The 130,883-nt window shown below is 49.8% G+C and overlaps 4 protein-coding genes across 6 annotated transcripts; 3 read left to right on the top strand and 1 right to left on the bottom strand.

Moving 5' to 3' along the window:
* Positions 1-1,448: 1,448 nt before the first annotated feature.
* ZBED8 (zinc finger BED-type containing 8) lies at positions 1,449-6,484 on the top strand. The gene is made up of 2 exons (XM_037068136.1): positions 1,449-1,900; positions 4,049-6,484. The coding sequence occupies exon 2, from the start codon at positions 4,098-4,100 to the stop codon at positions 5,880-5,882; it is 1,785 nt and encodes a 594-aa protein (XP_036924031.1). The 5' UTR covers positions 1,449-1,900; positions 4,049-4,097; the 3' UTR covers positions 5,883-6,484.
* A 12,411-nt stretch (positions 6,485-18,895) lies between these two features.
* On the top strand, positions 18,896-33,489 carry C1QTNF2 (C1q and TNF related 2). Of its 2 annotated transcripts, none has more exons than XM_037066277.1 (3): positions 18,896-18,961; positions 29,250-29,501; positions 32,702-33,489. In XM_037066277.1, exons 2-3 carry the CDS (start codon positions 29,258-29,260, stop codon positions 33,313-33,315), a joined length of 858 nt encoding a protein of 285 aa, XP_036922172.1. In that variant the 5' UTR covers positions 18,896-18,961; positions 29,250-29,257; the 3' UTR covers positions 33,316-33,489. The 2 variants fall into 2 exon arrangements, with proteins under 2 accessions (XP_036922172.1, XP_036922889.1); XM_037066994.1 differs by lacking the exon at positions 18,896-18,961 and adding an exon at positions 25,736-25,787.
* A 21,013-nt stretch (positions 33,490-54,502) lies between these two features.
* CCNJL (cyclin J like) lies at positions 54,503-103,980 on the top strand. 2 transcript variants are annotated; one of them, XM_037064546.1, is made up of 6 exons: positions 54,503-54,839; positions 55,218-55,332; positions 80,669-80,924; positions 98,437-98,739; positions 100,402-100,561; positions 101,944-103,980. In XM_037064546.1, exons 2-6 carry the CDS (start codon positions 55,270-55,272, stop codon positions 102,365-102,367), a joined length of 1,206 nt encoding a protein of 401 aa, XP_036920441.1. In that variant the 5' UTR covers positions 54,503-54,839; positions 55,218-55,269; the 3' UTR covers positions 102,368-103,980. The 2 variants fall into 2 exon arrangements, with proteins under 2 accessions (XP_036920441.1, XP_036921181.1); XM_037065286.1 differs by having other exon boundaries at positions 54,510-54,839; positions 80,669-80,882.
* A 6,781-nt stretch (positions 103,981-110,761) lies between these two features.
* On the bottom strand, positions 110,762-114,314 carry FABP6 (fatty acid binding protein 6). Its single transcript, XM_037042140.1, is given in 5 exon segments — positions 110,762-110,815; positions 112,081-112,170; positions 112,686-112,861; positions 114,249-114,290; positions 114,293-114,314. Coding segments are annotated over 5 exon segments (384 nt in total).
* Positions 114,315-130,883: the final 16,569 nt, after the last annotated feature.

The following is a 130,883-nucleotide window of genomic DNA, read 5'->3' as shown; positions in this document are numbered from 1 at the left end:
GCAAATCCTAATTTACTCTGGTTTTAGGAAGAATTCTTTTTTTAAAAAATATTTATTTATTTTTAGAGGGGAAGGGAAGGAGAGGAAGAGAAACATCAATGTATGGTTGCTTCTCATGCATCCCCTGCTGGGAACTGGCCCCTGCGGGGAACTGGCCTGCAACCCAGGAATGTGCCCTGACTGGGAATCGAACCACGATCGTCTGGTTTGCAGGCCCGAGCTCAATCCACTGAGCTACACAGGAAGAATTCTGTAATTCCTGAAATCATGTCTTACTTGTATTTCAGTTAGGAAGAAAGGTAATATCCAGAACGTTTCTCAAGATATGTGCTTTGATTTTATCTCAACAATAGATGCTTTTTGAGTGCTGGGACTGTGCACTATAGTTTCCATAACTAACTTACCTCCTCAAAAGAAGTGCGTGGGGTAATGGATGGTGTCCGTACTTAACAAGCACTTGGGCTTAATGACTGTTAGTAGTTTGCTGAAGGTCTAGGAGTTCAAAGTGCTGGGGCCAGGACCTGAAGCCAGGGTCTCTCTGACTCTAGAGCCTACCCCTTTCTCTAGTATTCAAAGCCCGGGTTCCCCAGCCAGGAAGGCTGGTCTTTGCAATTTCTTCCGCTAACAGAAACTTGGATCATGCCCTCTGTCTTTACCAAGTTCACCGTCAACACCTGAAGATGATACTTGTGGCCCACATTCTTAAGCACTCTCTGGTCCTCCAGCCTTGTGGGATGCTTCTAACAAGATTGACTACAAAAAAATGAATTAAATGCCATTTCCCTAAGTATATAGAAATTCTGAACTAAAATATACCCCAAATAGGACAGAGTGCTATGATTGGATTTGTTTCTTTAATGTTTTCTAGCTCCTTTGGAGTTTATCTCTAATCTAGGTTTATAACTTTATGGCCCTGTTAAAAAGAATTCTAAATAAAGATTTTTTTTCTAAAATAGATGATTCTCAGGAAATTCATCCACTTGTTTTGATTTATGGGAGGGGTGGGGAGTGACCTGCTTGGGCAACAAGACCCGAGCCCTGGAAGCCCACCCTCCACTGTGAGCATCTCAATGGAATGGATAGCTTGTCTCATTGGCCTGAATGTGTGATTCAGGAGTACCAATGGACTTCCTTTTCTTTTTCGTCACTGATTCCACATATAAAGTGGTAAATTATTGGACTTTCACAAGCTCACCTGACACTAAAATTTCATTTCCAAAGCTCTGAAGAGATATATAGACTTTGCAGTGTCTTCCATTCCTCAGATTCCATTTTTCTGGCATTCTTTCTGGCAAACAAAATGAAAATATTTCCAGCTCCAAGTACACGATCTTGCAAAAAAAAGAAAACGGGTCTAGGACTGGGGTTGTGGGTGACTGACAGCGCGCATGCTCCTTATTCAACCACCACCCCCCCCACCCCCGCCCGGGGCCTGGGGGCCCGGCTGCTAATGCGCCTGCGTGCCGGGAGATGCCCGGCCGCATCTGCGGGCGGGAAGCCAGCCGCAGAACCCGGATGGAATCCCGGCACGGCTAGGGCGGAGGTGGCTGCGGGGGCTTCTGTGTCACTCCTCTCCGCAGGTTCCTGCTCCGAGGTCGCACCTAAGGAACCACCGCCTTGAAGGCGCCCAGGGGCTAGGCCCCAGCCTGAGCGGAAAGTGGCCTAGATCCCGAAACGGGATTCTAAAAGGATCCCGAGCATCCTTGGGGCCTGCGCTGGGGCTCCAAGAGGGGCGGGTGGAGACCGAGCCGAGTCTTCCTTCGTCGCCGCCGGTGCCCAGTGCTCCCTGGGGCAACCTCCTAAGCGTCCTTAATAACACCAGCAGGTCCTTGCAGCCAGTTACGAGCAGCGTGTGCCTTCCACGCATGCTCATAAGTAAACATCCCAACGACCCTATCAGGTAGGTGCTATTGTCATCCGCAGTTGAGGAATTGGGACTTGGAAAGGTCCCAGTCTGTAAGTGACAAAGCCAGAATCACAGGCTTTTGCGTCTGGAGCGCTTGCTCGTCCCTCTTCTTCTGGCTATTTGCTCTTAATGATAAACTGCAGTGATTAAATACGCCGCCTGCCTGGGCACCCGCACCTGGCAGGGGATAGACAGTAGAATTTGTTTGGAGTTTTAGGTTTGCAACTGCACTTGGGTGTTGTCATTGCCGAAATGTATATGTGTTAGCATTCCCCAAGTATCTGTTGTGGGGATGTTCACCTCTAACTTTTTTTTGTCAGTCGCGATACTTTTTCGTAGCTACCCTTGTACATTATCAACTTGCAAAAACATTCTACTTTGTTATATCAGATTTTGCATCCTAAGATGCCTTCAAAAGAATCATTCTAAAAAAGAATGACAACTTTCTTAACAAGATATTGCTTTTTGTTTGCTTATTTTGCTGTGTATTGTGGAAAATTTCCAGCCTACATAAAAATAGAAAATAGAGTATGTATACCCATCATCCAGTCTTAACAGTTAACATCTCAAGGCTGATCTTATTTCTTCTATCTCCTCCCCACTTTTTGTGAGTGTGGGCACATGTGTGCTGGAGTTCACTATATTAAAGGAAACCCCAGCATCTTATCATTTCACTTGTAAATAGTGAGTCTTGTAAATACACTTGAGTCTGTATTTCTGATAAGTGAGGGCTTTTTTTTCAAAGGCAACCATGCCATTATCACACCTGTTAAAACAGACAATGTTTCCTGACTGTGATGATGCTTTTTTAATATTTGTATCTTTTAGAATATTGTGACTACTAAGTACCACAAAGGAGAAAGTGGAAATTACGAGGTTCTAAAACACCAGAAATCTTTTTGGGGAGTAAGTTCATCTTTGAGGACCTTGAACATTGGTGACAATAGTTGTGTTTCTCCTAAGCAACTTGTTTTGCTTTTCTCTTCAGACAGTATGAATCATGGGCTGATAGTGTGTTACACTTTTGCACCAGAAACTCTGAGCCATATTTGTGTTCTGCTTCTGTGTCAAGGGTGGCTTAATCAGACCTGTTTGAAATTCTCTGCTTAGGTTGCAGTCAAAGCCCCAACCTAAGGATCAAGTAGTTTTACAGCCCTGTTTAATCCTTAATTATTGGGTTGGCTAAAAAGTCCATTTAGTTTTTTTCTGTAAAATAAAAGACACGTTTTTTATTTTCACCAAAAACTTTATTGATTTGACTATTTTGACTATGTTGCCTATCTCCTGCTGTTTGGCCTCTAGTGGACAGAGGCCAGGGTGCTGCTGAACACCTTCCAATGCATAAGACAGGCCCACGGCAAAGAAGTATTTGGCCGCAGTGTCGAGAGTACCAAGAAACTGCACAAACCACTTTTGACATGTTCGATTGGTGTCACAGCACCTTCTCTTTATGCTGCCCAAATCTTTTTTTGCATTTCAGTTGCATTTTCACCTTTCTTGAAATAATAAAGCATAATATGCTGAAAAATGTGTATCTTCTCCCATCCTGAACATTGAAATCACTGAACAAAAATTCACCAATTTTGATGTTCTTTTTTTAGTGCACACTGATAAAACTAAACGAACTTTTTGGCCAACCCCACAGTGAAAAGAACTAACCACTCTGCCAAAGTACCTGCCCTTCCTTATTGTAATTAGTGAATTATTTCCTTCTCTCTTCAGGGCTTCATACCAGGGGCTGTGCATACATCATTGGCCTGAGATGGAAGGAGGGGATGGATGGTAGTGAGATGTCCCTTCTGGGCATCCACATGTACCATATTTGTTCAGAACATGTATCTTTGAAAGCAAATGAAGCCATAACTGCAATTCACCAGTAGAGGATTTAAGAGTATTCACAACTTGCGTAAACCTAAATCGCCCACGTAGATCTTGCTGGACTTTAGCTGTGAGCTTCTAGCTTAGGTTGGAATGTCATGCTGTCATGGCTTACTTTGAACTGGTATCTTAACAGGCTATTTCTTCACATGAACACAAATGATAGGAAGGCATATGATGTGGTTAGCCACTGATTTTTTATTTTGTCTTTTTGTTTTTTGAGCCACTGACTTTTAATGTGTGGGTTGTATTTTACTCCCAAAGCAAAATTCTGCAGCATCTCTGGAATACCACCTGAAAATTGCAGGGTGCCATGTCGAAGAAACGCAAATGGGATGATGACTATGTTCGTTACTGGTTCACCTGTACGACGGAGGTTGACGGAACCCAACGCCCACAGTGCGTCCTGTGTAACTCGGTATTTTCAAACGCTGACCTCAGACCATCAAAACTGTCTGACCATTTTAACAGACAGCATGGCGGTGTCGGTGGGCATGACCTCAGTAGCCTGAAGCATATGCCGGCACCATCTGATCAGAGCAAAACCTTGAAAGCCTTTGGAGTTGCATCTCAAGAGGATGCCTTGTTGCAAGCCTCCTATCAGTTTGCATATTTATGTGCCAAGGAGAAGAATCCTCATACAATAGCCGAAAAATTAGTGAAACCCTGTGCATTGGAAATAGCACATATAGTTTTGGGTCCAGATGCACAGAAGAAGCTTCAGCAGGTACCCTTATCAGACGATGTGATCCATTCAAGAATTGATGAGATGAGCAAGGATATCTTACAGCAAGTTCTAGAAGACATCAAAGCCAGTCCTCTTCAGGTGGGTATTCAGCTTGCTGAGACAACAGACATGGACAACTGCAGTCAGCTGATGGCGTTTGTGCGCTACATAAAAGAAAGAGAGATCATAGAAGAGTTTCTATTCTGTGAACCACTGCAGTTAACCATGAGAGGAAAAGAGGTGTTCAGTCTCTTCAGAGACTTCTTTCTGAAGCATAAGATAGGGTTTGATGTATGTGGCTCTGTTTGTACTGATGGTGCCTCATCTATGCTTGGAGAAAATTCGGAATTCGTTGCTTGCGTGCAAAAAGAGGCACCTCACATTGTGATTACACATTGTTTGTTGAACCCTCACGAACTTGTCACGAAGACGTTGCCTACAAAGCTAAGGGATGCTCTGTTTACTGTCGTGAGGGTAATAAATTTCATCAAAGGGCGAGCTCCGAATCATCGCCTGTTTCAGGCCTTTTTTGAAGAGATTGGAAGAGAGTACAGTGTCCTCCTTTTCCACACTGAAATGCGGTGGCTTTCCCGCGGCCAGATACTCACTCATATTTTTGAAATGTATGAAGAAATCAATCAGTTTCTTCACCACCAAAGCAGTAGTTTAGTTAATGGCTTTGAAAACAAAGAGTTTAAAATTCACCTAGCCTACCTTGCAGATTTATTCAAACACCTAAATGAACTTAGTGCTTCTATGCAAAGGACCGGGATGAACACGGTATCAGCCAGAGAGAAGTTATCTGCCTTTGTTAGGAAGTTTCCATTTTGGCTAAAGCGAATTGAGAAAAGAAATTTCACCAACTTTCCTTTCCTTGAAGAAGTCGTTGTGTCGGACGATGAAGCGGGAAGCATTGCCGCGGAAATCACACTGCATCTGCAACAGCTGAACAACTCCTTCCACGGGTATTTTTCCGTGGGAGATCTCGAAGAGGCAAGTAAATGGATACTGGATCCGTTTCTTTTTAACCTGGATTTTGTCGATGATGGTTATTTAATGAAAAATGATCTTGCTGAATTACGAGCAAGTGGCCAGATTTTAATGGAATTTGAGACGATGAAGCTTGAGGATTTCTGGTGTGTTCAATTTACGGCGTTTCCAGACCTGGCAAAGACAGCTCTGGAAATCCTTATACCATTTGCATCCACGTACCTTTGTGAATTGGGATTTTCGTCACTTTTACATTTTAAAACAAAGTCCAGAAGCTGCATTAATATGAGTGAAGACATCCGTGTGGCTATTTCAAAAAAAGTTCCTCGTTTCTCAGACATCATTGAACAAAAGCTACAGCTACAGCAGAAGTCACCGTAAGCTGATACACTTTTTTAAATGAATAATTTTCAGTATATTCTTAATTCCATTGTAAAATTAAGCTAGAATTCTGTCTCTTTTATGTTTATGGTATACCAAATTCTACGTTTAAAAAATTTAGCATCTTTACCTTTTCATTTTCACATGAGTCATGTGAAAGTACGTATGTTTTGTGAAAGGCAAGCAGCAGAAAAGATTACCGCTGCCTAGTTAATACATAGGATTCTTGTAAGTGTCTGTTTAACCTGTTGATGTGACGCATTAAAAGGACGCCCCGGCGCTAGAATATCCAGCAAAATGGTGCAGTAGGCTAAGGACTGGAGCCAAGATGGAAAACAGGACCTCCCCGAGCACGCATCTCTGTGTTAGGAGTAAAAGTCAAAGGACGAAACGACAGGCTGTTTTCCCATCTGTGAGGGCTGTTGCGGGGAGATGGATGGAGTCGGAAGAGGATTATGAAATGTCCTAGAGGGAGAAGGGATGATTCTGGCTTATGTAGGATTTATTTTTAAATGTGTTCTTTGGAGTTAGTCTCCCAGTGTCCATTCCTCTAGCTACCATGCCCTAAATACGACATTAATAAATATCCTAATATCCTATTAGTTACTCTTTGTCTTCGTTTAATTGCATCGGGACTCCAGGTCATGGAGGCTGCGAAAAGGAGATCGCAGATCCTTACCCTAGAGATGCTGATGTAGTAGGTCTGGGTGTGATCAAGGATCCTCATTCTTAAGCAGCGTTCCAGTGCTTCTGATGGAGTCTGGTCGTCTGGCCTCATCTTATTTCTCCTACACTTATTTTCCCTTTACTCCAGCTTCCTGTCTTATTTTACATCTTATATGTATTTTTTTAAAGATTTCATTTATTTTTAGAGAGAGGGAAAGAAACATCCATGTGTGAGAGACATATTGACTAGTTGCCTCTCGTGCCCCCCTAGCTAGGGATCTGGCCTGCATCCCAAGCCATGTGCCCTGACTAGGAATCAAGCCAATGACCTTTTGGTTGACAGGCTAGCACTCAGTCCACTGAGTCACACCAGCCATGGCCTTATGTGTATTTTTCTAACATGGTTTAAAACTTTTGAATGTACCAGAATATAAATAATAAATTGTCGTGAAGGCACTGTAGTAATTAAGAGCCATCAGAAAGTTTCCCATCGGGCCTTGGCTGGTGTAGCTTAGTGGACTGAGCACAGGCTGTGAACCAAAGGGTCACTGGTTCGATTCCCAGTCAGGGCACATGCTTGGGTTGCAGGCCAGGTCCCCAATTGGGGCATGTGAGAGACAAATACAGATTGAGGTTTCTCCTTCCCTTCCCCTCTCTCTAAAAAATAAATAAATAAAATATTTTTTTAAAAAAGAAAGTTTCCCATGGGAATTTAAATTATTGTACTCTTTCTGAATGATAATTTGGCAAAAAAATATTTTTAATTTAAATAAATTTACATTTTATTTCAAAACTTTAATGTTTAATCAAAGTGCTGTGTGCTCAAGGCTGGAAAAAAATAGTTCTATAATGAAAAGCCGCAGTCTTCTTCCTGCCCAATTTCCTTGCCCGTTTCTGCTTTAACATTTCATGCTTCCACCCCTATAGCCAGGTAATATGCCAAAGACATATACCAGTTTTGATTTATCTTTAGAAGTTATATATTGACGACTCCAGATGACAGGTAAGATTTGAATGTATACAATATCCATCTCCTTTCCTATTACTCGTAATTTTTTTAATCATTATGGTACTAATTTTAGTTCCTCTGTTGGTTATTCATATCCCTTTGATTGAGGATTTTTCCTTCTAGGAATTTTCCACATGGAAGAATCAAGGATTTCCACAAAGTGTTATTTAGAAGGTGGGCAATCACAGCATTTTATAGTGGTGAGAAATTGGTGGCAGGGACCTGGAGGGGAATGGAATGTGACTACCCAAGTGAGATGCCACTGAATACTGCACGTTGAAATTTGTCTTGTCTACACAAAACTGAATGTTATCACCACCCATCAAGATACTTTTCTCAATAAGTATAAATACGTGCCTTTTCTCATTTAAAAATATAGTTACAAAATATGTCTTAGTTTTTTCCAGTGTAATCTAACGTCAAGAACGGTTGGAAAAATTTCCTAAGTTAGTAAAGGAGTAAATCTGGATGAATGTGTGTAATGCTTAATACATTTGCATATCTAAAGGTAGGAAGGAGTAGGGATGAGCGTGAAGCTCGGACCCTAGCGGCACAGGAGCAGGATGCGGGTGAATGCCAGAAGCAAACGACCTTTACAAACACTCTTTCATGAAGTCCACTAGAATTCTCCCTTAGACGAAATTCATTCATTTCTGCTCGCAAACAAAAAACCTGGAGGACACTTTAAAGGAGAGAGCTGATTTTTTAAAAATTCATTTTCAAATCCTACGAGTTTATTTTCCTTGATCAAATGAAAGAGACCCCATCAAATGAAGAAACTTAATTTCTTTTAGTTTTAAAATTTCCCACAATGTTGCATATATTAGCACATGTAAGTCATTTGTGTTGGCTTCTTTTTCTCCAAGGAAGAGATAACTTTCCTGTATTTTTAATATATAATTAAGGTCATTGATAAATTGCAGAGGGGAGCCACCAGATAGGATACAGTCGTAATTATTATGACCAGCAGATGTCACTCTGTGCATGATTGGTTGAAAGCAAACTTTCTGTATTACAATTTTGCCAAATACCTGATTTTAAACATCTCTAGAAAACCAATTAGTAGCTCAAATTTAAAGTGCCCCACCTCAGCCTCTCTGTAGGCTCAAAACTGGTAGACAGAACTCTGCTGGAGCTGGTAGCCACCAGGACACAGGAAGTCACTGGGAAACCAGGCTGGGGAAGAGAAGATATAAACGGCTTTTTCTCTAAAACTGATGCGATCATGTGGATCTTTTGACATCTTGGCTGCTTTTCTAAGTCACCAAAAGCTCTTGAAATGGGTGGGTCAGTCAGCATTTTCAGACATCATTCATTGGGAATTAAAGCCAAATAAAGGATAAATTTTACAATATATTATATTTCAGTTTTTTAACAAATTTAAAAATTAGGCTCTTGATAATTACAGTATAGAATCCTTTCAGCACTAAATTCAAAATATTTTAAACCTGGCTTTTATGTCTACCAAGCACTTGGAGAAATCAAATTTGAAGCTTTTAATTTACCTTCATTTAAAGGTCAGTATAAGGTGATTGTCTACTTCATTGTGTTTTGTACTTTATCTTTTGAAAATAAAAACACCTACGGTTATTTTCCTAGTGTTTTACGTTTTTGCTCTAAATCTCACAGAAATGGACTCAACTAGTGGCCCAGCTACTTACTAGCTGTGTAACCTCCATAGCTGTCAGCAAATAGGGACCACGTGGTCCGGCAGACCAGTCACCTCGAACTCTGCCCTGTTCGGCATTCGGTCACCCACTTTTCACAGTAGCACCCTTATTTTTACCTGAGGAGCTTTCCTTACCCCACTGTCAGTAGGTCTGGCTCAGTCCTGGCTAATCAGAGTCAGCTCCAGTACTTCGGCCGGAGTCCGTGGGGCAGATTCTATACTTGCTGAACTCGCAGGGTGTTGAGTCTGCAACTTCCAGGGGTCCGCTCTGCTGCCAGGGGGTGAAGCAGCGAGACAAGGCCCAGAAGAGAAGAGGGACAAATCCCTTATGACATTGCTGCAGCCCTAACTACAGTCATAGTTGTTTTTCTTCCTTTCAGTCACCTGGGCTAACAAACTCCCTCATTGCTTAAGGCCATTTGTTTCCTGCCTCAGGCAACCAAATAGACTCACTTTGTGTACTTGGTTTTCTGTCTCCCTGTGAATGGCCAATGGGAAAGTTTAGACTCCATTTATTTTGTTGTGTGATTCTGTACAGCACTCACCTACCCTGGGCCTCAGTGTTATTCCCTGTAAGATGAAACAGTTGGGTAAGCTTTCCCAAGAGGACCTTTCCATTTTTTCCCACAGAGGCCATATTTTACTTGCTCAATTTTAGAATTTTGGTGACACTGACATCAGTATGAAGAACCTGCCCTAGATATAAATGGAAAACTCAGTTTTTTTTTTGTTTTTGTTTTGTTTTGAGATTTCTGTTTGTTTTTAGTTTTGGATTTTTTTTTTTTTTTTTACAATGGGATCAGTTTGGTTTCTGGAGCAAACAGTTTCAATGTATCATTTCCTTCTACTAACAAAAGCTCCATGCTGCTATTTTGGATACTCTCACCTTTTATCAGGTTTACCTTTTNCCTGCCTCAGGCAACCAAATAGACTCACTTTGTGTACTTGGTTTTCTGTCTCCCTGTGAATGGCCAATGGGAAAGTTTAGACTCCATTTATTTTGTTGTGTGATTCTGTACAGCACTCACCTACCCTGGGCCTCAGTGTTATTCCCTGTAAGATGAAACAGTTGGGTAAGCTTTCCCAAGAGGACCTTTCCATTTTTTCCCACAGAGGCCATATTTTACTTGCTCAATTTTGGAATTTTGGTGACACTGACATCAGTATGAAGAACCTGCCCTAGATATAAATGGAAAACTCAGGGTTTTTTTGATGTTTTTGTTTTGTTTTGAGATTTCTGTTTGTTTTTAGTTTTGGATTTTTTTTTTTTTTTTTTACAATGGGATCAGTTTGGTTTCTGGAGCAAACGGTTTCAATGTATCATTTCCTTCTACTAACAAAAGCTCCATGGCGCGATTTTGGATACTCTCACCTTTTATCAGGTTTGCCTTTTTATTCTGGTGCTGATGCGTATCCAGATTTTCAGAGGACCTTCCTTTATCCCCAGTGTTTTATTATGATGGGTCTCACACATACCAAAACGTTGGAAGAGTGATACAATGAACACTGATACGCCTATTTCCCAGATGCAGTGAGCATTTTGCTGCAACTATCCGTGTATAAATGTATGGGTATTCATGTGTCAAACAGGGTCCAGTAGGAAACAGGAAACATACCAGTGTTTCAACAAATAGAAGCTACAATAAAGAATCATTAACTAGGAATTGGAGAACTGCAAAGGCAAAGGGGATACAGAGATAGTAAATTCTGGAAGCAGCGAGCGTCACCAGGGCTGGGTGAACACAGAGAGAGGTTGAGATTAGAAAAGAGGTCCCTCGGACGTATGACTCAGTGTCTGAGGAAGGGGCTTTGGCTAGACTGGCACGTGTGTTAGTAGCACAAAAGTGGGAAGAACGTGTACCAGCTGCTGGTGCTGCCCTCTCTGAGAGCACGTGAGGAGACTAGCTCTGCAAGTGGGGGAAACTGCACATTTGAACCCATTAGTTCCTACTGCTACTGGACCCAATTCTCACCACAGCCCGGACTTGCTGCAGGGCCTCCCTGCACTCAGCGCTGCAGTGCCCCGGAGAGTGGGTCCGAGTGACACACTCAAATGTGGTATGTGTTGCTTAACAGACCGACCACCAAAGCTCTCCATTAGAAAGGCATGTTTTCCCTTTGAACTTTTTTTTAAAAAGAGTGTGTTTCATTTTCAAAAGATATTTTATTTATTTATTTTTAGAGAGAGGGGAAGGGACAGAGAAAGAGTGGGAGAGACACATCAATGTATGGTTGCCTCTCATGTGTCCCCTATTGGGGACCTGGCCTGCAACCCAGGCATGTGCCCTGACTGGGAATCGAACTGGCGACCCTTTGGTTCGCTGGCTCATGCTCAGTCCACTGAGCTACACCAGCCAGGGTGTGTGTTTCATTTTTAGTATGCACTGCAGGCATAGGGTGAGTCAGAACATACAGTAAAGGCTGAATCTCCCACCTCGTGTCAGCTCCATGGTTCTTCCCAGAGGCAGCCACTCTTACCAGGTTATTTTTAAAGAGATGGTTATACATAAAGGTGCATATTTTCATAAGTGGTAGCACACTAGACACTCTTGTATGCTTTGAGGTTTTTAACTTTTTTATTATTCACATTATAAGTTAAGTGGAGCATTATTTAAAAGAAATCTTTTGAAATACAAGAGTTAGAGAAACTTGTCTCCTGCTTCACAACAGCTAAGTTTCTAGCTACTAGCTAAATTTCATTTATGCAGTTTAGTCAATCCTCATCTTCTCAGTCGGGGATTTCTGCTTTTCTTCCAAACCAAAGGCCAGGGGTAGATAGAGCCTTTATTTCTCATATTTCCTCCCAAAGTGATGCTGGCAAAGTCTTGGTTTCTATACTCATTCGTATGCTGCTTTCTCAAAGCTTGATTCTCTAAAGCAGAAGCCTCTCTGGGGGTGTCCAGCCTGCAGCCCGGGGGCCCCGTGCAGCTCAGGATGGTTATGAATGTGGCCCCACACAAGATCGCACATTCGCTTAAAGCACGAGACTTTTTGGTTTTCATTAGTGTTTGTGTATTTAACATGTAGCCCAAGACAACTCTCCTTCCACGGTGGCCCAGCGACACCAAAAGTTTGGGTGCCCCTGCCAGGGCATTTTCCTCAAATCAAATGTCTGTTCATTTCTGATCCTCACACTGAGTTGTGAAGCCTAATCAAGAGCTTGTTGCATCAGATTCCAGAATGAATTCTCCCCAACTGAGGCCCTTCAACTTACATCTGGAAACTGGCTGGATCTTTCCTGGGTCGTTTCCCGTTGAATTAAGTCGTGTCTATTTCGGTCTGACTTCATCTGTGCTGGGACTTTAACTCTCCTGAAATGTGATCAGAAGAGCCCCTCAGAACTCTCTGGTTCTTCTTTTCCTCCCCAGGAAACCTCCTCTGCCCGCTAACTATGGTCCAGCAGACAGAACGTGTGACTGGATCAGATCTGCACTCCCACCCCAGCTCTGCCCCTCCCTCCCCGTGAAACATTGGGAAGATGGCCTTTTTCTGCACCTCAGTTTCTTCAGCTGTAAAATAGGAGAAACACTTGTCCCAAACTTGGACAATTGCAACAGACTGCTCTTTGAAATATTTTAATGCAAGTATATAATTATTGGGGATTTATGATTATTAAGTCTCTAAACTCTGCCACATCCCCAGATCCAGCATACCCGTAAGAGCAAAGGAAGAACTTCCAAGAACTGTAACACAGCATATACTTTAAAAAAAATTATTGAGGGAGGGGTGTAAATAAGCAATAGATTTTTGTGGTTTTAAAAATTAAATTGTCCAATGCCCTGGCTGGTGTAGCTCAGTGGATTGAGCGCGGGCCTGTGAAGCAAAGGATCGCCGGTTCGATTCCCAGTCAGGGCACGTGCCTGGGTTGCAGGCCAGTTCCCCAGTAGGGGATACATGAAAGGCAACCACACATTAATGTTTCTCTCCCACTTTCTCCTTCCCTTCCCCTCTCTCTAAAATAAATAAATAAAAAAAATATTTTTAAAAAATTAAATTGTCCCAAAAGACATGCAGTAAAAAGTAAGTCTCCCTCTTACCACTGTTTCCCAATTGCCCTCCCCAGAGACAACTTCTTGTGCTGTAATTTTTTTGTGTATCCTTCCGGAGACAGATTATGCTCCTACGTCCTTGTGTTTGTGTGTGTTTTCCTCACCTCTTCTTATTCAACTTGAATGGGAGACAACTGAACACACTGTTCTGCTCGTTTTCTCACTAAACAATTTATTTTGGAGATAATTCCATAAGAGTACATAGACGTCTGTATCTACGTATGCAAAATGATTTATTTCATTATTCCCCTATTACTAAGAATTTAGATTGTTTCCAGCCTTCTATCAGTTCAAACAAGGTTGCAAAGGACATCCTTGTACTCACTTTCAGGATATGTTACAGGAAATAGAACAGCTATGTCAAAAATTAAATTGTACATTTTTCATTTTTATAAATCTGCCAGGCCTTCCTCGCAGTTCAGCTGTCATCTTGTTTCACTCTAAGTGGCATAATACACACAGCTGCCAGCATTTACTCCAATGTCACGGTCATCCTGTGGCAGCAAGTCCCCCTCCACAGCTGTCTCCATCTCTGCTGCGTTAGTGATTCTCCATCTGGGATGATCTCACACTGGAGAATTTTGCAGGCCCACAGCCCCTGGTCGAAAGTAAATATTGACAGCTTGGGTCTTGGCCATTAGCTGTTTGGAATGATTCAGCAATCATTTCTAAATACTCTTTTGTACAAAAATTGGAGAAAAGGTTGAAAAAGGCAAACAGGAAGGCCTACATTTTAATAATGGACACAAGACCAAACGGTCTTGGGTTTCCTTTGTCTTGACTGCACAGCTCACTGCCAGGTCACTGGAAGTCTCTGGCCCTCTTTGTCCTCCTGTGAAATGAAGAGCACAGCCCAGGTGATTCCCCAGGACCCTTCCTGCTTTGAGATCTCAAGGTTCAGATGGAGTGTAAGCCAGGGGCATGCGTCCTCCCAACCTCACTGTGTTCGGGAAGCAAGAGGTGTCACACATCCGTCCATGACTGATGTCCAGATGGTGCAATTGACCAGGGATTTAGACAGTGACGTGCAGGCTGGGGGCTTAGTTGGGGCAAAGACGGCCTTGATTTGTAGCATTTGCCGATTTCTGTAGCCTCATTATTCCCACTATGACAATTTCAAACTGCTAATGAGCAGACACTGAACTCAGAGTTGGGAGGAGAGGCCCAAAATTGGCTGCCGGCTTCCGCAAACAATCCGCTAGGAATTCAAAGAAAGCATTTTCTTCAGACTGTTCTGTGTTGTGAGGACTTCATGAAAGAGGAGAGATTTGAGGTAGGCATTGAAGAATACCGTATTCAGGTATTTTTCCATGATAACCAACAAACAAAGTAGCTTAAACAAAGAAGGAGAATATGAGAATGTGAATGTTTTAGCACAAGGGTCTGAACAAAGGGTGTAATAATGCAGTCACAGCACTTGCTTCCACCTGTCAGTTCTTCACCCATCCACTGTTATTTGTGCACTGATGTCATCAACCCCTGTGATAAGCAGGCTCCCTCCCCGAGGCAGGAGGAAATAGGCTCTGAGCAACCCAGGGTTCTGTGGTCAGTTAACCAATCAGAAGAAAAGCAGTGCCCTCCCATGGAGATCACATGGAAAGACTGATTGGTTCTGCTTTGGCCTCCTGCCCACCACATAGACTCTTGACAGGAAAGGAAAGGGTACCTGGTCCACATGCCCCTGAAGCCAGAGGGCAGGCAGAGCACTAGGAGGGTCCGCCCTTTCCCTGCCACTCCATGCACGTGAGAGTCATCCATACAGACTTCCCCAGTGGGCAGAGGAACACTGGCAGATAAGAGCCATGAATTTCTAATAGACATATGGGCGAGGCTTTGTGATGCACAACAGTGGGCACTACTTTGAGGAAACTGCTTAAGTGGAGGTGCATCTAGGAGCCAGCAAGAAGTCCCCACCCCCAACCAGAGCAGGGCTACCCAAGCAGTGGTTCTCAATGAGGGGTGATTTTGCCCCTGTTGGGACATTTGGCAATGCAGGAAATGTTTCTGGTAGTTACAATGGGGGAGCGGGTAAGGGAGGACTACTATTGTCTCCTAGAGGATAGAGGCTAGAGATCCTGCTAAGCGTCCTACGATGCCCAGGAAAGGCCCCCACAAATGAAGACTGTCCAGCCTCAAATGTCAATAGTGCCGAGGCGGAGAAACCCTGGCACACAGGAAAAATAGGAGAACCAGCTGGAAGGTGTCAAAACAGAGGGCTCTCAGTTAGGCTGCAGAAAGGCTGCGGTGCCTGGTTTCCATCCTGCAGCTGTTCCCCGGGAGGATTAGAAAGATGTGGAGAAAGGCTAGTTCGGCTTTTACACACGCGGGTGCTGCTGCCCGGCCTCTCTCGGCGCCCCTCCGCCGCCCCCTTCCGTAGCTAGCCTTCTTTTGTCCTTTGCCACTCAGCTTAAGTGTCACCTACGTAAGAGATCTTCCAGGCCGCCCGGTCGGAATAAGTTCTCTCACAGGCCCCGTGCCACCACCGTCTCCCACAGTTCCCCCTTCTTTCCCTTCATAAGTCTTACCCCAGTTTTGAATTGCACGATCATTTGGGTGCTAATTGAACCCAGTTCTGTATCCTCATAAGCACCATGGTGGCCGAGACTTCGCTGACTTGCTCACCGCTGTGAGCCCAATGTCAAGCAGAGTGCCTTGTGCATTGCTGTTGTTTCAGATCTAATCATCTGGTTAATTGATGTGAAGGCTGATTATGTGAAGAGAGGTTGAAGATAGGAGGTGGAAGTGGGAGAGGGAAGAACGGCAGTCCTCCGGATTCCGTCCATGCTGCTTCTGACCCGCATTCCTCTCCCTTCTCTGGCTTCCACATCAGCTAGGGTCCAAGTGAGGATGCCAAACCCTTCTTGCTGTGTGAAGCAGATTTACTATAGAGAATTGTGAGGATTTAGAACTGTTACGCAGCGAGCTCTGGCCTGGGCCTCCAGGAATGATTCCCAGAACGCCACCACTGTGCTGACCTCACAAGGGAGCGCCACTTTCTGTCACAGTAGGGAAGCCAGGAGTGCAGGGAGCAGCTACTGGTCCAGCCTAGCTATGGGAACCCACCATCCAGGGTGTAGTCTGAGGCAGCCACTGGCAGAACCCCAGGGCCACACTGCATCTCTGGTTCAGCACCAGCAAAATCGACTCCTCCCAGAGTGCTGTCTTCTCTCCACCTAACTCAATTCTTTTTTACAATTCAGTCTGGCACAAGCACACAGGACTGGCTAAACCTAAATTACAGTGAGCGCTCCAGCAGCAAGGAGTCCAGGAAACGGGCTTTTCCTTTTTCGGCCTCTGTAGTAGATAGATATGGGAAGGCACACCTGAGACAGGTTTGGACAGATGTGGACAAGCCCAATGCCACATCTGTGGCCATCAATATCACGATGTCATTCTTCTTTCCTTGTTTGGTGCTGGGCATGTGCTTTAGGTAGGAAAAGATGTAAAAGGACTTGAACTGAATCAAACAAAAGGGAATAGCCTCCTCCTTTCTTATAATGCTTTGTACCTTCCTTACTGCGCTACTGCGTTTGACCTCTTCGAGGAATGCGTGTTCTCCTTCATTTTCCTTGTAGACCAGAAGTTCATCTCCTTGTCCTTACACTCATAATGGGTAATGGGTGTTTGTGGGCTGAACTAAACACAGAAACAGGCTAGAGGGAGGGAGTTCTGAGCCCCAGGGTAGCTTGAGGCAGCTCCTGGAATAGCCATTTCCCAGTACCCTTGAGTACCCGCTGCATGAAGCCACCCCCCCTGCAAGCACCCACGGGACAAGGCCCCAGGGATTCTGCTTGGCTCCAGGAGACCTAGGTTCCCGGGCACTTTCCAAACCTGGAAAACCATCCACCCCTCATTCTTCCATTTACGCAACCAGGAGACATTAAGTGCTTGCTGGTTGCCAGGGGTTAACCATTTCCTTAGCAGCAAGAACAGGCCAGCAGTCTCAGCCTCTGCTGCAGTGGTGCCCCGAAAGTAACACACAGAGATCCCTACTCTACCCTGCGTGGGGGGCTCTCCTGAGCCCTTTAGGTTCTGAAGGGGCTCCACGCATTCTAAGCAGGGTTTCCTCACCTTTTCAGATCCAGCATATCTGGGAACGGACCGACTTACCCAGACGGGTAGCGGGCGGAAGTCCCCTTCCCAGCCATCTGCGAATCAGCACGCTACGCTCTACTTCACACGGCATCTTTCGTAAACGCAGTGAACTCACACCTCCCTGCACCCAGACGGGTCTCCGTCATCCCTCAGGGCTCAACCGAAACCTCTTCCCGAAGCTTCCCCCCAACCCCCCAGTTTTCTCCTCAGTGTTTCTCTCTTCTGTAGCACTCGTTGCAGTCAAAACCTGAGTTGTCCTTGCTAGACTCAACTGCCGTGAGAGCAGGCACCAAGCCTAGTTGGTTTACCTTTGTCTTCCCAGCATCTAGCTTGGGGGCTGACACATAATAGAGACTCATTAAATGTTTGCTGAATAGATGGTCGTTGAGCCCACCAACTTTCATCCTCAAATAATATTTATGTAATATTAGTAATAGTCCTCTACATAGTTCAGTGGCTTACCAACACCTTTATGGGCGACTGTCCCAACTTTAGGGGCAAAGACAGTGCAGTGACATTGTCCTCCCAACTTTTCGGTAAATGAAACACCATTTATGAAGCAGCTGACTTGTCTAAAATGGCGGAACCAGCATTAGAATTCGAATGCATACCTGCATTAAAATTCTGACAGTAAACCCTGGGCCATACACCATCTGTTAGCCAGATGCTCTGGCGGCCCAGTGAAATGCTGGTAGGGAGTGGAAGAGAGCAGGGGAAGGAAGAGGGAGAAGCAAAAGCCAGGCCTCTGAGGGCCGTTTTCCCCCTAGTGTCTGCTTGCTACCTGGATGAGGACCGCGACCAGGGGCACCTGTCCGCACCATTATGCATGCACACGCATCCAGACACAGTCCACACCAAGGCGTGCATGCATATAAACACACCCGAGGTTTGAGCCACTGCACAAGCAGGTGCCCGCAGACATCAGGCATGTACATACTGATATGTGGTTGTGTGCTCGCATTCACGTTTAAACATGCACCCAGCGCGCAGACATCCAGCCACTGCCGGGTCTACCCAGCAGCTGAAGCACTCTCTGGTTGCACACCAAGCTGCTTGTGCATGTACATGTGCATACATGAGCTCTGATGTGTGTTTGCACACAAGCAGTTATGCATGCACACACACACACGTGTGCATGACTCTCACTCTAAAGTACATGCATATTCAGTACTCAGGGAAATGCGTCTGTTGTAAGCAGTCATGCCCACACGCACCCTCAGGTCCACAGTGACATGAAAGCTCCTGTGCGAGCAACAGACATATGCGCACGTACCCACATCCTTGCATATGCCGGGGTAACAATCACTTTCATGCACGGAAACCTCCAAATACACTGACAGGTTCTGAAACACACGGAGAGATGCCTTGACACACCCAAGTTGCCGCCAGCGCTGAAAAGTTTTTTCCAAACCTACTCCTAAGGGGGAATCGCCACGCTGCGCTGTGAGCGGCCACGTGACTGGGAGGAAGGCGCTCCCGCCGGTGACGGGATGGGAAAAGTATGCCTAGGGCGGCGCGGGAGGCGGGCCGCGGAGCGGGCCGACAGCTTTGTAGCTCCGGACGCTCCGGGACGTGGCGGGCAGCTGCGAGGGTGAGTGTCCGCGGGCTGTCTGCGGAAGGTGCGGGCTGGGAGGGGTGGGGATATGCGGCGACGGGGCGGGGCAGGGGATAGGAGTCTGTGGGAGGGGAGGACTGCGAGCCCCCCTTCTTTGCAGGCTGGGCAGTCCACGGATTCCTCCCTCTTGACCTCTGCCTTCTGAACTATGTATAACGTGAATTAACATTTATTGAGCGCTTACTGTGTGCCAGGCTCTGTGCTCGGTGGTTTACCTGGTGCTGGCAATAGTTTTACCATTTATTGAGCGCCTGTTTTGTGCCAGACCCTGCCAACCCTCTGCTCCTGCTCTTCCATTTCCATGACAACAGCCTATCTGCATCTGCAAAAGAGGAGCCAGGCTCAGAACGACTTGCATGTTAACGACTTGCATGTTAACGACTTGCTCTGGGTTGCGCAGCTAGTAAGTGGTGATAAAGGGAGTTGAACCCTGATGAGTCTGAGTCCAATACCCAAGCTGACGCTCACAGTCAACACATATCAGCTCATTTACTCTTCACAACACTTGCTCAATTAAACACATTATACAGACGGGCAAACTGAGCTCAAAAGGTACTGCATGGAAAGCAGAGATTTGCACCCAATCCTTCACAACTCTCTTCATTCTCCCTCCTCCCTCAAATTTGGTTTTTAGTTCTCCATCCCCACTGCCAGTGCCCTGTTCCAGGCCTGGCAGTGGTCCCCAGTGGCCTCCCGGCACAGGCCCCTCCCCTAACACTGTAAGTGCTTTGCACAGCCTCAGGGTGGTCCTCCTCTGTCCTTTCACCACAGAACTCTCCTGCCTAGAGCCCTTCAAGAGCCCCCTCCTTCGATTGGCCGTCTCCCAGACGCCCTGTGTCCCTGCCGCGCTGAACCAGTGGCAACAGCAACCACAGTGTCCTGTGTCTGTCAACCCAAAGCTGAGCATTGTCTGAAGTCTGTCCTCTGCCACTCTCCACTTCTGTGCCTCTGTCTACACAGTCCTCCGACTCACTCTGTTACCTGGTGATCACGTGCATTATGGCTGCCTCACCCGCCACCCCCTCTGGGCCCCCAGGCTTTCGGAGCTCCCCTGCCGCCGCCCTTCATTCTCACGCAGAGGGAGCTGCAGGCCCTATTTCTTCCGAGATGTCCGACTGCCCCCAGCCCCTGCAGGGACACCAGCCTTGCCTGCCTTCTCATCCAGCAATGGCAGGGTTACCTTTGTCTTAAATGACATAAAACTAACAGAGTTCATTGTAAGAAATGCAGACACTTCAAAAAGGCAGCAAGTGAAAGGCAAAAGCCTATGTATCTCCCAATTCTGAAAGGCAGCCCCTTTAACAAGATGTTGCATCCTTTCAGAGATTTCACATACATATTTATGTGTCTTTTTTTAACTCAAAGACAGTCGTACCTTACGTTCCCTACTGCTGCTTGCCTTTTTCACTTTTGGTGTCTTGGCCACCTTTCCGTATATCTCCCTATATGGGCCTAACTTAGTTCTTACAACGGCATCTTAGCTCGTCACGGCACGAACAAATGGAGACTTCTTTCACCAGTCTGGGTTCACCTTTGAAGACACTCTACCTCTACCAAATATTCAATAAATTCCCCAAGAAGCTATTTCTTTCTCTGCAAATCCCTCCATCCTGCCCTGTGTTGCTGTTCCTTCTCTCATCCTCATGTGCCCCTGCGGCTGACACAGATGACCAGGACTTCTTCTCCACAGTCCGAGTCTCTGCTGCCGTCAGCTCCGGAATGCGCACTGTGGGGTCACAGAGTGGAGTGTACACACTCACAGCTTCCTGCCAGTCGGGCTTTGTCCCTGCGAGATGAACCCCTGCAGAAATTTTATTTTCTGTTACTTAACTTCTACTCTACGTTTAGTTTTTGAAGGAATTCTTTGCTGAATCTTTTTTCAAGGAAATAATCCTCCCTTGGGGTTGTGATTTCTGTAAATGGCTTGTTCACAGAGCTGCCCTGGAAGGTATGTGTACATGGGTCCCGTGCCCAAAGAGAAGGGCCGTCCATGGTACAGGGTCATGAACCCCGGGCCCAGAGCCAATAGGTCTGGATTCTATCCCAGTTTTGACCTGGGAAAAATGACTTCATTTTTCCGAGCTCTGTTTTCTCTTTTGCTACATGGGGTTGGTAGTATCAGCCTTAAAACTATGGGGAGATTAAAGGAGAAAATGAACATCAAAGCTTTGAAATAAGCCCTGGCTGGTGTGGCTCAGTGGATTGAGCGCCAGCCTGCAAACCAAAAGATCACTGGTTCGATTCCCAGTCAGGGCACATGCCTGGCTTTTGGGCCAGGTCCCCAATTGGGTGCGTGCAAGAGGTAACTAACTAGTCAATACATCCCTTACGCATTGATGTTTCTCTCCCTCTCTTTCTCCCTCCCTTCCCCTTTTTCTAAAAACAAATAAATAACATCTTTTTAAAAAGAAAGCTTTGAAACAAGACCACACAACTTGCATAGAGAACACATTCACAGAGAATCTCCCTTTTCCTCAAGGTCGGGGGTGACAAACTCATATGCCAACTGGGGCTGTCATTTTAACCTTCTCCCACCATCTCTCTCCTCCTTCTCATGTATTATTCGTACATCAGAACGACTCTGCTGTTACTGAGCGCCTCCTGTGGGCCGGGTACTGCGTGATCTCATTTAATGTTCATGTTCACTCCGTGAGGGAGGCCTTCCGAAAGACCTCATAGCATTCAAACTGGTGTCATCCAGAACTCACCGCCGAAAGAAGGATGGCAGGGTTTCTGTTTCCCGATTTGAATAGGGCTGCCGTGTGGCTCCAGCAGAAACACACTTTGCAGATCACCATTCGTGCTGCCTTGCAAGGTTCTTGGCAAACTTTCACCCAGCAAGTGAAACCAGGGATATGTTCATATCGTGCTATTTCAAATTCAAATGATTCAAATATCACCATACGGTATTAGGGGGTTTTTTTCCTCCTTTTACAGATGAGAAAACGGAGGCTCAGAGGTTAAATAAATAGCTGGGAAATGATTCTTAACCACCAGACCAGCTCTGTGCTTCTTGAAGGCTAGTCCTATGTCAGATCTCTGAAGAGTTATTCTGACTGTCTGTAGGGCCTGACCAGAGGGAGCTCCATGGAGACCTGTGGGCCCAGGGAAGTCAGGGAAAACCTAGCCTTTTCCCCCTAACCCTTCGGAGCTCGGAATTTGTTCCTCTCCCTCAGTTTCCAGATCTTCAAGGGTGGCCCCTCTATGCCATTCCAAGGAATCCCCTAGCCCCCAAATTTCTTCCCCCCGCCATCAGCGTGGTCCTGGCTGCCCTTTGAGAGAGAGCCCGCTACACAGAGACAGGAAGGGTGAGGTGTGCTTTCTGTCCCGGTCACACAGCTATGCCAGGCTGGATCCTCAATATAACCAGACCCTGTGCCTCTCAGGGCAGCAACCACACCTTTCATTCCAGTGTCTGGCTTCAAAGGCAGTAAAAATGGGTGACATCACGGACTGGGCACTCTCGCCAGGCCGTGGTGCCAAGCACCAGCTCACATGGTGTCCCACTGGCCTTGTGTCACTTGAAGAACTAAGCACTGTCCCATTGATTCCTCTGTCTGTATTAGTCACCCGTGTTATGGAGCGTGGTCAAGCAGGTGGCTTAGCCACGTGGAGCCAAGGCAGGGGCCGCATGCCTTCCCTCGGCGCAGAATGGCTAGGCAGAGACTAAGGCCCAGCCTCCCTAGGACAACTGTGGACAACCGGCAGAAACACACCGCAAACTAGCCTAAGTGAAAATGGAGAATTTATTCTAGGACTACAGGGGCTTCCACCTGAAATGCTGCAGGACTCCTGGAGGAAGGCCAGGGCTGTTTTTCACTAGTTTTCACTGTTTTTCACAGTTGGTGACAGTTACAATGATAAACTTGGTCCAAGTTTTTGTATCAGGTGTTACCTCCAACATCCATGAGCTGGCTTGATTTGCAGAAGGGCAAGAAATAATGAAATAATAATAGGTAATGCCTTTATCCCTCTTCCCTTATGCCAAACCGTATTCTAGGAGCATTATACCGTCACAACAACCTGGTAAGGTAGATGCTTTTACCGTCGTCCCCATTTTGCAGAGGACATGGCTGAGGGAAAGAGGATAAGTAATTTGTGAAAAGCCCCACAGCTAGTCCGTGGGATTTCAACCCGAGCAGTTATGCTTAGAGCTGAGGCAGTAGCCGGCGTGTGGCTGTTGGGCGCTTGGAACGTGGCTTTTCTGAATAAGGATGTGCTGCAAGCATGAAATACACACCAGGTTTCCACGACGTAGTGCCAATTAAAGAGTGGAAAGTACCTCATCAGTAGTTGTTACATTGGTTACGAGTGATGGTGTTTGAGATGTATCAGGGTGACTAACATATAGCATTAAAATTAATCCCATCTGCTTTTTTCAAACCTTTGGAGCATGGCAGTAAAGACATTCACAGTGGCCTGTGGCCTTGTGTTGTCTGCCTGCTGGACGGCACTGTGCAAACAGGGTCCCAGCCCTCGGGAGAAGCAGGACACAGGGCTCTGAACACCCTCAGGCCCCCGTCCCTCCCCGCACATCTGGCAAACCTGCTGCATTCTTCTCGCACACTGCTGTGCTGAGCAGGTCCAAAGCTCGAGGGCTTTGGCCTCAGCCACCCCGAGCCTGACTCTGGACTTCACTGCACAGGCAATTGACGTAGCCCAGGGCCCAGAGGGGTGGGCTCCACGTCCACCACATCACGTGCCACATTTGCCGATGTCTAAGGATTTGGGGTGTTAGTACAGTGCCCACCAGGCTGACTCCTGGCATGCTGTCAGGAGTGCCACTGGGAAAAACCCCGCGAGGCCCTGGCTTCCGAGACCTCGTTAGGTCATGGTTTGGCCTCAGACTTCTTCTTCTAGACTGAGCCAGAAAGAGGGGGTGGAAAGACAGGAGAGAGCTCAGATATTTTCTGGGGCCTTGTGACCAGTGGGTCCGATGACTTGCCATGATCTGCACTGTTGACTTGGCGTGCTAGAGTGTCCACATGGGCCATGATCTGGACAGCCCAGGAAAGGGGATGCTGGGTGAGCACCATGTGTGAGTCGCTGGCACCCATCCCCCTCACCTCCAGTTGGTGTCTCAGCTCTTCAGAGAACCTGGAGAGGGCTGTTTCCAAGTTGCTCCCTGGAATTCAGGGAGGGCATGGGGTGTCTCTCATTACAGAATTTGCAGTCCCATTAAAGCCAATTTTTAGCGCATTTCATCAGCAAGCAAGCCCGGCCCCCATTCCAACCACCAGCCCTTCCTTTTGAACTCCCGACACTGGGGGAATTGCCCAGTTAGGCCAGATTCAGGTATCCTTCCCCCACGCAGAACTAGGCCTCCCTGTGAAATATTCCGGGGGGGTGGGGGTGGGGCGGGGCCCAGTGCCAGGTCAGGTCTGCATGCTGTTAGTTCAGCTGCAGTCATCATCAATTATAATTTTAAATGAGACTCTAACTTTTGTATTATGTTTTGCTCTCGACACCCATTACCCCTTTGGATTCTCAGAACAACCCTGCAAGGCAGCTGGGTGAGAGTTACTGTCTCCACTTCGTACTTGAGGAGATGGAAGCCCAGATAAGAGGAAATGACTTTTCCATAGTCCGTTGACCAGCACGTTGCAAAGCTGGGACGCAGACCCACGTCTTCTGAATCCAAGTGCATATGTGTCGCTGGGTTTCCCTCAGTAGCCAAGTGCGGCATGTCATCCGTCCGCTTTTGGTCTTTTTGCTCTTTTATTACCAGTGACCTTTCCATTCAAGGCTGGAACAACTGTGAGCTGAGCACTCACTGCATGTGGGTGGTCACCGTGCTGGACTCTAGTGACAGAACACAGAGCAAGAGGGGCGGGGCGTCTGCTTTCCTGGCCCTTCCACACCAGAGGAAAGACACAGACAGGTAACGAGTCAGGAAAGAAAGAAAGATATAATCTCAGCTTGAGCCACGTGCTTTGGCAGACAGACCAGGGAGGTCTGAGCCAGGGAGGTCTGACTTGGGCTGTTTTCGATCCGGAGCTGGGGCAGGCCCCTCTGGGGAGAGGTTACTAGACCTGAGTGGGGGAGGAAGAGGCAGGTGGCCATCCGAAGGCTTTGGAGAAAGGAGAGTGCCCCCTCCACATCAGGGGGCATTTTAGGCAGATTTCTCACACCTGCTGAGCATTCACTGTCACACAGTGCGCTAGAAGCTTGGAACACATTTTCTCATTGTAGCTACATGAACTTTGATAGGTAGGTACTCTATGGTTCCCATTGAATAGTTGAGGACACTGAGTAGCCAGGTGTCTCACGTCTCTTAATCACTGAGCCAAACACCACCCCTACCTATCGGTGTGTCACAGCTGGACAATGAGCAGCTCAAATTCATTTGAGCATAATTTATATCCTCTGATGTCCAGGGTGAGATTATTCAGAACTCAGGCCTAGCAGCCTTGCTCAAGGCCCAGACAAGTGTCCCTGGCATCTCTACTGGTAGGACCATGTTCAGGTAGAGTCAGTGAGGGTCAGAGGTCCCACTTCTGGCCCTTCCCACACCACAGTCTGGGTGGAGGGCCCTTGGGAAGGAACTGGCCGGGGCGTGGGGACACGGTCCTGTGGTTGGGAGAAGACGGAGAAGGAAGAAGGCTTAGGCTGGGGCCCTGTAGCATCTAACATTTTCCTAGAACCTGTATATTTATGAATCATTAGCTGCTTAAAGGAGAGATGAGAAGGCCAGGTAGTGGGCAAATTAGAACCAGACTGAAGATCTTTGTCCAAGTTTAGCAACTCATGATTCAACTCACGCCAGAAAGGACAATTTAGGAGCTAAGATTGTTTTTAAAAGGTGAGGAGGGACCAATACATTTCCCCCCTCTGATCACTTGAACAGAAATGTATGGAGCACCAGCTATATGGAAAATATTCTGCACGGCCCGCCCCCCCCCCCGGAGTTGGGGTGGGGTCCCTGTGCTCTAGGAGGTCAAAAGGAAGGAGGGATTAGGTCTAGTTTGGGTCAGAAAAAAACAAGAAGGAGATGACTTATTGAAACCCAAGAGTATCGACGCCCTTTTGGATTTAGTCCACCGCCTTCTTTTCCCTTTTTTGTGGATGTTCTTGAGGGTAGACTCTGGGTATCAAATGCTCACTAATCAAGGAAGTATTTCTTAAACACCTACTGACTGCAAGAAAGTTGGAAACTCGGGGAGATAGCAAGTCAGCTGTGGTCCCCACTCCCGTGGGGCTTCCGTGTCAGTGGGGGACAGAGTGGGGAGGCAGCAGGCCCAGAAGCAGGTAGGCAGGCAAAGGCAGGGAATACAGGTGAGCTTGCAGGGCTGGAAAGAACACAAGCAAGGAGCTGGGGACCAATGAGAGAGCCATCAGGAAGGCCTTGGAGGGTGTGATGTTGACGCTGAAACACCGAGTAAAGAGTCAGCATGCCAGAGGGTGGGGCCCCTGGGTGTCAGAAAGAGGGGCAGAACAGAGTTCGGTCTGAAAGAGAAGGGGTGTCTGGAGGAGTGAGGAGAGGTGGGGAGGAGCTGGGGGTGGGGTGGGGTTGTGGGGGGAGCCGGGTGATTTAGGGTCTGGTGAGTCACATGGTCAGGGGTTCCTACATTTGCTATTTGTAACCAGTAGCCACTGCAGTAAGACCCTCCAGGAACTGATGCTCCTGAATTACGCTTTTAAAGGGTCCCTCTGGCTTCAGCATGGAGTGTCCATGGGGGGCCAGGGAGAGGACCAAGAGATCATGGAGGCTGCTGTTGCCAGGTCCGAGCAAGGAATGAGCTGATGGCCTCTGGGTGTGCTCTTGTGCACCCTGGTCTTTCGGATCAGCCCCAGGAAATACCCAGCAGTGAACACTCCAAAGAGGCTCATGGTGGGGAATCAGAGCCCAGGAGGCTGTCCCCTCTACCCTGACCCCCATCATTTTGGCTGAGTCAAGTGCAGACCTCTCAGAGAACAGAAGGTTTTCTTCACGCATCGATTTACTCAAGTGTCCCGAGGGAGAAAAAGCATCGCTCTTAACATTTTTAAAGTCACGTCTTTGTGTGTGTGTGTGTGTGTGTGCGCGCGCGTGTATAAAATGACAAAATACAAAATATCCAAGAAATCTTCTATTGCTCTGTGTAGCTTTGCCACATACTTCAAGGTCTCTCCTGTAATTTGGGATATTTAGGAGGAAAAATCAGACATGCTGACATAATGAAAAGCATTTGAGCATCAGGGTCAGCCAAACCCAAGTTCAAATAGAACTTCTGCCATGAGCTAGTCGTGTAAACATGAGCAAATTGGCCTCTCTGAGCTCCAGTTTCCTCTTCTGTAAAGCAGAAATACCAGGAGAAATGCCAGGAGAAGGCAGCAAGGTGCAGGGGTCTCAGTGGGGTCTTCCAAGCCCTGTAGACTCGAGTTCAAATGCTGCCCCGACTGCTCCAATCCCGTGACCTTGGGTAAATCATTTGACTTCTTAGAACCTCTGAAGAACATAACAGGAAGTTTTCCACCTTTGTAGGATTTGTTGTAAGCTGCAAATAAAAGCATTCAGGTAGGAAGCAGCACGCAATGCCTGGGGCATTGTAGACACCCGTACAGCCAGTTAGTTTCTTTTTCAGTTTTCCTGTCCCTAACTGAAGAGATTAGATGAGACCATTGTTTGGGGCTCTCCCCAAGTTTGTGATGCTGAATTTATTTAAAAGACCTGGGAGAGTTAACCTGTGTGGATTCCTTGGGGGTCATGGCACCCCACGCCCAGGTTTTCTCACCACTTTGGTGTGGAGAGTAGCCTGCTGGGGCCAGACCCCGGAGGGCCGGGAGGGCCGGGAGCAAGGCTATTTGGGGCTTGTTTTTCTGAGAGGTGCCCTGGGGCCACGGAGACTCTCCTCTCCCGCCCTCTAGGTTTGGAACTTGAATCCAGTCACCCCGCCTTTATTTCCAAAACAGTCCCTGGCTCCAGCCACGGGAACCTCCAGCTCCCAGAAATCCATTGCTCCCTGCGTGTTCCAGAGCCCAGCTCCTCCACCCTGACGCTGGGGCCTGCCCTGGGCCAGCTGTCACTGAGCCCTGTCCCTGCTGTCCCGAGAGGCTGGAAAGCAGGCCCTCCTCCCTCTTGCCCAGCATGTGAGGCTGAGAGTGGAGGTCAGAAGAGAGAAGGGATGGGCGACTGAAGGACATGCTGCCCTGCTCTCCTGCCTGTCTTGGTCTAGCGGTCCACACCGCTTCCTCTCTCTCCCTCTCTCGCCCTTGTCCAAAACGTTTGCAGATCGCAGCTTTCCAAACCAGTCCAAACCTGCTTGCATAATGCGGTTTCCCTTCTGGGAGCCCCAAAGTGTCGCTGTGTCACAGCTCACAAGTCACACTGACCAGTCTCCCAAGACTCTCGCTCATCAAGTCCGGAGGGAAGGAGACGGAGAGTCTGGGACCCACGGGCTGTCTAGGGCACCAGTTTCCAGGAGAAATAGCTGAAGGAGTTTGGGGCGGGGCTTGAGGTTAAGGATGGGTGCGAGAGCAGTTTTTTATTATAAGCCTTATGGTATTGTTTGATTTTAGAAACAATGTGAGTATATTATTCCAATTGGTATTTCTAACTTAAAAAAAGAAGGACACAGTGTAACCTGGGACGAAAGGGCAGGCACTGGCTCTGCCCGGCGTGGCCCAAATCTCAGCCCTGCCACCTGCTAACGGAGGGCCAGGCATGTTGTGAACTTCTCTGGGCCTCCATTTCCTCACTCGTACCTACCGGGGAAGGATGTGTGGGGGTGAAGAAACATCTGGAAGGCTCTCAGCCCGTGCCTGGCACCCAGAGAGCACCTGGCAGAGGAGATGCCACCGTGGCCTGCCAGTGTCACTCAGAGCTGAAGCCTCACTCCCCGTCCCCCACAGTGGGCTACCCTGAGACCCCTGGAAGAAGCAGCAAGCTGTAAATCAGCACCTGCAATTTGAAGTATTTCTGCCCTTGTAGCTTTCCATGTGGGTCACATATTTGAATGAAACCGTGGCTTGTTTCTCTCCGTCCACAGCTCGCCCCAGTCAGCTCTCACTGGGCCGTATGTCCTGCCACTCCAGGGGACAAGGGTGGTGTGAGGACGAGTGCCTCACCCCAAGACCCTCTAAAGTATATTCTGGGCTCAGCTCATCCAAATATATACTCGGGATATGATGACATGGTCCAGCTACTCGTATGTATGTGATGCAGTGTAGCAAGTAGGAGCCAGAAATAGCATCCAGTCTCCCAGCGGCCGCCTCCTCCCCTGCGTCCTCTCTGACAACCAGCAGTGGCCGCACTCCCTGCTCACAGCTCTCTTGCCTCCTGCAGGTGACACCATGATCCCCTGGGTGCTCTTGGCCTGCACACTCCCTTGTGCGGCCGACCCTCTGCTTGGCGCCTTCACCCACAAGGATTTCCAGAAGGGCTCCCCTCAGCTGGTCTGCAGCCTACCTGGCCCCCAGGGCCCACCCGGTCCCCCAGGAGCTCCAGGGCCCTCAGGAATGGTGGGAAGGATGGGCTTTCCTGGCAAAGACGGCCAGGATGGCCAGGACGGGGACCGGGGGGACAGCGGAGAGGAAGGTAAGAGGCCCAGCGCCTGCCCCTCCTGTGCCCACCTGGTCTTGACAGCACCTGGCACAGAGAGCTGAAAACTGGTGTCAGCCCGTGTCATTATCGGCCAAATTAACATCCCTTTAAAAAACAAGCCTGTGTTCTCCTGAAACAGGGGGTATTAAATCTTATGCTCCTTCCCCAGCTACACCATTGGTTTGCTGAATGACTTTGGGCAGGTTTCCTGAAATACTACTCAGACCCCTTCTGGTTGCAAGGGGCAGAAACCCAATTTATAGCCCCAAATGGAATTTATTGGCTCATGCAATGGAGAAGCCCAAGAGTTAAGCTTCAGAAATGGCTGGATCCAGGAGCTCAAATATTGTTGTCAAGGCTCTGCTTCTCTCTGTGTGTTGGTTTTCGCAAAGGCTGGAAGTCCTGAAATGGCTCCTGGTGGGCTCAAGCCTTCCTCATCATGGTTTGACCCATAGAGCAAATCTCAGGATGACTGATCCTCCCCGATCACACGTGCATCCTGGACCAATCCCTTTGATCATGGAGGTGAGGTATCACCACTTGCCTGGACTAGGCCTTGTGCCCACCCCTGGGTGTGTGTGATTGGGTGGGAGGGCAGTTGGTCACTGTGATTGACAGCCTCACTGGGACCACATAAAGCAGTGAAACACGGTTCCGCAAAGAAAAAGATGCCAGGCAGCCAGCAAACACATTGAATACTATCTATCTACACGCCCTCTCAGCCTTGACTTTCTTTCTACCTCCAGACCCTCACCCTAGCAACCAAATACTTTCCGGCATCAGCAGCACCCCAGAATGCACATATGAAGCAGCAGGGAAACCATAGCTTTTATCTGTATGGAATTTTAACATTGACAGAGCATTACCCCATTTCCCGACTGCAGTGGAAGATTCGGATCTGGACATGTGCTCCGTGCAGGGCCAGCCCAAGCTCTCCCTGACGTTCACCCCAGGAACCCTAGGGCAGGAAACAGGTCTCTGCCACTGGCTTTTCCCTCTCGGCCAAGAGCTGTGAGGGTGCAGGCGTGGGGCTGCCTTTGGCCACCTTTCCTGCCACGCACTGAATCTCTGCTGAGAATTAATCCAACACGCCGAGGAAGGCAGTGTCGAGAAGTGGGAAGCCCTGACGTGTGTAACCCAGATAAAGCTCGGGCTTACTCCTGGACCAGCCGGAGTGCAGGACCACCACCAGCCACCTGCCCCTGACAGACACGTGTAAACCCATCTCCAGAAAGGTCTTGAAGAGGAAGTCGGCTTTTCCTGAAATTTCTCGGGAAAGTCATCAAGAAGGAAGCACCTCGCTTTCCAGTAAGCTTCCTTATTTTTCATCCGCCCCAAAAAACTGAAATCCAAAATGACTCTCTTTACTCCTCTTCTCCTAGCTCTTTCTCCCACCTTGTGTTTCCTTTCACTTTTTTAAAGATTTAATTTAGTTTTAGAGAGGGAAAAGGAGGGAGAAAGAGGGGGAAAAATATCAACGTGTCTGCCATTGTGTCTCGAGCACCTCCCCCTAGGGACCTGGCCCACCACCCAGGCATGTGCCCTGACCGGGAGTTGAACCAGCCACCCTTTGGTTCGAAGGCAGGCACTCAATCCACTGAGCCGTGCAAGCCAGGGCTATTTTCATTTTTTCAAGGAACAACTTTGTGACCTTTCCTAGTTTTATTTTTCCCCGTTCCTTTTATTTATTTTTAATCGCATGAGTAATACACAAATACATTTTCTCTGTAACAAATTTAAGCAACACAAATAAAACAAGAGTCCCCCTTAATTTGCACCCCCTTCTTGTCCTCCTCTCATCCCCCAGAGGTAACCACTGATAACTGGTTAAATGTGTATCTTCCCTGGCCTTTTTCTATGTATTTACACAGTGTACAATAATGCCAGGCATTGCTGGGTGTAAGCAATCTGTTCCTGAAATTAGATGTTCAGCCAGAAAAGACTGTTAGGTAATCTACTTCCCACTTGTTTAAACCAAGAAAAATAAAAATACATGACATGTTAACCCCAAACTCTACACCACAGTAAAATGTCTACATGCATACATGTAAGAAGCAGAGTATCTTGTTAGGGTGTAAAATGCCTGTATTACTTTCTACACACCCAATTTATGCGGTGGTAAATAAAGAGTTGCCTTGTTACGATGAGGCTAGAATGTTCTTCAGTGCCAACAACCTTCAGGAGCAGGATCCTTGATTGGCATTCAGCAGGCTTTTCCAAACACCAACACCCGATTCTGCCTGTTTACCTGTTATACCAGCTGTCCATTTGTGTTTGGATGTGAAAACAGTTTTCAACTCTTTATCCATAATTTGTTTTATTGAAGGTGTTGTATTGAGTTTAGGGGACATGAAAATAAATGTTTTCAATGTAATCATGGGCCAAAAATGTCATACTGAAAGAAATGCACATTTTATGAAATAGAGGCATGAAGAACCAAGACCTGTTCCACAGGAAATGTAGCCTAGGGTAGGCCGAGTGTATCCAGCAAATGCTTACTGTGGGTCAGGCAATCTTCCATGCAATTAAATGGCTATAAAATAGCATGGTGGGTGGCTTTGAACAAAAAAAAAAATCCTCCACCTGCTCTTTCCTCTTAACGGGATATTTTGAAGAGGTTTTCACATAGTGCACATAAGTCTGCCTCATTTTAAAATCTCCTGCATAGGACTGCCCGTTATGGGTGGACCACAATTTTTCCGTCATTTCCCCTTGCGTGGGCAGTTAGTCATTCTTGGTGTTCACTACGGTAAGCAGCGCCGCACTAAACTCCCTCCTGCGCATGGGCAAAGCTGGTGCAATAGGCAGGGATTTCACTAAGGTCAAGGTTTTGAGGTCAGAAAGCTCTCAACTCTCTCCTCACCCATTGCCAGCACAACCCATTGTATATTGTTTGGGCAGACAAACCAGACTCTTCCTTAGAAGGCAGGAAAAGAAAAGGTTGTGACTTGTGTTATTTTTGCCCCGACCCCCAATGATTCTGGAATGTGTCACTGTTCCCGTTTTCCGGATAGGACTTCGAGACGCGCCCCAGGTTAACACCATCGGGATTTGCGCCCGTTCCCACTGACTCCAAAGTCCTCTTGTGCTTCCCATTACCCGGAGGCTTGGCTCCAAAGGTGGAAAGCCAAGGCCCGCAGCCTCTGCCTAGGTCTCCGAGGGCCCTTCATAACTCCAGCTGCTCTGTCTTCCAGGTCCACCTGGCCGGACAGGTAACCGGGGGAAGCCAGGACCAAAGGGCAAAGCTGGGGCCATTGGGCGGGCTGGCCCTCGCGGCCCCAAGGGCCTGAGCGGTGCCCCGGGGAAGCACGGCACACCAGGCAAGAAGGGGCCCAAGGGCAAGAAGGGGGAGCCGGGCCTCCCGGGCCCCTGCAGCTGCGGCAGTGGCCACGCCAAGTCGGCCTTCTCAGTGGCGGTGACCAAGAGCTACCCACGGGAGCGGCTGCCCATCAAGTTCGACAAGATCCTGATGAACGAGGGCGGTCACTACAACGCCTCCAGCGGCAAGTTCGTCTGCAGCGTGCCGGGGATCTACTTCTTCACCTACGACATCACGCTGGCCAACAAGCACCTGGCCATCGGCCTGGTGCACAATGGCCAGTACCGCATCCGGACCTTCGACGCCAACACGGGCAACCACGACGTGGCCTCGGGCTCCACCATCCTGCCTCTCAAGCAGGGGGATGAGGTCTGGCTGCAGATCTTCTACTCAGAGCAGAATGGGCTCTTCTACGACCCCTACTGGACCGACAGCCTCTTCACAGGCTTTCTCATCTACGCCGACCAGGACGACCCCAATGAAGTGTAGACAGGCTGGCGCTGGGTCTGCAGGGACGATGAACAGGCTCCTGGACTTCTGCTTACAGAGCACGACCCCTGGACAGTCTGCTGGGGCTGGGAGCCGGGAGCTTCCGGACTCAGGGCGACCTCCTCTGCCCCCTTTTTCTACACCATTAAATCCAAGCTTTTTTATCCATCCTTCCATTTATCCATTTACTGTTTTTTTTTTGTTTGTTTTATTTTGTTTTTAGTACCTACTGGGTGACAGGCACTGTGCTACACTCCGGGAGCTAGCTACCTCGGGGAACAAGACAGACATGGGCTCTGGCCTCAAGAGCCTTGAATTCTAGTGGGGTATATAATTTACAAGAAAACACACAGATAATGTTATTTTGTGCCAGGATGGAAATGCACAAGCCATGGTCAAGAGTAACCGGAATAACAGGAGACAGGAAAGAGGTGGACTTTTTTTTTTGATTCTGGCTTTTTAGGTTTACTTATATACAGTAAAGTCTACACATCTTAGACAGCTCAATGAATGTTTACACTCGTGCACTCTTTGTTAGCTCCATGCAGACTAGGAACAGAATATTTCCAGCCCCCCAACCACCCAAGGCCCTCTGAAGTCCCTTCCAATCAGTACCAGGGAGGGGTTCATTGTTAAGCTGAGCACTGAAGCAGGAGACAGCCACACGGAAGGCTGGGGGAAGAGGTCTCCTGGCAGAAGGAGCCGCCCGTGCAAAGGCCTTGACATTGAAGAGAGTTTAGCGTAGCTGAGGAACCGCCTAAAGGCCAGAGGAATGGAGGGAAGTGACAAAGAGACGAAGCCAGAAGATTACATAGAACCTCACAGGCTAGGGAGAGTCCATTCCACTCAAGAAAGCTTGTCAGGAATGCAAGAGTGAGCAGGACCTCCATATGGGGGTGACCTTGAATGAGGTCACCCCCATATGGAGTGCATGAGTCAAATCCGTCTCACACTTCAGCACTTTATTCTTGGTTGCACATCTCCTGCAGGCCCATGTCTCAGTTGGTGAGCTACACAGGGATACCCCAGCATGCCCGAGAACCACAGCTCTGAGACACAGAACCAGTGGGCCTGGGTAGCATGTAAATGAGTCGCCCCTGCCCCAGGGGTTTCCGGTGCACAGGAAGCTGAGGGACCAGAAGCCACAGTACAAAGTGGCTGGTGGGAGAGGGCTCCCCAGGTCAATTGCTGGAGTTCTTTGATGGAACCACAGCTCGATGCAGATGGCATTCACCAACTTCTAGCTGGAAAGGGGCCCCGGGAACAGGGAGCACTGCCTGGGAGGTCCCCTCCCTACGTAAAATGGAGCTTATTTAAAATAACTCCATGGTCACTGGGCCACAAAAAGTGTGGAACTAGGATGCATCTGAGAAGCCCAAAGTGTAGGCCAGGTGTCCTGCCTGGCACCCCAGTGAGATTGTGCAGGGATCTTTGTGAACAGTTCTTTTCACCTTTTTGTTTTACTAATTTTTTTTAGGAGCATCTTTAACCACTTCCTCTTCCTTCCCCCAGGGATGCAGGCATGTAAAGGCAGTGAACTTAACCCTTTGTACCCCGGGTAATAAATCCAGCCTGAGCAGGAAGAACAGGACCACTTCTGGGCCTGACCTAAACCCATGTCGTTTTGTCACCCTGCCAGGGAATCAACTGGGAGTCTGGTGAGGATGATGGGGGGGGGCGGTGATGGGGGCAGATCCTGGCAGGAACCCTGTCTGGGATCTCGTCCCCTTGGGATGTGGTCCAGGACTGTGGAGGTGGCGAGACAGGAGTGCTGGCTTTGTGGCAGGTGGGCAGAAGCAAGTGACACAGTGCAGGGGCGTCTCTGGTAACCAGCTGAGGGCAGGGAAGAGGACTGATTTAACCACTAGCACTTCTGAGTGGCTGCCTCCTTGGTGAACCACTGGGGTCCTCAGGCAGGTGGTGCGGGGTGGAGGCCCAGACGAGGAAGGTGTTCCAAGAAGGTTGCCTTCCCAGACACTCTGGGGGACCGATCCACCCCACACTGTGAGCCTCAGCAAAGGGGGCCTGCCTACCTCTAAGCCCTCACGTTTGCAGGCATCGACGAAAACCCAGAGCCCACTGCATCTTTGTGCAATAAAATTGCCCTTGAACCCGGGGTCTTTTCTCATAAGGGACACACTTTGAAAGGCAGCCATTGTCAAAGATAGACTAAGCTCCACACTAGTTAAAGTGGTGAGATCAAATTTTAATCAGGAATACACTATTGCAACAGTATAGAGAGAATATATAATATAAAACTTGCAATAATACAGGTGAGGCAAAAGTAGTTTTACATTGTATGGAAAATAATACAATAATTAATAAGTAATAGCAAGAATAAACTCTTTTGCATATTCATAACTGTAAACATACTTTTATCCCACCCTGTATGAATAATGTATTAGTGTAATATTTTAATACATCAAAATTAATGCAAAAATATCTGTGATGAACACAGTATCAACATTTTAAATAAAGACAAGATCTGACAGTGCTGGGATTAGGACGAGACCGGGAAGCTGAGTCTTCAGCAGCCCCTCCAGGCGAAACTCTTTTCACTTCCTGCCTGTCATCTTCATTTATTCCACCAGGCGGAGCACGTCTACTACACAAAACCTTCAGTCCTGTGCCTTGGAGGTTGGAAGACCTACCCAGGTTTCCAGGCTGTTTTCTATATTCAGGGCCAAAGATTAAAAAAAAAGAAAGGAAAAGAAAAGAAAAAAGATGAAGAAGAGAGAGAGACATACGTCATTCTGGCTCATTGTTTTATGTAACCATGACCTTCTGCTAGGGAAAGAAAAAGAATTAAACACGAGAGCTGCGCGTCTTCCTAGCGTCGTTAGCTAAAGGGATTTTGTGCTCCTTCTAAATTGCAGGCACAGCTGGCATGGACCAAGACTCTAGCGGTTGTCCAGGAAACAAGAAATCTGGGTTCCAGCCCTACTTCTGTCTTCAGATTTTTCGAGCAGATTTGGCCAAGACATTTCTAGTCTGGTGGCCTCAGTTTTTCCATCTGTAAAATGAAGTGTTGGATCAGATGACCTCAGAATCCATCTGGGCACTGAACGCTTATGTTTCTGCCTCCAACATGGAGCCAAGAAGAGAGCCTGACATTCCTGAAACATAAAGTAAAACAGCTGGCTGAAGCAGGCCAGCGTGTTCTGAAATGTTGAACTTTGACATTCGGCCCTCTGCTTTTGCTAAAGACTTCCGACAGATTGCTGTTCTTGGGTTTTCTGAGCTAGAATAGAAATCATGACTAACTGTTCCCGAACATTAGCCACATGCTGGGTTTTATGTATATTGTTTCTTTCCAGCCTCTCAACAGCCTCTCAGCAGTGCCCCCTCACCCCTCCCCCGCCCCCCCAGTGCCTTTACAGGTGGAGAGATTTCAGTCCTAGAAAGAATGCCAAAGGTCACCTCGCTGGTAAATGCTACACTGGCCTGGCCTTCCCTGCCTTTCTCTGTGTCCCCTGGGGGAAGGCAGCCAGAGAAATGAGAAGGGCGGGAATTCTGAAGCTCCCCTGAGTGGCAGGGGGTGAGGCCCCAAACGCTTTCTTCCCACAAAGCAGGATCCTGTCTAGTGGATTAAAGATTTCATGTCGGTTCAGGAGACAACTCCTAAGCACCTGCTGTGGCAAGGCTGGGGAAGGCACCTGTGGTCCCCAGGACAGGTGGGGAGTCAGAATCTCCCAGGGCAGGTGGGACTGTGAAGGGGGTGAGACAGCAGCACCTGGTCTGACCCTTGGGTCTCCTGGGTGCAGCCTGTGAGTCTGGCCCTAACAGCCCCTTAGCCCGCTCTCAAACACAGCCAGGGTTGCCAGTCCCCGGAGCCAGTGGAAAACAGAAACAGGAAAGACTCCAGTTCTGCTCTATTTAATGGGAGTGGGACATGAGTGTGTTCCTTTTTCTCAATTTTCCCCCATTCCTGGTGTCCCTTCCAGGAAAGCCCAGGTGGACACTGAAAATGGACCCTGAGGGTGATTTGGAAGGTAAGCTCACAGGCCCGACTCCTTAACCAGCATCTGAAGGCCACAGGGGCGGGGTTGCTTGCTCACCCCTAAGAACATCTAAAATTTTCAGCCACTCCCCTCTTCCTGCTAAAAGAGAAACTCTCAGAAAGGGCCCACAGATGGCTATGGGCAAATTGCTTTTTAATTTTTGAAAGACATTTTCCATCTACTTTCTAATTTTGCCTCAGGTTGGCCCTGATTGAAAACAAGAAGGAGGAGGTCCGTTTCTTCACCGGCATTTGTTTTCCTGGGTGCCCCTGTAAGCCTGCAACCGACATTCATCCTGCCCTCAACTGGTTTCCAAGCTGAGGCCAATAATTATCCAGAATAACCTCCTAGCGTGAAAAGTCTACATCCCAGTTGGGGCTCCTTTATTCCTTAAAACTCATTAATGTATGGGCTTAATTACATGGAGATCAAGGGCCTCAGAGGTGAAAGGCTAACTAGGGCGTTAAATCCTGACCCACTTCTCGGAACTGCGGGCGCAAATCGCTCTTGAAGGGCTCCACGTCCCGAGTCAGAGTCCCGGTCCAGGCATCGAACAACCAGAACCTGTTCGGAGGGGGTTGTGCAGGGTCCGGAAGAGCCACCTTCTACAAGCAATGGAAAGAAAGGAGAATGGAAGTCCTGAGGGTGCCTGTCGCCCGCTGCAGAGTGGTCCTGGGGTCAGAGACACCGATGGCCTTGGAATGATCTAGAGGAGAGAACTTGAATAATGGCTGGACTTCATCGAGTGGCCAATTTAGCCAGTTTATTTGCTCAGTGAATACGTATTACACCTGCGCTATGTGTCAAGCACTTAGTCGGGCCCTGGGGACCCTGGCATGAGCAAAACCTTGGTCTGGTTTCCGTCCCCCTGGAGCTTAGAGAGCAGCCAAACAACCACACGACTGTCTGTAAGATGTCAGCTGCGAAACGGTGCCACGAGCATGGCTCAGTGAGGGTTCGCCCTAGTACGAGTGTCACGGAGTGTCACGGAGAGCTCTACAGCTGGAGTGACAACAAAGCCGAGAAGTGCACAGTGCACACCCAGGAAGCAGTCCCAGGGGTGGGGCAAAGCGTGGCAGGTGGTGGGGCGGGGGGATCAAAGTAGTCCCGTCCCCCAGGTCATGGTGGGGAGGGTGCAGGAGAAGATCAGGGGGCCGAGCCCAGAAGATCTAGGAGGCTGCTAGGTCAAACTAAAGACTTCAGTCTTGACCCTGAGAATAATGGAAAACCACAGAGTGACTTTAAGCGAGCAGGTGACGTGAACAGCCGGGGATCGAGAAGACTCCTACAGCTGTAAGGACATTTCAATGTCACCAAAAGAATAGCTTCCTAACATGATGCTTGACTTTGAGAAAGCAAAGACAATAAACATTCACTGGCCTCTTACTAGGTGTGAAGCTCTTTGCCATTTACTTTTTGTGGCTTAATAGCCTTGGGCATGAGAACACCATCTTGGGGAGGTGTAGAACAATGATGCCCTTCTCAGAGGTGAGGGAACAGGGTGCAGAGGGCCCTGCGAGGCCAGCTGGCAGGGCTGCAGAGCAGGAGCCCAGACCCTGGTCTGTCTGGCTCCAGAGGCTCCATCAGGACCATAGTGCCAGAAGCTACGAGGGACGACAGCCCTGGTCCTCCACCCTCCCAGCACTGCAGGGGTCAAAAAGGTTGGAACCCTTCCTCCCACCTCCTTAGTTTTCCTAGCTGGGCTAGTAACCAAATTAACAGAGACAGAACGTCGGGAGAAAATCAGATGTTTACAAACATGTGCGTGGGCAATTCACGTGAGCATAAAAATTCCAAAGGTGATGAGGCAGCATTGGGGGCAGAGAACGTTAAGGACAGGAGAAAAGGAGAGAAAGGGGGGAGGTCTTGGGTTTCAGAAGTAGGAACAGGAGACTTACAGGTCATTGAGGAAGAATCGAGTGTACATCGTCAGTGGTGGTCACAGAGAAACAACAGGACACGGCAGGCATCTCGCTAACAATCTCGGAGTCTTCCTCACTAACGCTAAGGCAGAGATTCCTAGAGTAATTATGCAGGTTTTTCTGTCTGAATCTCTTGGGCAGGAAAGTGGGGAGGATCAACGTTTCTTTCTGAGTCTTGCTCCTTAATAAACAGCTTAAAATCAATATCCTGAAAAGGCAGCTTCAGGGTGGTAAAACTTTGGTTCCATTCAGCGCACTGGAATCACCTGGGTGGGGGGTTAAAATTATAATCCCCCACCGCCCTCCCCAAATTCTGTTGCAATGGTCCTGGAGAGCAGTCTGGGTGTTGGGAAGGTTGGCGACTCCCCAGGTGAGCCTGCCGTGCAGCGAGGTCAAAACCCGCTGGCCTGCAGCCCGGGAAACCACAAGGAAGATCTGCTCTAGCAGAGCGCCATCTTGCTGGCTGGACTCAGTGACCCCGAGTCCCCTTACTGCTTGCACAGTCTGGGATTGCATGATTCACCATTTCTGCTTCCAGAAGCCTTCCCCCACAAGGTCACTGGGTTTCTGGGACTGACAGGTGGAGGCTGAGGGGCCTGGGTAACATCGCACTGCTCCGATGGATGGGCAGGGAGAGCCAGGGCTGCATTTCCGAAGCCCTCCAGCCACCGTCTGGCTGGCTCAGACCCAGCTTGCAGACAAGTTCAGAGGAGGAAGAGAACAGTCAGCCAATCCTGGTGGGCACTGCCAGAGCCAGGTGCTGCTGGCACCACTACCAGGGACTAATCCACTCCTTTGAGAGCATCTGGAGCTTTGGAAGTTTGCTGAGGACCCCTCCGACTGACCCCACTTCTGACCCCCTCAAGTCACAACTGCTTATCTGACGTTCTCTGAGCCCAGTGGCTCACAACCACGGGAAACTGGAAAGAGATGGGTCATCGAGAGTGAAGAACAATACCTCGTGTCTGCGAACTGCTTCCTGCCTGTTCCAGAACCTCTGGAGCAGTTATCTCACAGACTCAGAATCTGATAGCTTCACGAGGACCTCTTGCGCCCTCCTCATAATATAAATAAGAGACTTGGGGGGCAGGGGTGGTTATCAGAGATTGTACGGCTGGTACCCAGTCATGCAGCTTGTGGGTGGCAAGGCCTAGACACCGACTCCAACCGGTTTTGAGGCCCCTTTGTTCTCAGGATAACTCTGCAAGACAAGGGGGAGCAGCACCATCAGTCCACTTTACAGATGAGGAAACAGAGGCGCAGAGATGAATGGATCTGCCCAAGGTCGACTGGGTCCCATGGGCAAGCAGAAACCAGAAACCCACACCATTGGCCTTTCCTACCATTACTTCTGAGAGGGGCGGAGAGAAGGCAGGTAGGGAGCAAACAATGCCAGTTAACATGAGTTTTAAGGGGGAAAAGCTCAATTCCTCAGAACTGGAGTTTGCCAGACAAGCCCAGTCCCAGCCCAACCCAACCCAACTTTTTCCCTTGACCTTATGTCTCAGTCTCCTCATTCATTAAACGAAGACCGTAATACTCCACTTACAGTCTAACAGAGAGAGAGATAAGCAACAACCTAGATAAGTTGGTAAAATAGTATGTTGGATGGTCCTAACCACTATGGAGAGAAAATAAATTAGGAGATAAAATAGGGCGCTAGTTAGGGCTGGGTCACGACTTCAGTGAAATGTTACTACAAAGGTGACATTTGAGTGAAGACCTTTTAGAAAGTGAGATGAGACTACAGACCTTTTCGAAGGCCAGATGAGACTATCTCAGGGTGTTGTGTGGGTGGGAGGGGAACATTTCGGGCAGGGGGAACAGCAAATGCAAAGGCCCAAGACAGCAGCTTGCATGGTGTGAGGCCAGGAAGCCACAGCAGCTAAAGTCAGAGGAGTGACCATGGGCATTGTAGACCGTGTATGGCAGCATGGACCATTGGCCTGACCTTGGCTTTTACCTGGAGATGGGGAGCCCCTGACCCCACATTTGAACAGAGGTTTTACATAAATGGGCATCAGTGTAAACGAGAAATAAGTGAAGACTCCAGGACCCCCTGCAGAGATGCTGGGGGGTGGGGTGGTCAAAGCTGCCCTAATTCTAAGAATGTGTCCTAGTGATTATCACAATAAAGGGAGTGGGGTAGAAAACAGCCCCAGAGAAATGCACCACCTTGAACCTGGTTATAACAACTATAGGTGAGAAATAACCCCCTCAGACCAGGGTGAGGATGTTTGCCCTCTTAATTTTTTTATTTTTGATTTTTTCTATCGTGCTCCACTGAGCTTTAGCTCTGATAAGCTGACATGAAAACCTTTGCAGCACACCGTACTAGGAGATACAGCCTCCCCCCGTCCCTACCCCACCTCAACCGGGGCCCAGACATACTCCTAAATGCTTTGTACATATCACCCCATTTCCACTCATTTAATCCTCACACAACCTTGTGAGCTGGGTCCTGTCTGCTTCATGACATTTTAAATCAACAAAGAAGGCCCTCCCATTTTAAACTTTGTCTACTTTTTTTTAAGATTTTAATTTATTTATCCTTAGAGGGGAAGTGAAGGAGAGAAGTTGAGAAGGAGAGAAATATCGATGTACGGTTGCCTCTCTGAGTCCCCTGCTGGGAATTGGCCTGCAACCCAGGCATGTGCCCTGACTGGGAATGGAACCGCGATCGTGTTGTGCGCAGGCCCGCGCTCAATCCACTGAGCTACACCAGCCAGGGCTTCCATTTTTAACTTTGTCTACTTAAAGACAAGCAGTACCTCTTCAAATGGGTTCCTTTGTAAGACACTGCCTCAATACCAGAAATGTTCCAAAGCTGGTGATAGAGTGAAAGAAATTCGGAGTTACCACTTCCACTGTACAGATGAGGAAATTGAGGCTGCTGCAGTTAGGATAAAATCCGGCTCTTGCACCCACAGCCATGTGTTGCAGTCACGGCTCACTGTAGTAACTGACAACCCCATCCAGGTAGGTGCTTATCTCAGAAATGCCAGATCGTTTCCTGACTGCCATATTGACTCGGAGGGTTCGTCTTAATCTGAAATTAGCAGGACATTGGCAGATGGAGCTTCCCCTCCACACCAACCATCTGTTGACTTTTTGCTCCATGGCCCAGCTTCTGAATTCTGCTGATCCCTTTTATTCTTTAAAATACATGTGACTTTGACATTCTACTCATTAACATTTCTACTTTATGAACGTGGAAATAAAATATTTTTCTTAGCCAAATCTTTGAATCATATTGACGCCTAAAGGAAAATGGCCATGGCCTTGGGTACCCAGAACACATTAATACAGTTGGACCATTTGGATATGTGTTTCCAATTAGTCAACCACAGCCTGCCACTTGGCAGATATGGGTAACAGATGAAAAGGCTCTTTTCGTGTCACTGTTAATGTGTCACAGAAAGCAAGCCAGTGACAATTTGTCACATGAGAGAAAACCACCATATCATTAGGCTGAAATATTTGGAGAGGTAAGAAAATCTTTGTGTATTTAAATCAGAGGCTTTTTTAAAATATGCTGCTCATTATAAATTCTTAGAGTTGAGAGGCAGTTAAGATTTCACTCTGGGGAGTGGTGAACTTGGAAATATACTTTTTCTTTATTTGTACAGATTCCTATGTGTTTGTTAGTACTATCTTTGTCTTGGGTTTTATTGCTATCTCTTCAAATCCGTCTTTCTCACCTATGATCATTGCCTAATAAAAACAGCCTTCATCATGTCCTTACTCTTCTCTTTCCATCACTCTTCGCCAGCAAAACCCTACTCTGGCCAAAGCCACGCCTTTCTTTTCTGCACTCACTCATTCCCTACTGGAGGTTAAGAGAACACACAGGTGTGCTGATCAGTCTCGTCCATGTCTACAGATGTCAAATGGCACAAAATGTAGTCTGGTAACCTCACCAGCTCCCTTCCCGAACTCCCAGCATTCTCAGTGAGACGTTTCTGAGGTGCTGGGTGGAGGGGCAGAGTAGCAGGAGACGACATCGGAGTGGCTGAGATGCTCCGATCCCATAGGCCCTTGAAGGCCCTTGAAGGCCCTTGTAGGGACTTGGCCTTTATGTTTGGTGAGATGGGGCCCCATTGGAAGGCTCTGAGCAGAACAAGGACAAAGTTTGACTTAGATTTTAACAGCATCACTCCAGCTATTATTTTTTAAATAGTTTTATTTTATTTCTTTCTTTTTATTTTATTTTATTTTTAATATTTTATTTAATTTATCTTTAGAGGGGAAGGGAAGGAGGGAAGGAGAGAAGTATGGTTGCCTCTCGTGAGTCCCCTGCTGGGAACTGGCCTGCAACCCAGGCATGTGCCCTGACTGGGAATCGAACCGCGATTGTGTGGTTCACAGGCCCGCGCTCAATCCACTGAGCTATACCAGCCAGGGCTATTTCTTTCTTTTTAGAGAGAGGGGAAGGGAGGAAGAAAGAGAGGGAGAGAAACACCATTATGTGGCTGCCTCTCATGTGCCTGCTCCTGGGGACCTGGCCTACAACCCAGGCCTATGCCCTGACTGGGAATCGAACCTCCGACCCTTTGGTTTGCAGGCCCACGCTCAATCTACAGAGCCACACCAGCCAGGGCTCTAGCTACTGTTTTGACGATAGACAGTAAGAGGCAAGGACAAAAACCATGAAGCCAGGAGATGATTACAATAATCCAAACAAGAGATGCTGAACCCAGGTGGTTGCAGGGGAAGGGGGTTCCGAGTGATCTGATTTTGACTAACTTTGAAGGTAGAGCCCACAAGGTTGGCCGAGGATTTGGATGTGGGGTGTGCTCGAAAGTGAAGTGTCAGTGCAGACACCAGGCTTTGGGCCTGAGCAACTGTGTGGCCTGAACCACACCCTCTACTGAGATGGGAAAGACTCTGGTCGGGGGGAGCGGGAGGGGAGTAAACGTGGAGCTTGTTGTTGGACACGTTGAGTGGGAGATGTCCACCAGGTGTCTCTGTGAGCTTCCCAGGGTTGCTGAAACAGATTACCACAAACTCGGTGGCTTAAAACAGCGGGAATGGATTCTCTCACAGTCCTGAAGCCAGAAGTTTGAACTCTACATGTCAGCAGGGCCATGCCCCCTCGGAAGGCTCAAGGGAAAAATCTGTTTTTCGCTTCTTTCGGCTCCTGGTGGGTGACAGCATCCTTGACTTGTGGCCACAGGGCTCCATTTTCTTCGTCCGTATTCGTATTACCTCTGTTCACAGAGAGGTAGGAGGGAATCAAGGGGTGGGCCCTAGAAGCCGAGTGTCTTAGTCCGTTTGGGCTTCTGGAACAAAGTACCATACACTGAGCGTCTTATAAACAGTGGAAATTTATAGCTCTTAGTTCTGGAGGCTGGGAACTCCAAGGTCAAGGTGCCAGCTGATTCAGCGCCTGGTGACAACCCACTTCCTTGTTCTCACACAGCCATCTTCTTGCTGTGTCCTCACACGGTGAAAGGGACACGTGGGCTCTCTGGGGGGCCTCTTGTACAAGGGCAGTGAAGCTGAATGCATGTGGGCTTCACCTTCATGACCTAATCACCTCCAAAGGCCTCACCTCCTAATACCATCGCCTTGGAGATTAAGTTTCAATGTATGAATTTGGGAGGGGGCTCAACATTCAGGCTATGGCGCACAGAGGAGTACGAGGATGTGGGGGGCTTTGTTCTTAATTGGCCTGGGGTCCAGAGGGAAAATGGCAAAGTTCAGGAGATGGGGTCAGACAGGGGAGAATGGTGGGCAGGAGGATTTGAGTCTCGGGCGCGAGGGGAGGCCTGGGAGACCTGAGCTGGAGGGTGCCGCCGGTACTTGACTGTGGTCTCAAGGCGGATCGTGATGGGGAGGCTGTGAGTGTTGGGGAAACGGAGGGATGAGGTCTTGCCCGCAGCATCTTCTTCCTGCATCTAATCCTCCAGCAAGTGGGTGGTTTCTAGGATGTGCGTTCATCGGGTGGTGAGAGTCTAGGCCGTGGAGTCCAATGATCTGGGTTCACATCTCTGCTCTAGGTGACCTTAGGCCATTTGCTCAGTGTTTCTCTGTCTCCATTTCCCCATCAGTGATATGAGGCCAAGACTAGTACCCACCTCTAAGGGATTCTGTGACCACTAAGTGAGTGAGTTTTTGGAGGATGCTAGAGGTGTGCCTGGCAGGTAGTAGGCCCTCTGCGTGTCCCCCCGTCTTTGTAAAAGCATCCCAAATCTTCTACTTCTCTCGACCTCCATTGTTCCGACACTAGTCTGAGTCGGCGTTGTCACCCACCATCACTGCCGGGTGTTCTGTTTCCACGCCCCACTCCAGCCCACGCTCACACCGCAGCCAGAGTGATTCTAAAACCGCACATCAATCCACGTTACTGCTTTGCTTAAAATCTTCCTGTGAGCTCTTCTCCGTGGCCTTTAGAATAAACTCCCAGGTCATTATTCCCGGATTACAGTGTCTCTCACCATCTGGCCTTCCTCTCCACCTCATTTCCTCACGCACTGAATTCCCAGTTCACTCACCTTTCTCTCCGTTAACATGCCGAGCACACCCTGCTTTGGGCCTTTGCAGCCGCTGGGCCCTCCATCTCAGATTATTCTTTCCCCTGCTTTGTGCGTGGTCAGATTCTTCTTGTCCCTGAGGTCTCAGCTGAGGCCTTCCACGGTCCGCTTGCCATGAGACCTCCGCTCACGCACGTTCATCACGCCGATTTTATTTCTCTGCCTGGTACTCACTACCCTTTTGCAGTTTCTTGATTTTGGTTGTTTATGTCTGTCCTACGTAGGATTTCGCCCAAAGGAGAGGCTAAGACAAGGATGTGGGTGCTGGTGGCCTATTTGGAAGATGTTGCCAGAGGCGGGGTGGGGGGGTGAGGATGCAGAGAGACAAGGACGGGTGCAAAGTCAATGAAAGGGTGTGATTGTAGAAGAGAAACAAACTTTCCTCTACGCTTGAGGTTCTTTTGGCTGGTCTAATAAGCAGAGAGACAGGAGACAGATTAGCGAGAGAAAATAACTAAATTTAATATATACACACGTTTGGGAACCCTGCATATGTGAGGGAGTCAGAGACCCCCCCCAAGCACAAGAGATTCAGAGACAGAAAGGGAACATGGGTACCTAAGACACTCTGAGCCGGGGAGGAGGTAAGGTGGGGCGGGGGGCTTTGCAGAACGCTAAGAGCAGAAGTAAGCAGAAAATTTCCCTGCCGTGTAGTCAGGTCAGAGAGAGATTATGGCAGATAATGTCTTATTATGGGCAAGGGCCCTTATTCAAGCTCTTCTAGGGAGCTGAAGGGAAGTTTCTCGTGAGCTCAGGCTAAAATCCCCTATAGCGCTAAACAATCGGCATGCCACAGAGGCACACTTTGAGGTGACTTGTTCTGACCCCCCCCCAAACACACACACACATAATCAACCTCCGGAGGGGAGGGTCTTTATCCCACCAGGACCGCTGGGAAGCACACTGAAAGCCTCTCAGAGTTTTCCTGCCGAAAGACGGGAGGCTGAAGCCTTTATCCCACCCCACCCCCCACCCTATTAGCAGAGGGCTGTTCCTGGAGCATTCGTTCCGTGAATTCCAGGTTGCGCTTGTCTGAGGGCCAAGCTGGTTCCAGCTGCAAGGCTGCTGCCCTGCAGGAGGCTCTGGCAGCCAGAGGCAGTCAGCACTGCCCCGCACAGCCCTGCCTGAACACAGAGGCAGGCGGGATGCCCCCAGGGCCACCCTGGTGGCGTCTGCTGACCCATTTCCCCTTCTAGAGTATAAGGTCCTGGTGTGTGGAGGCTGCCACTTCTGTTCACTCTGTCCCTAGAGCCCAGAACAGAGCCTGGCAGAAGGTAATATCAGTAAATATTCGTTGAGGGAACTTAACCCGTTCATCAGTCTGGGGTAGGTGCTGAAGTCATCTTCATTTTTCAGATGAGAAACGTAAGACTCAGTCTCCCTCACCTGACTCACCCAGCTGGCTGGTGAGACAGCTGGAATGTCAACCCAGGCGATCGGACTCGAGACCCAAGTTTTGAACTAAAAGAACTCACTTTACCAGCAGCTGTGGTTACTGAGGAATATTATTAGACTTGATCATTTAATTTAGCGTAATGTTTTTAGGTACTTTTTTGAGACTGCCCTATTTACCTGGCAAAATGGCTATTACGTTGCATTGGAGTGTCCTGTAGAGGATTCATTAAGGACGAAAAAGGCAAATGGATGGAAGAAGGTAAGAGAAATACTTGCATCTGGCCAGGCTTGATCTGAGATTCCTGGCGGAAAGTGGAGAGCGCGCGCCCCGCCAAAAGAGCGTTCCTATGAGACAGTGTGCTACAGAGGCTTAGCCTACATGCTTTTATTAACCCATGTCACCCCAGTGAATTCAATAAAGAAAAAGTAAAATAAAGAGGACCTCTGTGGTCCCCCGCCATTGGTGCCTTACCGCAGGGGTCAGCAAACCTTTTTGCGTAGAGGGCCCAATGGTACCCAGGTTTTGTGAGCCACCTAATCTCTGTGACAGCTGCTCACCTCTGCCGTTGGAGCATAAAAGTAGCCACAGAGAATATGGAGACACATGGGCATGGCTGTGTTCTAATAAAACTTTATTTACAAAAACAGGTGACAGGCCAGGTTTGGCCCACGAGCTATAGTCTGCCTTATAGGAAGGCACTATTCCAGATTTTCTGATTCTTCAAGAGAGAGTGGAAATCAGGATTTTCTATGAAAACTCCCAATTCTGAAGATATATGGGCTGCTGTTTTGCACTCACTAATTTAGCAACTTGCCTTATTGCCTCAGAGGTTCGTATACTGCTGCTCAGAAAACAAGACATCGGCAACCATAATGCATGCGGCGTGTGGAAAGTACTGTAGCTCAAGGGAGAAAATTTTCTCTGGACTGGGCAGTAGTTGCTGAAAACTTTATGGCGAAGGTGGGGTTAGCTGGGGTTTAAAGTTAGGTAATGTTTTTCCGTGTAAAATGTACAGCATGGGAGCATTCCCAGCAAAGGCAATGCTATGAGCATAAATATTGGGGGAACCACAAATATTCATTTTGAAGGGAGCAGAAGGTAATAGTCTAGAAAACAGGGAGGGACGCAAAGAACAGCTGAGGGGGGTGGGGTCCAGTGTGCAGACTTCAGGCAGTGCTCTCACCGCCCCTTAGGAAGGTTGGTGTGAGCGATGCCCACTACAGATTGGAGCCTGGAGGGACAAAAATGGGAGACCAGTTAACACACCAGGAGCCTCAGCGGTCTGTCCTCCCTGGCTCCCAACTGTCTGCATGCCCAGCCAAGGATATCACCACGCTAATAACACACAGGTGCCTGGTGGTACAGGGGGGTGGGTTTGTTCAGGCTCTTAACACTTTAATCATGCTTTAGTAGTGTTACAAGGAAAGTGATATTTTTGCAATAACAACATATTATGATAGTCGGTTGCCCAGCACTCTCCCCCACATCCCAGCCTCAGTCTCTCCAGGTGAATGGCTGCCACCTTCAGCCTCTGCTATTCAACCTTGGGTCTTTGCACACCTGGAAGCTTTGGAAGCCCTTCGGAAAAGGTGATCTGAGGTGCTCTGTGGTCTGAGAAAAGCAGTGTCCTGCTGCTGACAAGCCAGGACCTCCTCAGCGGGTGGGTAAGGGTCCCACAGGCGGTCCCTGGCAGGTTTATCTGGTGGCTCTTTAGTGTCCAGTTGCAGTTTCCTTCCTGTTCATTGTCAGAGGAGGGGAGCAGGCGCAGGGGCTTTGAAGTGAATGGCTGCTTTTATTTCCTCCTCCTGGGGTCTCGGGGGCTCTTAGGGTCCCCCTCCATTGTTCCTCACAGACTCCTGGTCAGGCTGGGAGGCTCCTTATCGCACACCTGCTCCAGAGTTCCTGAGGTAGGGCTGATGCTGGCGTGGCTGGAGACATTAAAACAAACACGAAAAGGGCAACATAGTGGTTTAAAAATCAGGAGACAGCTCGATTTCTTATTTGTTTAAAAATTCTAGCAATGCGGCAATGATGGGCCCAAATTCTGAACCATCAGAGGGGCGCAGAAGTGGCCCCTCACTTTAGATTCACTCCGAGCTCTCTGTCTGACCACAGTCCCCCCCCCCCGATCCCTGCTGTCCCTGGCTTCATGGCTGGGGTGCCCGTGGACCAGCAAACATGTGCTTGTGTGTGCTAATGCATTCAGTTCACACCACAACCATGGAAATGCCACATAAAACTTACATCACATCTGTGACAGCCCTGTTTCCAAACAAGGTCCCATTCTGACATACTAGGTGTTAGGCTTTCGGTGTCTTTTGTTGGAAGGACACAACCCGACACGTAATAGAATTCTAAGAAACATACAATGACAAGCATTTCTGAGCACAGGCCTCACACAGGGTGAACTCGCCCCGGTAGAGGGAGATTTACTTTTTACTTATTTCTTTTGTACCATTTTTATTTTATACCTTTCTTTTGTGCCTTTTTTTATTTTATACTTTTCTTTTTTTTAACACACACACACAAAAGCAATATGGGCTGACTCTATAAATGTCCTGGGTTTTGAGTTCTGTGGGTAAAGTGCTGCCTTTTTCTTCTTCCTGCCTGGTCCCCAGACCTAATCAGTGGAGTTCTGTCTATCTCAAGAATTCCTGGTCAAAGACCATAAAGGATCAGGCTAATGTCCTCCTGACTATCTAGAAATGGTTTAAAAGGATTGGCTTGATTTTTGGTTAAAGACCAGAGCGGTAAACAAGGCTTATTTCTCAGAGTTTACTGCCCAGATGTCTCCCCTCTGTCCCTATAAACAGAGCCAGCCTTCATGCTTTCGGTCCTAATGGAGCAATGCAAACCATTAAGACACCAAGAGAAGACTACTCAAAGCCCAGACCTCAGCTTCCTCTGAAAACTGAGTGCTCGAAGAATTTATGTCATTGACCTCCCTGTCCCCCAGGAGATTTACAACAGTGTGGCTCCGGCAGCAAAAGATTGGAAAGGACCTAAATGTCCAGCAAAAGAAGACTGGTCAAACCCACTGTCATGGAGCTATGCTATGCAATTGTGGCTAACTGTGCCTGCAGCTCTGTGGTCACTGCTGTGAAACAACCAAGGGAAAAACCAAGGTACAAAAGGATATGCACCGTATGCCATCATTTGCGTAAAAGGAGAAAAGGGCCCTGGCTGGTGTGGCTCAGTGGATTGCGAGCTGGCCTGCGAATCAGAGCGTCGCTGGTTCAATTCCCAGTCAGGGTGCATGCCTGGGTTGCAGACCAGGTCCCCAGTAGGGGACACGTGAAAGGCAACCATACACTGAGGTTCTTCTCCCTCTCTTTCTCCTTTCCCCTCTGTCTAAAAATAAATAAATAAGTAAATACGTTTTTTAAAAAGGAGAAAAGGCACGAATGTCTATGTTAGTAAATGCATGGGTCACTCCTGGAAAGAAACATAAGGTGCTGTTTATCCCTGGAGAGGAGAATGAGGCCTGGGACCCGGGGTGGGGACAGGTATGTATCTGTCACGTGAGAGCTTGCATCGTAGGAAAATAGAAAAGAATAGGGAAAGCTACAGTGAGCAGTTGGTAATAGTAGACAGATTTGTACCCTGAGGAAGACTGGAAAGGTCATCTTGTACCTGGGGAAGTTGAGGATGGGGAGGATGGTCTTGCTCTAAATATTTTTGGTTCCCAACGCGTGAGCTTCAAAGGACTGGGTGGTAACTGGCTCAGCGTAAGCACTTGATAAAGGTTTGTTTGGGGAGGAAAGAAGGAAGGAAGGAAGGGAGGGAGGGAGGGAGGGAGGGGGGAGGGAGGGAGGGAGGCAGCTTCTGGGCCTGGCTGGGATGGTGTGGGTGGGAGAAGTCAACTCCAGTCACACTGTCCCCTGCTGTTCACCTGAGGAAGCCTCTTCTGCTAAGGGCGCCGCCACCATTTCTACCTGTGGACAGTGACTCACCACCCAAAACATCAGTGCGATGGTTTGAGGTTTGCAGAGGCTATTTTTTAATAGCTTGCAAAAAAAATTACTGGGGCAACATTGGTCAATAATATCATATACACTTCAAGTGTAAAACTTCCTAATACAATATCCGTCTACTCTATCGTGTGCTTACTACTGGAAGTCTAGCTCCCGCCACCCTCTACCCTCTTTGTCCTCCCCCACCCGCTTTGTGCAATGTATTTGTATGCTTCAGAGTTACTGAGAAAATCAGAGCTCCCGAAAATGATACACAGAGGCCTGCAGAGTACGAACGATGTTTAGAATCCTTTTAAAATAGTCCCAAGTCTCCGCCTCCTTCTCGCCCTACCGGGACTCCTGATAACTGAGTACTGAAGTGTAGGAAGAGAGGGCTCCAAATTAGAGAATAATAAAGGCCTTTCTTTCAGGGTGCCCAGCATAGAAAATTATTGAAAAAGAAGTAACACAGCTATGAAAAAAAAACGAAACAAAATAACACTGCAAGTTACGTGATTCCATGGAAGGCCACACTAGCTAAGTGTTTCATGTGATTATTTTAAAATCACATTCATCCATTTTTTCTGATTATGAAAGTAACGCACGTTTCTTATAGAAAAATTAAAGAATACTGAGATATGCTAGAATAAAAAGTAAAATAAAATTCCCCACAACCCCACTACTCTGATCACACAGTTAATGATTGCCTGGGTATTCTTCAGTCTCTCTTGTGTGTGTCTGAGTGTGGTATGGGTGGGGTCAGACTTGGGCCTTTTCACCTGATATATTCTGAACATTTCCTGAGTCTTTATTCATTCTCTCTAAAATGTTTTAAGAGCTAAATTATTATTGAACTAATTCCTGTTCTAATAATTTATTATAATAAAAAAGCATTGTGACAAGCCCCTGTAAATACATCCTCGTACTCATCTTTTCATCTTCTTATTTTTTTAAACTTCCAGACATGGAACAGTTGGAGCAAATGGCACATTTTTTAACTTTTTGAGTTATACTGTTTTTCAGAAAGACACTATTAATTTGTATTCCCAGCAACACTGGCTACTTGTCAACCCTGCATACTATGATTTTAGAAATCCTTCATAGAGATGTACCCTGGTCTTTCTACGCAAAATTCATCGATTTCTGCATTTGGGGTGTTAGTGTATTAAGCATTGATTTATAAGATTTCTATAGTGAGCCCTGGCTGGTGTAGCTCAGTGGATTGAGTGCCAGCCTGCGAACCAAAGAATCGCGGTTCTATTCCCAGTCAGGGCACATGCCTGGGTTGCAGACCCCAGGGACCCCAACCTTGTCACAAATCGAAGCCTAAGTCAGCTTGAACTTCCCGGAAACACCTGTCCCAGAAACACCTGTCCAGGAAATCGAACAGACACCAATCACAGTCTTCCAACTCAGCTTTCACCAGCTTACCTTACCGAGAAAATAGCCGTGTAAGGAAATTCCGCCCTCCTAGACAGCCATGCCCTGGTTCTGTGTTGTCTCCGTAAAACTGGCTCTCGCCCCAGATCCCGCAGGCACAGTACTCTATTGGTTGTGACTCATGGTACCTCCCCGACCCACGGGTCGTTTTCCCTGGAACGGAGGACGTTAAAATCGGTACTCACTTCTTTTAGTTTCACCATTTGACAGCTTCTTATACTGATTTTGGTGATGGTTTAAGTAAATTCTTAGTTGTATGTTTCTCCCCCAAATTAATTTCCCCAGCCTGATTTATTCAGGAGTTTATCCTTTTTCCCACCAAAATGAAATGTCCCATTTACTCTATGTTTAATTTTTTTGAGATTTTATTTATTTTTATAGACAGAAGGGAGGGAGAAAGAGAGGGAGAGAACTATCAATGTGTGGTTGCCTCTTACGTGGCCCCCCACTGGGGGCCTGGCTTGCAACCCAGGCATGTGCCCTGACTGGGAATCGAACTGGCAACCCTTTGGTTCGCAGCCCACACTTAATCCACTGAACTACACCAGCCAGGGCCTATGTTTAATTTTAAAGTATGTTGCCTATGTTTCTAAGCTTTCAATTATTCCACTGATGCTTATTCATCTATTCTTGTATCAACATCACACTGTTTCAATGATAGCTTTGCAATATGTTTTAGGACTTGGCAATATGTCTATCCCCCATTTTAAAAATCCTAGCTTTTTTCATAGATCTTCTTCTCTTTAAGTATGAGAAAGTTATGTCATCAATTCCCCATCCACCCATGGCCATTAGAATTTTATTAAAAGAGTTAATGTGGGTGAAGTTGATATTTTCACCTTCTATTTCTTCAAGCCTTTCTTGTTTCAACCATTAAGAGTCTGCACTTCAGAGTAAGTTTATTCCTGGGTATTTGACACTTTTACAAGAGTTCATAATTTTTCTTTCTTCACATTCAAACAGCTCTGTAAGCTCCAATTGAAGCTTATCAAAGCTTACTTTAAAATTTCTTTCCAGGTGAGTATTTGCGTGCAGGAAACCAGTCAGAAACTAAAAGCTCTTTCTTTAGTAACAGCTATTTATTGCGCTCATTTTACACTCAGCATGGCCATTATCCCTTGATATGAATTGTTTTATTTAGTGATTGTATCTTCAACAGGTAGGTGCAATTTTTATTCCCATTTTAGCCATGAGGGTTCCCAGGCTTCGACAGCGTGAGGAACTAGGCAAAAATCACCCAACTGGCAGGTGGATTTGCAACGGGTCTTTTGGTCTGGAAGTCTGAATCTCCACACGTCTCACAAAAAACAATCAGCCAAGTGGACAGCCAACGCTGTGCTATCAGATATGGGGATTCAAAGGAGCGCCTTTTCGAAATCAGCTAAATTGAAAAGACAATGCCTTCCACCCACCGGACCCTCCAAAAAGCCTGTTTTTCCTTCAATGTACGGGAAGATCGGTACTTTGCAGTAACACTATAAATACCAATTGACTTACGGAGCCCCTTTTGGAACTAGAGACTCGTGAATAATCAAGAGCGGTCTTTCTGCAGGTTTCGTGGGAACTGTCCGTTTGGAAATCTACCTCCCCATCGCAGGACAGGTTCCAAAACAGAAAGAAAGAAGGTAGAGAAGGAAAGAGAAAGAAAGCAAGGAAGGGAGAAAGGGAAGAAGGGAGGAAGGAAATAGAAAAGAAGTTAAAAAAATGAAAGAAAAGAACAGGTGGAACCGACGTTAAGGTTTGCTAGGGCAGCGCACGCAGGAGACAGAACTTTGGGGGGCATCCTGCCCGCGCGTTTCTCGCGTGGTGCGCGCAGGTGGCGGCGCGGTCCCAGAGCTCCCCCGCTCCCCGTGTAGGCCCGCGGGGTGCCCAGGAGGCCACCAGGAGTCTCCACCAAGGTGAGAGGAAGCTTTCCACCCAGGCGGGGGAGGAGGGCGGGCAGGAAGCGGAGCCAGGGCTGGCGAAAGAAAGACTCCAATTCCCAGCCCCCCGCCCCGCGGGGTGCGGGGGCTGGCAGCGCATGCGCGAGGCCCGGCCCCCAATTCCCCTAGCGAGAGGGGGAGGCCCCCGGCGGCCCGGAGGCGGCGAACCGTGGCGGCACCCGAGCGCATTCTGGGGCGCGGCGGCGCGGGGGCGAGCCCGGCTGCGGAGGCTGCCGTCTGTAGCGTGGAGCGCCGGGCGCGAGGGTTCGGCAGCGTGCGTGCACCCGAGGGCCCGCCGCCTCCGCCCTGGGAGAGGCTAGGTGCCCGAAGCCCCCCACGCCCGGAGAGGAATGAGTGAGTTTCGCCCCGGCTCGAGGGCAGGATGTGGGAGCAGGACAAAGGCTGGGCGGCGGGGGAGGAGTTGGGACGGCGAGCTGGTGGCGTTTGCCAGAGCCCCAGCCTCGGGCGATCTAACGAAGTCAGCAACTTTCTCTGCAACTTTTGCGAAAGGGAAGATAAAAATTCTGTAAGTTGTTGCATAGCTCCAGGTCTTCCCCCAGGTCCCACGAACAGAGGGGAGGGGACACCGCCACCTTCCTGGGACGGGAGGCGACCGCCGGCTCTCCTGAGGCGGGCTGGAGGGTCTCCCATCCCGGGAAGAGCGAGGATAGAGATGCTGGGGGTCGGAGCGGGGAGCGCCTGCGGCCGCTGAGGTAGTCCGTGTCCACGCAGGGTGCGCCCTGAGAGCCCGGTAGCCTCGGATCGCGGCGCTGCAGACGCGGTGATGGATGAGCCGTGGTGGGAAGGGCGCGTCGCCTCGGACGTCCACTGCACCCTGCGCGAGAAGGTCAGTTCCTCCCCTCCCTTGTCGCTCTCGGGGCTGAGTATTTAAAGTCTCTTTCGCTCTCACCCTGTTTGCTTGGGTCGCTCCTCGAGGGACCTGGGAACTCCCGGTGCCATTCTTTGCTCCAGCCCTGAGCCTCTTCTCTCGAAGGATCCGGAGGGGAAATGAAATTGGAGAGTTTAAGTAGGTTTTTCTGATTAGGCGCCCGGAGCACCCGGCCAGCTAAACCGAGACACTGTACTCTTTAAGGTGGTATTTTCCATAGTATTGCCACCCTAGATTACTTTAAAAGGTGAATGAATGGGCTTAAAAATAATGTGCAATTTAAGAATATATGTATCTAACAAATTTTGCACGGGATAAAGGATGCTGATTTTCTATTTACTGTCACGATGTAGCAGTTCCTCTTAAAAGAAAGTTAAGAAAAAGTAGTGATTTAATATAAAAACTCTTAGGTAAAGGATAGTGTAAGGTATCATAGTTATACTCCCCCCAGTATCTCTAGGATGGGACCAAATAAAATTTAAGAAACACTAATCTCAATGAGGGGCTATAAGTCTCTCATGTAAGGAGGATGCGAGGAGAAAAACACTCCCCTGCCAGTTTGCCTCTGGTGGCAAAAGGTGGGGGCAGCTGAAATGTGATCCCTGTACTACCCTCACCTCAAAGGCAGGAGTGCTCTTGGGCATTGACAAGGTGGGAAAGTGCAGGTGGGCTGGAGGCACTGCCTGTGTGTGTGTGTGTGTGTGTGTGTGTGTGTGTTTTGCTTCCCACCCCTAGGATGGGACTGGGACAGTCAGGTGGTTTGGGGTACAGGTGTGAAATAGAGTGAATTGGTTTCCTGGGGCTGCTCTGACAAAGTACCACAGATGAGAGAACTGAACGCCGCAGAGGCTAGAAGTCCAAGGGCCAGGACTCCTTGGCTTTGTAGATGGTTCCATTGCAGTCTGACTCTGCTGCCCCATGGCATTCTGTCTGTGTCTCTTTTTCCTGTCCTATAAGGACGCCGGTCATTGGGACAGGGTCTACTTTAATCCAGCATGACCTTGTCTTAATTTAACTAACTATTGTACTTCTGAGAAGACTCTATTAGCACATAAGGCCACATTCTGGGGGTCCAGGTTGACATGAACTTGGGGGACACTGTTCAACCCTGTACAGGAAGGGAGAGGTCTTCTCAGTTGCTTCCCCGGGTCCCCACACAGACGTGGACACCCAGTGTCCACGGAACTCTGATTCGAAAGTTACCAGCTGTTCAGGGTTTCTTCCTCACCTGGGAGTAGCTGTCTTTCGGCCAACTTATGTTTTCCTTTTTTCTGTACCCACTGGTCCATCTCTGTCCTGTGTTGCTTGCCCAGGCTGTGACTTTCTCTGCTTCCCTTGGTCTTCTCCCTGCAGCAGAATGGTCACGGTGCAGCGTGTTCTGGGCATCCAGAGAAGAAATCCTGTCTCGGTGGTTTAATTAAAAAGCAGCCCTGGCTGTCACGGCTCAGCGGATTGGGCACTGGCTTGCGAACTGAAAGGTCGCTGGTTTGATTCCCTCCCAGTCAGGGCACATGCCTGGGTTGCAGGCCAGGTTCCCCGGGGGGAGGGGAGTGCTTGTGAGAGGCAACTGATTGATATAGCTCTTCCACGTCGATGTTCCTCCCCCTTTCTTTCTCCCTCCCTTCTCCTCTCTCAATAAATAAGTAAAATCTTAAAAAAAGATCAGGGGCCGTGGGATAGTAGACCAGGCAGGCTTGATTCTCTCCTGGAGGTGGTGGCTAAATGAGTTAGCGCTGTCACAGAAATCGGGCTGCCTCCCTTATCGTGGGCTCAGGTGGTTGGCAGTTCTGCTGGTAGCTTGAGAGGAATGACTTTGACCTCATTTGCCCCTTTCCAGCAGGAAAGATTTCTAAGAACTGTTTAAACTCAACCAGCTCAGTTACCTGAGAATTCCGTCTTTCGTAATGTGTGTTCTAATCTCTCTTTTACCCGCTCAAAGGAACAGGGCAGGCGGGTCCCATTAATTGTGCCTCACCCATGCCGTAGTGCCAGATTAGTTTACTACATTGAGGAAGGACAGGTTTGTTCAGGTTTTACAGGTTAAAAGTAGAAACCTCACTCGGGGTGATGGTCAAGGTCACCTGTGATTTGAAGCTGGTCTGATAGGGTAAATCCTGGGTTCCTTTGGTTATAATGTCTTACCTTCCCAGTATATTGGCTTTTTTCTCCTTTATTTCTGCTCCCCGTTCAAAAAAAGATGCTTCTAGAGAAAATTTGGGTTAGTGGAGAAAAAAGCAAAGACTAAGGGGAACCCTGCCCACCCTAGCCTCACCTTCCTCCGGGAATGAGGACCGGCTCTTGATTTTTCCCAGAATAATTTTTTGCATTAAACATCTGCCTAATTTTTCGGACTGTAAGATGCACCAGACCATAAGACGCACCTAGGTTTTAGAGGGGGAAAATAGGGGGAAAAGTTTTTGAAGCAAAAAATGTGGTAAAATATTTTTGATTCACAGGCCTGTGCTCAATCCACTGAGCTACACCAGCCAGGGCTTAAAATATTTAATAACATAAATAACATAGGCCGCGTCCCCCCCCACACAGCAAGCCAGGTAGCCTACATTCGGACTATAAGACGCACCCCCCGTTTCCTCCCAAATTTTGGGGGAAAGTGTCTCATAGTCTGAAAAATACGGTAGTCTAATACAGTAGTCTAATTAAAGTCATTTTTAATAACTATACAAGCGTCTGGCACACAGGAGACACTCACTGTTTGTTGAATGCTTCCAGCTGAGTACAAAGCGTGTTACTTTATTTGCTGCTGAATTGTCACCACGCAGCCACCAGCGGCTGTCCTCACCTGACTGATTCAGGGTGGGAGGCTGGGACCACAGAGATCGTGGGAACCTGCTTTGTCTGATGTGCCGTTCCTGTGGAACGTGAGACTGCAGTGTGTAAAACGTGATGCTGTGGAAATGAGCCTTGGGGTTGGATGTGCCCGAGTAAGGGCAGTAAAATCTGAGCTGCTCGTTTCAACTTCTCCAAACCTCTTTCAACCTGGCCGCCATCATTCCTTCTTCTGCAATAGCCGGAACTTAGACCATGTCACTTCCCTGCTTTAAGGACCTTCCAACGGCCCCTCGCTGTGCTTGCCATAAAATTCCCTGTCCTTACCACCACCTGTAATACCTGATGCAGCTGGTCCCTGGTCTGTTATTCTGCCTTGTCCCCTACCCCCTCCCGCACTGACCCCCTTTCTGTCGAGCTCCTTCGTGTCTCAGGGCCTTTGCACTGGCTCTTCTCTATATTTGGAGTCTGCTCTTCTCTGCAACTGTTCTTCTGTGTCATTGTATGAAGTCATCCTGGTTAGCTTTCTTTGTGGCATTTACCGACATCTGGAATTATTTTCTGTTTTACTGACCTTCCCCCCGAATACAGGCTCCACAGGAATAGGCCTGCGTGCGCCTTGTTCGGTGCCAGGCCTCAGTGCCTAGAACAGGGCCTCCCCGATCTGTGTGGCACGGTGAGAGGAATGACTCTTCCAATTTCCTTGTTGGCAAGTTGGAGGAAACGTTTTATAGGCTGTTAGGAGTGGGTGGAAGAACCTAACAGCTGTGTGAGAGAAACTTGTGGCAGGGACAGGGATAGGCATCGTGCCTTCCCACTTAAACGATGGGCGTCTGAGGCCCACAGCCCTTCCACGCTGTGCGTGGTCAGGGTAAGGCTTGGGGTTTGTGACCACCCTTGGGGGGGTCCACAGTCCTGACAGGCAGCCCCCAGAAGAAAGACATTGCGATTCCATTGGACCAACAGCAGAGGGGGGGCCCCCCTTCCATTGTCCTTCAAGCCTCTCTCCCCGCCACCGTGGTTCCTAGCACCAACCTCAAGTTTATTTCTCTCACCGTCCTTCTCACCCTGTGTAGTAATTCGTCCTCACTCAACTGTGAGTTCCTTGCAAGCACGAGGAATGTCTGGTGTCTCAGCATGCCTAGACCAGCGTCTGGTGTGGAGCAGGCCGAGGGGTGTCCGCCACCTCAGCTGCCCAGGCGCAGCATTGGGAGAGCGCAGAAGGGAAGGACAGACGCGGGGACTCTCCTGGGGCACGTTGAATGGGTTTGCAGGAGGGCTTCCCAGGGATCCTAGTTGGGGCTTTGGCCTGTGCCAGGAGATGCCCTTGGCCTGGCCGCAAGGTCTGCGCAAGTGGCTGTGGTGCCTGCCAGGCACAGCACCAGGTAGAGGCTGCCTCCCAGCTTCCTACAGATTTGCATCTTCTCCTCTCAGATAATACGGGGGTGGCAGGGAGGAGAGGAATGGGGGAGGGGTTAGAAGTAGAATTCCCCACAAGAGCAGTTTATTGGCATGGGTCAAAGTGCAGCGGAAGAACCTTAGAATAAGAACTATTGGTTGAACCTAGGTCAGCACCCCCATACTTCTGCCAAGAGGTTCCATCCTTCTCCCCAGATAGTTATCTCCTAAAGAGCAACAGAGTAGATAGAACTCGGTCTGGTCTCCTTTTGATTTTCGTCCATCTGACACAATTTTCACTCTGGTTAGTAGGAAGTGGTTATGTTAGTAAGCAAAGGAAAGGTTCAAGGACCCTTAATGCCGTGGTGTAAGCCTTTTGCGGTATATGGAGGACTTTCTGAATATGGGGATTTGGGAATACTTGGGGGGGAAAATCCCACCCTCCCAAAGCCGTGTGACAGGCTGTACTTGGAATGACCTGGTAGGTTTATCTTCTTGGGCCACAGGCTCCTCCTACTCCTTCGGGTGTTGGCCTTTTCCTGGGATTGGGGCCACGGGAGACCTTGGTGGTCTTCTCACCCTGCCCCAGATTTGAGGTCTGCAGAGCCAAACACGGTTTTCCCGCTCCCGACTCGTGCATCATTGCACGCATAGAGCACTCTGGTGTGTGAGACCATACCTCTTGAACCAGAAGATATGGGACATTTTTTTGCTGATTTGTGACTGAATTTATACAAAGATTTTCCAAAAGGACCTTTAGTGATGATGCCATGAGTGGCCACGGTTTATTGAGCATTTACTGTGTTTCGGGCAGGGTGCCGGGCACAGGAATGCCTGCCCCACGGCCAGAGCTGACTCCGTTTTATCGGTAGGAAACTTCAAGTCTCAGAGGGTGTGAGTTGGAACCGAAGTTTATTGAAAAAAACATCCATCTTAGCAAAGTGTAGAAGCACAAGGCAGGAAACAGTCGAGGTTCTGCCGCTGGTTGCACCATGGAGTCTGGACTGTAGTTTGTGTTTTGTACAGAGGCTCAGCCAGAGCCAGGTTCTCCCCAAGCCATGCGGGGAGGCTGCCAGCTGCAGGCTCTGGCATTGGTCTGCACGTTGGGAAGGTCTGATTGCAGGTCTTCCCTGGCCCGAGTGGGTCCTGGTGCCTCACCTGTGTGTGCTGCGTTTCACCTTGCAGTGATTGGGCCTTTGCTGTCGCCTGTCCCGGTGGTGGGGGGTGGGGGGGTGCCCTATTCTAACTTGCCAGAGTAAGAGGGACACCCCGGGGCTCCCTCTCCTGCCCGGCCGTTTGACAGCTGGAATCTCATTCCAGCCCCGTCCCTTGCCCCTGAGTTAAAACCACGTCATTTTCTAGTGACTTGTAAAGCTTGTGCATCTTTTTACTTCTCCCAACATTAATGTTTTTTTTCTTCTCGCGCCTCCCCTGAAATTCCCCGAATTTCCCCATTGCAAAGGCTGAATATCTGCCTCCTTACAGAAGGTGGTGACCCAGGTCAGTGCCCAATGATTTAGCTAGGTCACCCTTCACTGATATTTCTCTTCCCTTCCCCTCTTTGGACTTCTGCACAGCCCCCTCTCCCTGGGGTCAGTTCTTCCCAAACCATGAGACTCACCCAGCTCTTCACATAAGAAAGTATTCCAGACACGGGCAGTGGCACGGGCCTGCCTAGCTCAGTTCCAGGAATGGACCCGAATGCTGGCTTTCACAAGCTCTTACCTACTGACAAGGCTGCCTTATGTTCGGGACCCTAAGCAAGTGGCCCTCAGGGTCCCTTCCTGGAGGTGAGGGTGAGGCTGTTAGTATAAGAAGGAGTTTCTTGCTGCTCAGACTGCAGCGATGATCTGGGCTGCCCCCCGAGGTGGGCACAAACGGAGGACGGAAGGTTGGTGAGAAATGGGGTCGGGGGCTGGAAGAGATGCCATTCAAGGTGATGTCCAGCTTGGAGACTCCCCAACTCCAGGGCCTTACCTGTATTCTGTAGGAATCCGAGGACAGAACTTGGCCTCCTCTCTTGGGTCCTTCCTGTCTTAGGTAGCAAAACGCTCAGTGTGTCTGCAACACTCAGCCGAGACTTGGTCTCAGTGCATCTTCTCTATAGAAGCAGCAAAGTATGTCGGAGCCTTCCCTTCATCTGTAAGCCTGGACAGTGACGCCTGCCCCGTGGGCCTCCCAGGTGTCCCAGGAGAGAGTGAGTGTGGGGGCACTGGTCAGCTTCTGGGGCCTGTGGGTTGTGATGTGGGGAAGGGGCTCTGTGGGTCCTCTGGTCAGCCTGGGAAGCCTGTGTGCTCTTTGAGTGAGGGCACGCCCTCACAGTCTTTGAGCTGGCCCTGTGCCCTTGCCCTTGACTTGTTCTTTGTCTTCCTAAACCACAGCCCCTTGCGTAAGGGAACCGCAGCCAACCATTCTCTCGTGTGTCTGAGCACCTAGCAGAAGTGGGTGACACTGTGATTCTGCACTTTTCTCTTTGTTTCCCATTTTAAGGTATTACACATGCACAGAGTGTGTTTTCTTGCTTGTTTGTTTAGGAAACTGCAACAGTGAGTTATCAGCACAGAGAGGAAAGCTCAATCCTCCCCTCCCCCAATCCCTATCCGCCACCCCAGGCCCCCCACCTGGAAGCTGGCCTTTTGGTGCTGTTTCTTGTGCCCAATCACAGTGCATTTCTATTTGGACTTTTTTCAGTAACACCTGAAAGTATCTTGCTCAGAACGCTTTGTTTATTTAACAGTGTACCACGCATACATTCTTGTATCTTTCTTCTCCACCCAATTCCCAGTGATCAGACAGGAACACAAATTTAGAAACTATTGATTGTGTTTGTTTAGAACACGGAGTTCAAGAACTGGTAAAAGAAAAACAGCCAAGTTCTGTGAAGGATAGGGTGTAAATAGTCTTCCTCGCCGCCGCCCCCCCGCCCCCCACTCCCATTGGCCTGGTTACCCTCCCTGAAAGGTCCCCCTGGTCCCAGTTTCCCCGTGAATCCTTCAGAGTTATTTTGTATGTGAACAAGCACAAGTGTGTGTTCCACCACAGGGGGTGATACAATTTACACTCTTTCCTTTTACTGCTGGACTTTTTTAATGTTTACATTTTAATAATTTAAATGTTCTATGAAACCACCAAATAAATAGCAGCTCCATGACCAGAGGGATTTAAAAAAAAATCTTTTCTGCTCATTGTAATCATAAAGGTATACAGTAGATACGCAGTACATTTGTATTTAAGGAATGGCTGGAATATTTCTTTTCCCTCATTTCCTATCCAAATGCATATATTTTATTTTACAAAAGTGCATCGTAGTATATTACAGTTCTATGACTTAATTTTTTCCTTTACTGTATGTACTAAGTAACTTTCAATGTCATTAACTATTTTCCTACAGTATCGTGCATAATGTTTAAGTGTGTGGGTATGCTGTGATCAGATTAACTCGTCTCCCAGCTGGATATTTAGATGGAGCAGCTTATTATTACAAATTGAAGTTTAATTTAGATACACTGCAATGTACAGATCTTCAGTGCGCATAAGTTCAGAATTTATAGTAAGTTTTGACAAATGTATACACTCAAGTAACTGCCTTCGTAACTGAGATAGAGAATCTTGCCCCCAGCCTGCGGAATTCTTCGGTGCCCCTTCTCCATCCGTCACGCACCCTGCCCTGCTCCCAGCCTCAGGCCGTCACGATCTGCTTTGTGTCTCTGTAGACGAGGTTCGTCTTTCCTAGAGTTTTATATAATGGACTTAGACGTGTGTACTCTTTTCTGTCTGCCTTTTTTTTTTTTTTTTTTTTACTTAATGTAATGCGTTTGAGAGTCATCCACATTGTTGTATATGTTAGCGGTTTATTCCTTTTTATTGCTGAGTAGTATTCCCTAGTGTGATTATAATGCGGGGTGTTCCCCCACTCCCCTCTCTGCGGTCTTTTGGGGCGTCTGTAACATGCCACTGGTTTTACACAGTGCGGCGGAGGTGATCCAGGGCTTCTGTCTGTGAGTGTGGCTCAGTTTCCTGAACAGAAACCGCCAGTCACAGGGCATGGTTTTCAGACCTTTGTGTGCCACCAGTTAATAAAGTCTCAGAAGGTTGGGCCAGTTTGCACTTCCACGGGGGCTGTGGGAGAATGCGTGCTTCCCAGCATGTTGCTAAACTCTGGATATTATCCTTTAAAAAAATCAGTGCCCTTTGGGTAGGTCCACATGGAGTCTCTTGGCTCCAGAAGGAGCAGAACCCAGAGTGAGACGATCACAGGAGGCCCGAGGGAAGGGGCAGGGAACTCTGAACACTTCCCAGGACTCGGAGCGTCCCATCTGCAGCAGGAACCAGCCTGAGACCCGTATCAGGCCGGGTGAGGGCTGTTGGAAGTGACCTTCCCCACCCCCTTCCCCACCCTCTACACCCATGCGGCAGTTACTTGGGTCCCTTACCGGTCCCTGGAGCAGATGGTGCCAGAACCGGAGCCTTCTTTGTGACGTGGACATCCACACTGGTACCACCAGAGACTTAGTCTGGAAACGGTCATGCGGTGATTTGGGTGGGTGGGTGGGTTGAGGGAGACAGGTGAGGACGGCTTGGGAGGCTCATCGGCTTGGGAGCATCAGGAATTGCAGAGACTCAGTGAGTGGAAGGAAAAGTTGGGAAAAAACGAGATGCCATCAAAAGGAAATGGTTCCACTGGGGCGCATCCATTCACTGAAATACGGCGGACAGCGTTGGGCTGCATGACGAATAATTTTGCTGGTCATGGCAGAAAAAATCCAAGCATTTCAGAGCACTTCTGACCCTGGCGTGAGCCACGGTTTTTTCTTAACTTTTTAGTTTAGAAAATTTAAAAGGTACACCCAAATGGAGAGAATAGTAGAATGGATCCCCGCGTACCTTCCACCCTACCTGAGTCCCTGCTGCTTTTGTCCCCAGAGAGCGAAACACTTCACCGATGAACATCTAACAGATAAAGGCTCTTGTCATGTAACGACTCAGCCATCATTACCCCTAGCAAAACTAACAGCAGTTCATTAATACCTCATATTGCCTAGTTCATATTTAGTTTTCCCCAGCTGTCTCAAAAATGGCTTTGTAGTTGGTTTGTTCAAGTCATGGTCCAGATAAGGTCCACGAATCCCATTTTTTAAAACGTATTCTTAAGTCTTTTATATTCTAATGGCCTCCTTGCCTCCCATCCCGGTAAAAAAAACAAAAAACTTTCATGCCATTGATTTTTGGAAAAACCAGGTCATTTGTCCTGATGAAGGTCCCCTATCCTTGATTTGGCTTATTAATTTCCTCACGGCATTATTTAATGGGAGTTCACTGCTAACGAATGGTTTATACGCGTCTGTACTCTCGTGGGATTTGAATCTGCTTGTGCTCTGTCAGCCCAAACCTCGCTTCCTTGGGTGCCTTCCCTGGGGCCCAGACAAGGTCAGGGCTGGGTCCCTTGTTATGTGTTCTCAGACCACTGTGGGTTATTTTTTCGCAGTCAGCACAGCTTGAAATTATGCACTTATAAATGCAATTATTTTGTTTGGATCCAGCTTCCCAGGCTTGTGAGGCGCTGTGTCTCCCCAGGTCTAAGCACCCCCCTGCTGGCCCGTGCCCCCCCGCCCCCCTGGGATCAGTCTGTGCACATCAGGGTCACCTTATCTGAGGTCTGTGCCTTACACCCCACACATCCCCTTCCTGGACTTCACTGTTGCAATAGTCTTGTGTGCGGGGTAGGGGGCTTAGCTGCCAATAACACCATCCTTCTGCTAGAGAAACGGCCTCCAAGGGCTCAAGGACTTGGCCAGGGTCCCTCTCTTGGGTGGGAGAGCTGGAGCCTTAAAACTTGGCCATCTGCTCTCTAGAGTCAGACTTTGGACAAGCAGAGGAGTTGCAACCGGCCGGCCTTCAAATCAGTGATGGTGTAACATGAACTTCTGCTTCGCAGGGGCTGACACTGGGCAGCTCCTCAGGAGGTGAGAAGGCCCTGGGGGGGCGGGGGCGGGGGTGGGGGAGTAATGTTGAGCTGTTGACTCTGAGTTGCAATCTCTTGCTGGTCTCTCCTTGTGTGTTCACTTTCTGTTTTGAAGTAGTTTCAGACTTACGGAAGAGTTGCCAGCACAGTTCACAATTGTGAGCATTTGAACACATAGGCCTTACCATTCTCTTTCTCTGTCTTTATATGTATTTCCCCTGGAACCATGTTGCAGACGTACCCACTGATCCCTTAATACTTCAGGGTTTCTTTTGCATGGCCACTCTTAAAATGGGCCATGAAGTGATTTCTGGGGGAATTTTGGACGAACCCTTACTGACATCTTCCCAGGTGTCCGGAGGCCTTTCTGCGGGGAGGAGAGGATTCAGCATTCTGGGCAAAAAGGAGGAAGCCTAGCGGGTGTGAGTAGCCTGTGGTGCCGTGAGTCTGGGGAAGGCAGAGTTCTGGCTCATTTCCTTGGACCTTCCCTGTGGCTTAGTTGGCAGGAAGCCTCTTTATCCAGCAGTTATTTACCGAGCCCCAAGTACGTGGGAGGCTCTGCCAGCCAGGCCCCGGGGGCCTCAGTGTTAGAAGTGACTGTCCACATGAATGGGTGCTTGCTTGACATGCATTCCCTTCCCTTAATGAAGTCCTCAGACAGTCTGCTCTAGCAGGCACTGTAACTATCACCAGGTTACAGATGGGACACGCTCAAGTTGGGAGAATTAAATAATTCACTACCCTCACAGGGTGATCTGATCATAAATGCCTGGGCGGGTCATGGGGTGTAGTCACACCCCATTGTTTCTGTGTATCTAGGTTAGCATACCTCAGGAGAGCACGCAGTCTTAACTGTCCTGTAACCCAGTCCCCACCTTGCTTTTTCCCACCTCCATGTAATCATCTTTAAGCGCTCTTCTCAATTTCAAATGCATAAAAGAAGCTGAGAAACTGTTCCCCTCTGGGGCATTTAAGATCTTGCTCCCCATATATGTCATCAATGCGGCACAAATAAATGCTTCTTAAAATTCAAATAAGTAAATAATGCACACGAAGCCACACAGCTAACTGAGGGTGAGGTCAGGATTCGAACTCAGCTATTAGCCGTGGTACCAACAGGGACATCCAGTTCCCTGGGGAAGTATAAGAGGAAGTGCTGTGTGAGCTGGGTTCAAAGGATAAGCAGAAGTGTGCTAGGCAGAGAGGGGTGTGGAGGAAGTTCATCTACCGGGGCTCAGGGCAGCTTCTGAAGGTTACACACCAGTGACCTTCAGGTGGTACTCTGGTGAGTAGCCAAGAGAGGGAGATGGGCCATGCGCGTTGGCTCTGGGAATAGGGATCTCCTTAGGTGTCTGCTCTTGTCCTCAGAGCACCGGGAGGGGTGTGAGTAGGGAATGCTGGCTCACTGGAAGATGACCTTGGTTGGCCTTGGAGACTGGGTGTTGGCCATGATTCCAAGAGATGACGTCTGAACCAGGGCAGGAAGTAGAGACTCTCGAGAGTTCTAGGAACTAGGGTCCAAAGGCCCAGCCAACAAAAGGCGTGAAAGATTTCAGGTTTCTTACTAGTTGGGATAAAGTAATCTTCTGTTGCTAATCATGATGGACCTTTGTCACACTGCACGTTGTTCTTAGAAAGCTTCTCTGGCAATTGCTGGTTTCTGTGTAACATTGAAAGATTCCCACTAAATTGAGGGAGTTGATGTTTCTTGGTCACCAACAGGATGCCAGACACTGCTAAATGCTTGATGTACATAATCGAAGCAACTTTTGATTATTAAAGTTGCTTTTAAAAAAAGTAAATGTCCTGACCAAAGCACTAGTGGTCCTTGAACACCAGTGCACATTCATTCTTGCATTCAATGTCTGTTTTTTAGCAGCTGGCCACCTGCCAAGCTCTGCCAGCCACCGGAGATGTCGTGTCCTATGCTGCATAATGAAAATTTGGTTAACGACGGACCTTATAAACAACCGTGAACCCATAAAACTATATAAGAGCTCACTTCCCTGTAAGAGATGGAAGGATATGTTGTTGAGGAAGATTTTTTTCCTTCTCTACCGGGAGCAGTGTCTTGGGGTTTGGTGGGAGATTCCCTCCCACTCACAGCACCGCAGTTTTGAGTGCACTGACTCCGAACCGGCCAGCCACTTACCTTTTTCACACAGAGGAGCCGTCCCTGGGCAGTGCTGTCCTCCCAGGACTAGCTTGACTGTCTTCAGAGCACATAAGACCCGAGGTCCTGCATGAGGACACAGGTCCATGGGAGCCTCCTTAACGAGTGTTCAGTGCCGTGGCCACTCTGGTCAAAGCTTTCTGCGGGAGTAGAGCCAGCCCATCCCTGGACTTGGGGCATGTTGTCCGTCGTAATGATGTAAAGCATAGATGAGTTTCATTTCTTCTATTAGTTCAATGCCAGAGAGAACCCTTTGTGCCAGACAGGGTCAGTGGAACCAAAACAGATTCCCAAAGACAAAATATTGAGTTCTCAGTTCTCCCCTCTCCATGTTAAACACCCTCTCTTTTATGAATATACCACCGAGTTCCTTAACCTGACCACGGCGCCAGCACGAAGCAACCGCACCCTGCCTTGCCGAGACGGCTGCCTGCGCTCCTTCAGCGCTCTGTCTTGATTCTCCTTCCCGCTGATCCTCAGACCCCCTTTCGCTCCCTCCTGACAAGGAATCATTGGGGTCTGTGCCTTGCCCAGCCAGCTTCTCCTCGAGTTCCCATGCATTTCTAATCAATCCAGCCCATATCACTAGTCGTGGGGCAGCACGGACAGCTTCTCTGTTCTGCTTCTGACCCTGTCGGAAGAAGCAGGGGAGGGCCTGGGGGACAGTGTTTACAAAGTCTGCAGTGGTGTCCAGCAGTGCCCTAGGCCCTCACGCTCGCTCAGTGCCTCACCCGGAGCACCCTCCTGTCCTGCAGGCTCCGTTCATGGCAAGCGCCATTTTTTAGATTTTTTGCCATCTTTTTTCTGTACCTTTTCTCTGCTTAGGTATCTTCAGGTCCACAAACACTTACCGTTGCGTTCAGGTGCCATGCTCCCTTCAGAGGCTCTGGAGAAGGTTCTTCCTTGCCTCTTGCAGCGTTCAGTGGTTGCTGGCAACCCTTGGTTTTCCTCGGCTTGTAGCTGAATCACTCCATCCCCTGCTCCCATTTCCATGTGGCTTTGTCCCTGTGTCCGTCCTTGCGTTGTCTTCCTCTGCATGTCCGTGTCTGTGTTTCTCCTTTTATAGGGACACCAGTCATTGGGTGAGGGCCCATTCTAATCCATTAGGGCCTCATTTAAACTTGATCATATATGTAAAGTTTCTATTTCCAGATGAGGTGACATTCTCAGATTTTGGTAGACATAAGGATTTTTGTTTTGTTTTGTTTTGTGGGGAGGAATTGTCCAATTCAGTGCAGGAGGAAGTTTCCATTTTCAAATAGATCCCCAGGAACTTCCAGGGCCTTTGGTCAGCCAACCACAGATGCAGGAACCCTGGGCCACAGATCAGCAGGGGAACAGAGTCCCAGCCGAAGTGATGAGCAGGTGGGGGTGGGGGTTACTTTCTGACCTGTTTGGGGATGCGGGTGAGTGGCAAGGTGATTCCATCAGAAGGAATCTGGAAACTGGAGACGGGAGTCGAAGTGTGGAATAGAGAGCTCTTGAGGCCACAGGAGGACCCAGGAGGAAAGACCCAGGATTGGGCCTGTTCTAGGGAAGGGGTAACCCCTACACTCAGTAGCAGAGGGGGAAAGAGGGGCACACCCACTCAAGAAGGCGTGTGGGAGGCGGTCCCATTAGGAAGTTGGTGAAAGTGAAGGACTTGGGTGGGTGGGGTTATAAAAAGGCTGCGAGTGTTGTCCCTGGGGCTGTTGGAGGGGCTCAGTGGTGTGGGTGGGAGGGGGACCACCCCGAGGGCGGCAGACATGCCTTTGGCCACAGTTGGATGCCGGGCAATGGCTCTGAACCTGGGAGGGAGGGGGTGTGTCTGGAGCCCCTCTGCCTTTGCCGGGTTCAGAGGGCTGGGGAGAGTTGTGGTTGGTGGCCGGGGGTGGCCTTTCTCTCTACTAAAAAGGAAGCTCCGGGCTGCATGGCAGCAGGAGGGGTGTCACTGGCATTTCAGCTTCCTGTGCCACAGGCCACCCTTTGGAGAGTGTTGAAATAGGGTTCCGCGGACATGTTGGTTCTTTACCGAAAATGACTCCTTGGGTTTATGAAGCAACGGGACGCAGGGAGGAAGCAGGGTGATCCTCCGGCCTCGCAGGGCCTCCCAGGGCAGTGATGCGTGCTCCTGTAGCCTCTGAAGAATCTACTTACCCCTCCCCTGTCTTTTTCCTTTTCAATTTGCAAGTCTTTGCTTCCTGTTGGTCACCTTGGTTGCCAGCTACCCGGTTGCCTGTGGGGTTTCTTCACGTCTTGCTACTCTTTGTTCTCAGGGAGACTCAGCCCCTGGAGCTGTTTCCCAAGCGGCTGGCCCAGTGCCCGGAGACCCAGGCTCCCTCCAGAGGTGCTGGCAGTGGGCAGCAGTGAGGATGAGTGTGGCGCTGGCCCTGGTGGACAAACACAGGACACGAGAGTGATTTTCTTCTAGTGGCCACTGTGGGAGAGCAACTCAGCTCTGTGCTGTGCCCTGGGCTGTTTCAGAAGCAGTGTCACAGCCCAGGCCTGGCCAGGTCCTCCAATGTCCAAGTCCAAGATTGGCCACCACCTGCAACACGGCCTTGGCCAGTGCACTTCTTTTCCTTGGGTACTAATGCTGCCACTGCCTGGGCCCACCTCTGGAGGGTGGGCATCGGGGTGGAGATCCTCAGTCAAGTCACAACTGTCAGGGGTGGTAGTCCCATGAGAGGGAGGAGTAAGGAGTTGTGTGTGTGCAGAGAATCAAGACGGGAAGGGCGTAGTCTGACGCATGTCCATACTCGGAAGTTAACTCCAGCTGATGGGATGGCTGTTGATTTTTATGTTCTTTGTACTCATCTGTGTTTTCTGAAATTTCTATAGTTGGGTTCAACGTAACATTTTTTGGGAAGGAAAACACAAACCTAAACTATCATGTGGGGGCCTCAAAATACAGTGTTAAGAGTACGGAGTCAAACCCAGATTCAGATCTGTCATCTATTACCTGGGTGCCGTAGAGCAGGAGCCACCCCTGTCTGGGATACCAGGGTGTTGATAATCCCTACCTTGTGGGTCTGGTGGGGGATGAGAAGACAAAATGCATGGAGCACAGTGTCTGGCAAATTTTTGTACATACATATACACACACACATTTATGTACACAAATTATACATACATAATACGTACATATAAAATAGGAGGTTGTGCAAACCTTTTCATCACAATGAGCATTCCAGATACTTGCGAAGACCAGAGGGGAGGTTCAGGGAGCTTGGGATGTTGAATTCCAGGGGAAAGCAAAAGCTCTACCCTTGCCTTGGGGTGGCGTGTGCCTCAGTCTACCCAGTAGCAACGAAGGGTTACCGAGGAGGAAGCAGGCCGGTGTTCATGGAGGACTGGGTGGCGTGTTGCCCTGCCTGGCGTGGCTTGGCGGATTGAGCACTAGCCTGCGAACCCAGAGGTTCTTGTGGACATCCCAACATTCTTATCAGGGCAGTTCTGCAGGCAGAAGCTGTGGTTTTTAATCTCCGCGAGCTTTTTGGTAAATCTCTGTTTTAAGATGATCAGACCATTAGAAATCGAGCCAGGGATTTTTGCCAGGGTTTTGCCACGTCGATGCGCTGGGGCTGTTTTCTCCAGCACACCAGTGCGCAGCCGCCAGCACCCTAAAGTGCCGTTTCCCAGGACAGGCTCTCTGGGGGGGTCGCTGCTCTGTCTTCCCAAAAGGGGGTGGGGGGGTGATCATCGTCCGTGGATGAATACATTTAACCTAGAGTTTCCCAAAACAACATGAGTGGTTGTTTCAGGGCCTCTTAGTGGATTAATACATGATTTCATTTAGGAAGGAGCAATATACTACCCAGTGTTTCCCAAACCAGTGGCCCATGGAGCCGTCTTCTTTAGGGACTGTGTCTCGGGACTGAAGGCATCATGGAACACACATTGGGAGACATTGCCTTTTAAATAACTGAGTATAAGATACAAAATCGATCATTCTTTTTTTTAAGATTTTATTTATTTCTAGAGAGGGGGAAGGGAAGGAGAAAGAGAGGGAGAGAAACATCAATGTGTGGTTGCTTCTCACGTGCCCCCTTACTGCGGACCTGGCTCACAACCCTGGCATGTGTCCTTACTGGGAATCGAACCGGCGACCTTTTGGTTTGCAGCCCGCACTTAATCTGCCAAGCCACGCCAGCCAGGGCAACCCGCCGCCCAGTCCTCCGCAAACACTGGCCTGCTTCCTCCTGGGTAACCCTCTTGCTACTGGGTAGACTGAGGCACGCGCCACCCCAAGGCAAGGGCAGAGTTTTTGCTTTCCCCTGGAATTCAACATCCCAAGCTCCCTGTACCTCCCCTCTGGTCTTCATGAGAATGCAGAATTGCTCCTTATGATTAATAGTTTTAGTCTACCTAAGATTAGGAACAAGTCATTTTTTCTTAATTTTTGAAGTACTTGCTATTCCCCAAATTTGGAGGTTCTGGTAATTACTGAGCTTCTTTTGTGCCGGGAATTGGGGTCACAGAGCTGAACAAGATGAACCCTGTCCCTCCCCTTGCGATGGTTATTGTCCAGGGGAGAAGAACAGCGGAGTGGATGGGTGGATGGATGGAAGTCCTAGATGCCGGGAGGTATCCGACAGGGGCATGGCAAGGAGACTTTTCAGAAGTGACTTTTAAGGTGAGATCTGAAGGAAAAGTGGGTTAATTGTGAGGCAATCAGAAAGCAACAGTGCAGGACACCAAGGGTTAAAATGAAGCCTTCCCTTCCCCCCCTGGTCTGAGAAACCAGGGGTGACTGGCTGAACTTTTACAGTGCATGTGACCTTCAAACTCCTCTGAGGTTAGCCTCAAAAAGCCGGCAGAGCCAGTGTGTGAAGAGCACACGCTGAATTTCCCCGCTGTGTCCTTCAACAGAGACAGGTGGGGGGCCCTGCCCCGCAGTGCTGGCTGTGCGCTTGGGGTCTTTTGTACTGCTCTTGGGCTGGCCTGGCCCAGACTTCCACACATACCTGAGCCTGGCACAGGTGTAGAGTGTTTGCCACCTGCCAAGGTCAGCTGGGTGTGGGGGAGGGCGTTGCTCTCCAGAAGGCTGTCCAGGCAGCCCCACCCCTCTGTCTGCAGCTTGGTTTGGAGTTTCATGTGCATTGCGATTCACTTGTCCTTGGCCTTTCTCCCAATGCTGTGCCTCTCAGGTCATCATCCTCTTTCTACCCCCGGACTCCCAAGGAGAGATCTCGGGCAGCAAGAAGAGAGGTTGGTTTCAGGAGGACTCCAGCCTGTCGTGGCTCCCACCACCTTCCTTGCCCCCTAGAATGGCTCCTCTAGTCTCAGGAGTGCCAGGGTTTCTCTTTCAGGGGCGCAGTTTCCCCCATCCTGTTGGCTACCCCAGGGAAGGATGCAGGGCTAGGTGAGGGGTACCTGGGGGGAGAGGGCAGATCAGGCCACAGGCAGAGGGAGCATCCCCCCGTTGGTGCTGACTCGGGCCACCCCCCCCCATTCATCACGCAAAACACTCCATTCAACAGATACTCAGTGGCGCCAACTGTGAGCCCAGGGCTGGGGTACAGCCAGAACTGGGAGAGTTGAGGAGTGGCCCCCTCTCTCACGGAGGTCACAAATCTGGAGGAGCGGGGCGGGGGACTCAGTTTTCCCCAATACACCAGTTCAATAAATAAGCAGACACGTCCATCAACAGTAACTCTGGCTGTGGGACCACACGGGGTGCTGATGAGTGGCCTGAATGGAGACCCGAAAGCAGAGAAAGGGCCCAGGTGTCCAAAGTGGGTTCACGGCACAACCTGACAGTGGNCCCCCCCCCCCCCCCCCCCCGCCGTCTGAGAAACCAGGGGTGACTGGCTGAACTTTTACAGTGCATCTGACCTTCAAACTCCTCTGAGGTTAGCCTCAAAAAGCCGGCAGAGCCAGTGTGTGAAGAGCACACACTGAATTTCCCCGCTGTGTCCTTCAACAGAGACAGGTGGGGGGCCCTGCCCCGCAGTGCTGGCTGTGCACTTGGGGTCTTTTGTACTGCTCTTGGGCTGGCCTGGCCCAGACTTCCACGCATACCTGAGCCTGGCACAGGTGTGGAGTGTTTGCCACCTGCCAAGGTCAGCTGGGTGTGGGGGAGGGCGTTGCTCTCCAGAAGGCTGTCCAGGCAGCCCCACCCCTCTGTCTGCAGCTTGGTTTGGGGTTTCATGTGTGTTGCGATTCACTTGTCCTTGAACTTTCTCCCAGTGCTGTGCCTCTCAGGTCATCATCCTCTTTCTACCCCCGGACTCCCAAGGAGAGATCTCGGGCAGCAAGAAGAGAGGTTGGTTTCAGGAGGACTCCAGCCTGTCGTGGCTCCCACCACCTTCCTTGCCCCCTAGAATGGCTCCTCTAGTCTCAGGAGTGCCAGGGTTTCTCTTTCAGGGGCACAGTTCCCCCCATCCTGTTGGCTACCCCAGGGAAGGATGCAGGGCTAGGTGAGGGGTACCTGGGGGGAGAGGGCAGATCAGGCCACAGGCAGAGGGAGCATCCCCCCGTTGGTGCTGACTCGGGCCACCCCCCCATTCATCACGCAAAACACTCCATTCAACAGATACTCAGTGGCGCCAACTGTGAGCCCAGGGCTGGGGTACAGCCAGAACTGGGAGAGTTGAGGAGTGGCCCCCTCTCTCACGGAGGTCACAAATCTGGAGGAGCGGGGCGGGGGACTCAGTTTTCCCCAATACACCAGTTCAATAAATAAGCAGACACGTCCATCAACAGTAACTCTGGCTGTGGGACCACACGGGGTGCTGATGAGTGGCCTGAATGGAGACCCGAAAGCAGAGAAAGGGCCCAGGTGTCCAAAGTGGGTTCACGGCACAACCTGACGGTGGAACGCTAGGCAGCCGCGGACAACACTGCGGTGCGTCTGACGGGGACGTGGGACACCCTGGTAGACTGATCCCGTCCTGTAAACTTTGGCGCGGAGAAACGCCTGAGGGATCCACCTAAAACCTGATGGTGCGTCCCCCTCTGTGAGGGATTGTAAGTGATACTTGTTATTCGTCCCTACATTTGAAAATTTTCAGGCGAACACGTACTTTATATTTTGTAACAAGAAAAAGACTACTTCTGGGCAGGACGTCGGTGGGGCTTCGCATCCTGGGTGAGGACGCGGGACAGTTAGCACAGTGCTGGCCTGGGGATGTTATTGTTATTAAAAGGTTAATTCTGTCAAAGCAATAAAGGGAACCTCAGGGATACATTTTGAACGGGGCCTTACTACAGTGAGTATCTAGCCCCACTCTCTCCAGTTTTTCTTTCAAACTGGAAAGTCGGTAGTTGAAACACTAAAGTGGTATACAGTGAATGTTTTTTTGCAATCCAGTGTTGAAAAGCATGAGAATAGAAAACCATGTGGGGTTCCAGCCCTCAGAGATAACCAGCTGACACTCCAGTGTTATCTCACAATTCTTTCTAGCCCATTGCTACTGTTTTTAAAAATACAGTTAAAAACTACTGAGGTAACAAAAGCAGGCTTTTATAAGATGGGGTGTTTTTTTTTTTGCCTGGGAACTCCGTCAGGGTCACCTGTCCCTGTGCGACACCTGGTCATCTGCTCCTGTGTAGAGATACCTGTGTGACTCAAGTGATAAAAAGCCAGCCACCTGGGAGGGAGAGTCTGCCTGCCCCTGCATCCCTCTTCATCTATGCCCTCCCTGCAGGGTCTCTGCTGGCCACCCTGAAGTTGTCCTGGGCCCTGCTGAGAGGAAGGTCACCCTGCCTGGCTGGGTTCCCGACCCCCCCCCCCCCCCCCGGCTACTGCCAGCGTGCCTGCCAAGTGCCTGCCTAATCCACGAGAGAGCTTTGCAGGCCATTCTTTTGTTTCCAGAATCCAGGCTGCTCAGCAGAGGGGGCAGCTTCACAAGCCCGGCTGCTGTGGCCTTCAAGCTGACTCAGGTCAAGAGTGCTTTGGGGGGAATGCGGATCCTCAGAGCAAAGCCCTTGTGATGAATGCCTTTCCCCCTAATTGGGTTAGGGAAGTAATCAGCTGGATTCTCCAACTGACCGGGGCCGGCATGCCGGAGTCCCACATTGTTGTCCATTTGCCAAAGAATTGCCCTTCCCTGAGTGCTGGGGGGAAGAAGCTGAGGCTCCAGCTCCGAATTCCATTTGGCTGGAAGCTCTGTGGAGGGAGTGGGCGGGGCTTCCTTCCTGCAGAGGTCCCCAGGCTGGGCCTTAAACCCGCACACAGGCAGGAAGGTTCATTCTGCCGGACAAAGCAGGTTCCTCTGAGACCAGGACAGAGGCTCAAGGCTCAGCTCATCTGAGGTTGGATGGCTCAGCTTGAGGGAGAGGCCACTAATGCTAGCTGAGTGCTACCAGGTACTTTATAGATTTATGGCAGCATGACCCCCATTTTCCAGATGAGGGCACTGGGGTTCCGCAGTCACATGCCCACGGTCAGTAAATGGTGGACTTGAGATGGCACCCCAGGACTGCCTGACTCAACACACTCTGCCATGCTGCTCTCCATGTGCGAGGGAGGAGTGTATTTGGTACAGGGAGGGATGTCCTGTATTTATTTATTAAGCAGTTTCAGGCTCACAGCTGTATGAGCAGAAGATACAGAGATTTTCCATATACCCTCCTCCACACCTGCAAAGCCTCCCCCATTATCAACATCCCCCACCAGAGGGGCACCTTTGTTACAGGCGGTGAAGCAACGCCGACACATCACTGACCCTCAGAATCCATTGTTTACGATGGGGTTTGCTCCTGGTGGTGTACATTCTGTGGGTCTGGACAAATGTGTAATGACATGTGTCCACTGTTAGGGGGTCATTCACAGACGTTTCAGTCCCTAAAAATCCTCCATGCTCTGCCTATTCATTCCCCCCACAACCCCTACCAACCACTGATCTTTTTACTGTCTCCAGGGTTTTGCCTTCCTTAGAATGTCCCATAATTGGGATCGTATAGTGTGTAAGCTCTTCTTATGCCTTTTTTGGCTTTTTTCCCCACTTAGTCATATGCATTTAAGTTTCCTTTATGCCTTTCTGTGGCTATCATTCCCCCCCTGTATTCTTTGAGCACCTGTCTGCATGTCAGGCACATCCTGAGCACTGGGCGATGGTGTAGGCCACGTGGGCATGGCCCCTGCTGTCCGGAACTAGTTTAGCAGGGAGAGATGCACGCATGAGTACATACCTGACCACGGGGATCAGCGTGCGAAAAGAACAAGGGACCCTGAGTTGGAATGGGGAGGGGTGGAGAAAGCCTCTCTTAGGAAGGACGTTTAAACTGGTACCCGAGGGACGAGCCAAAATGAGGGTCAACAGCGTCACCAGCAGCCGTGTGGCTCTCAGAATCCTCCTTCCCCTTGAGATGAGCCTCTTCCAGGAAGCCCTACCTGCCAACTCCTTGACATGCATCGGTGCCCATAGCAGAGGTCCGTAACTTTTTCTTTTATGCACCAGTCGCTTCCTGTGAGAACCTGCTCAAACCGGTGGACTCTTTCCCCAGGGACTTGAACAGAGGGAAGATCTGCCGTGTGTTGCTTTGAGCTCTGTGCTCCCCGTTGGCACAAAGGAAAGTCCAGAGGGAGTTAAGCTTGGCCAAGTTGAGCAGGGAGGGAAGTCAAGATGTTGCCTATCTGACTTGTGTGCTGGGGCTTTGAACTGCCGTGATGATGGCTGTGCTGCCCGAGCCAAAGTTCACTTGGCTGATTTCCATTGGCTGCTCCTACAGAAAAGCCAGGGATCTGTGTGGTTGCTTCTCGTCCAGAGCCTGAAAGCCCTAGGGCTTAGAGGAGGTTCACAAGTAGCCTTAGGGGAGGTTCACCCACCCCCTTCGTGGGGGCTGCTGGAGGGTGGGGAGGTAGACTGCTGTTGGGGGGAGCTGCAGCCTTCCATCAGCTGCTGCTACCAGCTCTCTGGCCATAACCCAGGAGTTGGCTGGCCAGGAGATCGCGATGCCTGACCACTCTGCCCCTGTGGGTACCCTGCTCTAGACCCTGCAGTGGCTCCCTATTGCCCTCAGGACAGGCCAGATATCTTAGCAGGGCATACAAGCTGGGACCCTGCCCACCCTCCCAGCCTGCTTTGTCCAGGCCTACCCTTCTCTCTGTCTGCTTGTTCCAAGCATTCTAGATTCCCATATGGGACACCTGTGTGGCTTGGCAGGTGCGGTTTTTCCTGCTGAGCATTCCTTTCGTCCTGTGGTTTCAACAGGTCAAGCCCTGGACGTTCTTCCAAAACTTGGCTGCATTGATCTCTTTTCCCTGAAGTCCCCACGGACCTGCTCCTCTCTACAGATCGTCAAGCCTTCCGCCGAGGCCCCAGGGCACTCTGTTCTTGCCAAGGCCCGCCAGTCCTTCTCTCCCCCTCCCTCCTTCCATTTCTTCATTGATTAGTGTTCTGGCAGCTGACTGTGTTTTAGTCACACGGGGGTGGTGAGAACACAAGGATGAAACCCTGCCCTCCAAGAGTTGGAAGTCCCATGGTTGCTGGATAAATTCATCAAATAATGAAGATAAGGATGAAAAATACACAAAGAATTCACTCCACAGAGTGGGAGAAATGTTTGGAAATCATATGTCAAGAAGTCATATTGGGGGAAGAGCTCTTCTCCACAATTACAGAATAAATAAAAGGTTGTGGGGGGAAGGGTACACTGCAAGACTTCCAGTCTCAGATCTGTTGCAGGTGAAGTAAAGCCTCCCGGGGTGTTGTTGTAGGACTGTTTCAAATGCAGGTTCCTTCCTGTGTAAACAAACATAAGAGAGGAACTAATTCATTCAGGCTTGGAGCACTTTCCATGGCAAAAGTAGCAAAGCCCTGGGGCTCCTGAGAGCTGTGTCCTGGCCACAGGCTCTCTGCGGAAGCAGCCAGGAGAGGAGATTCCAGCATGAAACCTCAGTCCCCTTCCCTTTCATGGGAACGTCTCCCTTTCAGCTCCCTCCAGGAAGACCGGGGAGTAGTGGGTGAGGGCTCTGGCCGTGGCCATAGGGTTCCTTCTTCGTGTTGATCAGTTCTGGTCAGCATCTCTCCCACTGGGCTGTGAACTCCTTGTGAGAGGGTGATGTGTCCATTTCACATTTCCTAACAGCGTTATTGAGATATAATTCACGTACCGTAAAATTCACCCTTTTAAAGTGTCCCGGTCAGTGACTTTTCGTGTATGCAGAGTTGTGCAAAATCAACACTATCTACTTTCAGAAATGTTCATAATCCCCCAAGAAAACTCCTTCCACATCCTTTAGCAGTTAATCTCTCCCTTCCTTTGACCTCCATGCTCGGCCCTACGTGACCACTAATCTACTTTCTGTCTGTGTGCATTTGCCTGTGCCGTCCATTTCATGTACGTGAAATCATGCACTATGTGGCCTTTTATAACTGGCCTTTTTTTCTGCCTTCACATCATATTTTCAGGGGTCATCCATGTTGTAACATGTATCAGCACTTATTTCATGTTGGTGGCCTAATAACCTGCCATTGCATGGATAGGCTATATTTTGTTGATCCATTCATCATTGGATGGGCATTTGAGTTGCTGCCCTTTCACTGTGAACTCCGGAAATGCTGCTGTGAGCGTGCATAGCCGTGGTGTTGTGTGGACGTATGTTTTCTTCTCTCTTGGGTGCACACCAAGAACTGGAATTTCTGGGTCTGGGGTAAGTCTCCGTTTCACGTTTTTCCAAAATGGTTTCCCACAGCGGCTGCGCCGTGTTGCTGTCCCAGCCACAGAAGGAGGGTCCCAGTCTGTCACATCCTCAGTAAGCGTTTCTGTTTGTTTTTCTGACAGCCATCCCAGTGGGTGTGTGGTGGTATCTCCCTGTGGTTTCGAGCTGCCTTTTCCTAATGACTGAGCATCTTTTCATGTGCTCATTGGCCGTTTCTGTGTATTTGAGGAAATATCTCTTCAGTCCTTGGCCCCCTTTTAAGTTAGATTGTCTGTCTTTTTATTATTGAATTGTAAGAGTTCTTTATATATTCTAGTCTCTTTACTGGTATATGACTTCCAAACATTCTCTCCCATTCCGTCTTTTCACCTTCTCGACAGTGTCTTTGAAGCATGAAAGACTTCAATTTTGAAGCCCAACTTAGCTGTTTTTGTCTTTTGTTGGTTCCGCTTGTGATGTCATAGCGAAGAAGTCATTGTCTACAGTCATAAAATTTTGCTTCTGTTTTCTTCTGAGGGTTTATAGTGTTAACCTGATATTCGGTTCTGTGTCTGTCTTATTCCACGTTGTATTCCCAGTGCCTAGCATAGTGGCCTGATGTACAGAAGGTACCGGAAACTTACTTAGTGAAGCGAATGGATTGCTGTCTCTTGAATGGATGAATGAGTGAATGAATGAATGAACGAATGCACAGATATCTCCTAGTCCCAGAGCTGTTGTTCATGCCTCGATAAAACTGCCAGCTTCTCCTTTCCTATTTTGATCCATTTCTGCATCTCTTTGCTTTCCCTGTTTCACAAAATGTCGCTAAGACATTTCCTAAATAAATGAATAACAACTAACAAGTTTTTTACATTGAGTTTTTTGTAAGTTGTCTCTCACGGTCCCAGCTGCAGAGGGAGTTAAGCCATGGGCCGTGAGAGGGTACTGTGTGCTAGGTGCTTCATGTCCCTTTTCACTTTAGCCTTAGCTGCTGAGGAGGAAACGGGTGAAGGCGGGTGACCAGGGGCCCAGCTTGGTTGAGTAGCAGAACCCGAATTTGGATGTGGGTCCCCTGGGTTCTGCTGTGGCCCGCGGGTCTGCAGTAGCTAGCCTGTCCCTGGGAATGGAGCCGATTGTCTCCTTCACCTGGCCCTGTCATTGTGAAGGTCCCCAACACTTTCCGAGCCTGTGCTGGGTGAGGGTGGATGGGACCGGCTCCAGGAGTTTCTGGGATGAAGGGGCTGTCATCCTGGGGCTCGAAGAACAGCAACAGGGTATGAAAGGAATCGGTGCCCCCTAACCAGCCAGCAGGTGGGCTCCCACCCCTGATTTTTCTGGGGCATCCGAGGCTCTGGAGAGGCAGCCCTGACCTACCCCACCCCTTCTGCCCTGCCTATTCCAGGAACTGAAGCTGCCTACCTTCCGAGCCCACTCGCCGCTCCTGAAGAGCCGCCGGTTCTTTGTGGACATCTTGACCCTGCTGAGCAGCCACTGCCAGCTCTGCCCCGCGGCCCGGCACCTGGCCGTCTACCTGCTGGACCACTTCCTGGATCGCTACAACATCACCAGCTCCAAGCAGCTGTACACCGCGGCGGTCTCCTGCCTCCTGCTCGCAAGTACGTGGAACTCGCTTCCTCCCCTGGGCCGCCGCCTCCTCCGTGCGCCCGGGTGCTCCCAAATCTTGGTGTGTCTCCATGGCTGGTGCACATCTTCTGTGTTCATCCTTAGCTGAGTGGGAACTGATATTATTAGTAATAACCATCGACATTTTCTTTAGCATACGTACCAGGCTGAGCGAGAAGGGTTTTAGCCTCTTGATCATAAAGAGTCCACACAGTGACCCTGGAGACAGACACTTTTAGTAGCCCATTTTACCAAAGCACAGAGAGGTTAGGAAACTTGCCTTGGGTCACCCAGTTCGTATATAGCAGACAAGCTGTGAGCCCAGAAGCGCAGTGTCAGGACCTTTGCCATCAACCCTGTGGCACCTGCTTCCTGGTATGGGGGGCAGGAACCTTAGCAACCACTGTTCCCGGAGGTGTTCAGAAATGTGACTGCTTGGTTGGGGCCCAAGCTGGACCTATTATGTCGTCAGCAGATAGTTGGCCGACCTGGTTGCAGCCGTCCGGGGGTTTGCATCGTCAAAGAGGCCTCACTGAAAACACAGTAGAACTTTGACCATCTGTCCGCCTTGGTAGGGATTACTGTAGGACCATGCTGCTGCTTGGGTCATCTGCTTGAAACACAAGCCTGCCACGCCACCTTGCCAGAGAAAACCGCCCCCTGGTCGACCACCATCCTGAGGGTAAAGGCCCCCGGCAGGGTCCTGCCTCCCTGACCTCAGGCCTGTCTCCTCTTCACTCCCTGGGTTCCAGTCAAGCGCCACATCCTCCCCCACGTCCCCTCCCCCACAGAACTTTGCACATGCTGGCACCCCCAGGAAAGCCTTTCCCCCCTGCCCTGGGCAGGTGAGGTCTCAAGAGAGCCATGTTTGTTTGTTTGTTTGCTTATTATCTTCACCTGAGGACATGCTCATTGATTTTTAGAGAGAGGAGAGGGGAGGGAGAAAGAGAGGGAGAGAAACATCAATGTGTGAGAGAAACACTGATCGGCTGCCTCTCGTATATACCCTGACCAGCGACTGAACCTGCAACCTAAGTATGTTCCCTGACTGGGAATCGAACCTTCGACCTTTTGGTTTATGGGAGGACACTCTAACCAACTGAGCCACTCTGGCCAGGATGGCATTTCGTCCCTTTAATCAACACCCACCTCCCCGCTAAGCAGTTGAGTTTCAGGGAGGAGAAGGAGGCTGGCGCAGAATAAGACCTCACGGTAATACTATTTATGGGATAAATGAAATGAATGGAGCGAGGGTTTCTTCGGACCTGGATGTCCACCCTGCCCCAGGTCGCCCTTAATGCAGTGGAGTGGATGCCCCGAGGTGGCCCAGCCATGGAGACATTTCCTTGACAATCTAGTATTTTCTTCTTAAAATTCGATCAGATTTGACGGTCTCCACCGCAATGTGTGACTGTCCTGTTTTATTGTGTGGGTGGGCTCCCCCACCCTTGAGTCCCGCTGATGCCACGAGGAGACAGCACCCGCCCCCTCTGTGGCTTTGTCTGCCCCTGGCACACTGCCCCGGGCTGCCACGAGCACCACCACCCAGTTCCAGGAGCTTTAGGCCTTTCAAAACTCTGTGTTGTTTTCCACCCTGGCACCTTCCACCTGCCGTTATTTATAATCCCCTTTGGCTGCTTTGGCTTCGCAGCCTCCTGGTTTGTGCTTTTCTCTACCTTGAGCCAGCTTCATTTCCCGTGTGACAACAGAGGAGCCAGCCTGGCTGCGTCCGCCCTGGTTGCTACTTCAAAGTCCCAAAGCAACGCGCAGCTCTCTTTGGTCTTGGGAAGAGATGAGGGGCTCGCAAGCCATCCTTGTCAGCGAGGGCAGAATGGGCATCACATTTCAGGCGGCCCAGGAGGAGCCTGCTCCGTGGCCTTTGGCCTGCTGCTGTCTGTGATCTTCGGGCTGCATCGAGGCCCACTGGGGGCAGGGGACTTAGATTTCTCCCCCAGCGTCTGTCTGGGGAGCTGGGATGTGAGGGGCACACTGGAGACTCCTTTGTGCTGCTGGGGCCGGGGCTGAGGGAGGGGGCCCTGCAGGCAGAGAGGCAGACGCCCCCACCCACATGTCTGAGGGCAGCAGCCGGCCTCGGGTGGCAGGACGGGAGTTTTCAGGACACCTGCCATCTGCTCGGAGGCCCAAGGAAAGAAAAGTTTCCATGACAGCCTGAAATCCTATTCATTCGTCCCTCCCCTCTCCCCACACGGACTGTCCGCTACAAGGGGGGTCACCTTGCCTCGAGACTTTGAAGTTCTGCTAATTCTATACCAAATAATTCCCAGATAGATAAGAAGAGCCACAGTTTTTCTTGCCCCACCTGTCAGTGCTTAGGTTTTGAGAGCTGCTTCCAGATAAGGGCCTTTGCACAGATGGAGCCTTTTTGCCTATATACAGGCCCCTCTGCCCCCATAAAATGAGTCAGTCCAGGACCCGTGTCTACAGGCCTGTGGAAGGAGGTGGGAACAGAACAGCTTATAGGTCTTTCCAAGGTGGACCAGTGGCAAAGCCACCCCACCATCTCCCTGTGACTGAGTTCGTCGTTTGGGTTTCCTCCTCAAAAATTGAGGAGATGCCCCTCTCTTTTCATCTTTCATGTAGCACCCCAACTGCCTTGTGTTATTATGTCATTAAAAGAGTAACTGGAGAATACGGAAACCCAGCAACGTTCAGGGGCGTTGGCTTTTAGGCGAGTTGACTGGGACAGTGTGACATCAGTATCCGTCATTCTGGCCAACAGCAGCTGTGTCGCTTCCTGGTCCTTTTCCTTCTGCCCAGCCCTGTGCCAGTCACTTCACATGCACGTCACATGGAACCTCCACAAGCAGCCTCTGGTCATGCTGCCATCTGCTCATTCCGCAGGTTCAGAGAGGTTGAAAAACTTGCCCAGGGTCACCCAGCTCAGTTTTATTTGTATTCCTTTTCATTACGGTAAGATTCATACCACAACATAAAATTAACCATTTTAACCATTTTTAAGTGTACAGTTCTGTGGCTTTTTTAGTGCAAGCGCACTGTTGCCCGCCGCCACCTCTGTCTGGCCACAGCACATGCGCGTCGCCCTCAGAGGAGCCCTGGTACTCGTTAGCAGTTGCTTCTCGTTCCTCCCCACCCACGCCCAGCCCCTGGCAAACACTGACCCATTTTCTGTCCACCCAGATTTGCCTGTTCTGGGTATTTCCTATAAAAGGAATTCTGTAGCACGCGGCCTTTTGTGCCTGGCTCCTTTCACTCGACGTTTTCAAGGCTGTCCACACTGTAGCCTGTACCAGTACTTTCCTCCTCGTGATGACTGAGCACGATTCGGTTTTACGGATGTATCTCCTCCAAGTATTCCTTTGTCTGTTGATACCCACTTGCGTCATTTTCACCCTTGGGCTGTTAGGAACCGGTTTTGTCTGAACACCAGTTTTCACGTCTTGGAGGTATAAACCTAATTGTAAGTGCTGGTAAAATGGTGATTAATTCTGTGTTGCCCCTGTAGAGTAAACTTGGCGTTTTGCTTTTGCCTGGGAGATGACTGGGTGCGTTGAGTCCTTAGCCCAGGTCACAGCGCAGCAAGAGAACGGAGAGAGGTAGGAGAAAGCCAGAGGGCAGGAGTCGGGACCATCAGCCTTCGTGCTAGGGTAGCATGGCCTTGAAAGGAAGCCCTTCTTGTCTGTGGGGCACAGCCCCGTTAGAGCATATCTGGATACCCTATGGGTGCAGTCCCAGGTCAGGACACGTACAACTGTCAACCCTCGAATGCAGAAATAAGTGGGACAGCAAATTGATGTTTCTCTCTCTCTCTAAAATCAATAAACAGATCCTTGGGTGAGAGTTAACAAAATTTTTTCAGTACGAGATACACTTTTATTGTAGAAATTCCAAAAGGTGAAGAACCTACCTAGTGTAAAAATTAGTTCTCTCTCAAAATCATAGTCCCATCCCCACAGTTTGCAGTGTATTCTTCCATACCTAGGTTTACTTGTATGTTTTCATAATGGGGAAAATCTGTTTTCATTTACGAGGTGGGGATAGGGGGTTGAATCATAGGAACCGCTCCAGATGTGAACTGGGATGTCTATTGCCCATCCCAGTCACCACAGGTAACTTCTGGGAGCAGCAGGTTCTTGTGTCTTGTTCCAGATTGGTCCAGTGCGTTTTCTAGAAGTGTGCTGAGCATGTACAAACACACGGTTGAGCCTCATGATTCGAAAATTCCGTACCTGTGAATTTGCCTGCTCGCTGAAGTTTATTTTTAACTCCCAAAGTGGCACTCGCAGAACTTCTGCGGCCATTCACGGGCACATGCAGAGCTCCCACGAATGCAAGTTCTTCCTGCGTCTGCCCAGCTGAGACAGAGCGGGGCAGCGCCCTGCCTTCTCCCCGCAGCTCTCTCACTTAAAACAAGTCCTTTTCTCAGTGTTTAGTGCCACGTTGTCTCACTTGCGTGCTCATAGGTGATTTTGCTGAGTAAAAGCTGTCCAGTGGTCCTAAGTGTAAGACGGCCATGGTGTGCCTTTTGGGGGAAAATATGTGTGTTAGGGAAGCTTCACTGGGGCCGGAGTTACAGTGCTCTCGGCTATGAGGTCCATGATAACAAATCAACAAAATATTACACGGAAATACACAAAACAAGGTCATGCACCGATCAGTTGTGATCAGAGACTCACAGGAACCCTGCCCTGTGTCTCCCCCAGGAGTGTGGTTCATTGTTCACTAGCTCAGTGTTGCAGTGACTCTGCTGGAATTACTGCGAACAACCAGAATCGACTGTATGTTACACAGCTGGGCTCCTACCTAAGGTGCTTGCTTCGTAGTATATCGGGGAGGTCTTTCCCATCAGGCTGTGTGCAGTTGCCTTCCTCTTATTGACAGCCATGTCCCATGATTTACACACTGACCTCTCTGTCAGTGGTTAGTTAGTTAGACTGACGTTGGGTGTTTTCTTCACTACTATACACAGTATGACGACTGTCCTTTTCCCTGTATCTTTGTACACTGGACTAAGTGTCTGGAAGGTACATTCCCAGAGGTGGAGTTGTTTGGGTCAAAGGGTAGGTGCATTTAAAGTTTTGATAGCAAGTGCTAAATTACCTTGCAGAGTTCTCAGCAAAACCCACACTGATGAGATCCCTTTTTCCCTTAAACTGACTTAATTTGTGGGAGTCTTTGGAACCCTGCCTTCCACCTAAATAACAAACTATCAGAACAGGAGCGATGTGCCTTCCCCACCCTGGCCACTCGCTAGTGTCCACTGTGGCTTTTCTTCTGTGCTCTCCGCAGGGCATGCATTTGCACTCTGCCTTCCTGCCGGGTCCTGCCTGGGATGTCCAGGTGAGGAATGAGTTCCCAGACCAATTGCTTTGAAGGCTCCTAAAGCCAGAAATCATTAGCCACATCTCGTAGCACTGGTACCAGTGCCCGCCAGGTACTTGGTGCTGGCTGGGCCTTGGAGATTCTAGAAGAGGCCCCTCTCTCAGCAAACCACCTGCCTGCACGCTCCAGCACTCACCCCTGCATCCCTCCTGTCCCCTCCTCCCTGGTTTGATCGTTTGGCAACTGTTGCTTCTGAGAAGCAGCTTCCCTGAGAGCAGGGCAGTGGGGCAGGATGGGGCCACCCGCTGGAGATTTTGGAAACCTGAAAGCGGTCTTACTTTTACTCTGTTGGAAAGTATGAAGGATGGCGCTGTCTCCCATCCCTGGGGAGGTGAAGCCCACCGGCTCTTCATGCTGGGGATGCTTGAGATGCCTCTGGGCAGGTGTAAGCAGCATCTGAGGGGGGGAGGGGGCGATTTTTCCAGGCGGCCTTTTTCAGGGGTGTATTTCGGACAGAGCGTGAGGTTTCCTTACAGGAGTAAACCCAAATCTGCAAGGAAACATAGCTGCCACCAGGCAAGCGATGGTTTAACAGCTCTTTGCGTCTCATGCAGCAGTGCCCGGGAGGAATACGGCATTTCTTCCCAGCCACGGTTTCACGTTTCCGAAGTCAGGATGGGGCTTATGTTGGGTATGTGCCGTGAAGGGACCGTCATTGATTGTGTCCTCCGAAAGTTGCTGCAACGGGATGGGGAAACCTTCTCGTTGGTGGCAGCGCCCTGGAGGCCACCCCAGCACAGGGTGGACTGGAAAAGGGGGTCTGTCCCATTAGGGCCCCACTGTGCGCAAATCCAGGGTCGGGGCTGCAGGGTCACAGCACAGGGGGCGAGGACAGGGTGATGTTCCAACTCCTGTTGCCGGCTCTGCAGACTGGCAATTAGTGCTCTGTCACAGGGAGGGTTTCCAGCCCCGTCAGGCAGCTGGCTGGGCGGGAGGTGGTACAGTTTGTCTTAGCAGTCTACTGCACAGGCCTGTGTGTGCAGGGACTGGGGTTCTGGGCTCTGAGGGTGGGTTTTTTGTTTGTTTGTTTGTTGTTTGCTCTTTTGTGGAGGCATGAGTTAATTGAATGTGCAGTGTGCTCAGGAGCCCTTGACCCCACACAAGTAAATCATTCAAAAACGTCCGTTTGACCTCTGCTGTATGCCAGGTGCTGTGTTCAGCCCTGGGGAGATGGTGGTGAGCGGAAGGAATGCGGGGTCTCTGTCACTGAAGATGATTCATTTCGCACCCATGTACCTACTGTGTGCTGAGCCTGGAGACGGGAGCCCAACACAGACCAAGTCCCCATCCTAAAGAAGCAGCCTTCAATCCAGGCTCTGCCAGCAGCCTCTGGGTGTATGCCAAGAATAAGCTAATTGCCCTTCTGAGAAAAACCCAAGTGCCCTTCCTGTTGGGAGAAGAGCCTGGCCCACACGGTGAGCGGGAAAGCAACCGGGACAAGGACGCCAGGCGCCGCATCCGCTCTCCGTGCTGTGTGCGGTGTGGCTGCTGGAGCCAGGCATTTGTTTTTGCTGCTTTTTATTTGCTATAACCTTGAACCCTACCTGCAGTGAGTACTTGTGTCTGGTAGTACCGTGTCCCCTGTTCACAGCCAGGATTGCAGTATGCCCATTTCCTGCTATTGCTGATGTGGAAGCAGGCACTGGAGTCCTTTATTCATTAGGTCCCTTGGCCCTGGGATTGTAGCTGGTCCTTGCCTCGCCCAGGAGTCTCCACACAGTGGAGAGTTCACTGCCAGGATCACAACAGTCTGCCCTTCTCCAGGTTCCCCAGTGGCCAGTCAGCGCTGGTACCAGCGAGGCAGCTTCAGCTGGTTTTAAATCCAATTTCAGACCCGAAGGAAATACACCAGCTCGTTATATACCCTGAGTGGTGAGAGGAGAGGTTGTTTTTATGGTGGTTGTGTTTGCTTGAATTTCTGAGACTACCTTCAGGGAGCCTGCCTCTCTCCCTGCTTCCGAAGTCTTCGTTTTAATTATAAGTGTCTCAGTGTCTAGACAGGAAGTCTCTTCTTTGTCACTGGCATGCTGGGTTTCTGGAACGCTTCTAGGAAAGTCTGATACCTCTGACCTGTGGGCACTTGTAAAGCAGATTTATGGCAGGCTAGTCTTGGACTAGGGCAGACCCGTGTTCTGGAACCATTTTTGGCATTTATTATCCTGCCAGTTCTGGCTTGGAGGGTCCCATCCGTGGTGGCTTGTCTTCTGTGAAGTTTAAGCTGTTTTTCCTCAGCAGGAGAGTAATATGTGTTTCTTGCAGAAAATTAGAATGTAGAAAAAAGTATAAAGAATAAAAGTTAGTTGCAAACTCAGTACTTTTTTTTAGATATACTCAGAATTTGAGGGTGGGGGACAGATTCCGGCCTCAGTGATCATGGAATGGCTAATATTTAATCAGTGGTCTGAGTTCTTTGCATGGGGTTTACTCATTTACTCCTCATAACAATTCTGTGGATTGGATTGCCTTAAAAATTAGGTTAGTTTTCACGGTTCGATTCCCAGGCAGGGCACATTCCTGGGTTGCAGGCTGGTTCCCTGTAGGCCAGTTCCCACCCAGCAAGGGGACGCACGAAAGGCAACCATACATTGATGTTTCTCTCCCTTTCTCCTTCCCCTCTAAAGATACATAAATAAATAAAATCTTTAAAATATATCCTGACTATAAAAACACATATTTAAAAATATATAAAAAATAAAATAAATTAGGTTAGTTTTTTCCATATGATGGCTCTAATAGTGCCTAGTTGTCCTTGTTGTCATTCAAAACGCTTTTGTTCGATTGTATTGTGACAGCTGTCATATCAGTGTGCATTTTTTAAAAACCTATCAAAATTGGTGAATTTCTGAGCAGCCATTTTAATATTGAAGGTGGAAGAAAATACACAACATTTTTGGTGTATTATGCTTTATTATTTCAAGAAAGGTAAAAACACAGCTGAAATGCAAAAAAAAGATTTGTTCAGTGTATGGAGAAGGCGCTGTAACTGATCAAACAAGTCAAAAGTCATTTGGAAATTTCTTGGTACGAGTGACATTTTGGCCAAGTAATTTTTTGCTGTGGCCTGTCTTATGCATTGGAAGATGTTCAGCAGCACCCCTGGCCCCTAGCCACTAGAGGCCAACAGTGCGAGATAGCCAACTAGTCAAAATATCCAAATCAGTCAAGTTATTGGTAAAAATAGAAGGTGTGTCTTTTATTTTATGGGAAAAACATAATGGAATTTTTGGCCAACCCAATAGTAGGCAGCAGTATTTTCCCCAGTTGACTGGGGAGGAAACTGAGGCCAAGTAAGTTAAGTAACTGGCCCCAGGGTACATGGCTAGGATGGGGACCCAGCCTGGCTGTCCCTGAGTCTTTGTTCTCGGCTACTAATAACATCAGTGGCCGCCTTTGTCTTGTAGATTTCACTTCCTTTTGTAGCTGCAGCAGGAAGCCTTGGCCAGCCCTGGAGAGGCTGCTGGGAGACCCCAGCTCTTGCCTTCTGAGCCACATTAGCTGACCTGGGTGAGAACTTCAGCCCTCAGGAGCCAGTCTGGTGTCTGGAAGCGGCTCCCCTTCTAACCTGGACAGAGGTGGCCACAATCGCCTCTCCTTGCCCTTGCTGCTCCCGGCAGAGGTTGGAACAAAGGACCCAGGTCCCGTGATGCCCATGCCTTTGGCACTGCTCTCGCATTCTGCCCTTCCTGAAACCACGGCCTCACAAGGCCTGGTCTAGAGCAGCCACTGCCAGATAGGTGTAAACGTCCTGCTCGGCAGTGACCTTTGTCGCAGGAGACAACTCTGCTTCTCTGCACAAAGCCCTTGCTCCACCCTGGCTCCAAATGTCAGCTATCTATATGACATATTGTGCCTGCCCCATGGCCCCTGCTTTTAGACAGTCAGTGAAATTATTTGGGTCCCTTATGAAGAGGAGCACAGGAGGAGCCAGAGATTTGCTGAGGCCACCGCGTGAAGTCACCGCACCAGTTCCTGCAGCCTGAGACAGGCAGAAGGGAAGCCAGTGTGTGACCCAGCTGGCTGGGTGCCACCTCTGACCTGGGAGGCGTTTTCAGTTTCCTCTTGAAAGAAAAAAAGGCCCAGTCTCGTCTCTAGCCTGTTTCCGAAGTTGTACTCAGGAATTGACTCAGCCTGTGTGAAATGTGTGTTCATTCATTCATTCTTTCAGTATCTGTCGAGGGCTACTCTGTCCCAGAGACCAGAGTTGCAGCCTTGCTTTCAAGAGGAAGGAGTGAGGTCCAGGAAGGGCGCTTGTTGTTTCCTGAGGAGGGCAGTGAGCTCAGCCTGGGAAGGCACCAGACCAACCCAGTGGGCCCCTGAAGCCAGGCATGGCTGAGATTGGAGCCAGTTTCCCCAGGACATTCTGTGACCTCCGGGTCCCTGGGGTAGTGAAGATTTTGGCTGAGCCTGCAGCAGGTGTTCTAAGGCGGAGTAGCTGGGTCTCTCCGGGCTCCCCCCCCAGCCCCGCCCTACTCCGTGGTCTTGCAGCCCCTCTCTTCCCTGAAGACGGCCATAAAAACACTGTCTTAGAGCTGGAGGGTTTGCTTGCTCTGGTTCTCTCCCCTTCATGAAATCCTACCAAGAAACAGATCTGTCCTTGAACCTGTGATGAAGATTGCTTGGTTGGTCCTGAATCCTGCAGAGGGGTACAAAGCAGAGTGCGTTCCAGTGTCTGCAGAGCGCTGAGCGCCCTTCTCAGCATGCCGAGTCCTGTGCCATCCTCACCAGGTTCTCTGTCTTCCTCTGTCATTCACGGTGCATAGGCCCCAGACTTGCCCCAGACCACACAGCTGATGGGTGGCCCCGCCTCCCGGAACCCAGGAGGGCCATCCTCTGTGTGCTCTGCCCTTCTGTGCCACATCAGGAAGCGAAACGGCCTTTCGGGGGTGCTGGCCTCAGAGTCCTTTCCTGCCTTCTCTGTCAGCTTGCTCAAAATCTGTCTCCTGGTTCCTTGGAAGGGCCTTTGTCTGCTGGACGTATGAGCAACGCACCTTTGGGGAATAGGCAGGAAGCACCCTTCCTCTGATAACTATAAGACGCCAAAGAGTTCTTTGTTTTTTTAAACATTTCTTTTTTTTTTTAAAGATTTTATTTATTTATATATCTTTAGAGGGGAAAGAGAGAGGGAGAGAAACATTAATGTATGGTTGCCTTTTGTGCGTCCCCTGCTGGTAGTTGGCCTGCAAAGGACCGGCCTGCAACCTAGGCATCTGCCCTGGCTGGGAATCGAACCGCGATCGTCTGGTTCGCAGGCCCGCGCTCAATCCACTGAGCTACTCCAGCCAGGGCTAAGAGTTCTTTGTTTTTTGATGAAACGCTGGCTGGTCCTTCACTGTAGGAAGCACACCAGTAGAGACTCTGTCTTCAACTTCATTTCCATCACTGGAAGAGAAAACGATGCCCTGTTGATCACACAGCGCCTTCACGGACAGGCTCTGGGACCGACTCCACAAGCGTGAGCAGAGGGGAAGCTGAAGACGAGCGTTGGTGGAGAATGGGGCAGTTGCGTGGGGGCGTGAGCAGAGGGGAAGCTGAAGACGAGCGTTGGTGGAGAATGGGGCAGTTGCGTGGGGGCGGGGCTGCAACTGGCCAGACCCCCTCATCCACGGGAATTCCGCCCCCAGACAGAAACCCTCATTGTGGAGAGGCTGGGATTTCAGGGACCCGCGTGACTATACTGCACTTGCACTGTAGAAAGCTCTGCACTTGTGGAGCCGTGTATCTGTCTAACTGTTACCGTTGTCGTGCCAGATGCTGTGCCAGGTGACGGAGGTGTGGAATGCTCTTCAAGGCAGATGGGGTCCCGTGCTCGCGGAGCACACAGCCGGACCCTGCATTTTACTTGGCCCCTCGCCAGCCGGCTGGATGATGGGGGCGGCTCCACCTTTCGGAGCTGCTGATTAACGTGGAAAACACTCCCTGCCTCCGGCCTGCTGGTTGTTTTCAGAATGAATAGAGTGGCTTGTGTAGGACACAGCAAGCAGGTCCTCGGAGGCTTGCCCTCCCTGGGGGCAGCCTGGAGTTTCAGGAGCCTGTGGGGCTTCAGGGGAGCACGGGGAATCCTGGCTGCAGCTGCCCAGCCCTCTGGAGCTCACATCCTGGTGTTCTCTGCCTCTTGCTAATTAGCTGTGCGACCTTGGGAAGGCCCACCCCAGTGGGGAAGGTCTATCTGGGAAAGGCTTTGGACCCCATGCTCTCCTTTATCTCCTTCTCTGGGAACCTTGGAACCACCAGCAGGAGGGTGGAGTTCAAGGTCACAGTCTAGGGGGAGGAGGCTGGAGCCACTGTAGCATCTACCCTGGGTGTCCAGCAGAGCCTGGTCAGTAGCTTTGCCTGTTTTTAAAGGTGTCACACTTTTTTTAAGGAAGGAAAAATAGCCACATGTTGCCGTAAAAGCTAGTTCTACCCTCGCTGGGTAGCTCAGTTGATTAGAGCATCGTCCTGCTATGCCAAGTTTGCGGGTTTGATCCCTGGTCAGGGCACGTGTAAGAACCAACCAATGAACGCAGGAATAAGTGGAACAACAAATTGATGTCTCTTTCTCTCTCCCTCCCTACCCCCTACTCCCCCTCTCTTCTCTGAACTCAATAAATAAAAAATAATAAAATAAAATAAAGGCCATGTAAATGCAGATGATAGAGCAGGTGGAAATGCATCCGTGAGGATTCCTTACAATATTTTCTCTTATTTTTTTGGTATTTTAAAAATTTCCCAACATAAGGCCTGTTTTTGTTTGTCTCATTTAAGCCATTAAGAGTATCGTTTTCCTTGGCCCTCATTCAGACAAGCCAGGAAATCCTGTTCGGGCCAAATAAGGCTTGATCACTAGGACGGTCGGTGGGAGAAGCAAGGCCAGGGCTCAGAGTAGTCAGTTCAGAGAGACAGAAAATAGAATGGCGGTTACCTGGTGTCTACCTGGTGTCGGGGGCCGGGGGCGGGAGTGATTGTCTCGCGGGTCTGCAGTGTCAGTTTGGCCAGATGAAGAGNTGTCTCATTTAAGCCATTAAGAGTATCATTTTCCTTGGCCCTCATTCAGACAAGCCAGGAAATCCTGTTCGGGCCAAATAAGGCTTGATCACTAGGACGGTCGGTGGGAGAAGCAAGGCCAGGGCTCAGAGTAGTCAGTTCAGAGAGACAGAAAATAGAATGGCGGTTACCTGGTGTCTACCTGGTGTCTACCTGGTGTCGGGGGCCGGGGGCGGGAGTGATTGTCTCGCGGGTCTGCAGTGAGTTTGGCCAGATGAAGAGTTCTGGAGATGAGGTACCCAACGGTGTGAATGTGCTGAATGCCGCTGAACTATCCAGGTGAAGGGGGGAAGGAGCCAGTGGAGGCGTTCCCCTCCTGGGCCTGCTGGCTGGGCAGTGTCTTACCACCGCGGCTGAGTGTGCGGTTGAGTTTAAGCCTAAGTATTTTAGGCTCTTTTCTTGAATATAATGAAGTCCTTGGGTGTGTTTCAGGTAAATGGGGTGCTGTTAGCAACAACCCCCCCAAAAATCTATTGAGATCCACTCATTGAGGGAAACCTTTAACGTGTAAGTTTAGGGCAGGTGCTCATTAGCACTGTCAGTTATAGTTTTGTTACTTTGAACCATCTTAACATTTTTTAATTTCTGGTTACATTATTATGGTTTACTTTTTTTAGGAATATCCTAGAACTCTGAGCCTAGATATGAAAAAATGAGAGTTTACTTTTGTTAGACAGAAAATGAAAATTGTTTTTAAAAACGCCTGGGAGCAGTAGACAAACTCGATATATTTAATTTTTTTTAACGTACTGTATTTTGTCAGAAGTTGAAAGTACTGAAAACACTATCCTGAAATGCAAGGAAAAAAGAAAGTTTCCGTCAGCTCATTGTGTGACCTGTCCAGAATCACCCAGGCGCCCTGGGGGCGGGGCTGGCGGGCCATCAGCCAGGTGAGCAAAGAGGGTCTGAAAAGGTGTCCATTGCAGGTTTCACCCTCGCTACCTGCCACCAACACTAAGGGCTCCCACGGGTGTGCGTGGCCTCTCAGACCCAGGGTGAGTGCTCCGATAGGGTTCGGATTGTTTCTCATGGTTAGGGTATGTGGATAGGGCACCTGCTGTTCACACTGGGGCCAAAGTGATCATCCAAAAAGAAAAATATAGATGGAAGGGCGAAATCAATGTGGTAATTTACTCAGAAGAGTGCAGATCATCTGTGAATGTCAAACTATTGAAGGTTTTTGAGAAACAGGATATTCAGAGTCCCAAGGTGATACCTCCCAGTCTGCTCATTAATTTCACAGGAAAACGGTCCCTTTAAAAGGGAGAGACCTGGTGGCCCTACCTTAACCTGTCGATCAAATGCAGCATGGCTGTTGCCGGGATAGACTTGACATTCCGTAATTCCTGATGTGGCCCAGTAAGAAACACAAAACAACATCTCTATCGTTTTCTGGCCCAAACTGTTTGATTATGAGGAAGCCATCAGACTGTCCAGAATAGGAAGCCAGCCTTCCAGTCTCTCTCTCTCTCTCTCTCTCTCTCTCTCTTTTAACAAGACAACTGCCCTAGATTCATCCAAAGAGTCAGTGTCATGAAAAACAAAGAAACAATGGGACTAAAGAGACATAACAGATACCATATGTGAGCCTTGTTGGGTCCTGTATCTTAAGAAAGAAAAAAGGTTATAAAAGACATTTTTAGGATCCTTGCAGGAAGTGAAATATGGATTGAATATTAGGCAGTGTTCTTGCATTAATGCTGACGTGCTTAGGATCGCTGGTGGCATTGTGATTATGGAGGAAAGTGGCCTCCGGGATAGATGCTGACGCACGTGTGTAGGGGGCACGTCCCAGCCACAACTGCACTAGAAATGATTGAACAGAACCAACATTTACATACACGCTTGTGCACACACACACCCCAAACGTGGGTGAAGCAGTTAGTGAATCTGGGTGAAGGGTCATTTCAATTCATTCATCTTTTCTGTGGATTTGAAAAATTTCCAGGTACATCGAACAAGTTGAAGGGAGTCTGTGGCTCTTGTCTGGCTTGGAAAGACTTGGACTTCTGCCCCTTGTGTCCCTGGGGGGCTCCCCGGGGGGGGGACCCGCCTGTGGGGGGGTGGGTCTGCATTGAAGACTCCCAGGCATCTGTTGTCTGTGCCGTTTGTCTTGTCGATAAGAAGCAGGCAGCTGAGTGGCGGTGCTTGGTGGTGGCGGCGCTGGGGACAAAGGACTGGCCCCCCCTCCCGGTCACCGGAGGAGGGGAGGAAATGTCTGCCAGGCACGTGCAACACCAGGAAGCTCATAAAATCTTTTCTGGCTGTGAAATGTTTTGTGCTGGGGAATAGCCACTAAGCTGGGAGTGTCTGGCCAGCAGTTAGGAGCAGAGGCTGTGGGTTGCTCCTAAGGGTGGAGCTGAGTTCTCAGAGCCTTTTCTCTGAGTCTCTGGGGATCTGAACAGAACCTGCCTGGGAGGATCTTGGGCGTGTCCAGCACAAAGCCCACTGCCTGGCCTAGCACAGGACCCCACGCAGCCCTGTGTGCTGGCCACATGAACCCTTTCCATTCTGCGTGGCCATTTCTTCTTGCCCTGGGGCGTCATCTTCCTAGGCAGGGAATGAGAGGCCTGTCCAGTTCAGTGCTGTTAGGTTCAGAGCCAACACGTTGAGGAATCACCCCCTCCCTCTGCCTGGCTCTGGCCTGTGGCTTAGTGGATCCCTGAGAAGCCAGACGTGAATTCAGACTCAGTCACCATGGCTGCCTCCACGTCAGGGTAATAATCCTCTTGGCCTGGTGGTTGTGGGGAAAGGAGAGCTCTGAAAGATTTGAAAGGCACCAAAGACAGGGAGGAAACTAGCTGACTGAGCACATCTGCCTGGCGGAGTGGGCTGCTGGCTGCCTGCAGTGCTGTGAAAGGCTCTCACTGCGCCACCCCCCCCCGCCCCCCAGCACGATGCACGTTTCTGCCGGGACTGTGCCCTTCACCAAGCCACCGTCTGCTCCTGGGAAGAGCGTACATCTATCTGGTACCTGTGAAAACTGCACGACGAATACGTGATCAAGAGAAAAGAGTTAGGGCACACAGATAATCTGAGATCATGAGTCAAATGGCCTGAAATTTCACTGTCCAAAGAGAATGATTCCTTCTCTGAAGGAACATTCGTTGGGCACCTGCTATGTGCTAGGGACTGCTGGGACGCGGGGGCACAGCAGCGAATGGGTGGGACATGGTTCCTGTCCTCAGGGGGTTTAGACCTGTTCATGACCTGCTGGCCGGGAATATTGATAATCAGTGTTAAACAAGCAGTCTCAGTGCCAGAAGTGCCTTGATGACCTCCAGTGGCCTCTGAGCTCTGGAGGACACATGGTCGATGGGTGAGGGGACCGACACTCTCAGCTGGAGAGGGTCCCAGTTCCATGGGGCTGGGTCCAACACTTGGGGGTGGAGGCCATTGGCGGTTATGATGAGGCTAAGCCTGGTCAGCCAGGCCCCAGCCCAGGACTTCAGCTGTACATGAGGCTCTTCCCCCTGGGCAGCATTGACCTTGCCTTTCCCTGCCTGAGTCGCTCCCGAGTGTGATGACGAGGGAAGGTGTGTGTTTTGGAGATAGGGCTGGGGGCGTGCACTGCACGGGAACAGGTCAGCCATTGTCTCTGCTCCTCGCTGTGTCATTCCCACTCGCTCAGCACCCCCGCGTCCCCGCCCCCCCGTCCAAGACCAGAGGTTCACGTCCTGCCACCTCCGTCCACCTAGTGGATGTCATCAGGCTCGCTGAGAAGATGGACCACGGGCTTCCCAGCATGGGCGTTTCGTTTCTCAGTGACGCCTTCTGAGCCTTCCTGCTGGGTCTGCGGGAGGGCAGCCTGTGGTGGTTCCCTCCTCCTCTCTCCTGCGAAGCCCGAGAGCCTGGTGAGAACTGGGCCGGAAGTGCTGGCGGTTGCTCACAGGTGTGGGGACACTGTGCTGGCTGTTCCCTGCGCTGGCACAGACGTGTGCTCAGAGCACAGCTGCTCTGCACCCAGTGAGGTTGGGCTTGGAGGCCACAGGTGACCAGAGTGAGGCCAGGACTCGGGGCCGGCTGGCTGAGGTGGGGTCGGGCAGTGCATGGGGACTGTGGTCAGGGAAGGCTTCCGAGGCGCAGTGACTCTGAAGGTAGAGAACGAGGTGAGGATGGCCCAATGAAGAGGGCATGGGTGGGGAAGGGCGCCCCAGACAGGCACTGTGTAGAGGAGGCCAGGAGAGCACGATGCCTCCTGAACTGTGGTGACGGAGGCCCCAGCCAGGTGTGCGTGGTTTCCCCACGGCGAGGGGTGTACAGCTGCAGAGCCTCCCACCGTGGAGGCTGCCACTTCCCACAAGCAGCCCCAGCACCTGCACCCTCAGTGACCCTGACACCCGCTGCCGCTGGCTGCTTCTCTGTGCTGAGGACAATGTCAGGGGTTGGTCTGTCAGAGCCTCGGTTCCCAGGGAAACAAGGCTCATGGGAATCGAGGCTCATGTTCCATCTTGTTTCTCCTAGGGACGGGCTCTGTTAGTTGTCCACGGTGGTGGCACACTTGATCAGGAACACCCCTGGGCTTCCTCCCCTCTCCCGTCTTCTCCACCTCCCAGTCTTTCCGAGGCTCACCTCCTAAGCACTCTATTTCCGAGAGGACCCAGATTAAAAACCCACTGATGGAGTTTAAACTCAGTACTGAGGTGGGGGGCGGAGCTATTGAAGGGCTTTTCCACATCTGGGGGGACAGGGTCAGATGTTCAGTGTCATTCTGACTACGATCTGACCCTCTGAGTGGCCCTGGGGTCCAGAATTAGTTATGACCAGACAGGAGAGCCATCCCCCACACTCCCCAAGCCCTCACTGTGGGCGACGACGACTCTCGAGAACCTTCTGTGTTCCACATGCTGGGCTGAACATTGGGTGTGTGCTTTGTCATTGCGTCTGGCAAAAGCCTCATGAGGTCCAGGTTCCATTTTACAGATGAGAGAACTGAGGCCCAGAGAGGGCGAGATACCTGTGTGAGATCACACAGCTGGACGTGAGAGGGCTTGGGGGCTGGAGCTCAGGTTTGACAGATCCAGTGTATGTGCTCATCCTCCCTTGGCAGTGAGGCCTTCTGGCCTCCCTACCAGCACCATCCAGGCACGTTCAGGTGGCCCTTTACTGAATTCCCGGGTGCAGGCCGGTGCTGACTCCCAGTAACCTCTGCTTCTCCCACAGGTAAATTCGAGGATAGGGAAGACCACGTACCCAAGCTGGAGCAGATAAACAGTACGAGGATCCTGAGCAGCCAGAACTTCACCCTCACCAAGAAGGAGCTCCTGAGCACGGAGCTGCTGCTCCTGGAGGCCTTCAGCTGGAACCTCTGCCTGCCCACGCCCGCCCACTTCCTGGACTACTACCTCTTGGCCTCCGTCAGCCAGAAGGACCAGCACTGCCACAGCTGGCCCACCACCTGCCCCCGCAAGACCAAAGAGTGCCTCAAGGAGTACGCCCACTACTTCCTGGAGGTCACCCTGCAAGGTGGGGCCTGGTGTCGGAACCCGCCACCCCTTCCCCACCCAGCCAGGGGCTGGGATTGTGTGGCGCCAAGGGGTGTGCATGTCCATCCCAGGAGCCCGTGCACCCAAGTCACTCCCACTTTGCAAGGGATAAACAAAGAGTCGCCCACTGTGTTACTGATCATGTGTAAAAGAGAACCAGCAGCTTATTACAGGGAACCGGTATCCTTCAGACAGTGGTCACCTGGTAATTTTTTTTTTTTAAAGATTTTATTTATTTATTTATTTTTAGAGGGGAAGGAGAGAGGGAGAGAAACATCAATGTATGGTTGCCTTTTGTGCATCCCCTGCTGGTAGTTGGCCTGCAAGGAACCGGTTTGCAACCCAGGCATGTGCCCTGACTGGGAATCGAACCATGATCGTCTGGTTCGCAGGCCCGTGCTCAATCCACTGAGCTATGCCAGCCAGGGCCTGGTAATTTTTTATGGTAGCCCGCAACACTGCAGACCTAATAGGACAGATTGCTCAGTCTGGGGGAGCTGTCATCATACAGGTGGGTGGGGGAGGTGGTTATGTTTGCATCTGCTTTAGCAATGAAGTCACCTCTCTTGGGGACTTGTATGTGAATCTCACTCTTCCCAGTATCTTAAAATCTAGGTGGTAGGTAAAATACTGGGCCAGAGATACAGTTGAGTCGACCAACCAACCACTCAGTTTGATGCAAAGCACAAACCAAAATGGTCATGTGTTAACAATGTCAGCAGTTGTGCTATCAAGTATTAATTGGGTGCAAGTCAGTTTCCTCAATCGATGCTCAAGTGGTGGAGTAACATACTCTAGGTCATTGCTAAAATTTGAACCTGCAAAGTCCAACCCTGTGCCCGTCAGCTTACTACCACCCTGACTGATTTCTTACTTTAACAGGCAAGGGTCGAAGTCATCAAAAAGCATAAACAATTTAAGACAGCATGGCAGTGTACTAATAACCAGGTGTCCTTCAGGAAAATTGCTCATCAGTAGCGCCAGCTTTGCCAAGTTGTAAGGTAGCCTAGTGTGGGACATTAAGGTTTCCCAGATGATTTCACAGTGTGTACATGTTTCAAAGCCTCACATTGTGCATCTTATTTACTTGGGCAGTTTTTATTTGTCATTCATACTTAGGGAACGCAGGGGAGGATTCCTCAGTAAATGTAAGTCAAGTGCCGATTCTAGTTACAGATATCAAAATGCTATAGTCATTCATTTTTACATTCATTGATTCAACAGGTTTCCATTGAGTGCCTACTGTGGTCCAGGCTTTGCTACTATTTAATAAGTAGCCTCTGAAATGGCATGTCATTCATCCCTAACAACCAAAGAGAGGACAGGTGTTCTGTGGTCCCATTGCAGCCTGTCAGCAGCCCCTTGCAGCCCCAGAAGCTGTGGACCGTATTGTGAAAGTCACTGCCCTAGGCTGACATCAGAAACCCCGGACTGAGAGCAGCCAAGGTGTTTAAGATGCAAGAACTCCACATGCTGCCGTTTGCACTCTCGTCGTGTGTGTGGCCTGGTGGGGGTGGCGCAGCGCAGCAGTGAACAGCTTTGAACCCAGTCGTTTTGTCTGCCGGTTCTAAGGGGCACCAGGCAGGCAGGGCACCGGGGGGGCAAAGCGTTACGATGCTGACCCCCTCTGATTCCCTTTCAGATCATATTTTCTACAAATTCCAGCCTTCTGTGGTCGCTGCGGCCTGCGTTGGGGCCTCCAGAATTTGCCTTCAGCTTTCTCCCTACTGGACCAGAGACCTGCAGAGGATCTCAAACTACTCCCTGGAACATCTCAGCACCTGCATCGAGATCCTGCTGGTGTAAGTCCCTCTCTAGCTCAGGCGATTCCTTGACGTCTGAGGCTTATGGTGGATCTCCCGGCTAGAGTCTCCCATCTCATGGGTCATGGGGACTCCTGCCAGCGCTGGGGTGTGGGGAGTTAGTCCTTCCTGTTTGGGGCAGCTTTGGGTTTACAGTTTTAGGGTCAGGGAGAGAGGGGTTGTGTGCACAGCCTTCTGCGCATCTGGCTCTTTGATCTGAGTCCCAGTGTGTCAGTCAGTTTATGGAGGATCGCACTGAGGGACTCTCATTACAAGCTGTTTTTTCAGGTGTGGCCGCAAAGCTGACCTCTTAGCCAGCTAAGCCCAGAGTGGCTTAACTTACGAGGCCACAGCTTCCTTGGGAATCTCGGGGAGGAAACGTTCAGTGTATCAGAGAAGATGCTTCAAGGCTTCGTAGACCCAACCCCATGAAACTGACGTCAGAGGTGAAAGAGCTCAGCAGTGACCTCAGGGAGGAGGACAGATAGGACAGAAAGATCCTGCCTGGCCACACCCAGTCCCTCTTCCACGTGACAGGTGGCAGGATTTCCTAGATGTTTGGACCAATGAACACGGGCCTAGATCCCTAAAGAACCACCTCTTGGCCTCCAGATATAGCTGCCTTTGTCTCACTTTCCTGAAGTCTCAGTCCCGCTCTCTGGGCTTTGTCTCCAACCCCTGCCTTTGAGAACGGCCCAAAGCCAGAGAATGCAGCCTGGTCAGGCTGCAGGCAGGGGCCCGGGATTCTCGGCCACCAGCCCTGCCTCTTCATGGCTGCTGTGCTGGGACAGCCCCTTCCCAGGCCTGCTGAAGCTTCATGGGCCCCCGTCTTATGTTCCCCTTCACAGATGGAGAAACTGAGGCCCCGTGGGCAACTTCCTTGGGATCCTCTAGCTCAGGAGCGACCCAGCTAGGACAGAGATGCTGGAAGTGCCTTGAAGGTGGAGGTGGGGCTTATCCGAGTGCCCGGAGGTCTGCCCTGTGGGCAGGCGCTGTGCCAGGCGTGGGGACGCAGCAGTGCGCAGGAGCAGACAGGGTCCTCCTTGTTGGAGCTCACACTCTGCATGGCGTGGGGCCAGGCAGTAACCTGGAAGTTAGCACCTAGGGTGTTGACTGTGAGGGGGGTGGGCGGAATAACTGCAGGACAGCGAGGCTAGTCTTGAGGGGTCAGAAGAGGTCTTTACAGGACTTGGACCCAAGCGGAGATCCCAGGCCTGAGGTTTGTGGGACAGTAACTGAGGCCAGGCGGGAGGCAGTGAGCACAGGCTAGGCAGTTTGTGCGGGAGGCACAAGCGCACAGACCCCACTTAGCAGGGCAGGTGGAGGTGCTCTTAGGTATCAGCCTTTCCCCTCTGAGTCTCACCCAGGTCCTTTCCTTTCAGAGCTTATGACAATGTCCTCAAGGATGCCGTCACAGTCAAGAGCCAGGCTTTGGCGATGGTGCCCGGCACGTCTCCAGCCCCCACCCAGATGCTGTTCCAGCCACCCGCTTACTCCACCCTCAGCCAGCCGACGCCGGTGGCCCTGGGACAGTTCCAGACCCCTGTGCAGGACCTGTGTCTGGCCTATCGGGACTCACTGCAGGCCCACTGTTCGGGGAGCCTGCTCTCAGGAGGCACGGGCTCATCCGTCCACACCCCATACCCCTCCCTCCAGCCCCTGGACGTGTGCCCCGTGCCCCTCCCTGCCTCCCTCAGCATGCAGATGGCCCTCGCAGCCGAGCCCCGGCACTGCCTCGCCACCACCTACAGAAGCAGCTACTTCAGCGGGAGTCATGCATTCCCTGCGGGCTGTTTTGACAGATAGGGCCCTGTTGGGCCACCCGGGAAGGCCTTGGGGACCCAGGCAGAGGAAGAGGATGCTGATGAGGGGGGCTCAGCAGAACAAGGTGACTGGGAGGCCATCCCTGCAGAGTCTCATTGCCCTGGATTGGAGAGGGTCCGTGCTCTTTTTAAATAAAACGGACCCAGAGCAAAACAGTCAGTGAGAAACCTCACCCAAGAGCATTCCTCTGGAAAACGTCTTCCACGGGAGCCTGCCGTGCAGGGGGATGGCCCGGTGGCCGTCCCCCTGGGGCAGGGGCCTGGAGAATCAAGAAACTCCTGGTGAGAGGCCAGGAGACTGGGAGCTGGATACAGACTCGGTCTGCAGACTCACGTCTGGTGTTCAGCATCAAAGACTCCTTCATTCTTTGCTCATGGCAGCTACACCACTGAAGAGCAAGGGGCAGCCCGACGTGTTTTCAGGACCTCAATGGATCGGGTGGGGGCCTGTGCAGGGGCCCATGTGTGGGTGGGGCCTGCGTGTCTGCCCTCTGAGGCCCAGTGGACCAGCTGTGTTGCCTTTACTGTCGACCCCCCCCCCCTTTTAGACGTTTCACGTGCTGCTGCTTCCCGAAGTGACCTAGCTCTCTGTTCAGTAGGAAGTCTTGTTTACATACTGTATCAGGGATTTCGTGATACTTGAAAGTTCCTTTGGAGAAAAACGATGTTGGTTGCCACACTGCCTGTCCCATGCGTGGGCTGTAGGTTTGTATCTGGGCTTGGGACTGACCAGTGGGTGACAGCTCCCTTTTCAAAAGCGTGCAGTTGGGGAGAACCACTTTCCAGTCCCTGGGTTCCAGAAGATTCCACGTTTTGGATGCTGTGTTCACCTGTAGGACCAGAGGTAAGAGGTTGTTGAATGGTAGAGAGGGGTCTTGTCTCCTCTGCCTGCTAGTGCTGGAGTTTAAAGCCAGGCTCGGTGTTGAGTTTGGCTGACGACAAAGGGTAATTATGTGGAATGTGTGCCTAAGGCCCACTGGATTTGGGGAGGGGGCTGTATAGTGTATATGCCACCACCAGCGACAGGCAAGCGATCGTTCGGATCAAAAGCCAGTATTTGGGTTTCTGCAGCAAGGGGCTCTCAGGACCACTTGGGGGGCCATGTGCAATATGTTCTTATCCCGACTCGAGGCCTGTGCTCAAGTGTGGTTTTTTTTTTTGGTTGGATCGGGGACACGTTCACCCAACAAAACTGAGAGGTGCAAAGGTCCATGGAAGCATTTTTCCGTATGTTTGATTTTTAAGAAGAACCCACGTTGGTTTTGTTGACTCACTTGCCTGTCCTGGAGACCGGCAGGTGGCTTCCCGCACGCGGCGGCATGCTGCTGAGTCAGGCCTGAAGGTGACGTTCACAGCAGGAGAAAGCCCCCTCGTGGGAGCAGAAGGAGAAGAGACTGGGTGTGGGTATGGCGCTGCCCCTTGGTCACCCTCACATAGGAAACTGCACGTTTGTTTGTTTTTCTCGTTTTCCTTTGCCATCCTCCTATTTATGCACAACTGGTTTGGATTTCAAGTTACTGTGTCTGTTTGTTCTGTGGCTGGGGGCTTGTGAGGGGCCCCCAGTAAAAGGTGCCCCTCAATAAACATGTCACCGGCTCTAGGTCTCCGAGTTCTAGTCTTCTCTCAGCCAGCTGCACCCCGCTGCCTTCCACATTGGCCCAAGGGTCTCACTCCTGCTGAGAGTGGGGGGCGTGGGTAGTGGGGGACAGAAGAACTGGCTCCTGTGGGGCTGGGTCTCCCTGAGGACACGGGCAGCCGGGCTAAGGCTGGACATCCCAGATCTCCCACTGACTCAGGGTTCTCCAGAGAAACAGAATCTGCTACATATTTAGTGAGAAAGATTTATTTCCAGGAATCGGCTCAGCCTTGCAAATGCCTGGATTAGAATCAAAGTCAAGGCTTTCTCATGTCCTCTGGTTCAGAGTCCATCTCTCCACCACCTGTTCTCATGTCTGAGTTCTCTTTTGTTTCCATGATTCTCGGTAGGGCTCACTTTTGCTCCCCAGGACGCATGTCAATGTCTGGAGACATGTTTGGTTGTCACAGCTGAGGAGGGGAGGAGCCAGCATTTAGCACGTAGAGGCCAGGGAAACTGCTCGGCCTCTTGCAATGCACAGAACAGTGCCCACAATGAAGGATTATCTGGCTCAAAATGACCATAGTGCCAAGGCTGAGAGACATCAACTCACGTGCTGCTTCCCAAAGTGGGCTCTTGTAACACCCCTAATTCTGCCATAACCGCCTTTTATTTTCTTCACAATGTTTAGAAGCTTCGGAAATGCTCTTGTTAATTGGTTTACTTGGTTTGGTGTGTCCTAAGCTAATCTACCCCCAGCAGAACATCGAGAGTGTCATTGCCTGGTGGTGGCAGTGCCAGTCATAGCTGCTGTTGTTACTGAGCATCATTCACTGTATATAAAGCACCATGCTAAGGACTCTGCTGGCATTTCCCATCATCACCCTTGGAACCCTACAAGGCTGAAACTTTCTCAGCTTTTATTTTACAGGTCAGGAAGGGGGGCACGCAGAGGTTACTCACCCAAGGAAGCAGTAGGGAAGGAAGGAGCCGTAATTCAATCCCCAGCAGTCTGGCGCCGCCCTGCCAGCCGGTGGTGCGCCAGGGTTTGGAATGAGTGGAAGGCTCCTAGCTGTCCCACTCACCCGGTGGGAAGACCAGACAGAATAATGGATATGGGTTCATAAAAGAGTTGCCTGGCTTCCGTGCTTCTGGGTTACAGAGCGGCAGGCGTTCTCACACAGAGCACGCTCACCAGCAGACAGAACTACAGAAATATAGCTTCTTGCACATCTGCCATAGGCCAACGTGCTTGACAGCTCCATCTGTCTGCCTGCCTCCCCCCTTCCCCGTCCAGCCCTGGTAGGCTCTGAATGGGGAGGGGTTTCCCAAGCCCCACCCATGAAGGCGGAGCCCTGGGACAGGCCTGGGCTCCCCTGGAGCATCCCCTGGAAGGGTCCCCACCTCTGGGCCATCCCTGGCACCAAGTGCCTAGGAGAGAATCTTAACCAGCTCTCATTACCGCATTCTCCGTTCTGCAGGAAAGACCTTGTGACTTGAATTTCAGCAGAAAGGCCATAGCATTTGACAGGCGTCTCGAATCCAGGGACCCACCAGGCTCAGACAGGTCACGACAGTGAATCCAGCTGGCAGTGGGGACCGCTGGAGCCAGTGTCTGAGGAGATGGCTTCTGCTCAGCTCTGGCCAGTAACACCGTCCAGGGATGTGAGCTCTTTGTTGCCGAACCTTCACATTTCCAGAAAAACTGGAAAGCTACACTTTTTTCTAGAAATCTATTTTTCATTTCATTAAAAAAAATTTAAACATGTTAACACAACAGAAGACCGGTGAATACATTGTAGGTTAGTGTGGCCCTTGGGCTGCAAGCTTGCAACTTCTAGTGCTATGTAGACAAGAGCGTTGGGCCTGAGAAGTGGAAGGTCTGAGTTTGTCTGCCCTGAGCCAAGTGACCTTGAGAAAGGCCGGCTCTCCACTCTGACCCTCTCTCCCTTCCTTGGTGAGTCAGGATGGTGATCAGCCTTCACTTCGGGTTTATGGTAAGAAAGCATGGAATATATGGCATCATTATTCAACAGTGAGTGCTAGGAGGAATATTGTAAGTAAATGGGTTTCTCCCTTTGGGGGCTTGGGTGAGCCTCTGAGCTTCACCTCCCTCCAACCCAGCTCCAACCCTAGACCTAAACCAGGTCTAGGTTTAAAAGAGGAAGAACTCAAGTGATCAGGTATCTTCTGCTGGGCCAGCTCTGACCAGTGCTGAGGGCCCTGCCCTGGCCAGAGACACTACAGGCAGGATGTAGAGAGAGTAAGGCCTACTACTCCATAGCTGTGTGGACCCAGGCAGGTCATTTCCGCTTTCTAGGTCTCAGTTTTTCCATCTGCAAAATGGAAAGATTGGGAGTGGAACTGTCTCTGTCATGCCTGGCTGGGGAGCCCTTCACAATGACAACTTCCTGGTCTTTGCATCTAAAGAGCTTGGTCCAGCAGGTCTGGGCTACGGCTCGGGCTGTCCTTTTAGCAGGACCCCCAGGTGTGCTGCCAGGCATGGGTAGCTCTCCCTGCTCTGAAAGCTCTGACCCTGTATGTGCCCATTCTCAGAGAGCCAACCAAGAAGGGCCCTTAAGAGCTGTTCACTGAGCACATACTATGTTCCAGGTCCTGTATTTGACACGTTCCTCATGCTCTCTTATTCTCCCCGCTCTTATTTTACCCTCACAACACCCCCCACGAGCTGGAGTCCACCGTTTTCCAGATGAGGATACTGAGGTTCAGGGAAGCTCATCTCACCATGGGCAAGGGGCGGGAGAGGCTTTCACACTTGCATATGCCTGACTTGAGGATCCACATGGCCTCCAATGCTTTGTCACCCTAAATGACACATACACACTGATACCAAGGTCCAGTCACTCAGGATTTTGTTGCCTGAACCTCTTACCCTGCCCTCCCCAACCCAGTCACATCTCCGTCACCACGGGTGGCAGGCGGGTGGTAGAGTGCCACCTGGTGGTAGTTTGTAAAGCTCCCATTTCACCAGACAAACTTGTCAGGAGGGATGTGCTTGCCCTGGCAGAGTGGAAGAGCTGCCTCTCAAGGGTCAGGGTGAAGGTCATGAAGAGCCTGGGTAAAGGGCACCTGCACTGGGTGGGGAGTGACTGCAGCAACTTGAATGTCACAGCAGAACGATGCAGCTCCTCTAATTTTCAAAGCCACCGACTCGGACTTTTACCCTCTATACTTGCAACTCCTCTGTGTTTTTACTCTGTGACCCAAGGGGAGGTCCGCTTAGTCCATTCTACACGTGGACCAGATAGGACTCTGAGCGACCCCACGGCTCACCCTGGTGCCTCAAAAGTTCATGGAAGAGGCACTCCTCAGCCTTGCGTTGAGAATCAACGATGATGGTGATCTTGGAGGTGATGGTGGTCATGTGGTAGCCGCTACTATTGAGTGTGTTTGTAGCGTGCCTACTCTGTTAGGTACGTACAGCGACTACCCCCACTTACAGGTGACGAAACTGAGGCTCAAAGTAATGGACGAACTTACCTGAAGGTGACTCAGCTTCTGGGGGGTCAAACAGGGATTCAGACCCTAGCAATGTGACTCCAGAGTCCATGCTCTTACCCACTGTCCCTTCTACTGGCTGAGGAAACGTCTCTCCCAAGATGTGAGCAAAACAGACACTTGACTCTAATTCACCTCATTCCCATTTACCCTCGTGAGCTGGATGAGAAACTAGACTCCATCAGCCAGGGATGCCTACTGCACATTACTCTCAGAGTCTCATCGCTGCTGTGTGACCTTAGATTAATGTCTTTCCCTCTCTGAGCCTTGGTTGCCATATCTGTAAAATACAGACTTGAAACGAGGTAAGCTCTGAGATCCTGCTATTCTATGAGTCTCTGAATCCGTACCAACACCAACTTAAGAATGCCTTCCCTGCCAATAATTTGAATTTGTTTTTTTTAACAATTTATTTTATTTTATTTTTTTCTGTTGGAGCAAGACTCTTCTATATTTGGTTATATACAGTTAAGTTCATACCATTTATTTTTTAATGATTTTATTTATTTTAGACTGGAAGGGTGGGAGAGAGAGAAACATCAGTGTGTGAGAGATACATTGATCTGTTGCCTCTCCAACTGAGGACAGTGGCCCGCAGCCCAGGCATGTGCCCTGACCAGGAACCGAACTGGTGACCTTTTAGTTCACAGGCCAGCACTCAATCCACTGAGCCACACTAACAAGGGTTGAATTTGCTCTTGAATCAGTTACCAAAGTAAAAACAATGTCTCTCTCTCTCTTTCTCTCAATTTTTAGCCCAATTACGATTAACTCGCTCTTATTTAGAGACTTATTATCCAAGCTCATTATGAATAATTATTAACTCTGGAGGGGAAACAGCATCACTGCTAGTTTAATTTAATGCTTACCTAGTTCACTTAATTAGCAATAAGTCTTGGCAAAATGATGGAATTCATGGGGTCCTGGCTTTGTGTGCCGTGGCTGGTGGAGAGGGTAGAGGCTCGGGCTGTTCTTAGCAGGACAAACAAGTTTCAGGACAGACTGTGGGAGGAGACAAGGAGCAAACCGCTGCTAGTGATCTCGCCGTGCCCTCTGTCCCAGCCGAGGCTGGCCCTCGGATTACACAGCCTGCAAGAACCTTAGGTCAAGCAGCACTTAGTAAGCATGCGGTGTGTGCACAGACCCTTGCTTCTTATGCCCTGTACGCATGGGACACGTATATTCACAGCGATTTGGGTAATTCAACTCTTAGAGTGACTCCAATAGTTCCTTATCCGCAGGTCCACTTTCTGCAGTTTTGGTTACCCCGTGGTCAACCGCAGCCCGAATAGAGTAAACGGAAAATTTCCGAAATAAACCACTTCCGTTCCAAATCGCGGGCCATTCTGACTTGCGTGATGAAATCTCGCGAGTCCCGCTGGCTCCCACCCGGGACGCAGCCAGCGTCCGGGCGCCACAGTCCTTGCGCAGCCGTCTGTTGCCGTCATGGTTGTCAGACCGTCTGTCTTGGTACCGCAGCGCTTCTGTTAAGTGATCTTTATTTTACATCATAATGACCTGGAAGCGCAAGAGTAATGACCTGGACGCTGGCGATTTGGATATGCCCCGGAGAAGCCGCCCAGTGCTTGTTCCTATTGTCAGGCGGTCTGTCGTAGCCTACGCTTTGTCACCACCTCCGTCAATCGCCTGATCTCACATCATCATCATCTCACGTCATCACACGTCATCACACGTCATCCACGTCATCGGAAAAAGGGTCAGTACAGTCCTCTGTGAGATAGTTTGAGAGAAAGAGACCATGTTTGCATAACTTTTATTTCAGTATATTGGTATAATTATTGTTTTATTAGTAATTTCTTACTGTTCCTCATTTGTAAATTAAACATTATCATACGTATGTGTGTACAGGAAATAGGGTTCGGCACTGTCTGCAGTTTCAGGAGCCCCCGGGAGGGGGGTGTCCATTGGGTCCAATGGGTCTCAGAACATCTTCCCTGCGGGTATGGGGACGGGAGGACTGTATTCTTTCTCTTTCTCAGTGGTCTGGCAGAGATTGCCATTAGTCAAGGAGGAAGTTTCCCATTTGATGCTGCTGTCCCAGTTCCATGTCTCAGCCTTTTCGAAAAGGGAGGTCTCGGGCTTGGGGCCTTGGGCAGGCAACAGAATTGAGCGTGAAGTCCACATGGTCCAGTTCCAACTTTGTGAATTGTTTTATTTATGGCGCATAACGTTGGCTTCTCGTGTTTACAGACCAGGTAAAGGCTTTCTTGTAGTGAAGATAAGTGAATTGTCATACAGAAAAACATGGGGTGGTGCCCAGATGTGACCACTCTCCCAGGAAGTGGGAGAGGAGAAAAGGCTGGCTCAGTGCCCTGGGTTCGGGATTATCTGGCCAGGGGCCAGCCCCGAGTTCCTATTCCCATACCCTGGGTGGGTGCAGTAACCAGGCAGGGGCGTCTGCTAAATACAAGTGCTGCCTCAGAAGCCTTCCTGACTCAGGGCTCCAGGCACCCACCAGGGGATCCGGTGACCTTCTGAAAGCCTACCCTGGCCCCCCGTCCCCACCCACAGCCTCTTTCAGTTTCTCCTGGGCCCCCTGTCCAACCTACTAGCGCAAGCTAACACCCCCGTCCCCTCCTGTCACTCTCATTGCCCCTTTGCCACCTTATGGACTGTCATTTTTCCTCAGTCCCTCATTTGTCCCCCGGCACCCCTTGGTACCAGTAGGGAAACTGAAGCCCAAAGGAAGGATGCCACCGGAAATGAGCGGCAGAGCCAGGAACACGCTAGGCCACCTACCCAGCTAAGCTCTGGGTGTCCACCCAGTGTCTGTGCAGCCTTGGAGCCCAGCTGCAGGGGGCCTTTCCTGGACCGGTCATTCCTTCTCACCACCCTCACACGTCACTTCTGCTATGCTTATCTTGTGGCCCATCTCAGAGTCACTGTGTCTCCCCTCCCAGGGTGACATTGTTCTCTTTAAAGGATTATGTCCGCCCACACCGTAGTGGGTGGCAGAGTGGGGTCCACAGAAGTGTGCCCACAGTGCTTCTTGAGCCACCGCTTTTGCCTTTTTGCAGGGGCTCAGGGTATTCAGTCCACATTCAAGGCTCCCTCTGCCATGACACGAACCCGACAGGGATCTCAGGACCAGGTTTTGGCCTGTGTAGCCATCCTCAAAAATTTCCCACCCTCCCCCAGCCAGAACCTGCCTCCAAGTCACCAGAAAACAAAGACAAAGAGGTTCTGGAGTGAGCAGAAGGCTCATTCTTGGACCAGCTTTATTGGTGGCTTTGTAGCCCCCTCAGAGCCCTGCCTGGTTGCTCAGGCCATCCTCTTATAAACGTGCTCATAGGTCACACCTCCGATGGTGGAGATCTGAAAGAAGCAGGCAGAACAGAAGGGGTCAGTGCTGGGACTCCAGGTGGACCACGGGGCACAGCTGGAGAAGACTGGCCTCCAATCCCAGCCCTGAGTAGAAATGAATCAGTTGCACCACTTCTCAGGGCCTCGGTGTCCCAATCTCCTACACGAATCACTGCACAGACTCAGTGTAGTGAAAGTGCTGGGCAGATGACTCTTTACATGGTAACTTCCCCACCGTCTGTTCATTTCAGTTCGCCAGGCCAGGCCCTTCCCAGGCCCACTGAATCCTTCTATCAACACTGTGAGGTTGTCCCCATTGTACAGGTGAGAACACTGAAGTTCAGAGAAGTCAAGTAACCTGTCTGAGGTCAAAAGGCTACACTGAACCTCTGCCCCATTTGGTATTTGTGGGGCAACTGTGCTCAGTGATGGCAGATGTGGCCCCGGCCCTCAGGAAGCATAAGGTTTTGTGGGAGAGGCGGACAAGAGGAAACGGTTTGGTGAAGGGCCCTATGTGTGGGGCCCTGGGCTCCAGGCCACCGAGACATGCTGTCACAGCCTGTGCACATATTGTCGGTCGGTCCTCATGTCCGGCAGAGGCAAGCAGCAAGCTCTTCCTTTTAACTTCGCCTCCATGTCTTTCCCCTGGGGGACCATCCGCAGCCCTCGGTTTGAGGGTGAGGGCAGTAGAAGTGGAAGAGCCCCCCGGGGAGAGCACCCCTAACCTTGTTTACAGAGCACCAAGTGTGTGAGGGGTCAGTCCACAGGTGTGTGTGTGTTGGCCCTGCCAGGAGTTTTAAAAACGTTTAATTAGCTGCCAACATTAACAATCTGGAGATTTAACCAAAGAAGTGCGAATTCCCAGCCTCTCTTGAAAGATCAGAAGATCTAGCAGGAAGGGCCTGAAGTCTCGTCATGGAGCAGAGTGTTGGCTGCCCGGTGGGGGTCTCCTGGACTTCTTCACTGACACTCTGGGCTTCCAGACTTGGGCCTCAGGGGTCACTGAGTGCGGGCACCAGAGTCACAAATCCCATCTCTATCATAAAAGCTGCATGCCCTCCAGCTGACCACTTAGCCCCCCATGCCTCAGTCTCCTCATCTGTAAAATGGAGACAAAAATCCCTCCTTACAGGGTTATTGTGAATTTCGACGAGAGCACAGGGCCTGACACACAGGAAGTTCTTCCAAAGCCACCTGCCCAGAGGTCTGCCTCTCTGGGGCCGTGGCTGGGGGCAGAAGAACACTTTGGTCCTGCCAGGATCCAGCAGGACACTCACCTCCACCAGCTTGTCGCCCACAATCTCTGAAGTCTGGTGATAGTTGGGGAAATCCACCACCAGCTTCCCGCCCTCCATGTGCACCGTGGCCTGGAAGAGAAGCAGAACCCTGAGTGTGAGTCAGCAGAGGCCCCCCGATGCAGGCCAGCCCCTCGGGGGTGCAGGGCCTGCCCACAGCCCCAGCCTTCCTCTCCGGGGATTCATTTGCCTTGTAGGTATATGATTACATGAACCAAAGACACAGGTCACCTGCACGACTCACTTAGCCTTGCTGTGCCTCCCTTGCGTGCTACTAAAATGGGTGTCCTAACGATACCTGCTTCATAGAGTTACTGTGAGGATTAAGTGACTGAATATGACACATGTCAAGTGCTTAGAGCAGTGCTAGGCATGTGGTGAACCTCCTTGTTAATTGCAGGGTTAGTCATGACCGTCATTGTTGGGAAGATGAAGATGTCATCCAAGGGTGTTGATTGCAGCATTGTTTGTAGTTGTAAACAACCTACATCTCCCACCTAGGTTATCCACTGGTGATTATCTATCAATGAGGGAATGTTAAATAAATAGCATTTTCAGTGGCTGCTCACCTTGAACTTCTTGCTCACCTTGAGCTTCTTGCCCTCCATGGTCTCCATGTCCCACTCCTTGTCAATGGTGAACTTGTTGGTCATGGAGTGGCCCCCAGGATAGTGCTGGGACCAGGTGGAGTTCTGCCCGTCCTGCTGGACCTCCGTGACAATCTTGAAGTTACAGCCCTTTTCAATTGCGTTGCTGGGGAGCCCTGGTGTGGGGAACATGCAGAAGGGCCATGTAAGAGCTGCGTACACCCGTGGCTTTGGGAAAGCGCTTGCCTCCTCTGGGGCAGGCTACCCTGATGGTTAAAAGCACACATTTCGGCTCTACCATGAGCCATGCAGCTTGGGCAAATACCTCTTTAAGCCTCAGTGTTTCCATCCACAAAATGGGGTAAGAAGGCCCTTTTCACAAGGCTGTTGCAAAGAGTAAAGCGTGTCTTATAAAGCTCTTGTCGTGTAGTTGACAATGAATAATAGCTGTTCTTCTGACAGTAACCTAACACAATAGAAACTTGCCAAGCTTGCAAAGCTCTGGAATGAAAGGGACCATCAAGATGGTCTTTTATGGCTCTTTTTGACAGATTAGGAAATGAAGACCCACTTCATTTCCCAATGAAGCAGGAAAGGGGGCTCCCAGTAGCTCAGTGGAAGTTCTGGGCAGCACCACCCAGGTCTAGGCCTGAGACTGGCTCCCTCCTAATTCCACACCAGGCTGTTGCAGGGGAGACCAAGTCACCGTTCCTTCAGGGCCTCTCCTAACAGTTGACTCAGAAGGGCTTTTGCCTCCCCAAGGTCCCAGGGCTCATGAGCGTGGCTCTTAGGGCCTCTCCGCCACCAGGATGAGGGCACTGGTCCTTGGGGCTGCCCTTGGACTCCCGACAACTGCACTGCCTCAGACGTGGTTGGAGCACCAGGGTTTCTGCAGGATTGTCGAGTCTACCATCTCATTGGCTCCCCACAACGAGTATTGCAAACCTCGCAGCTAAAGGAATGGGGTCTTTTGATCTCTCCACCCACAGAGCCTAACACAGTGAGAGGCCTTTGTTTGTTGAATGACTGAATGAGTACATAGCTTGTCAAACCTAGTCTCTATGCTAACTTCTTGGTCACCTCTTACAAGGCAGTTTGTGGTGACACCACTCATGATCTCATCATAAGGTCCTGGGTTCTAATGTCCCCTTCTAGGGACTTACAGTGTGACCTTGAGCAAGAGCTGAGGTGCCCCCTCAGTAACAGTGGGTTGGCCCTTGCGTATAGTAGGTGTTCAATAAATGCTTGAATGAATAAACCAGTCAAGTCTCTATACCAGTTTCTCTAGCTCTGTGACCTTGAACTAATAACTCAGCTTCTCTGGGCCCCAAGTTTTTGCTAAGTAAATTGGGTGTACTTATATTCCGTAAGTGTTTTAAAGTCAGAGTCTATATGGCTTTTATTATCCCAAGAGCCTGGGACAGAGAAGTACCCAGTAGATGAGGAAGTGAAAGAATGAATAAATGAAGTCTTGTCCCACTTTACGCCAGGAATTTGGGTTCCCAGACCAGTGCTGGTTTTTACAGACCAACCCAGAGAAGGTATTCTTAGGACCCCACTCACCAAGGCGCTTCATGAACTCGTCATAATTCTTCTCGTCCCGAACTCATACTTGCCGTTGAAGGCCATGCTGCCTGGAGACCTGGAGACCTGGAGGCCAGGGAGCACAGGGCTGAGGAAGAAGGTTCGTGCTGCTGAGGGTCTGCTGCCCCAGCTTATAAACCCTCCCAGATGCTGAGGCTCAGCCCCCTAAGTGACCCCACTTCTCCTCCTGCCCCTGAAAAGGAAGTGCTTGATGTTTTATGATGTGGGAAGGGCCTAGAGGAGCAGAGCCCTAAGGTTATTCGCCCGATGAAGCGTTGGCTGAAGTCCCACTGCTTTTCCCAGCAGGGCCAGGGCCAGGGCCAGCACTGCACAGGGCTTGAGGTGTCGTCCATTCTGTCCACTGCCCCCCTCCATTCATTTGTATCTCCCCTTCATCCATGCTCACCACCTCTCATTCACTCCTGTAGTCACTGACCAAAGCGCATGGAGCACCTTGTGCGTGGGGCACAGAGGAAACACTGAATGAGACACACATCCTTTCCAAGACAGCATCCAGGCTAATCCAGAGACAAAACACACAACTGCAAAAACTCTCATGCAAGCAGGGTATGTGATGTGTTTCAAGAGAAATGCAGATGGATGGCCTGGGGCATGAAGAAGGAGCACCCGTGTTCATGTGGCTGGATATCATGGTGTGGAAGGCAGTTGATACAGGTCTTGAAGGACCGATGGGACTTGGCAGTTAGGACAAGCAGTCAGGTTGGAGAAGGCTAAGAACATAGGGAAACAACATGCTAGGAGGAGGGAACAGTGTGATGAAGGAGGAAAGGGCCAGGATGAGAGGAAACAATGAGTTTGGCTGCAGCAAAGAGCACTTGAAGAATAGATACAAGAAGGATGCAGAGAATGCAAGCAGCATAAAGCCGCAGCCTGTGGACCCTAGGAGCCAACCTGGAGGAGGAGGTGCCAGGGTGCGTAAAGATCCACTATGTGACAGGCATGGGCTAGGAGCTTGATGAACTTTGTTCGAGCTTCACTGCTGGGAGGGCTAGGAATTTAGACCCCTGACTCCTGCTTCCTGTTCTGTTATCTGGCGACTCCATCTCCTCCATGATAACTCCTGCGCTGCCTGCTCTGTGGGTGTCCTCTGGATGCAGTAGATGGATGATGCAAAGTGTGAAGTGCTCTGTGAAGGCTCTCATCCTTCTTATTATTAATGAAGAGAAGTTTGCAAGTCTCTCTCTTTGTCTAGAGTCAGCTCTCCATGAGTCCTTATCATTTCCATCCAAAGCAGAACTCACCACAATTGCTAACCCCCAGCGCTGGGACTCTGGGGTTTCTAAACTGGTGAAACCAGCTTTGCCACATTTTACCAGTCTTCAATCTCCAATCTTGGAATTTCTTTTTATTCTTTTTTAAGATTTTATTTATTTATCTTTAGAGGGGAAGGGAAGGAGAGAAATATCAATGTATGGTTGCTTCTTGTGACTCCCCCACTGGGAACTGGCCCGCAACCCAGGCATGTGCCCTGACTGGGAATCGAACCGCGATCCTGTGGTTCGCAGGCCCGTGCTCAATCCACTGAGCTTCACCAGCCAGGGCCAATCTTGGAATTTCTTAACCCAGCCAGGAGTGTTATTGGAAAAAAATCATAAACACACACATTAAACCATCCTCCAACACACACACACACACACACACACACACTCATCATCATCATCATCATCATCATCATCGTGGATTTTCTCATGCTAAATTATATCTGTTAAAATTCCATAACTCAGGGCAACTGGCAGTACTGACTGAGTCAGCCTTCGATAACAGTTTGGTGTCTATCCTTCTAGACTTTTAAATGCATACATATACGTTCCAATGTAAATGAGGTTATATTGTCCTGTAGCTTCTTTTATGGAACGCTATAGCTCATGTCTGTATCATAACATAAAAGTATATCATATCCTTCTTAGTAGCTCCAGAGTATTTTATTGTATATATGTTTCAGAACTTACATAGCTATTTCTGGATGTTTAGGTTGTTTCCAATCTTTTCCTGTTATAAATAACTCTGAGATAACCATATGCATTCACACCTCTTGGTGTACATGGCTGATTACTTACTAAGATTATTTGCTGAGGATGAATTCCTGGACATGAAGTTCCTGGAGCAAAGGGTTTTTATAAGATATTTGTATCTATTACTCTACTGCCTTTCTGAAAGGTATTAACAGTTTACGTTCCCTTCTAGTGCGTATGAGTATTTTCCCCTCGTTGACAATAACAATGCAATAACAATGACAGTAATTGCTAACATTTATTGTTTAGTATGCAGTGGGCACAATTCTTACATGAATTATTTCATTTAATCTCCAAAATGACTCTATGACGTAGGTAACAGTTATTGACCCCATTTTGCCAAGAAGGAAACTGAGTTTTGGAGACGTTAAGGAACTTGCCCAAAGTCACAGAGCCCTATGTATATTCATATTTACTACTGAAACAACTTCCAACATCATTTAAGCACATTTCCAAAAATTTTCCATAATCCCATTACCCTAACACTGTAACTTTTTTTCCTATTCTCTTCTCTCTTTCACTCTTTTCTTTTTCTTTTTTAAATTTATTTATTTTTAGAGAGGGGACAAGAGGGAGAAAGAGAGGGGGAGAAACGTCAATGTGTGGTTGCCTCTCAGGCTCCCCCTACTGGGGACCTGGCCTGCAACCCAGGCACGTGCCCTGTGTGGGAATAGAACCAGCGATTGTTTGATTAACAGACAGGTGCGTATGCATTGAGCCATACCAGCCAAGGCTCTTTCACTCTTTTCTTTCACTCTCATCCTTGCTTTCTTTCTCACTGACTCTAAGTAGAGAAGATACATAATAGCTATAGTCTCCATGCAAGTACAATATTCATTCTGTTTTTGTTTGCCCAGCATTCATTTGTAAACACAGTCCCACGTTTCTGAAAAGCCGCCATGTCAATTGTTAGCAACGGCTACACAACGTTTGTTGGTGGACTTTTAGGGGCATCCCAGGTTACCCCATAAATACCAGGCCACAGTGAGCTTTTTCATACGCAGGGGATTTTTTAGAGCATGTTGTTGAGCTAGAGCCCCAGGCTGGGATTACAGAGTTATGCGATCAGGCACGTCACAGAGCTGTAACATGTTTTGCCACGTTGGGACTAAGTTGGTTTACACCCAGCTGGCCTGGGTGCTAAATTTCTCGGGATGTAGGGTTTTAGACATCTTTAGTACTTTCCCCAAACATTCTGCCCAGCAACATCACAGGTCATGCCATCCTGAGAATTGATACCTTTTTTTTTTAAAACAACCTTTGTGGAGGAAAGGGTTTACCTTTTCTGATTACAGAAGTAATAGATGTTCGTAGTAGGAAATCTGGAAGAAAGCAAAACAAACTCAAGGATACCTCTAATCCCACTACAGGGTCTTGTTTTCTGCTTGTAATATTAACACTTACTCCAGGTCTACGAAGGACGAGAGCTCGAGAGAGCGTAAAGGAATGGTGGGAGCCCCACATCCCGCTGCCTCTCATTTTCCTGAGCAGTGGCTGTTCTGTTGAGCCTGTCAGACGTTTCCCACAGGCACGCAAACATATTCGTGCTCATTCTTTTTTTTAAAGTTTTTATTTGTTTACTTATTTTTGGAGAGGGGAAGGGAGGGAGAAAGAGAAGGAGAGAAACCTCAACGTGTGGTTGCCTCTTGCATACCCCCCACTGGGGACCTGGCCCACAGCCCTGGCATGTGCCCTGACCGGGAATCAAACCGGTGACTCTGGTTCGCAGGCCAGCGCTCAATCCACTGAGCTGGGCTTTTCTGTTCTTTTTAACAGACTTAAAACCCCAAAATACTATTTTGTCTTGAATCACCACCCTCAATTAGCAGTGTATTTCAAACGTTGACCTTATTTCTTCATGGAAACTGAAAATCATTCCATTCATTATTTAAAGGGGCCTTCCAAATGCAGAAATCCACTAGCAGACTACATTATGTGACCCTGGTCTAGGCAGGGGAAACAATAGGGCCTTTGCCATTTTCCTGTAAACTTGGATGAAAATAATTTAACGGAGATAGCCAGCTATAAGTTAGATGTAAGGGGGCAATGGGTAAATAAGCTAGAGAGCTTTAGGGGGCAGGGGGCAGTCTCCCGAAATCCGTCAGGTTCTCTAGTCTGGGAGGAAGTGCGCACTAGGGAGAATCCTACCTTTGTGCTCCAGCCTATCTGGAAGGACTGCCCACTTTTCACCTGTCTGTCTAAATTGGAATTGTCCTTACAAATGTACCCCCTCCAGGGAGCCTTCCTTGATTACTCTAACCTATAGATTGTTCCTAACAGGAATCCCCCTCATGCGTACATTCTCCTTGTCATGGCCCAGGGGCACACCTGGGCTTTAAGAGTCTTCTGTGTGAGTCTTCCTGTGTGAGCTCTGAAATTTCAGACACACCTTTTTCATTTATTCAACAAGTGATATCTGAGCACCTACTGTGCACGATACAGATACCAAGTGTCTGTCCTCAAGTCTTGTGGGAGACCCAGCCTAGTAAGCAGGCAAAGACAACGTGGTGTGATAAATGAGATAAAGACCATCCATAATGATGCACAAGAGACATCACCCTGGCCACCGCCTCCTAGGGGTCAGGGAAGGCTGATCCGACAGCAATGGACAAACAAGCCAGAGCCTTAATTCATTCACTGTTAAATGGGGATAAAAACAACTGTCATCCAGAGTTCCCCTGAGATTAAACAAGGATTAAATGAGAGTACGTAAATAAGGTGCTTACCCTCGAATCTAGTATTTCATAGATGCTCCCTGAATGTTACTGTCATTCTTACTCATTGGCAGTCTGTCCAGCCTATCTGCCTGCTATTTTGAATTACTATTTATTGTAGCATTAATTTAACTCCTCACAAAGTGTGTTTTTTATCTCCCAATTACATTGTAATCCCTTCTAAGAGAGAGTGTGTTTCATACTTCATTAGGGGATGTGCTCAACAGGCACTGGGGTACTGTTTATTTTGTTTTATTTGTCCAGATTGGTCTGGAACAGTAGACTCTGTGTTCTACAAAGTGTGGTCTTCATCATACACCGTGGAGGGTGCAGGAGGGGAAGGTTTGTGAAAAATGGAAATCCCTGGGCCCTGATCCAGAAACTCTGATTAAGTGGGTCTGGGTGGGGCCCTGGAATCTGCATTTGACAGGTTCCCCAGTGGTTGTGATGCACAGTCACCTTGAGAAGCCCCAGGCTGGGGGATTTAGCAAGAGCTGGCCAGGTGGACCAGATGGGCTCTCCAGACCCCCATTTAACACCCTTTCGTTGACTTTCTTTTGCACACCAGGACTATTTTCTCCTTAGTAGTTCTCATCCAAGGTCAGAGTCAACGGCAGAGGGGAATGGTGGAGGCGTGGAAAGGACAACATTGGCACCAGAACACCTGAGTCATCTCCACTCCCCTCCTTGGAGTCTATGCGTGCATCTGACCCCCAGCCCTCCTCCCACCCACACCCAGTCTCTCTCCCTCTTCAGCTGGGGTTCACCTATTAACACAGGCATGCATTAAGAGCCTTTCATGGCTCTTCATTAAGAGCCTTTCATGGCTCACTGTCCGTAAATGAACTGACAGTGAGGTTTTATGGGGCAATTGAACCAACAGAGCAACTATACCCCAGTGGAGATAAAAAAGGGCCCCAAGGCGAGTCCCTCTGGACCACCCACTTCCCATCTGGGCTCTGGCTCCTGCCTCAACTCAGCCACCATTACTCTGAGAGTGACTGGTGAAGGGGGTGGGGAAAGGCAGTCATCTGTGTCCCTGACTGGAGGAGAGGCCCTGGGCCCCCTACCAGCCCGCTAACCCGGGCAGCTTCCAGGGCCCTTCATGTGGTCCCTGACTGATTGGTGTTACAGATTCCTCAGTCAAACTCCCTTCCTCTTTCTTTCCACAACCAAGAATCTGAAATACCAACTGGGGTTGATCCTAGAGCATCCAGGCTAAGTGGGACCTCTGAAGGTGGTCCCATCATGCTTCTTTTCACTCTATCACAGGCTCAGAAATTCAGTATTCTCTTGGAAAGTCCAGCCGGCACTTTGTTTACCAACAATTAGAAACCACTAAAAATTAGACGACGTAGGGACTATGGGGCCAGGCTGCCTGGATTTGAACCCTGGCTCTGCTACTTGCTGGTCTTATGAGCTTGGTCAGGTTATTTGTCTTTTTGTGTCTCAGATTTCTCATCTGCACAAAGGGGAAAATCATTGTGCCTACCTTAAAGGGTTGTTATGAATATTAAATAAGTTAGCTTTTATAAAGCCCCCTTTTTCCAGAGCTTAGCACAGAATATGCAGGAGTGTAAGTGTCCAAGATCACAAACTTGTTGATGAAGCTTGGGTTTGAATTCAGCTTTCCTTGCCCTGAAGCCATACTTGGCTACCACTGCAATGAAGAACAGAATGCCAGTCCCTGCCTCTAGTACCAGTTACAAGCCATACATTCATTCTTTCTTTCACTCAGTGTGTATTTACTGAGCACGGGGCTATGTGTTAGGGAATGGAGGTACACAGTGGAAGACAGTCCCCAGCCCCTACTGGATGAAGGTCCAGCCTCACAGCTCATCCCGTGCTTTAGCTTCGCTTCCTTTCCTATCCAGCCCATGGACACATCGCTTCCTTTGCCGGGACCTTCAATGTTCTTTGGCCACCTTGGCTTCCCAGGTTCCATCTTTGAACAATAATTTTTTTTTAAATCTTTTCTCCATCTTCAGGACTGCTGACTACAACCACAAGAGAAGGCACAAAGCCTGGGGTGGAAGTGGGGCCTGACACCACTAGATATTCATGGTCCTCCCTTAGCCAGGGTTTAAACAGCTCTGCCTGTAGTCCTTCCCCTCATCCTTGGGTGGTACCCAGCTCCATTCCTCATAGCGACTAGTCCTGTCAACTCCCTGCATCACTCCCACCACCAAGCGCCCATCCCAGCCCCCAGCCATCTCTTTAGTGGCCATAGGGTAATCCCCTGAATAGACATATTGCAACTATTAGTATTTAACCAGTTCCCTAGGTTGGACAGTTAGTTCAGGTAGGAAAAATTGCACACACGAGTGGGAAATGCCACAACATGGAAAAAACAAACAAGAGTAGTACTCAAAACCACTACTACCATGGATAGTATTACCTGAGACCAGTGGTACGGGGTGAAGTTCTGTGGCTGTTCATGAGTCATGAGCCAGTGGAGGATGGCGACCTTCCATACTCCTCCATCCTGCAGCCCTCCACTCAAGACTCAGATTCCCAGCTAGGCCAGTTACCGGAAAGGGCGCTTAACCTCTGCACTCGGGCTCCCTTGCTGGCAGAATGGAGCTAACAATCACACCCTCCTGCTGTGGACGTGGGAGGGTTAGGTGACTTGTATGAGAAGGTACACAGATACAAAGTAAGCATAGGAAATGTAGTCAGTAATATGTTAACGGCTATGGATGGTGCCAGGTGGGTACTAGAAATATCAGGGAAAGTTCTTTGTAAAGCATACGATTGCTTAACCACTGTGCTGCACACCTGAAAGTAACACAAAATAATATTGAATGTAAACTGTAACTGAAAATTTCAACTAAAACTAAAAGGAATAATGCTACAGAGAACTCAAGTATCAGATACTGTGTTAAACAAGATAAGCTGTAAATATACATCAAATATCATATTTGTATACTTATTCTAATTATGTTAGAATAAACATGTTATCTAATGTAAAAAAAGGCACTTAGGGCCCTGGCACCTAGCACCTATTTAATCAATGTTAGTTAATTAAAAAGTACCCGGAGAGAAAGTCCAATCGGCCTAGCTAGGGACGAGTATCAGTTCCTAGGGTGGGGGAGGGTCTTGACTGACAGCCCCAGGAAGAGCCTGGTGTAGCGGAGGGAGGAGTAGCTCTTTAAGAATCGTGGAAGGAACATGAAAGTGTTTACTGAGGAAGGAGAAATTTATGCCAGGCAGGCAAGGGCTGTAAGTCTTTCTATATGGTTCCTCAGCTCCCCAGCACTGGAAAAGAAGGTTGCCCACCCACCGTGTCTGTCTACCCGTCTAATCCTGGCTGGGTCCATGACCAGAGGAAATGTGGGAGGTAGCACCGACAACATGCAAGCAACCACACCGCCAAACTGCCAAACGTAGAACCAGAGCAACCCCTGATCCCCGAAAAGTACTGCTTCGGGCCAAAGTCAGATGCCAGAAGATCTCCCTCCAGTTGCTCGTGCGATTATTCATCCCCTCTTCTCCTGCCGCTGGCTACCTGTGATTAATTCCTGCGGCGGCCACAGGAATCACTCCTAATGAATTTCTGATGAACTCATTTGGCGTTAATGCGGTGTGTAATTCTGCAGGACACTCATTATAATTTAGCCTTATTAATTCTCTAGTTACTGGGAACCATTATTGCTCTAAGCTCGTAAGCAGAAGCAAAGTAATTATCCAGAGCAGGCAGTTAAATTATGGAAAGCGTCAGATGTTCAGAGAAGGAATATGCTGTTCTTATTCTTTCCTCCCTGTGCTGTGCAGAGGGGAACCAGCTTCGAGGGTCTTTGAGCTGAGTTGCGAGTGCCCCCCTGACTGTGTGTCCTGTGATGTCAGAGCTGTGCGGGCTGCAGCCCACAGGGCGGGATTTTAAAGGCCCCTCCGAAGATGGCCCTGCCTGCGAATGGTCTACGCTTGCCTACTGCTTGGGTCTGAGTTTCCACCACAGGAAGGTATTCTTTTGCCTTGCAGACACTGTGGCAGGTTGGCAGGTGACCTCTGCCACAGCTCGGAGTTCCCCAAACAGTCACAGATAGGCTATCTCATCTGATCATCAGAATGTCCCAATGATCGTCACTGTAGCTCTTCATAAGGAGAATGAGGTTCACAGAGGTGAATTGACTTGCTCAGGGTCAGCTGGGTGCCGGAACTGGGAACAACCCTTATCTCCCAACCTCTTGGTGAGTTCTCTCCCACTCACCTCCCCTTTAAGCCTGGTTTGCTTTTAATACACATGCAACCCCTACTTCCACCTGGATCAGACCTTCCCTGAGGTTGGAGCCATTTCTGTGGTCCTCTTCACCTGTTTGCCTGGCCTGGGTTCAGAGGATGGGCCACGAGGCTCCCTTGGTAAGGGTGGGGCGGGTCCCCTGAAGACACCTGGAAGATTCTGTCCTGCACAAACTGATTTCATGTCTCCTTTTCCTACACCTCCATGAAATGTTTTCCTAATTACCACCACCTTACAACCAGCTTCATACTTTTGGCTGAAAAATACAGGATCCAGCAAAAATGATGCCCCTTTTTTATTACAAAATCATATGCATATAATTCTGTAACAACAATCAAGCACACCATATGACACTTTAAGTGAAATGTTCAAGGTAAAACTACAAATTATGACACCCCTACTATTACCCTACCAACCACACTCAAGCCAAGCCTTCCTTCTGCTGGGCCCTGTAGATTAAACTACTTTCTAGTTTGTAATTATTTTGTCCTGGTGATAAAAGTAACATGTACTTTTTGCATAAAATTCAGAAAAAGAAAAGTCTAAAGTACATAAAAATGATCTATAATTGACATGTCTTACAGCTGGGTGCACATATCCTCCCAGACCTTGTTATATGTGCAGATAAATGTACACACAAATACGTTGTTCAAAATGGGGCACACTATGTGTGCTATTTTGGAAAATGCTTTTTATTAAACTTAGAAAAATGAAATTGCTGAGAGGTATATATACGTCATCAAAAGATAAATAAAAGCTAATTGAACAAGAATATCCTTGATATGAACCTGTGCACCCCAACGTTCATAGCAGCACAATTTACAATAACCAAGTGCTGGAAGCAACCTAAGTGCCCATCAGCAAATGAGTGGATCAAAGAACTATGGCACATTTACAAAATGGAATTCTATGGAGCAGAGAGAAAGAAGGCGCTTATACCCTTTTTGACAGCATGGATGGAACTGGAGAGCATTATGCTACATGAAATAAGCCAGGCGATGAAAGACAAATACCACATGATCTCACCTTTAACTGGAATATAATCAACAAACGAAAAAAGCAAACAAACTATAATTAGAGTCATTGAAATTAAGAACAATATAGCCCTGGCTGGTGTATAACAGTATAACAACAGCCAGAGGAGAGGCGGAAGGGGGCTGTGGGAAGAAGGGTTTTAGGAACTACTATGAAGAACACATGGACAGAACCAAGGGGGAGGGTGGAAGCAAGGGAGGGAGGTGGGTTTGGAGGGGTTGGGGAGAAAATACAGACAACTGTAATTGAACAACAATAAAATAATTTAAGTAATTAAAATTTAAAAAATCCTTGATAAATCCTCAAGGTTCTTTGAAGGTACAAAAGGGTCATTTAGCAAATAAAGCCCAAATAACCTCATGTACAAGCCAGAAAAGAAATTTACTTATTGCTACCTCATCTCCCTTATCTCCTATTTGTCAATTTGGTGTAGGAGTTTGTACTGAGAAGACCAGTGGAGGGAAGATAAAGGCCTAAGTAAGTGCAAAGTCATATGGCACCCAGGGTCAGGATGAGTGGACAGGGCAACCGGAGTCTAGAGGCAAGCCCAGGGGCCCACCATGGCCTCGCCCCCTCCCCAGCCTCGCCTTCAGGCTCAGGTGCATGCCCTGCGGCAAACTCATTACCATTGAATCTCTCACACTCACTATGCTATTCTGTACCTCCTTGCCTGTACACAGGCTTTTCTCTCTACCTAGATGCCCAGTGGCAGTAATGGTGAAAATTCACTTTTATGGAATGTTTAATTCATGTGTTTGCCTATAAAATTTTTTTAAAAAGCTTCTTTCGGGGGCAAAGTGGGTTTTGTGTCAATATGGAAGGAGGGGAAGAATTTCTTTCACCTCCGAGGGTGGAAACAAAATTATCACAGCCTGGAGTTGACCTGTTGCCTCTCCTGGGCCCCTGGGTCTGCAAGGTCCTCTTCCCTAGCTCTGCAGGGTGCGCTGTCGGTCCCAGGGGGGAGCTGTTCCGCCTCCGCCAGGGCTGCCTCACTGGCTGGAAGCCGGGCAGCCCAGCCCCTCGGAGCTGCAGGGCTGTGTGGTGTGGCTGCATGGCTGTGGGCAGGAATGGGTGGATTCATTGTTGATAGTGATGTGACCAGTATAGGTATCTCTGTGCCTCTTGTACAAAAGTGAAAAGGCACACCTTGCCCAGGTACATTTATATCTGTTGTGGTATACACAGAAACTGTATGCATGTGTGAAAAGTGTGTATCTGTGTCCTTGTATCTGTGTGTGTAGGAGCGTCTTGTACACATGTGCTCGTATGGTCAGGAAAGTTGACGGAGTTGACCTGCCCTCACCCTGGCCTTCTTGGGTAGACCTGCTAAGAGGGTGAACCCTGGCCAAGGTAACAAAGTAATTGCTACTGGAGCCTTGTTCTTGACAGGGAGACCTTGGCTCCCAAGGTAGGCAGAAGACTCAGCCCTTATTATAACCCCACTAACCACACTGCTGGCACTGGAGGAGGAGACCCTGCACATTTTTTTTTATTCTACACCCCACCCCGGGAGCCTAGAGCCCCTCCCTCCACCATCCCTACCCTAGCCCCACCCATTTCTGTGTTTCTGTGTAAGTTCTTCAGGGCACTTTTGTAATTGTAATTACGTTGTCGGGCAGTGGTGTGTTCACTGCATCTGTCCCCCACCTTGCCCCCCGCCCCCGACAACAGAAAGTAGAGTCTCTGCCTGCATCCCTGCTTCTGCCCCAGAGCACGGGTGGTGAGCAAACGTATGAAACGTGAATCAGTGAGTAGCGGAATGAGTGAGTGTGGGCTTGGACAGGAAGGCAGCTCCCAGAAGGAAGGGAGGAGGAGGAAGAGGAGGTGGAGGGGGATGAGGACGGGGAGGAAGAGGAGAAGCAGGGGACGGGGGAGGAAAGAAGAGGAGAATGGAGTGGGGAGAAGGAATCCCAGTTGGGTTCCCTCAAAACCAAATATATTATATCATGATTTATATTATATTTATTATATTATAGTATTTGGGGGCCACCATTTCCTTTTCATGAAAGAGAATTTTAAAATTAATTTTTAAAAAGATTTTATTTATTTGTTTTTGGAGAAAGGGAGGGAGAAAGAGGGAAAGGAACATCAGTGTGTGGTCAGGGCCCGCAACCCAGGCATGTGCCCTGACTGGGAATCAAACCCACCACCCTTTGGTTTTCAGGCCGGCACCCAATCCACTGAGCCACACCAGCCAGGGCCTAAAATTAATTTTTTAAACTGATGATATATTCATAAGTTTCAATATTCAAGGGTAACAGAAGGGGCTAGAAAGAAAATCTCCCCTCACAGCCCAGGCCCCTCCTACCCTGATCCCCCACCCCAGACAACAACATGGTCAGTTTCTCGTGTATCCTTTAAAGCTACATGATGCATGTGTGCACAAATATGTACACATTTATGTGTATCTATGTGCCCTTTATGACATTTTGATCTTCTATTTAAAGTAGCTGGAAGAATGTTCCATACTGATACCAAAAAGGTCCTCATTCTTCTTTGCAGCTGCCTAGTATCTCATTCCACGAGCTGCCGTGATATATATTTGACCACTCACTTGCTAAAGGGATGTTTAGGCTACCTCCAGACTTCTGCTGTGAGAAACAAAGCTGAAATGGAAAAGATTGTGCATTCTTTTATTTCGCATCTGCAGGATTAAGTCCTCCGAAGCAGAATGACTGGGTCAGAACCCGTCCCGGATGCTGGCAGCTTGCCCTCCATGAGGGTCCATACTCCCCTAGCATGTGTGAAACCACCTGCCCCTCCCCAACCCCGGGCTGGGTTTGAAGAAAGGTCAGTGGTGGCCAGGCAGGAGGAAGGGTGGAGAAGCCCAAGTCGGAAAAACACAGGCAAGGCACCTGGGGACAGCCCTATGACATCACCTGGTAACACAGACCTCTCCCCGAAATAGAGACTCAGCCAGAGGTGGCACTCTGCTCCAGACAGCCTGGGCCCACCAGTGCGGGAGGAGTGGGGTCCGGAGAGTTAGCCGATGGGGATTCTGGGCCCAGGTCTGCCCCTCAGCCTGACTTCCACAAAGACAAGTGGCCCACACCACGGGGCCAAGTCCTTGTACGTGTTGCCTCCCACAACCATAAGGGGGTGGTACTTCTTCTGATGCCTGAGCTTGGAAGGTGTAGGTAACCTACCTAAAGTCAGACAGCTCCTAAAGGACAGAGTCAGGGTTTGAACCCAGGTGTAGCACGGCGTTTCAGTGCCTCGGTTTACCCCTCAGTAAGATAAGGCAGGGAGACTCTGCCTAAGCCCTTTCCATCTCATAAAGGCACATGGCCCATGAGTGTGTAGTGAGAGGCTCAGTCACTGAGTGAAGGGCTCAGCAACAGGGCCCAGCTGCAGGTAGGGAGGGTGGGTAAGGAAGTAGGGCCCCCTCCATGGAGAAGACCACAGCAAGCTCCACTTATTACAGCAAGGCCTGAATCCTCAGCCGTTTTTCCTCTTCCTCCAGGCAGTTTTGGGGTTTTCGGGCTGGGCTGCAAACTCCGGGGTGGGCAGAGACCCCATCATTGGGGCATATGTCTCCCTACTGGTGATTGACACCGGGGCTCACCCCAGGGTGGGGCCAAAAGCAGGTTTGCCAATGGAGATGAGAGAGGGGAGCTTAGGTGAAGATGGGGAGAAGCCGGGCAGGTAACCCAGGTAACCGGGGAGGGAGAGGCCGGCAGAGAGAAAGACAGAGCCATTTCCCTAGCAGGTAGGATAGCCGGCCACGCCCAGTCCAGCCTGCTGGGATTTCTAGTCAGGATGCGTGACCTGGAGCGCCCTCTGGTGACGCGTTCTGCTGTCTCGTCGTTCCCCCCCCCGCCCCCCCCCTCCATCTCTAGGGCCTGCCACTACTCCCCAGAGTATCCTTCCTGGGAGGGAAGCCAGCTTAATAATAATAACAATGAGGCACTCACAAAGAATCACACAGAGACTGTGGAAAGGAGGAAAAGGGCTCCTGAAACCGTGATCTGTCCATCATTAGAGTCACCAGAAGGGTGTAAAAAATCCCAAAACTGTCCTCCTCACTGTGACCTGGGACATCCTACTATGTGCCAGATACAAGGGTGCTGGGGATGTGGAAATGAATGCTAGACGAGATCCCTGACTTCTAGGAACTGAGACTCCTGGCAAGGAGAGACAGACAACAAAGAAGGCAATTCGTGTGGTCAGAACTGCTGTCAGGGTTACACAGAGTAAGACGCTGTATCAGTGACTGAGAAGTAATTTGCGGACTGGGTGGGCAGAGAAGTCCCATCTGTTAAAGGAACATCTGTATAGATTACAGAGGAACTTGAGGTAAAAGTTGGGGGTGGGCAATCACAGAGCTTGAAGTCCATGCCCGGGCTTTGGATTTAATTCCGAGGGCCAGGGAAGCCTTTGGAGGGCTTTGAGCATGAAGATGGCATGATCTGATCTGCATTTTTAGTATGTCGTGTGTCTGCTCTGTAGACAATAAAGGGTAAGAAGAGCAAGGGTGGAAGTCGGGCGGCCTCCAGGAGTCCAGACAAAAAGGGAGGGTGACCTCACCAGGTGGGGAGAAGGAGCCAGGTTCTGGTGCACCTCACAGGCGTGGTGGACGGGACCTGGGGTGCCGTACGTGGGAGGGGACAGGAGAGCAGGACCAGGCCGGGTGCCTTTCCCTCCCCTTCCACTCCCCTTTCAGCCTGAGGGCGGGGCCCACTGATCCCTTAGACAGGAGCAAAAGACCCCAGACTCCCTGCCAGAGGCCCCAGGGACGAGTCTGCAGTGTGTTCATAGACTAGGGGCCTTGTTTTGATCTCTTCCCATCCATCTGCAGTCTCTCTCCCTCTCCCCCCACCCCCTTCAGTTCCCTCCCTCCTCCCTCCCGCTCCCATTCTCTCTCATTTTACTGCTCCCCCAGCCCTCTGGAGGCACTGACCTGGAGTTTTCCCAGGCAGGGAGGCAGCTTTGCCGCCTTCCACAGTCCGTCCTCCTGCTCCTGCAGCAAAAGGGGCTGCAGGAGCCGAGATATCCCCCCACCCCCAGACCTGCGGTTCTCAATCCAATGAGATTTTCGTCTTTTCGGGGGCATGTGGCAATATCTGGAGACCTTTTTGATTGTCCTAAGTTGGGAGGGAGTGTGACTGGCATCTAGTGGATGGAAGCCAGGGAAGCTGCTAAACACCCCAGGGGGCACAGGGCAGCCCCTCGGCAAAGAATAATCTGGCCCAAATGTCAAGAGTGCTGTGGTGGAGGCCCTGCCCAGGCTCTGCTGCCCTCAGAGCTGGAAAAGACAGTCCTCTTCCTTGTGGTCCCACTGGCATCACAGCCAGTTATCAGGCAGTCGTTGGGGGGCTACCCTGTGCCCGCATCATCTCCTTCAGTCTTCTTGTTGGCCCAAGGTCACAGCGGCAGTGAGCCTTGGAGCCTGGGATTCAGACTCAGTGCCTGTGTCTTCCCCACCGCCTTTCTACTGAAGGGATTTCACAGGGTGTGACCTTGTGGTGAGCAGTGGGACATCTTGTTTCAAATGAAGTCTTACTGGGAAGTCCACTGTGTAAGAGATGGGGTAGGATTTCCTAAGGATGAAGCAGGCGGAGAAGTATCCAAGACACCCCTACCCCCACCCCCACCCCCACCGTGCCTCTGGCCCCAAGGTTGTCTCTCCACCCTGGAAGGGCCACTGAGGATGGCTACACAGGTTGTGCCCAGCAAAACTACAGGGGACACCATTCCCATGAGGCAGAGTATCTTCAGGGCAGGGTGTCAAAAAGTCGTCATCTGGAGCAAGAACTTGCATTGCTTAGCAGACAAGTTACCTTGATTAATGAGTGAAGAGCAGGGATGGGGGTGTGGGAGTGGCTGTGAGCTCCTTCCCTGTGCGAAAATATAGGAAATGGGAAATGGGATTTGGCTAGAGACATCTTACTCCTCCCCACTCTTTGCAACTCAGTAGTGACAAAAATGGTGCTGTCAACCCTGAATTGAAAAATAAGACTTGACCCCTTTTGACCCCTGGCAGGATGCTCAGTTGGTTGGAGCATCATCCCAATGTGCCAAAGTTGCAGGTTCGATCCTGATCTGGGCATATGCAGGAGTCAACCAATGAATGCAAGGATAAGCGGAACAACAAACATGTCTCTCTCTCGCTCTCTTTCTCTTCCTTCCTCTCTTTTTGAAATCAATTAAAAAATGACAAGCAACAAAACACTGAAGAAAGAGAGAGAGAGAGGAAGAAAGAGAAAGAAAGAAAGGGAAGACTTGAATCTCCTATACCCCCAGCTCCCCATAAGAGTATCTGAGAATTAGGGAACCAGCTATGTGTGTTTCCCAGCACCCTGTTGGGGTTCCCTTTTGGATCCTCCTGCCCTTCACCTTAATCTAATTACCTGGATTCATATGTTTGGACAGAGAAAGACGATATAGTTGATATTTTCACTGTCTTTACGACACTCTAGGTGTCGTAAGGTTTGGAGCTAGAACTGGAAGACTAAGCCACACGGGGGATGTCCCTTCTCCACGTCACCCTGGAACAAGATCCTTTCCCCTCCAAACCTCAGAGCCTGAGCTGCCCCTGCCCCCGCCCTTCCTCAAGCCATGCGGCATCTCCAGATGTTTGGCCAGGAGGACC

This window comes from Sturnira hondurensis, unplaced genomic scaffold (genome assembly GCF_014824575.4).
Source record: "Sturnira hondurensis isolate 20B ecotype Veracruz unplaced genomic scaffold, ASM1482457v3 Scaffold0000022, whole genome shotgun sequence".
NCBI classification, from domain to species: domain Eukaryota; kingdom Metazoa; phylum Chordata; class Mammalia; order Chiroptera; family Phyllostomidae; genus Sturnira; species Sturnira hondurensis.
The sequence above is the reverse complement of the archived record's forward strand: the minus strand, read 5'-3'. Positions and strand labels throughout refer to the sequence as shown.

Coding starts and splice junctions, on each gene's coding strand:
- ZBED8 (XM_037068136.1), top strand. CDS start 4,098: ATGTCGAAGAAACGCAAATGGGATGATGACTATGTTCGTTACTGGTTC.
- CCNJL (XM_037064546.1), top strand. CDS start 55,270: ATGGATGAGCCGTGGTGGGAAGGGCGCGTCGCCTCGGACGTCCACTGC. Junction 80,925..98,436: donor CCTGGGCCGCCGCCTCCTCC/GTGCGCCCGGGT, acceptor CTTCTCCCACAG/GTAAATTCGAGGATAGGGAA. Junction 100,562..101,943: donor TGCATCGAGATCCTGCTGGT/GTAAGTCCCTCT, acceptor CTTTCCTTTCAG/AGCTTATGACAATGTCCTCA.
- C1QTNF2 (XM_037066277.1), top strand. CDS start 29,258: ATGATCCCCTGGGTGCTCTTGGCCTGCACACTCCCTTGTGCGGCCGAC. Junction 29,502..32,701: donor GGGGGACAGCGGAGAGGAAG/GTAAGAGGCCCA, acceptor TCTGTCTTCCAG/GTCCACCTGGCCGGACAGGT.